The sequence below is a fragment of the Ictidomys tridecemlineatus genome, chromosome 15 (genome assembly GCF_052094955.1).
Source record: "Ictidomys tridecemlineatus isolate mIctTri1 chromosome 15, mIctTri1.hap1, whole genome shotgun sequence".
NCBI classification, from domain to species: Eukaryota; Metazoa; Chordata; class Mammalia; order Rodentia; family Sciuridae; genus Ictidomys; species Ictidomys tridecemlineatus.
This window is the reverse complement of record NC_135491.1, coordinates 43,353,300-43,491,953: the sequence shown is the minus strand read 5'-3', so window position 1 is coordinate 43,491,953 and position 138,654 is coordinate 43,353,300. Positions and strand designations below refer to the sequence as shown.

General features: G+C 48.9%; 9 protein-coding genes, 2 long non-coding RNA genes and 1 other non-coding gene across 16 annotated transcripts in view; 6 read left to right on the top strand and 6 right to left on the bottom strand.

Moving 5' to 3' along the window:
* Window positions 1-3,285: 3,285 nt before the first annotated feature.
* Window positions 3,286-12,183, bottom strand: LOC101971276 (cocaine esterase). Its single transcript, XM_078032443.1, has 12 exons — window positions 12,031-12,183; window positions 9,432-9,636; window positions 8,377-8,518; window positions 7,525-7,658; window positions 7,185-7,443; window positions 6,659-6,757; window positions 6,248-6,388; window positions 6,058-6,138; window positions 5,685-5,832; window positions 5,165-5,302; window positions 4,611-4,683; window positions 3,286-4,185 (listed from the first exon to the last, which is right to left on the bottom strand). Exons 1-12 carry the CDS (start codon window positions 12,104-12,106, stop codon window positions 3,999-4,001), a joined length of 1,683 nt encoding a protein of 560 aa, XP_077888569.1. The 5' UTR covers window positions 12,107-12,183; the 3' UTR covers window positions 3,286-3,998.
* Window positions 12,184-26,552: 14,369 nt separating this feature from the next.
* LOC101970982 (cocaine esterase-like) lies at window positions 26,553-34,361 on the bottom strand. Its single transcript, XM_040279386.2, has 7 exons — window positions 32,963-34,361; window positions 29,868-30,072; window positions 28,822-28,963; window positions 27,870-28,003; window positions 27,530-27,788; window positions 27,000-27,098; window positions 26,553-26,720 (listed from the first exon to the last, which is right to left on the bottom strand). The coding sequence occupies exons 1-7, from the start codon at window positions 33,036-33,038 to the stop codon at window positions 26,553-26,555; spliced, it is 1,083 nt and encodes a 360-aa protein (XP_040135320.2). The 5' UTR covers window positions 33,039-34,361.
* Trnal-caa (transfer RNA leucine (anticodon CAA)) lies at window positions 28,139-28,211 on the top strand. The gene has a single exon. It is a non-coding gene; the product is annotated as a tRNA-Leu (tRNA).
* Window positions 34,362-36,512: 2,151 nt separating the features above from the next.
* On the bottom strand, window positions 36,513-46,049 carry LOC101970506 (cocaine esterase). Of its 2 annotated transcripts, XM_005318275.5 has the most exons (12): window positions 45,876-46,037; window positions 43,458-43,662; window positions 42,406-42,544; window positions 41,428-41,561; window positions 41,089-41,347; window positions 40,594-40,692; window positions 39,827-39,967; window positions 39,640-39,720; window positions 39,096-39,240; window positions 38,563-38,697; window positions 37,983-38,055; window positions 36,513-37,531 (listed from the first exon to the last, which is right to left on the bottom strand). In XM_005318275.5, exons 1-12 carry the CDS (start codon window positions 45,976-45,978, stop codon window positions 37,348-37,350), a joined length of 1,698 nt encoding a protein of 565 aa, XP_005318332.4. In that variant the 5' UTR covers window positions 45,979-46,037; the 3' UTR covers window positions 36,513-37,347. The 2 variants fall into 2 exon arrangements, with proteins under 2 accessions (XP_005318332.4, XP_077888567.1); XM_078032441.1 differs by lacking the exon at window positions 39,827-39,967 and having other exon boundaries at window positions 45,876-46,049.
* Window positions 46,050-56,836: 10,787 nt separating this feature from the next.
* Ciao2b (cytosolic iron-sulfur assembly component 2B) lies at window positions 56,837-59,258 on the top strand. The gene is made up of 5 exons (XM_078032442.1): window positions 56,837-56,983; window positions 57,142-57,219; window positions 57,473-57,598; window positions 58,429-58,474; window positions 59,024-59,258. The coding sequence occupies exons 1-5, from the start codon at window positions 56,837-56,839 to the stop codon at window positions 59,119-59,121; spliced, it is 495 nt and encodes a 164-aa protein (XP_077888568.1). The 3' UTR covers window positions 59,122-59,258.
* Window positions 59,259-64,076: 4,818 nt separating this feature from the next.
* On the bottom strand, window positions 64,077-71,204 carry LOC144370884 (uncharacterized). Its single transcript, XR_013430949.1, has 2 exons — window positions 70,771-71,204; window positions 64,077-65,330 (listed from the first exon to the last, which is right to left on the bottom strand). It is a non-coding gene; the product is annotated as an uncharacterized LOC144370884 (long non-coding RNA).
* On the top strand, window positions 64,947-67,865 carry Rrad (RRAD, Ras related glycolysis inhibitor and calcium channel regulator). Its single transcript, XM_005318272.5, has 4 exons — window positions 64,947-65,316; window positions 65,990-66,063; window positions 66,195-66,399; window positions 67,215-67,865. The coding sequence occupies exons 1-4, from the start codon at window positions 64,947-64,949 to the stop codon at window positions 67,490-67,492; spliced, it is 927 nt and encodes a 308-aa protein (XP_005318329.1). The 3' UTR covers window positions 67,493-67,865.
* Window positions 71,070-80,041, top strand: Cdh16 (cadherin 16). Its single transcript, XM_021720801.3, has 18 exons — window positions 71,070-71,209; window positions 71,896-71,953; window positions 72,238-72,321; window positions 72,432-72,587; window positions 72,657-72,795; window positions 73,132-73,290; window positions 74,001-74,197; window positions 74,808-74,930; window positions 75,118-75,268; window positions 75,504-75,731; window positions 75,817-75,893; window positions 75,965-76,153; window positions 76,272-76,513; window positions 77,029-77,162; window positions 78,023-78,259; window positions 78,387-78,494; window positions 78,779-78,895; window positions 79,690-80,041. Exons 2-18 carry the CDS (start codon window positions 71,909-71,911, stop codon window positions 79,785-79,787), a joined length of 2,484 nt encoding a protein of 827 aa, XP_021576476.2. The 5' UTR covers window positions 71,070-71,209; window positions 71,896-71,908; the 3' UTR covers window positions 79,788-80,041.
* A 14,980-nt stretch (window positions 80,042-95,021) lies between these two features.
* Window positions 95,022-101,936, bottom strand: Pdp2 (pyruvate dehydrogenase phosphatase catalytic subunit 2). 2 transcript variants are annotated; one of them, XM_078032440.1, is made up of 3 exons: window positions 101,784-101,913; window positions 101,171-101,278; window positions 95,022-99,964 (listed from the first exon to the last, which is right to left on the bottom strand). In XM_078032440.1, exon 3 carries the CDS (start codon window positions 99,925-99,927, stop codon window positions 98,335-98,337), a length of 1,593 nt encoding a protein of 530 aa, XP_077888566.1. In that variant the 5' UTR covers window positions 99,928-99,964; window positions 101,171-101,278; window positions 101,784-101,913; the 3' UTR covers window positions 95,022-98,334. The 2 variants fall into 2 exon arrangements, with proteins under 2 accessions (XP_077888566.1, XP_005318327.1); XM_005318270.4 differs by lacking the exon at window positions 101,171-101,278 and having other exon boundaries at window positions 101,784-101,936.
* Window positions 101,937-121,271: 19,335 nt separating this feature from the next.
* On the bottom strand, window positions 121,272-129,395 carry Ca7 (carbonic anhydrase 7). Of its 2 annotated transcripts, none has more exons than XM_005318269.3 (7): window positions 129,221-129,395; window positions 126,496-126,693; window positions 124,159-124,277; window positions 123,302-123,397; window positions 123,136-123,198; window positions 122,450-122,605; window positions 121,272-122,053 (listed from the first exon to the last, which is right to left on the bottom strand). In XM_005318269.3, exons 1-7 carry the CDS (start codon window positions 129,258-129,260, stop codon window positions 121,931-121,933), a joined length of 795 nt encoding a protein of 264 aa, XP_005318326.1. In that variant the 5' UTR covers window positions 129,261-129,395; the 3' UTR covers window positions 121,272-121,930. The 2 variants fall into 2 exon arrangements, with proteins under 2 accessions (XP_005318326.1, XP_040135481.1); XM_040279547.2 differs by lacking the exon at window positions 129,221-129,395 and adding an exon at window positions 128,703-129,210.
* On the top strand, window positions 128,221-131,641 carry LOC120887965 (uncharacterized). The gene is made up of 2 exons (XR_005731388.2): window positions 128,221-129,073; window positions 129,578-131,641. It is a non-coding gene; the product is annotated as an uncharacterized LOC120887965 (long non-coding RNA).
* Window positions 131,642-136,181: 4,540 nt separating this feature from the next.
* The window catches only part of Nae1 (NEDD8 activating enzyme E1 subunit 1), a 21,981-nt gene continuing 19,508 nt past the window's right edge, over window positions 136,182-138,654 (top strand). For both annotated transcript variants that reach the window (XM_013366546.4, XM_005318267.3), the window contains exon 1: window positions 136,182-136,338. In XM_013366546.4, the coding sequence (XP_013222000.1) occupies window positions 136,286-136,338 (53 nt within the window). In that variant the 5' untranslated portion in view covers window positions 136,182-136,285. The remainder of the gene's footprint in view (window positions 136,339-138,654) is intronic.

Here is a 138,654-nt window from a genome sequence, read left to right as displayed (position 1 = left end):
TGAAAAACACAGTGCTCCTTCCTAACCTGGAAGTTGCTGTCTACCTCTTGGTGAAGGTCTCCAAACTAACAGTAAAACTGTGGAATGAAGAAGAGTCTTCAGAGCATTAGGGCATGTGGTGGGTGGGGTGGGGTGGAAAACTGACATATATGTAATGATCTAGAGAAAGCCTGAGAGAAGAGGAGAGGAGAGAGAGAGCGTGAGAGTGAAAGAGAGAGAGAAACACAGAGAAGAAGATTGAAGCAGAAGCTAAAAATTCAGGAAAATATCTGCAGTGACAAATCCCTGCTACCGTCCTTTCCATCTCATCAGGTTTAAGACCCCCTAAAAGCAAGTTTTGGTGAGAATATGGAGCATCTGTCACCCTCGTATTGTTTAATGGGATAAAAAATAATATAGTCATTTTGGGAGTTAACTAGACATTGTCCTTAAAAGTTTAGCCCAGAGCTGGGAGCACTGGCACATGCCTATAATCTCAGCAACTTGGGGGGCAGACACAGGAGGATTCTGAGTTAAAGGTGAGCTTTAGAAACTAAGCAAGTTCCTCAGTATTTTAGGGACACCCAGTCTCAAATTAAAAGATAAATAAATACAGAATGGATTGGAGCCGTAGTCAGTAGTGAAGCATCCCTGGGTTAATTTCCCAGTACCCTGTCCACCAAAAAAAAGAAAGAAAGAAAGAAAAAACAAGTTTCACTCAATCTCAGTGATTTGACACAGTTTTTTTTTCTTTTTTTTTTTTTTTTTCTAGTTTTCGGCGGACACAACATCTTTTGTTTGTATGTGGTGCTGAGGATCAAACCCGGGCCACACACATGCCAGGCAAGCGCGCTACCGCTTGAGCCACATCCCCGGCCCAACACAGAGGATTCTTATCTCAGAGTTTTACCAGAAAAAAAAAAAAAGAAGAAGAAGAAGAAGAAGAAGAGCACATGTTCACTAAGTGATTTCTGAAAATATACACCACAAGTTTTATGTAAAATAGCCTAAGCCAGGCGTGATGGTACCCTTATTGCAGTTCAGGTACTCAGGAGGTCAAAGGAGGAGGATTGGAAGATGCAGGCCAGCCTGGACAAGTTAGTGAGACCCAACTCAAACTAAAATAAACAGGGATCGATATGTAGATCAGTTTTAGAGAACTCATGGGTTAAGTCTCCACTAAAAAGGGAAAAAAAATAAGAGGGAGGAGGACAAATGGAAGTCAGGTGTGCATCAACTGGGAATGGCTTAAAGTGTGGCAGAAGTATTCATGCAAGGCCACTCCTAAAAAAGAGAAGAAATTGCAAGTTCAAAGCCAGCCTCAGCAATTTAACGAGGCACGAAGCAACTCAGTGAGATCTGTCTCTAGTAAAATAGAAAAGAGGGCTAGGGGTGTGACTCACTGGTCACGAACATCTGAGTTCAATCCCCAGTACCCCCAGACATCCCAAAAAAAAGCTCTTAAAAAAGCTACTGAATGGGGTTGGAGTTGTGGCTCTCTTATAGAGCACTCACCTAGCACAGGTGAGGCACTAGGTTCAATCCTCAGCACCACAGAAAGATAAATAAATAAAGGTATTGTGTCCATCTACAACTAAAAAATATTTTTAAAAGAAAAGAAAAACAAACAGCTACTAAAACTATTGAAAGTCTGAAAAATACTCTGAGGACCCACTCTGGGAAGCATCCTGTGCATGCTCAGAACTGAAAACCATACAGGGGCATGTTTGCAGCAGGAGCACAAGGGATGTTTTCAGCACAGAGTGGAAGGATTATGCACCAGTCCCTGTTCACTAAAAGGAACTAAAAGGTCTTTTCATCTCTGCAGAGATCCAGTCACCCAGGCTTAAAGCTGTCCTCGTCTGCCCCCTGGTGTCCAGGATGGGAAACACGGCAATCCTCATCTTTACCCCTAAAGGCCTTGGTGCCCTGTGGTGGGGCTTAAATGCATTGGGTGAATGAATAAATAAATAAATAAATGAATGAATGAATGAATGAATGAATGAATAGATAGATAGATAGATAGATAGATAGATAGATAGATAGATAGATAGATAAATAAATAAATAAATAAATAAATAAATAAATAAATAAATAAATAGAAGCACTGGGTGAAAGAGGAGAGTTTCTCTGCTGGGAAAAGTGGTCCCGCATGGAGGCAAGTTGGTGAGTCGGAGGGTAAAGGGGGAGTCCCAGGGTCCCTGGAGTAAGGGACACAGCCTATCCATGACAGAGAGAAAATGCTTTGGAAGAACAAAAGGGCATGTTGAGCTTCATTTGACACTTTTGATTACTGAGATAAAAGATGAGAGGGTTTCTAGTGGAGGGTCCAGAAAAGTTTAGGGGCATCAATGAGGTGAAAGGGAAAGTCAGTCACGTGCATGCCATAGTGAGCAGGAGGCTGCAGAGGGAATTCTGAAAGATTGTACATGGAGAGATCCTCAGGGAGCCAGGGACAAGAATCTCTTTTGCTATGTGTCTGGACCTCCTGGCATGTCAAGACCTCTTCCAGGACACACCCCACAGAGAAACATCTTCATAGCTGTGTTGTGATTGTGTCAGTGTGGGGCTCACAGTGTCTGCAGAGCCACAGAGAATAAGAGGCAACTTCAGGAGACAGGACCCTGAGGACCCCACCTGGTTCTACAGGATGCACCCAGCTGGCCCAGGCTCCAGAAGCCAATGGAAAAGCCCAGTCCTACTTCTCATAAGGATGGGGCCAGTCACCTCCTTGGGACAGAAATAAATGAGTATGTCCATAGATTGAAATGTTAATGATGAATGACATTTAATCTCCAGGTGGACTCAGGGATATGGAACTCTGGTTTTGTTTATAGCCTGGGTGGGTTAGATGTGGGAACTCTAAGTGTTTGGCCTGAAAGTTTTTGTGCTGCAAATTATACATTGAAAGCCAGTCTCCATGGGCTGGGGATAGAGCTCAGGTAGTAGAGTGCTTGCCTGGCCCACACTAAGCTCTAGTGCATTAAGTTGTAATGCACTAAGCTCAATCCCCAACAACGACAACACATACCCAATGCATAACTAATAAAATCAGTCTACTTCTTGGGCTTTGATTGAAAAAGAAAGAAAAAAAGCCAGTCTGAAATGATGAATCATTGGGAGGGGACAGGGTTTAGGAACTGTCAAATAGTCCCAAGAGAACTTGTTCACCCCTTCTTCCAAGTAAGGACGTGGTGGGAAGGTGCCATCTAGAAACCAAAGCAAGACCTCCCCAGACAACAAATTGGCTAACATCTTTATCCTGGACTTGTCACGTCCAACACAGAAGACAACTCATTTACACTGTTTATGAGCTACCCAGTTTATTTGTTTATTTGTTGATATTTTGTTCTTAGCACTGTGATCAAACCCAGGACCTTGTGCATGCTTGGCAAGTACTCTACCACTGAGCTACTCTCCCAGGACTTGTTGTTTTACTTTGAGTTCTTGTCTCCCTAAGTGGCCAACCTGGGCTACATATGTAATTCTTTTCCCTCAGCCTCCTGAGTGGCTTTGGTTATGGGCATGTGCCACCGTGCCAAGCTACATTATTATTGGAGTTGTTGTTGTTGCTGTTGCTGTTGTTGTCCCAGCAGCCTGATGGAGTAAAACCCTGGGGCTTGTGGTGTCCCGGTTTTCTACAGAGGTCCCACTGGTATGGGAACATGGGGTAAATGCTGAGAGGTGGGCAAGAGGTTCAGAAAAGTATCAGCACCACTTCCTAAAACTTCACTGTGAGTATGGGAGGGTGTGGCTCCTGGGAGAAAGGGATAGATGGGGTTGTAGGGAAGGAGAGGGGAGGAAGGGAGGGAGGGACTCAGGCACAGTGGGATGAGGAGGAAGGTGGGCTTACATTGGGAATTAATGAGTGTGTCTAACAGTAGAGGACCCATGGCAGACTGGATGAACGAATAGCTATGTGAATGAGTGGGTCAACCCTGGTTCTTGGATGGGCATGTGTGGGCACCACAGGAAGTTCCTATCACACCTAGCACACCCCTCCCTTGCTGACAAGGAAACTAGAATTCTGTGTGCTTGTCCTCAGTTCCCATTATCTCCTGGATCTTCTGAGGCAGGGTCTTGGTCCAGAACTGCAGCCTGTGTGCCTTCAGGGCCTGGCCCACAGCAGGCTGGATGTCCAGCTGCAGGTACTGCTGGTCCTGGTCGAACAGTGGCCAGTGGGGTAGACCTTCTCCGTTGGGGTTCCTGTGCACATGCCCTCCCAGCCAGGAGGGGTGAGGGTCAATCTGAGCTCTGTTGAACTCAGACCTGACCTTCAACCCCAATTATGGACAGGGTAGCAAGCCTCGCACACAGAGGTGTTGAGAATGGGGAGAGGTGTCCTAATGTAGGAAAGTAATGACCTCTCATAGTGTCATTTCACACAGGGCACAGCAACCTAGCCTGTGTTGCCCTTTCCTGTGAGGCTGGCTCCCAACACTATGGCTCACCCTCTGGACCACTGTGAGAAAAGACAGTGACCTGCACCCAAAAAGCACCCTCTTTTAGTGTGGGTCTTCCCGTTGGGTAGAGGGCTAAGATGTGATGGAGGAAGACACACAATAGCTAATAGGGTCACTTCAGACAAGGGGAACAGTGGAGGGCCCGTGCCCCCAGGCAGATTTTCTCACCCATTTCGAGCAAAGTTGCCCCAGTATTTCATCATCCTCCTTTTCAGCAGCTCCTCCTCCTCAGTGAGCTCAACTGTGGGAGGAAGAAGCAAGGGTCCAGGTCCTGGCCAACCCCATCCAGCTGTCCACTCCTGTGCCACACTCACCACCCCAGCCCCAGACTTGTGTCCCTTCCCTATCACAACAGTCCTGAGGCCAGGCTCTCTGCTTGCCTAACCTGCCTTTACTACTCTCAGCCTTTAACTGAATCAACACTGGGCTCCTCTATGGCATAGAAATTTCCTTATTTGGACACTGTGAAGTCATTTAAGAAATGATTTGGCTTTTACCCAACCCCCTCTTCTCCTATGCTAGATACCATGTTTGATGTGAGAACAGGTAGAAAGGAGCATAGATTGGACTGGGAAAGGTCTAATCCTGGAATAATCTGTTGAGTTTTAAGATGGTAGACACTGGATCCCATATTCTCCCTTACCCCAGTTCCTCATTGTACCATGAGAGTGACTGCCACCCTGTACCCATGAGAATGCTCCTGTGGAACAAGGAGAACTCACATCTGATGCCACTGATGTAGGATCCAAAAACAAAGATGCACTCATCACTATGGTCAGCCTTCACGTGTGGAGGCCTCAGGTTTTTAATGAAGCTGGGCGGATGCTGGAACTCATAGAAATAGACAGGAGCATGGGAACCTGGAGGGTGGACAGGATGTGTCACTCTTGGGGACAAGATTGCTAGGTCCAAAGCTGGCTTGAATCTTCACAGTGGCTTGGAAGCCCAGAATGGATCAGAGGCAGTTAGAAGGACTTTGTTAAGTCATGTCTTGGACTTCCTGGCTGTATGGTGACAGGCAAGTCCTTGAATGCCACTATCTTATTTCCTTCCTCTGTAAAATGTGTGTGATGTCTATGTCTCACTCTAGCCATAAGGATTTACTGGGATGAGGGCCTTCAAGTGCCTGGGACCAGGGTCTGGATAAAGACATGTGTCAGGATCTGACACCAGACCTCACCTGGGACCCACAGCTCTGAGCTGTCTCCTAGGAAGCCAGCATTCAGGTTCAGATACACTCACTCTGATCATGTGCTACTTGGAGTGCAGGCATCACAAACATGAAGTCCGTCATCATCTCCTGGAACTGGAGTCGGAGGGTTTGGGGGTTCTCGTTGTCTCCCATGTACTCCTCCATCAATAGGTCAGCACATTCGGCAGGCAACTTCATCTAGTCCAGGGGATCAGGGAGAGTCAGGTTAGGCAATCTCTGGGGCAGCGAGTCAGGAGCTAGAGGGTAGGGATTGGTGTTTGGGATGTGTAAGGGAATACGGCAATGGTGTCATTGCGGCTCCACTCACAAATTTACATAGATCAACTTTTGTTCCTGTGCATTACTGAAAAGGAAGAGTGTCTTGCTGCACTCTTGCCTGGACCAGGACCCCAGGAGTCTCACCCTCTGTGTTGATATTCTCTGCAGAACAGCTCGCATGGTCTCTCTGTCTATGTCGTTCTGGATTTCAGGGGGGCCCAAGTACTGTGTGGTGAAAAGATAGTCTAGAGTTGGGGGTGAGATGACCAGGAGGTACAAAGTCCAAACCCACTCCCACATGACACTATCATGGGGGTTTGAAGAGGAGACTCACCATAGGAAGGAACCAGCCATACTCATCATTGGTGACACCAATGATGCTCGGAACAGGTTGAAAATCAGCAGAGGCCAGAAGCTCCTGGGGGTGCCTGGGTAGGAAGGCCCCATCCACCACAGCAGAAATGATCTTGAAGGGCTAAGGGGGCATTCAAAGTCCATGATTATGGGAAGGAAAGTCTCTTTTCTAATGACACCTGAGTTACCTCTAACGCATCCTACTCATCCCATGATTCTCACATTGATTCTACACCTGGTTTAGCATATTTTTATCTCAATTCCCATCCAGAACTATGAGGATACAAGAAGACCAAGCTTTGAAAATGACATCATTGTTCCACAGTAGAAATCACTGTACTTTCCTTACACCATGACCCCTGTCTCCTCACTGACGTCCATTCAGCCCTACCTTGGTTATAGCCAGCATTTCCTGTTCACTCTTGCCCCTCAGGCAGCTCACCAGGGCCTCTGACTCTACTTGCCCACAGGCAGACAGGTTGGCCACCATCTGTAAAGGCACCAAAAAAAGGCTGAATCATCCGACAGACAGGGAAAGGGTTGCTGCCTAAGGTCTCAGCTGTGTGCAGGTTACCCATAATTCTCAAAGGGAGCCATCTGTGTATTGCAGCAAGTATGAAATCCTTCCACCTTTCCTGAAGCTCAGGTGTCAGCCAGAGGAGCCATCACACCTGCTTACACGGGTCTTCTGAGGAGGAGGCTCCAAGGTGTACCTTTGCAGACACTAGATCAAAATCAACCACTTGAGGCAGAGGTGTGTGGATTCTGACCTTTGAGCTCCTCAGGAACCCTGGGGTGGTGGCCAGTTCTGGAGACACCTGCATAGTCTTGTTTTCATGGAATAGATACTGTGGCAGAGGTTCTGAAGTTGAAGGGTGAGGCAGCAGATTTGGCCTTGAGAAGTAAAGGATACTCACTGTGGAGACATCTTTAGATGAGCTGGTGATGAATTCAGGCGGCAGGGCCACCCCACTCTGCATGATGGCACCATGGAAGAGTCCTTGGGACATTGGTGACACCACAAGCGAGGACACACTAGTGCCACCTGCAGACCCGCCAAAAATGGTAACCTGATCAGGGTTGCCTCCAAAGTGAGCGATATTCTGCTGGACCCAGCGTAGGGCGGCCACTTGGTCCAGGAAGCCCCAGTTGCCAGTGGCATGCTGGTCTCCAGTGCTGAGAAATGGAAAGGATAATGATCAATGGTTGGTTCTGTGTCTACTCAGCCCTCATTGACCATCCCTGTCCCAGGCTCACCTGAAGAAGCCCAGAACTCCCAGGCGGTACTGGATAGTGACCACCAGTACATTTTCAATGGCTGCCAGAATAGAACAATCAAGCATGGAAGCTGAGCCCATCACCAAGCCACCACCATGGATCCAGACCATCACCTGGGAAATCAGGAGATATACCATGTGGTGGCCACCGTGCCCAATCCCATCATGGCTGATCCCCTAGTCTGAACACCACTTTGGCTGTGTAGCTACCCACAAGAACTCTAGTAGGACTTCATGACCTATGGCACTCATCACAGAATAATTTCAATTTGGAAGATCAGGCCTCCCATACTTTGGGGTCGAATCACCAATTAGAACCCAGATCTATTTCTCTCAGAACTACTCTGAAAGGAAAAGAAAAGTGATGATTCTGTTATTACCCCACTTGAACATTAATTTAAAGTGTCATCTAATCTCTGGCCCCCAAATTAATCCATGGTCATGGAACGTAGTGACTGCAAAATTGCAAATTTGGGCACCTGAATGAATCTCCTGGATACAAGCTGGTAAAGTTGATCAGTGGGTCAGTACATTTGGCCTCTGAGAGCATCCAGGGCTCTTTGACTCCATGCCTAGGTCAGCTTCCTCCCTGCATAGGAGGCCTTCTTGGAGCTGATAGTGAGAAACTTTTCATGGTAGTTCACACCACAGTGGTGGCCAGCTGGACCTGTGTCTTCCAGTGTCATTGGTATTGTTATGTAGTTCTTGGGGTCAATCCCAGGCCTTCACAGCATTGTGCTAGCTCTCTACCTTGAACCATGTCCCAAGCCCACTTCTAATGTTCTCAAAAAATATTCTCCCACCCTTCAACCGACCATGACTTAACACTCACAGGCAGGTTAGAGCCCTCACGGGCATGTGCAGGTGCGTAGATGCTGAGGTACAGGCAGTCCTCTGACATGGGGACGGGAGGCAAGATTTTACTCCCTAGGTTCAGAGCCTCTAGATTCAATGCATCTGTATTTTGCAGACACCTGGTGACAATGGAATACAATTATTTCAGGGGCTGAGCAGTGGTCAATTCAGACCTTAGGTCCTGACTCGATCCCAGACAACCTCACTCTTTGCCTTAACTGATGCCTTGCCTCACATGATCCTTCTTTCAACTCATTCCCCACTGAGTTCCAGGCCACAGGCTCAGGGAAGCAGGGATGGATCCCAGACCCCCAGGGAAACACAGGCTGCATGTGTTGACATTCACTTCTTATCCCTGTCCCCATTCAGGCCTGGAACAGCATAGGTGTCCCCACACAGCTGGTGCCTGAGTGTATGGAGGTTAGTTCTCACAGAAGGGTAATGGGGCATCCCACAGCCCAACTCGAGACTCTCAGATAACCTCACCCCTCCACTGAGTCTCGAGCTGTAAGCACATGCCCCTTTCCCTTGGCCCTGTGGGTGGGGTTCCCAAGGAGCCACCACTGTTGCCCTCCTCAGGGATCTGCAGCATCGACTGCTGGAGTCAAGGTCTTTTATAGGTTCAGAGAGCCACGCCGACCCTCTTCCAGACACATCTCCCCTGGTGGGAGAGAACCCCTGGAGTAAGCCAAATCCAGGGACATGTGTTTCTGCTCTTGTATTCAGCATCTGGAGCTAATGACTGTTGGGTTCCACGCACTGAGGCAGGGGCCTGGCAGGTTTACTCTTGCATTAGAAAAATGAATGTGGGAATAGCCCCAATGCAGAGGGATATATTTCTATACATTTGTTCATTTAGGGCCAGGGTTTCAAAGCTGGTCCATTAGGTTGCTAAAAACACATTAGCACTGGTCTACAGCCTCAGGCCTTATAGTACAGTGTAGATAAAGAAGCCACAGTAGCCTGGCCCAGGACTCTGAGTACCCACCCTCAACCCAGTCCTGAGGTTTCCCAGACCCCAGGAGAACTTACATGGCCGGGTGGGAGGTCCCATCCCTCACACCACTCCAAGGTTCAGGCGGCTCAGGAGCTGCAAAGCGCAGTGGTCCTACAGGTGGCTTGGCAAAGGGAATTCCCAGGAAGGTGTGGACCCCCACCTCGGTTTCCTTCACATGGACAAGGCTGCCCCGCACCTGCCCCGTGTGGGTGGTTCGAATAGGGCTGACTGAGTCCTGGCCTGTGGGCAGAGAGATGCACTTCAGGCTAAGGTCTGCCCACTCAGCTGCTGGCCTGCAGCACCTTGGCCTGGTTAGCCCTCCTCAGCTCCGCCTTATGGAGGGAACCTGATCTGTCAACATTCACTTCAGAATCTTTCTGCCCATCCGTAATTCCTATCCCCACCACAACTATCACTCGACAAGGTCACAGCCTATCCCTCCAGGCTCACCAGGCCCCTGTGACTTGCCACCATCCTTTAGCCCTAGCAACTTCTAGCAGAATGTCTTTTGGGCTGATGGGGAAAGAATGTCCATTGCACTAACTGTGCCAGGTCATGTCACCCACTGGGAGGACTGTGGGAATGGAACTAAAGATTTCTATCCTTAAGGATCTCATACTTAATGGGGCAAGAAATAACATAAAGAAGCATCATTCATGTAAGGAGATAGGAAGGGTGGGAGGAGAGCTATGAGTTCAGGCCATAAAACTCTTGTCACTCCTGGGGTTGGGGATCTGGGCAAGGAGGCAATGAAAAGTCAAGCTAGATATATCTCGTTTGTCCAAGTCATATTTGTTAAAAGTTGATGGTGGGCATATGGGGTTTAACTCCTCTCGGTGTCCCAGAATAGGTCCGCATTTGGGTGCTGTGCAGCCCTCAGGATGCCCCAGTCCTCTCTCTATGCTTCAGGGTGCAGAGAGTTAGGCAGTCAGGTCCACAGTCCTCCTGCTATTATTGACATCGCCACAGCTCCCACATCACTAGAGCCTTCCCTCCCCCAGGCTCCAGTTCTCACTCTAGAGTTTGGCAGATCTGAGCTGGTTTCCATAAGAAAAAGTTAAGAACTTCAAACTTCCTCCTCTCTCCCATGAGATGAGCTAGGATCTGATGTTTGATGCTCCCTGGTACAGGATAGGCCAGGGCAGCATCCACTCACAGAACCAGAGAAGGAAATTGGCCAGCATCCCTCCAAGTCCAAAGGCACACTCCTGTCCCTACCAACATGCTGTCTCCACTCAATGCCTTGCCAGAGGGATCCTGGTCCATGTAACTCATGTGGCCACTGCCACTAATGCCTGATATTAGTTACTACAAAGGACAAAGCCTGAGAAATACTTCTGCTCACACTCTGCTGACATTATATAGCTGCTTCCTTGAGGACAAGCCCTGCCTGAAAGCAGCAGGAATCTCACCCATGTATATATGTAGCAGTGTGAAGTGTCCTCATGTCCAGATGTGGAAAAGGTCACACCAGAAATGATGGGTTTGTGACCATTTAGGTGACAGACAAAGATGAGTAGTGTGTAAGACCTGGACTCTATTCAAGACCTAGATGGGCCTGTGGAGGAGCCAGGACTGGGTGGGCAGAGGACTGTGGGACTCAATTCTATACCCTCTCATGACTCAGTTTTTTTTAATTTTTGTATGTGAGGTAAAGAAAAAAAGACTGTTGAAAATAGAATCTTTCAGTGAAACTAGAAAAATCTCCCTCTTGAGAAAGTTCTGGTTCTCTGTAAGAGGCCAGGTAAGAAAGGAAGCCTGTCAGTGATGATCCAAGGGGGACAGGTGAGCATGGATTCCTCTGTGCAGATTAGATTAGGAAACTTGGGTCTATGTCCAATGCCCACACTAGGAGCCTTTGGGGTGGGAGGGATCCAGAGCTGCTGACACTCCCTGGGCATGGTACTCTCCTGCCAACACCTTCTGATAAGGGCCTAGAGACTTCTAGCAGGTACAGAGCACATTGCCTTTGTCCTAGAACAATCCAAGCCATGCCAGTTTAGGTTGACCAGTGAAAGGAACCCAGCAGTCATTCAGATCAGCGTTGAGAAGTGGTACCAGGGAGTTCTGTAACCCCCAAGGCCAGTAACCTTGCCTGTGGACCCTGCGGAAGGTGCCAGCACTACTCTGTCCAAGGGGTCAAAACACTCAGAGCCAAATGTAACCAGCAAGCTCTTATATTGCTGTTGTTATTATCCAAGGGGGAGTAGTAGCTACAGCCACAGACACACACAGGAGGGAAAGGACCCTGTCCCTGTTCCTTTGCCAGGAGGCTTCTGACTTGCCCATTCCCTGGATTCCATTCCCACAGTCTTCTGCCCACCCAGTCCTGGCTCCTCCACAGGCCCATCTAGGTCTTAAATAGGGTCCAGGTCTTACACACAACTCATCTTTGTCTCTCACCTAAATGGTCACAAACCCATCAGAATCCTCTCACATTAGCTCACTCCTCCATGGAGGTGTCCCCAGGCAGCTCTGACCCTCTCTGGCTCACCCTCCAGCCCCTCATCCCCTTCATCTGTCTCCTCTACCAACTCCCCCGCCCTGGTGCCTTCCCTCCAGGCTCAGGCTCTGTCTCTGTGCACTTTGGCAGATCCAACCTGGTCTCTACCACCCTCCCCATGGCAGCCTCACCCTGGCCCTGGATGAGGAGCATCAGGAGCCCATAGGCCACGAGGATGAGCCAGGCAGGAAGTCGATGCAGGGACATGGTCAACTCCCAGGGCTGCTTCTGTATTCTCTGGGCTTCACCTGGAAATGCGGAGCAGCATTCTGCCCAGGGGGACTTTGAACCTGACACTAAGAAGGCGGGGAAATAGGTGGTGCCCTGCAAGATGTGTGCTGCAGGAGAGTCACTCTGAACTCTCAGAGGTCATGGGGCCATTGTGCAGCGGGAAGGACCCTAAGCCTCTTCTTCCCTTGGCCACTTTCCAACACTCTGCAGACCCTCTGAGATCCAGGACCCTCTCCTCACAATCTGGAGTCACTAATTCCCTGTCCTTGCTGTCACAGACCCATGAGGATGTTGCGGAGGAGAGGAGGGAGCAGAGAGCTGGATGTAACTGGAGGAACCTGGAGGGCTTCTCTGAGGGGGAGCAGAATGAAGATTTCCAGAGATGGAGAAATACAGGTGACCTTGCTGGAGTGAGGGGAACTACTTGCACAGGGGCAGGGAGGTGTGACTGTGACCTTCAAAGCTGACTGGGTGCCCTTCAATTGTCCCTAATCTTCTATACACCGTCACCTGAGAACATCTGAGGGCCTCTCTCTTCTTATTCTGGCCCTAATTTGAAGGCATTTTTGTAGATACCCCATCAACACATGACCAAGGTCCCTTCTACAGTCACTTATCCACTGGAAAGATGTGAAATGAGTGCCTGCCTGTCCAGGGAACTCCCAGAGATTAGGTGCCTCTGAGAGATTCTAAATAATTCTGAGCCCTGCAGGGGTGAATGGAAGCCAGTGTGGGTTAGGAGGACTGCTCAACCTGACTTCCCTGATGAAGTCGTGTGGGGCTCAACTTCAGGCAGCCTAGAGGTTCCCCTGCAAACCATCCTTGGCTAGATTCTCCCCACCCCCCATAGGCTCTTATAGGCCAGTGTTGTGTCCTTCTCAGCCACTTTGGGGAGCAATCAGCTTCATCCAGATGTCAGGAGACAGCATGCTGAGAGCACTGCTTCTCCTTGACCTCCACCCAATCAGCAAGGCTGCTGTGGATTCAGTTCCTCTGCAGTATTTTCTGCTCCCAGCCATCTCCCAGCCCCTGCCTGGCCAGATGCTTACTCTGCCCAGAGTCTCCTGATCTAATTCATAGCTGGGCTTGGTCCTCCACCCAGTTAAGTCCTAGTATAAGCACTTTTGTGTCAACTGGACAACATAGTGCTTCTTCCTAATCTGGAGTCTGCTAGGGTGAAGGCCCACATGGGCTCTGCCATTTATGGCACCATCTTACAGAGGCCTTGGCTTTGACAAAGACCAAGATAATAGAAATAATGGAAAATGAAGAAGAGTCTCAGCAGCATATCTGTGTATGTGTTTGTATATATTAATCTTATACATATAGAGAGATGAGAGAGAGAGAGAGAAAAAAAAACCGGAAGATGAAAACAGAGTCTAAAATTCAAAACAAACATCTGCAATGAGATCCCCCAACATGTCCTTTAAATACAATTTGATCTAAGACCATCAGACCAAGTGTTGAAGAGGATATGGAGCAAATGATACCCTCAGTTGCTTAGGGATGCAAAGTGACAGAGTCCTTTTAGAGAAGAGTTTGTTATTTCCCTTAAAAGTTCCACACACACTTGCCATGTGACTCAGCAATTGTCCTCTCAGGTCTTTCCTCAACAGAAATGACACCATGGGTCCATATAAATAATTTCTGACAATATCCCTAAGAGCTTCATTAGAATTAGTCAAAAAATGGAAGTCACTCAGATGTATATCAACTGGTCAATGAGTACATAGTGTTGTGTGCCTACAAGGAATGCCACTCCCCAGGAAAAGGAATTTGAGATCTGCCTGGATTTCAAAAATAGGATGTGAAGTGACAGAGCCATTCCTAAAAGTGTCCATTTGCATCATATTTGGGGCAAGGCAAGTAGAGGAACCTAAGCAATTAGGTGACTGCCTTAGAGCAGGATTCAGGGCAAGGAAGGACTACAAAGAGGCATGAGGAAGTTTAGAAAGTGAAAGAAACTGGTAAAACTTGTGGTGGTGGTGTTTGCCTATCTAAATATTACCTCAGAGTGAGTAAATTGTACACCCAAGAGATTAATTTAATTGTATATAAGTTGTTCCACACTGGGCTGTGAATGGATGTAGCTCAGTGGTATAGTGCTTGCCTAGCAGGCCAAGGAGGTAGGTATGGTCCCTGGCACTGTACACACTCACACACACACACACACACACACACACACACACACACACACACCACGCTAAAGCATTTAAAAAGCTATTAAAAATCTACAAAATATCATGGAAACCCCTTTGTATAATAAAGTGTGCTTTTGCAGAACTGAAACATAGAGGCATGTTCACAAAAACTGAATAAATGCTATAAGGATGCACCCATCAGTCTTCACCAAAAGGAAAGAGAAAGGAGGCCTCTGCCTATACCAACAGGAGCAGTGCTGTTCTATGTCCACCAGTCAGGGGTAGGAAGAACAAGAGAAAAACAACTACAAGAGCAGCTAGAAAAGAGGAAAGAGCAAGTAGGCCAACAGTGCCCTTGGGTATGCTTGCCTTTGTCAAGTATCATTGTAAATCTCACTGAAAATAACCAAAAATAACCACACCACTCCTTCTACATTTTGCTTAGAAATGTTGTTCCCTTTGGGATTCCTGTGCACATGCCCTTCCAGCTGAATCCTGAATTCACGCTGAATCCTGCTAAGCTCAGACTTACCCTTACCCTTAACATTACCTACCCCATTTGGGCAGGCCAGGTGGCCAGGTGGCCAGGGGCATTGAGAATGGATAAAATTTCCTGATATAGGAAAGCAATGTGTGACTCTACTTTGTGTAGAATCAAAGATATGAAATATCGTGCTCTATATGTGTCATATGAATTGTAATGCATTGTGCTGCCATATGTAACAAATAAGGAAAATAAATAAATAAATAAATATTTAAATAAAATAAAAATTAAAAGGAGTGGGGATATGGCTCAGTGGTTCAGTGCCCTGGGTTTAAATCCCCTGTACAACAACTACAAAAAAAGTTGAAGAATAAAAAAAAAAAAGGAAAGTGTTGTACTACTGTAAATAGAGAATTGTCAGTAATCCTGGTGAAAGTTTAGACAACAAAGAGACTAGGAAGGAGCTAGAACCTCCTAGGGATTGGTTAAGTGGTCATGTTCAGAATGCTGATAGCAATGTGCTTAGTAAAGGCCATCCTAAGGAGGCTTCAGGAGGAAGTGGGAGCCATCTGTGGAAATTCGAAGAAAGGCTCCCTTTAATCACTACAAACACTTGGCTACACTGTATTCATGCCTAAAGACATCATGGAAGGCCAAATAAAAGATTGAGGACCTAGAGGATTCAGAGAACAACATTTCTAAGCAAAAAATAGAAGGAGTTGTGTGGCTATTTTTGGTCATTTTCATTGATATTTACAATGGTACTTGACAAAGGCAAGCATACCCTAAAACACTGGGAATGCACAGTCTGCCCACCGAAAGAGCAAAATGGGAGATTGGGTGAGAATATAGGGGATGGGAAAGAGAGTACTATGGGTGGGAAGGAGCCAGGCTCTCTGCTTCAAAACCATGGGAGAGAAGGCCTGAGGCCTACACATAATCTTCCAGGTGCCCTTCCATCAAGAGCCCGAAGATCATGGAAGGGGCCCAAGCATTGTCTCAGGATTCTGCTCCTTGTTTTCTAGCAAAATGCTCTTGGTCTGTCCAGCCATGGTTCATGAAAGCCCAGGCATGACTCCTGATGCTGCTCCAAAGGGAGCAAGCAACAGACCTTGGTGGCCCACTTGGTGCTATTTTGCAGGTGCAGAGAATTCAAGGGCTCTGCTGTCACAACAGCTTCCCCTGGGGTTTCAAAGGAAAGTTCTGGAGGCCCTGCTGTTGGAGTTCAGTCACTGCAAAATTCTTCTGCTGTTGGGGTGGAGTCACTGCAAAGATTCTTCACCAGAATGCCTAGTGAGGCCATGAGAGTGGGACCACTGCACTTGAGACCTCAGAAATGTAGAGCCACCGGCAGTGTGCAAAGCCAGCCTAGGAAAGCCATAGGCCATGGCATGCAGCCCAGGAGAGTAGCCATGTGGGCTGCAAGCAGCATCACCCCAGGGGAGGGGTTGCCCAAGGCCCTGGGGACCAGTACCCTGCCCTGGGTCTAGGAGGCTGAGTTTGGAGTTTGGGGATCTAGTGCCTTCTTTGGTGTTTTCAGACTTGCTGGTGGTCTGGGAGCCCTTTCTACTTGCTATTCCTCCTTTTTGCCACAGAACTGTCTGCCCTGTGCCTGTTTCAAGGCTGTATCCTGAAACCATGTAACTTGTTGGAAGTCATTTGCCTTGAGTTTCAGATGGGACTTGGGACTTTGCACTTTGGAGCCATGCTGGCAAGACTTCAGCCTTTGAGGACTATGGGCATGGAATGACTGCATTGTGCATTGAAAGAAGGACGTGAGCCTTGGGCGGCAGGGGCAGAATGGTATGTTTGGACGTGGTTTGCCCCTCAAAGATCCCTATCATGGATGACTGGTCCTCAGATTGGTGATACTTTTCAGAAGTAGGACCTAATGATAAGCTCAGGACTGCCCTGTGAAGGGATTAATGCTAGTCTTTCAGAGTGGATTAGCTCTCACAGGAGTGGATTAATTCCTTTGAAGTGAGTATGAGTTTTTCTAAAAGAGCAAGTCTGGGGCTGGGGTTATGGCTCAGTGGTAGAGGGCTTGCCCAGCATGTGTGAGGCACTGGATTCAATTCTCAGCACCACATATGAACAAACAAATAAATAAAGGTCCATCAATATCCAGTAAAAACATTGTTAAAAAAAAGCAACTCTACCACTTCTCTGTCTATTGCTTCCTTTTTCACCATGTGATCTCTCTTCCACTAAGTCATACAATGTCATGCCACTGTCGTTTTATGATATAGCTGAACGTTGTTAACCAAGACCAAACCAGAGAGGGTCACCTCGGCAGAGGTAAATAAATCTATTTTCTTTATAAATCACCCAGTGTCACGTCAGTTCTATTGTTTTACCACCCCAAATCGAACGAAGATATGTTCCAAGTCAAAAGGCACACGCATGTCTGTAATCCCAGCGACTCAGGAGGCTGAGGCCAGCCTCAGCAAATTAGCAAAGTCTTAAGCAACTTAGTGAGATGCTGTATCAAAATACAATGAAACAGGCTGGGTGACATGGCTCAGTGATAAAGCAACCTGGGGTTTCACTCAGTACGCAAAAGGGGCATGGGTGGTACGCACCTCTTCCCAGTAACAGGCTGCCTACACAGAATTCCTTACTGGGGGAAATTTCTTTTCATGTAATGTACACAGTCAGCATCTCAGGTGCCTCAGGTGTGTGTTGTAACAGCCATGAACAAAGTCTGCTAAAATGTCCCTGATCAGAGACTTGTTAAGTCAACAGCTCATCATCCTTTCCACTCGATGGTGGAGGAAGCTGCACCATGTAAGAGTGTGAGGTGCCTCCTGTGTTAGGAAGGGGAAAGCATGGTGCCCCAGAGGGTGAGCTGTGGTCATGGAGATGGAGACCAGGCATGAGAAAAAAATCTCTCTCTCTCTCTCTCTCTCTCTCTCTCTCACACACACACACACACACACACACACACACACACACACACACAATGTCGTGGGCATTGAGTGTAAGACCCTGAGGCCTTGATGGTTTCTGTGAAGGAGCCAGGACTGGTGGGGACAGAAGAGGGTGGAACCCAAATCTGTGACTTGTTAATGATTACTTCTGATGGGGGAAGCCAAGACAATATTTATAATGGCAGCCAACAGTGAGATTGGGCAGCTCTCCTTGTCTAGAAAGTCCTGGCGACTTTGAGAGGAGCCTGGTCAACAGCAGGGAGGTGGGAAAGACCCTCTGTGGGTGTGTCATGGGGAGAGGTGAGTGTGGACTCCTCCTGGGCAGAGTGGGGAGGAGTAGCAGGCGATAAGGGGGCTCCACAGTAGAAGTCCATAAGGGAGAGGATCAAGGGCCAAGGACAGCCCAGGCATCCTGCCAACCTTGCCTAACTTCTGATGAGGGCCTGGATTCTGCCACTGGACTCAGAGCCCCATCAACTTTGCCCTAATGGCCAAGCCATATCCTTCTTTAGTTCAGGTGCAGAAGGTGAGAGGAACCCAGTAACATACCAGATCCCCTTTAGGACACAGTGCCTGGGGCCTTCTGTATTTTCCCCAAAGACAGGTGACCTTGCCTGGAGCCCCTTTGAGAGGGCCAGGTCACCCTCTGGCCAAAGGCATGACCTAGAGCCAAATGGCAGCAGGAAGGGGTTTCTAAGTGGCTGTTTTTCCCATTGGCAGCTGGAGCTCCAGCACAGCCAGCACTCAGTGTCCTGAAAGCCCGTCCAGAGACAGGGAAGGTGGCCCTGCTCTTCTGGGTTCCTCAGTCTCCCCTCAGACCCTGCCTTCTCCTTGGTGTTCGTGATATCAGGCTGAGTGACCCTGTCTGCACTTCAGGAGAGTCACCCTGGGCATTGGGTTGACCCCTGGGTGGCTTCACATTCCCCTCTGTCCTCTATCATTTCCACCATCCTCCCCCTCCCTGTCACCTATCCTCCTGCAGCCTCAGTCTCTTCCTCTGCACCCTTTGGCTGATGGGCCTCTAGACTTTGCCCCCTCAAACCCAAACTGAAGCCTCAACCTGGCTTTGGAGGAGGAGCAGCAGGACCTCCCAGGCCATGATGCCCAGCTACCCATGAAGTCTGTGCAGCCACATGGTCAGCTCCCAGGGCTGTTTCTGTGCTGTTAGGGTTGCTGTGCTTCAGAGGTCAGCACAGAGAAGGACCTGGGCCCAGGTGGATTTTGGACCCTGCAGGGAGGAGGCAGAGCAATGAGTGGTGTCCTGCAAGCTGGGCACTGTGGGAGAGCCACTCTGAACCCGCAGAGGTCACAGAGCCAGAGGTACTCAGCAGGACAGGACTCCCTGCCTCTTAGCTGCTCTGAGATCCCAGGAACCCATTCCTCACCCCTGGAGTCACTAGTTTACTGTCCTAGCAGCCACTGGATCTTTTATTCTACTTGTTTTGCTGCTGTGACCAAAAGACCTGACAAGAACAACGTAGAGAAGGAAAAGTTCATTTGGGGCTCATGGTTTCAGAGGGCTCAGTCCAAAGACAGCGGGTCCATTCCTCAGGTCTCAAGGAGAGGCTGATTATCATGGTGGAAGGGTGTAGTGGAGGAGAGCTGCTCAAGACATCATACCAGAAAGCAGAGAGAGAGACAGCTCCACTAATAAAGACAAAATGCATACCCCAGAGTCCCCTCAGTGACCCACCTCCTCCAGCTCCACCCTCCAGGGCTACAGTTACCATCCAGTGAACCCTCACTGGGGGATTAATCAATGATTGGGTTAAGGCTCTCATAACCCAATCATGTCACCTCTAAAATTTCTGGTATTGTCTCACACATGAGCTTTGGGGGACACCTCCTCTCTAAACCATAACACTGTCCCATGAGGGTGTTGGATGGAGAGGAAGGAGCAGTGGGCTGTAATTGGAGGAGCCAGGAGGGCTTCTCTGAGGGGACACAAAATGAAGATCCCCACAGGTGAGAAATGATGACCTTGGGGGTGACGGGGACTGTCTGAGCAAACTGGGCAGTGTGACTGTGCCCTTGGTCCTGGAAAGTCCTTCTTCCTCTCAGCCTTCATAGTTTCCTGAGTTCCCTCCAAGGTCCTTGTAGTCCTGGTCTGAGGATCTGTTTAAACCTGTCCCTATTCAGTCCTGGCTGCTCTGTTGAAATACACTGGTGACTGCAACTGTGACACCTCTTAAGAACCCACCCCCTTGGGCTGGGGATGTAGCAGTGGGTAGAGTGCTTGCCTTGCATGCACAAGACCCTGGGTTTAATCCTCAGCACCACCAAAAAGAAAACAAAGAAAGAAGAAAGAAAGAAAGAAAGAAAGAAAGAAAGAAAGAAAGAAAGAAAGAAAGAAAGAAAGAAAGAAAAAAGAAAGAAAGAACCCACCACCCTCCACTTGCTCTGTCCCTACCCTGTGGCTTCCCCTGAGGACAGGTCCCTCTGAGGTTGAGTTTACTGTTATTTATGCACCTGATAAATGCTCTGAGGTCTTCCTGGTTATAGCACTGTGGACTTGGAGGGCTCTCTTGGGCACCTGGGTTCGCTGGGGAGACAGCCGCTATCCAGGAGTTGTCAAATCTTCTAGAATCCTGCAAGAACATAGGGAATACAGCAGGAGACAGGAGCGCCTGCTCTGCCTGACTTCCTGGAGGAAGGGGTGTGGGCTTCACCTCAGATGACCTTCAGTACCTTCTCCTAACAGGCCTTGGCTTCTTCATTCTAGCCTGGGTTCATTCCTGCACATCAGGATAGCAAGTGTCTTTACTGGTGTCTTTCTAGGGCTGACAATATTCTCAGGTGGCTGTGTCCTGGGCTTCTCCTTGACTTCTACCTAAAGAGCAAGGTCTTTTTTTAATTGAAAGTTTTCCATCCAATACACTGTGGTCCAAGCCACTGTCCCAGCTCCTGTCCAGGCAGATACTCTCTCTTTCTGTATTCTCTTGACCAAATTTATAGCTGTGACTGTGGAGGTTGAAATATTCCAGCTCCTCCCGGTTCATAGTCATGTTATAAGCTCCTTTATGTCAACTGAAAAACACAGTGCTCCTTCCTAACGTGGAAGTTGCTGTCTACCTCTTGGTGAAGGTCCCCAAACGAACAGTAAAACTGTGGAATGAAGAAGAGCCTTCAGAAAATTAGGGCATGTGGGGGTGGGGTGGGGTGTAAAAGTGACATATATGTAATAATCTAGAGAAAGTCTGAGAGAAGAGGAGAGAGAGAGAGAGAGAAACACAGAGAAGAAGATTGAAGCAGAAGCTAAAAATCTAGAAAAATATCTGCAGTGACAAATCGCTGCTACTGTCCTTTCCATCTCATCAGGTTTAAGACCCCCTAAAAGCAAGTTTTGGTGAGAATATGGAGCATCTGTCACCCTCGTATTGTTTAATGGGATAAAAAATAATATAGTCATTTTGGGAGATACCTAGGCATTGTCCTTAAAAGTTCAGCCCAGAGCTGGGATCAGTGGAACATGCCTATAATCTCAGCAACTTGGGGGGCAGACACAGGAGGATTCTGAGTTAAAGGTGAGCTTTAGAAACTTAGCAAGTTCCTCAGTATTTTAGGGACACCCAGTCTCAAATTAAAAGGTAAATAAATACAAAATGGTTTGGAGCTGTTGTCAGTAGTGAAGCACCCCTGGGTTAAATTCCCAGTACCCTATCCACCAAAAAAAAAAAAAACTCAAAAGAAAAAACAAGTTTCACTCAATCTCAGTGATTTGACACAGAGGATTCTTATCACAGGGCTTTACCGAAAAAAAAAAAAAAAAGAACACATGTCCACAAAGTGATTTCTGAAAATACACACCTCAAGTTTTATGTAAAATAGCCTAAGCCAGGCATGATGGTACCCTTATTGCAATTCAGGTACTCAGGAGGTCAAAGGAGGAGTTGGAGTCCAGCCTGAGACCCAACTCAACTAAAATAAACAAGGATGGATATGTAGATCAGTTTTAGAGTGTCCATGGGTTAAGTCTCCACTAATAAGGAAAAAAATAATAATAAGTGGGAGGAGGACAAATGGAAGTCAGGTGTGCATCAACTGGGAACGGCTTAAAGTGTGGCAGATGTGTACATGCAAGGCCACTCCTGAAAAAGAGAAGAAATTGCAAGTTCAAAGCCAGCTTCAGCATTTTAATGAGGCGCTAAGCAACTCAGTGAGATCTGTCTCTAGTAAAATAGAAAAGAGGGCTAGGGGTGTAGCTCAGTGGTCAAGTACCCCTGAGTGCAATCCCTAGTACCCCCTGCCACCCAAAAAAACCTCTTAAAAATAGCTACTGAATGGGCTGGGGTTGTGGCTCAGTGATAGAGCACTCACCTAGCACAGGTGAAGCACTGGGTTCAATCCTCAGCACCACAGAAAGATAAATAAATAAAGGTATTATGTCCATCTACAACTAAAAGATATTTTAAAAAGAAAAGAAAAGAAAAGAAACAGCTACTGAAACTACTGAAAGTCTGAAAAAAATACTCTGAGGACCCACTCTGGGAAGCATCCTGTGCATGCTCAGAACTGAAAACCATACAGGGGCATGTTTGCAGCAGGAGCACAAGGGATGTTTTCAGCACAGAGTGGAAGGATTATGCATCAGTCCCTATACACTAAAAGGAACTAAAAGGTCTTTTCACCTCTGCAGAGATCCAGTCACCCAGGCTTACCCCTATCCTCGTCTGCCCCCTGGTGTCCAGGATGGGAAACATGGCAATCTTCATCTTCCACCCTAAAGGCCTTGGTGCCCTGTGGTGGGGCTTAAATGCACTAGGTGAAAGAGGGGAGTTTCTCTGTTGGGAAAACTGGTGCCCCATGGAGGCAAGTTGGTGAGAGGGAGGTTATAGGGGGAGTTCCAGAGTTCATGGAGTGAGGGACACAGCCCTTCTATGACAGAGAGAAAATGCTTTCGAGGAACAACAGGAAATATTGAGCTTTATCTGGCACTATTGATTACTGAGATAAAAGATGAGAGGGTTTCTATTGGAGGGTCCAGAAAAGTTTAGGGGCATCAATTAGGTGAGAGGGAAAGTCAGTCACATGCATGCCAGAGTGAGCAGGAGGCTGCAGAGGGAATTCTGAAAGATTGTACATGGAGAGATCCTCAGGGAACCAGGGACAAGAATCTCTTCTGCTATGTGTCTGGACCTCCTGACATGTCAAGACCTCTTCCAGGACACACCCCACAGAGAAACACCTTCACAGCTGTGTGGTGATTGTGTCAGTGTGGGGCTCACAGTGTCTGCAGAGCCACAGAGAATAAGAGGCAACTTCAGGAGACAGGACCCTGAGGACCGCACCTGGCTCTCCAGGATGCACCCAGCTGGCCCAGGCTCCAGAAGCCAATGGAAAAGCCCAGTCCTACTTCTCATAAGGATGGGGCCAGTCACCTCCTTGGGACAGAAATAGATGAGTATGTCCATAGATTGAAATGTTAATGATGAATGACATTTAATCTCCAGGTGGACTCAGGGATATGGAACTCTGGTTTTGTTTGTAGCCTGGGTGTGATAGATGTGGGAACTCTAAATGTTTGGCCTGAAAGTTTCTGTGCTGCAGATTATACATTGAAAGCCAGACTCCATGGGCTGGGGATAGAGCTCAGGTAGTAGAGTGCTTGCCTAGCCAGCACTAAGCTCTAGTGCATTAAGTTCTAATGCACTAAGCTCAATCCCCAACAACAACACACACACAATGCATAACTAATAAAATCAGTCTACTTCTTGGGCTTTGATTGAAAAAGAAAGAAAAAAAGCCAGTCTGAAATGATGAATCATGGGGAGGGGACAGGGTTTAGGAACTGTCAAATAGTCCCAAGAGAACTTGTTCACCCCTTCTTCCAAGTAAGGACATGGTGGGAAGGTGCCATCTAGAAACCAAAGCAAGACCTCCCAGACAACAAATCAGCTAACACCTTGATTCTGGTCTTGTCAGGTCCAACACAGAAGACAACACATATGCATTGTTTATGAGCTACCCAGTTTACTGTTTTATTTGTTGATACTTTGTTGTTAGCACTGTGATCAAACCCAGGACCTTGTGCATGCTTGGCAAGTACTCTACCACTGAGCTACTCACCCAGGACTTGTTATTTTACTTTGAGTTTGTGTCTCCCTAAGTGGCCAACCTGGGCTGCATATGTAATTCTTTTCCCTCAGCCTCCTGAGTGGCTTTGGTTATGGGCATGTGCCACCGTGCCAAGCTAGGGTATTATTGGAGTTGTTGTTGCTGTTGCTGTTGTTGTTCCAGCAGCCTGATGGAGTAAAACCCTGGGGTTTGTGGTGTCCAGGTTTTCTACAGAGGCCCCACTGGTATGAGAACATGGGGTAAGTGCTGAGAGATGGGCAAGAGGTTCAGAAAAGTACCAGCTCTGCTTCCTAAAACTTCTCTGTCAGCATCGGATTGTGTGGCTACTGGGATGAAGGGATAGATGGGGTTGTAGGGAAGGAGAGGAGTGGAAGGGACTCAGGCACAGTGGGGTGAGGAAGAAGGTGGGCATGCATTGGAAATTACTGAGTGTGTCTAACAGGAGAGGACCCATGGTGGAGTGTATGGACGGATAGCTATGTGAATGAGTGGGTCAACCCTGGTTCTTGGATGGGCATGTGTGGGCACCACAGGAAGACCCCATCATACCTAGCACACCCCTCCCTTGCTGACAAGGAAACTAGAGCTCTGTGTGCTTGTTCTCAGCCTCCTTTAGGTCTTGGATCTTCTGAGGCAGGATCTTGGTCCAGAATTGCAGCCTGTGTGGCTTCAGGGCCTGGCCCACAGCAAGCTGGATGTCCAACTGCAGGTACTGCTGGTCCTGGTCAAACAGTGGCCAGTGGGGTAAGCCCTCTCCGTTGGGGTTCCTGTGCACATGCCCACCCAGCAAGGCAGGGTGAGGGTCAGTCTGAGCTCTGTTGAACTCAGATCTGACCTTCAACCCCAATTATGGACAGGGTAGCCATCCAGGTAGAGAGGGGTGTTGAGAATGGGGGGAGGTGTCCTGATGTAGGAAAGTAATGACCTCTCACTAGTGTCACTAGCCTGGCCTGTGTTGCCCTTTCTGTGAGAGGCAGGCTCCCATGGTAGTCCAACACTATGGACCACTGTGAGAAGAGACCAGGGACCTGTAACCAAATAGCACCCTCTTTTAGTGTGGGTCTTCCCGTTGGATAGGGGGCTAGGATGTGATGGAGGACACACAATAGCCAATGGGGTCACTTCAGACAAGGGGAGCAGTGGAGGACCCATGCCCCCTGGCAGGTTTTCTCACCCATTTCGAGCAAAGTTGGCCCAGTACTTCATCATCCTCCTTTTCAGCAGCTCCTCCTCCTCAGTGAGCTCAACTGTGGGAGGAGGAAGGCAAGGGTCCAGGTCCTGGCCAACCCCATCCAGCTGTCCACTCCTATGCCACACTCACCACCCCAGCCCCAGGCTTGTGTCCCTTCCCTATCACAACAGTCCAGGGCCAGGCCCTCTGCTTGCCCAACCTGCCTTTAATACACCCAGTTTTTAACTGGATCAACACTGGGCTCATCCTTGGCGTAAAAATTTCCTTCTTTTGGACACTGTGAAGTCATTTAAGAAATGATTTCCCTTTTACCCAACCCTCTCTTCTCCTATAATAGAAACCAAGTTTGGGTGGGAACAGGTAGAAATGAGCATAGATTGGACTGGGAAAGGTCTAACCCTGGAATGACCCATTGAATTGTAAGATGGTAGACACTGGATCCCATGTTCTCTCTTACCCCAGTTTCTCATTGTACCATGAGAGTGATTGCCACCCTGTACCCATGAGAATACTTCTGTGGAACAAGAAGAACTCACCTCTGATGCCATTGATGTAGGTTCCAAAGACAAAGACGAACTCATCATCACCATGGTCAGCCTTCACGTGTGGAGGCCTCAGGTCCTTAATGAAGCTGGGCGGATGCTGGAACTCATAGAAGTAGACAGGAGCATGGGCACCTGGAGGGTGGACAGGATGTGTCACTCTTGGTGACAAGATTGCTGGGTCCAAGCTGGCTTGAATCTTCACAGTGGCTTGGAAGCCCAGAATGGATCAGAGGCAGTTGCAAGGCTCTTTGTTAAGTCATGTGTTGGACTTCCTGGCTGTGTGGTCACGGGCAAGTCCTTGAATGACACTATCTTAGTTCCCTCCTCTGTAAAACATGTATGATGTCTATGTGTTACTCTAGCCATAAGGATTTACTGAGATGAGGGACATCAGGTACCTGAGAACAGGGTCTAGATAAAGACATGTGTCAGGACCTGACACCAGACCTCACCTGGGGCCCACAGCTCTGAGCTGTCTCCTAGGAAGCCAGGATTCAGGTTCAGATACACTCACTCTGATACTGTGCTACTTGGAGTGCAGGCGTCACAAACATGAAGTCTGCCATCATCTCCTGGAACTGGAGTCGGAGGGTGTGGGGGTCCTCGTTGTCTCCCATGTACTCCTCCATCAACAGGTCAGCACATTCGGCAGGCAACTTCATCTAGTCCAGGGGATCAGGGAGAGTCAGGTTAGGCAGTCTCTGGGGCAGGGAGGCAGGAGCTAGAGGGTAGGGATTGGTGTTTGAGATGTCAAGGAAGAGGGCAATAGTGTCATGCTGTGCAGCGGCCCCACCCACAAATTTACATAGATCAATCTTTGTTCCTGTGGATTCCTGAAAAGGAAGAGTGTCTGGCTGCACTCTTGCCTGCATCAGGACCCCAGGAGTCTCACCCTCTGTGTTGATATTCTCTGTAGAACAGCTTGCGCGGTCTCTCTGTCTATGTCTTTCTGGATTTCAGGGGGGCCCAAGAACTGTGTGGTGAAAAGATAGTCTAGAGTCGGGGGTGAGATGACCAGGAGGTACAAAGTCCAAACCCACTCCCACATGACACTATCATGGGGGTTTGAAGAGGAGACTCACCATGGGAAGGAGCCAGCCATACTCATCATTGGTGACACCAATGATGCTCGGAACAGGTTGAAAATCAGCAGAGGCCAGAAGCTCCTGGGGGTGCCTGGGTAGGAAGGCCCCATCCACCACAGCAGGAATGATCTTGAAGGGCTAAGGGAGCATTCAAAGTCCATAATTATGGGAAGCAAAGTCTCTTTTCTAATGACACCTGAGTTACCTCTAACGCATCCTACTCATCCCGTGATTCTCAGACCAACAGTCAGAGATTCTACAACTGGTTAAGCATATTTTTATCTCAATTCCCATCCAGAGCTATGAGGATACAAGAAGACCAGCCTTGGAAATGAGATCCTTGTTCCACAGTAGAAATCACTGTACTTTCCTTACACCATGACCCCTGTCTCCTCACTGACGTCCATTCAGCCCTACCTTGGTTATAGCCAGCATTTCCTGTTCACTCTTGCCCCTCAGGCAGCTCACCAGGGCCTCTGACTCTACTTGCCCACAGGCAGACAGGTTGGCCACCATCTGTAAAGGCACCAAAAAGAGGCTGAATCATCCCTCCAGACAGGGAGGGGATTGCAGTCTAAGGTCTCAGCTGTGTGCAGGTTACCCATAATTCTCAAAGGGAGCCATGTGTGTATTGCAGCAAGTATGAAATCCTTCCACCTTTCCTGAAGCTCAGGTATCAGCCAGAGGAGCCATCACACCTGCTTTACATGGGTCTTCTGAGGAGGAGGCCCCCAAAGTGTACCTTTGCAGACACTAGAGCAAAATCAACCACTTGAGGCAGAGGTGTGTGGATTTTGAACTTTGAGCTCCTCAGGAACCCTGGGGTGGTGGCCAGTCCCGAAGACACCTGCATGGTCTTTATTCCCATGGAGCAGACAGAGTGGCAGAGGCTCTGAAGTTGAATGGTGAGGCTACAGATATGGCCGTGGGCAGTAAAGGATACTCACTGTGGAGACATCTTTAGATGAGTTGGTGATGAGTTCAGGTAGCAGGGCCACACCGTTCTCCATGATGGCACCATGGAAGAGTCCTTGGGACATTGGAGACACCACATGTGAAGACACACCAGTGCCACCTGCAGACCCACCGATAAGGGTGACCCGATCAGGGTTGCCTCCAAAGTGGGCGATATTCTGCTGGACCCAGCGTAGGGCGGCCACTTGGTCCAGGTAGCCCCAGTTGCCAATGGCATGCTGGTCTCCAGTGCTGAGAAATGGAAAGGATGATGATCAATAGATGGTCTTCTGTCTACTCAGCCCTCATTGACCATCCCTGTCCCAGGCTCACCTGAAGAAGCCCAGAACTCCTAGGCGGTACTGGATACTGACTACCAGTACATTTTCAATGGCTGCCAGAATAGAACCATCACACATGGAAGCTGAGCCCACCACCAAGGCACCACCATGGATCCAGACCATCACCTGGGAAATCAGGAGATATACCATGTGGTGGCGACCATGCTCAATCCTGTCCTGGCTGTATCTCTTACCTGAAAAGTACCTTGGCTTGTGTAGCTACCCACACAGAACTCTAGTAGGACTTCATGACCTTGGGCTGGGGATATAGCTCAGTTGGTAGAGTGCTTGCCTCAAATGCACAAGGCCCTGGGTTCAATCCCCAGTACCACCAAAAAAAAAAAAAAAAGGACTTCATGACCTAGGGCACTGGTGAAAGAATAACTTCAATTTGGAAGATCAGGCTTCCCATATTTGGGGTCTAATCACGAATTATAACCTGGATCTCTTTCTCTCAGAACTACTCTGAGAGGAAAAGAAAAGTGATGTTTCTGTGATTACCCCACTTGAACATTAATTTAAAGTGTCATCTAATCTCTGGCCCCAAAAAAATAGATGTTCATGGAATGTAGTGATTGCAAAATTGCAGATTTGGGCACCTGAATGGGATCTCCTGGGTAGAAGCTGGTGAGTTGATCAGTGGGTTAGGACATTTGGCCTCTGAGAGCATCCAGGGCTCTTTGACTCCATGCCTAGGTCAGCTTCCTCCCTGCATAGGAGGCCTTCTAGGAGCTGATAGTGAGAAACTTTTCATGGTAGTTCACACCACAGTGGTGGCCAGCTGAACCTGTACCTCCAGTGTCATTGGTATTGTTATGTAGTACTTGGGGTCAATCCCAGGCCTTCACAGCTCTGTACCTTGAACCATGTCCCAAGCCTGTTTCTAAATATCTTCTAAAAGAAAAGTTCTCCCACCCTTCCACTGACCATGACTTAACACTCACAGGCAGGTTAGAGCCCTCACGGGCATGTGCAGGCGCGTAGATGCTGAGGTACAGGCAGTCCTCTGACATGGGGATGGGAGGCAAGTTTTTCCTCCCTAGGTTCAGAACCTCTATATTCATTGCATCTGCATTTTGCAGACACCTGGTGACAACAGAATGCAGTTACTCCAGGGGCTGAGCAGTGGTCAATTCAGACCTCAGGTCCTAACTAGATCCCTCACTCCCTGCTTTAACTGATGGATTGCCTCACATGATCCTTCTTTCAAGTCATTCTCCATTGAGTTCCAGGCCACAGGCTCGGGGAAGCAGGGATTTTCCCAGACCTCCAGGGAAACACTGGCTACATGTATTGACATTCACTTCTTAACCCTGTCCCCATTCAGGCCTGGAACAGCACAGGTGTCCCCACACAGGTGGTTCCTGAGTGGATGGAGGTTAGTTCTCACAGAAGGGTAATGGGGCATCCCACAGCCCAACTTGAGACTCTCAGAAAACCTCACCCCTCCACTGAGTCTCCAGCTGTAAGCACATGCCCCTTTTCCTTGGCCCTGTGGGTGGGGTCCCCAAGGAGCCACCACTGTTGCCCTCCTCAGGGATCTGCACCATCGACTGCTGGAGTCAAGGTCTTTTATAGGTTCAGAGAGCCAAGCTGACCCTCTCCCAGACACATCTCCCCTGGTGGGAGAGAACACCTGGAGTAAGTCAAATCCAGGGACATGTGTTTCTGCTCTTGTGTTCACCACCTGGAGCTAATGCCTGTTGGGTTCCACACCCTGAGGCAGGGGCCTGGCAAAGTTACTGCTGCATTGGAAGAATGAGTGTGGGAATTGCCCCAATGCAGAGGGATATATTTTTATATATTTGTTCATTTAGGGCCAGGGTTTCAAAGCCGGTGTATTAGGTTGCTAAAAACACATTAGCACTGGTCTACAGCTCCAGGCCTTGCAGTACAGTGTAGATAAAGAAGCCAAAGTAGCCTGGCCCAGGACTTGGAGTACCCACCCTCACCCCAGTCCTGAAGTTCCCCAGACCCTAGGAGAACTTACATGGCCGGGTGGGAGGTTCCATCCCTCACACCACTCCAAGGTTCAGGGGGCTCAGGGGCTGCAAAGCGCAGTGGTCCTACAGGCGGCTTGGCAAAGGGAATTCCCAGGAAGGTGTGGACCCCCACATCGGTTTCCTTCACATGGACAAGGCTGCCCCGCACCTGTCCGGTGTGGGTGGTCCGGATGGGGCTGACTGAGTCCTGGCCTGTGGGCAGAGAGATGCACTTCAGGCTCAGGTCTGCCCACTTCAGCTGCTGGCCTGCAGCACCTTGGCCTGGTTGGCCCTCCTCAGCTCAGCCTTCTGGAGGGAGCCTGATCTGTCAACATTCGCTTCAGAATCTTTCTGCCCATCCATAATTCCTATCCCCACCACCACTATCACTCGACCCAGTCACGGCCTATCCCTCCAGGCTCACCAGGCTATTGTGACTTGCCACGATCCTTTAGCCCTAGCAACTGACAACAGAATGTCTTTTGGGCTGATGGGGCAGGAGTGTCCATTGCACAAACTGTGCCAGGTCATGTCACGCATTAGTAGGACTGTGGGAATGGAACTAAAGATTTCTATCCTTAAGGAACTCATACTTGGGAAAAGAAATGACATAAAGAAGCATCATTCATGTAAGGATATATGAACAGTGGGAGCAGAGCTATGAGTTCAGGCCATAAACCTCTTGTCCCTCCTGGGGTTGGTCATCAGGGCAAGGAGGCAATGAAAAGTCAAGCTAGATATATGTGGCTTGTCCAAGTCATGATATTTGTTAAAAGTTAATGGTGGGCATATTGTGTTTAACTCCTCTCTCTTCCCAAAATAGATCCACACTTGGGTGCTGTGCAGCCCTCAGAATGCCCCAGTCCTCTCTCTGTGCTTCAGGGTGCAGAGAGTTAGGCAGTCAGGTCCACAGTCCTCCTGCTATTGTTGACATCACCACAGCTCCCACATCACTGGAGCCTTCCCTCCCCCCGGCTCCAGTTCTCACTCTAGAGTTTGGCAAATGTGAGCTGGTTCCATAAGAAAACGTTAAGAACTCCAAATCTCCTCCTTTCTGCCACGAGATGCGCTAGGATCTGATGTTTGATGCTACTCGGTACAGGACAGGACAGGGCAGCATCTACTCACAGGACCAGAGAAGAAAATTGGCCAACATCCCTTCAAGTCCAAAGACACACTCTTGTCCCTACCAACATGCTGTCTCCACACAATGCCTTGCCAGATGGGATCTCGGTCCATGTAACTCATGTGACCACTGGCCCCTAATGCCTGATATTAGTTACCACAAAAGACAAAGCCTGCAAAATATTCCTGCTTGGAGTCTGGGGACATTATGTAGCTGCTTCCTTAAGGACAAGCCCTGCATGAAACAGCAGCAGGAATCTCACCCATGTATATATATAGCGGTGTGAAGTTTCCTCGTTTGTCCAGATGTGGAAAAGCTCACATCAGAAAAGATGGGTTTGTGACCATTTATGTGAGAGACAAAGATGAGTAGTAAGACCTGGACTTTATTCAAGACCTAGATGGGCCTGTGGAGGAGCCAGGACTGGGTGGGCAGAAGACTGGGACTCAATTCTATACCCTTTCATGACTCAGTTTTTTGGTTTTTTTTTTTAATTTTTGGATGTGAGTTAAAGAAAAAAGACTGTTGAAAATAGAATCTTTCAGTGGAGCTAGAAAAAACCTTCCTCTTGAGAAAGCTGTGGTTCTCTAAGACACCACATAAGGGAGGAAGCCTGTCAACGGTGATCCAAGGGGGACAGGTGAGCATGGATTTCTCTGTGCAGATTAGATTGGGAAAGTTTGGGCTATGTCCAACACCAACACTGGGAGCCATTGGGGTGGGAGGGATCCAGAGCTGCTGACACTCTGTGGGCATGGTACTCTCCCGCCAACTGTTGCAGTAATTCACTTCAGGTCAGCATGGGAAAAGAAAGAAGAAGAAGAAGAAGCAGAGCAAGCAGCAGCAGCAGGAAAAAAAAGTCCTTTATTGTGTACAAGCAATCTTTTTATAGTATTGTGAACAAAGAAGGCAGCTTTCCAACATCAATAAATCAGGTCTTTCAGCTAATTAAACATAGCATACAGAAGTTTTACTTTCTAATCAGAAGTGACCCGCTTCTCATGGGTAATCTACTCTTGACTTAGAGTACGCTGAGCTTTTCTCTTTGTTTAGAACAGATAAAAAATTTTTCTTAGCACCCTCCTAGCCCACTTGGCAGAACATCCCGTTTGCAGGCAAGTCCTCCCAAGGACAGCAGACACCTCATTTTCAAGCATGTCCGCTGTTACAGATCTATACCTTGATAGAATATCCCGTTTGCAGGCAGACTCCATCAAGAACAGTAATAGTAACACAGTTACCTCTGATTTTCTACACCAACACCTTCTGATAAGGGCCTAGAGACTTCTAGCAGGTACAGAGCACATCGCTTTTGTCCTAGAACAATCCAAGCCATGCCAGTTCAGGTTCACCAGTGAAGACAATTCACCAGTCATTCAGATCAGCTTTGAGAAGTGGTTCCCGGGGCTTCTGTAACCCCCAGGGCCACTAATCTTGCCTGAAGCCCCTACGGAAGGTGCCAGCACTTCTCTGTCCAAGGGGTCAAAACACTCAGAGCCAAATGTAACCAGCAAGCTCTTATATTGCTGTTGTTATTATCCAAGGGGGAGTAGTAGCTACAGCCACAGACACACACAGGAGGGAAAGGACCCTGTCCCTGTTCCTTTGCCAGGAGGCTTCTGACTTGCCCATTCCCTGGATTCCATTCCCACAGTCTTCTGCCCACCCAGTCCTGGCTCCTCCACAGGCCCATCTAGGTCTTAAATAGGGTCCAGGTCTTACATACTACTCATCTTTGTCTCTCACCTAAATGGTCACAAACCCATCAGAATCCTCTCACATTAGCTCACTCCTCTATGGAGGTGTCCCCAGGCAGCTCTGACCCTCTCTGGCTCGCCCTCCAACCCCTCATCCCCTTCATTTGGCTCCTCTACCAACTCCCCTGCCCTGGTGCCTTCCCTCCAGGCTCAGGCTCTGTCTCTGTGCACTTTGGAAGCTGCAACCTGGTCTCTACCACCCTCCCCATGGCAGCCTCACCCTGGCCCTGGATGAGGAGCATCAGGAGCCCATAGGCCACGAGGATGAGCCAGGCAGGAATTCGATGCAGGGACATGGTTGGCTCCCAGGGCTGCTTCTGTATTCCCAGGGCTTCACCTGGAAATGCAGAGCAGCATTCTGCCCAGGGGGTATTTGAACCTGACAGTGAGGAGGCGCGGAAATGGGAGGTGCCCTGCAAGGTGTGTGCTGCAGGAGAGTCACTCTGAACTCTCAGAGGTCATGGAGCCAGTGTGCAGCAAGCAGGGCCCTACCCCTCTTCTTCCCTTGGGCACCTCCCAATGTGCCACACAGCCTCTGCAGCCCCTCTGAGATCCCAGGACCCCTCTCCTCACACCTGGAGTCACTAATTCCCTGTCCTTGCTGTCACAGGCCCATGAGGGTGTTGGGGAGGAGAAGAGGGAGCAAAGAGTTGGATGTAACTGGAGGAACCTGGAGGGCTTCTCTGAGGGGGCAGAATGAAGATTTCCAGAGATGGAGAAATACAGGTGGCCTTGCTGGAGTGAGGGGAACCACTTGCACAGTGGCAGGGAGATGTGACTGACCTTCAAAGCTGACTGGGTACCCTTCAGTTGTCCCTAATCTTCTAAACACCATAATCTGAGATCCTCTGAGGGCCCCTCCCTTCTCAGTCTGACCCTTCTTTGTGAAGGCATTTATGTAGATACCCCATCAACACAAAACCAAGGTCCAGTTTACAGTCACTTATCCACTGGAAAGATGTGAAATATGAGTGCCTGCCTGTCCAGGGAACTCCCAGGGATTAGATGCCTCTGGGAGATTCTGAATCATCCTGAGCCCTGCAGGGGTGAATGGAAGCCAGTGTGGGTTAGGAGAACCTGCTCAACTTGACTTCCCTGATAAAGACGTGTGGGGCTCAACTTCAGTCAGCCTAGAGGTTCCTCTGCAAACGGTCTTTGGCTAGATTCTCCCCACCCCCCATAGGCTCTTATAGCCCAGTGTTGTGTCCTTCTTAGCCACTTTGGGAAGCAATCAGCCTTATCCAGATGTCAGGAGACAGCATGCTGGGAACACTGCTTCTCCTCCACCTCCACCCAATCAGCAAGGCTGCTGTGGATTCAGTTCCTCTGCAGTATTCTCTGCTCTAAGCCATCGCCCCAGGCCCTGCCTGGCAGATGCTTACTCTGCTCTGAGTCTCCTGATCTAATTCATATCTGGGCTTGGTCATCCTCCTAGTTAAGTCCTATTTTAAGCACCTTCGTGTCGACTGGACAACATAGTGCTTCTTCCTAATCTAGAGTCTGCTAGGGGGAAGGTCCCCAGGTACTGTGCCATTTATGGCAGCATCTTACAGAGGCCTTGGCTTTGACAATGACCAAGATAATAGTAATAATTTGAAATGATGAAGAGTTTCAGGAGCGTATCTGTGAATGTGTTTGTATATATTATACCTTATACATATATAGAGATGAGAGAGAGAGAGCGGAGGTGGGGAAAGAGAAAGAGAGAGAGAGGGGAGAGAGAGAGAGAGAGAGAGAGAGAGAGAGAGAGAGAGAGAGAGAGAGAATGGAAGACAAGATTAACATTAAGCCTGCAGGGACCCATCAGACCAAATGTTGAAGAGGCTATGGAACAACTGGTACCTTCATAAATAGCTGGTAGGGATACAAAGTGACAGAGTCTTTTTGGAGAAGAGTTTGGTATTTCCCTTAAAGGTTCCACATACACTTGCCATGTGACTCAGCAATTCTCCTCTCAGGTCTTTCCTCAACAGAAATGACAGCATGGGTCCATATCAATAATTTCTGATAATGTCCCTAAGAGTTTTATTGTCAAATTGGTCAAAAATTGCAAGTCACTCAGATGTATAGTAACTGGTCAATGAATAAACTGTGTTGTGTGCCTACAAGGAATGCCACACCCCAGGAAAAGGAATCTGAGATCTGCCTGGATCTCAGAAATAGTATGAGAAGTGACAGAGCCATTCCTAAAAGTGTCCATTTGCATCATATTTGGGGCAAGGCAAGTAGAGGAACCCAAGCCAATAGGTGACTGCCTTAGAGCAGGATTAAGGGCAAGGAAAGACTACAAAGGGGCATGAGGAAGTTTAGAAAGTGAAAGAAACTGGTAAAACTTGTGGTGGTGGTGTTTGCCTATCTTACATATAACCTCAGAGTAAGAAAATCGTATACTCAAGAGATTAATTTAATTGCATATAAATTATTCCACACTGAGCTGTGAATGGACGTAGCTCAGTAATATAGTGCTTGCCTAGCAGGCCAAGGAGGTAGATATGGTCCCTAGCACTGTACACACTCACAGACACACACACACACACACACAGACACACACACACACACACACACACACACTCGCCACACTAAAGCAATTTAAAAAGCTATTAAAAATCTACCAAATATCATGGAGACCCTTTGGATAACACAGTGTGCTTCTGCAGAACTGAAACATAGAGGCATGCTTGCTGGAACTCAGTAAATGCTATAAGGATGCACCCATCAGTCTTCACCAAAAAGAAAGCCTTTCCTGTGGTGGGTCCCTGCAGGCTTAATGTTAACTTTGTCTGTCCCCTGGTGGCCCAAATGGCAAAATGGAACTGTCATCTTTTGCATGAAATTCATGAAGGTCTTGGTTTGGGTTTAAATATGGTCAATGGAAACAAGAGGGTCATCTCCCCTGGGAAAATTGGTGCCCCAGGAGGGCATGTCAGTCAGAGGTTGGGGAGTGGGGGACTCCCAAGGTCTTTGGGATGAGAAATCCAACCTCTTAATGTCTGAGCGAAAAAGATTTGAGAGAACCCAGAGACACATTGAGCATTATTTGCTACCTTTGTACAATGAGAAAAGATGAGAGAATTTTTATAGGAGGAGTCAGAAGAGTTTAGAGACAGCAATGAGGGGAGAAGGAAAATCAATGATGTGGATCCATAGTGAGTGGGGGATGGTCAGGAGGCTGCAGGGGGAATTCTGCAAGGCAGAAGGACACCTTACTGGATGGAGAGGTTCTCAGGGAACCAGGGATAAGAACCTCTTCTGCTTCATGTCTGGACCTCCTGAACTTTCAAGGTCTCTTCCAGGACACATCACACCGGTAAATATTTTCTCAGATGTGAGATGTGTTGTGATCATGTCAGTGTGGGGCTCACAGTGTCTCCACAGAGAATAAGAGCCAACTTAGGAGACAGGACTTCAGCTGTCCCAGACTCCAGGACCAATGGAAAAGCCCAGTCCTGCTTCTCACAAGTATGGGCCAGTCACCTCTCTGGGATAGAAAGAGATACATGGGCAGGTGTCTAAAATAGGAAGAGACATTTTCCAGTAGTTTGCAACCTTAGTTGCTGAAATCTGGAGGCTGTAGGTGCCGGGGTCTAAGAACTTGTATCCTCCCAGTTCACACATTGAAACCTAATCTTCAATATGGTGGTATTAAGATTTGGGGTCCTTAGCAGATTTTAATCACACCACAGGCATTATTTGTCCCTTATACCATGTAGTGACACAGCATTAAGGTGCCATCCATGAGCCAAAAAGCAAGTTCTAATAAACTCCAAATCTGTAGGCATCTTTCTTTCTTTCTTTTATTTTGATTTTATTTTCAGTATTGAAACCAGGAGAACTTTACTACTGAGCTACATCCCAAGTCCTATTCATTTTTAATTTTGAGGCAGGGTTTCACTAAGTTGCTCAGGCTGGCTTCATAGTTGTAATCCTCCTTCCTCAGTCTCCTGAGTAGCTGAGATTACAGGTGTGTGTCACCATACCAGGCTGGCATCTTGACCTTGAACATAACTTTGCAAACTCTGAATAATTTCCTGTTGTTCATAAGCTAACCACTTTGTGATGGTATTTTTTTTTACAGCAGTCTGAATGTGCTCTGATACTATGGCTTTAGGTAATCATGGTTTCTTGTCTAGACTGTCTAGTGGTCAATGACAGATTTGAGAATACATGGGACTTGGCTGAGAAGTAGATGTGGGATTTTAACACTCAGGTGTGGGGACATTCCTCAAAGCATAGCCCTCCTTTGCAGAGTGTCTAGATTCTTGCAGGAGACAGAAAGTCCTGGGAAGGTTAGTTGAGGAAGGGAAGAATATACTAAAGGTGCAGTGGGTGTGGAGGAAGTTGAGCATCCACTGGGCTTACCCAATCACAGCTTCCTGGGGGGGGGGGGATTTACTGAGTGTGTCTAAAAAGAGAGGACCCACAGCAGACTGGGCAATGAACATCGTGAGGTGAATTCTTCACCAGTGTTGGCTGAATGGATGAATGAAGAGTGGATGAATGGCTCTGTGAGTGAGAGGCCAACCCTGGCTCCTGGGTGGGCAAGAGTGGGCACCACAGGCAGAGCCTACCTGCACATAGCCCTTCCCTCCCTCCGTGAACAGGGAGCTAGAGCTCTGTGTGCTTGACATGTGTGCCTCGCTCCTGGATCTTCTGAGGCAGGGTCTTGGTCCAGAACTGCAGCCTGTGTGCCTTCAGGGCCTGGCCCACAGCAGGCTGGATGTCCAGCTGCAGGTACTGTTGGTCCTGGTCGAACAGTGGCCAGTGGGGTAGGCCCTCTCCGTTGGGGTTCCTGTGCACATGCCCTCCCAGGAGGGTGGGGCAAAGGTCACTCTGAATCCTGCTAAACTCAGACCTGACCCTTCCTACCCACCCCATTTGGGACAGGCCAGGTTACCAGGCTGGCAAGTGTATTGAGATTGGGTCAAGTTTTCCTGACGTTGGAAAGCAATGACCTCTTACTAGTCTTGTTCCACACAGGGCAGGGCAATCTGGTCTGTTTTGCTCTTTCCTGTGAGAGGCTGGCTCTCATGGTAGCCCACCACCACAGCTTACCCTCCCAGCCACCATGTGTAGAGACCAGTGAGTGACCAACACCCACAAAGCACCCTCTTTCAGCGGGTCTTCAGGTTGGAGAGGGGGCTAGGATATGATTAAGGACACACATGTGCTAATGAGTCATCTCAGACAAGGGGAGCAGCAGAAGGCCCATGCCCCCAGGCTGAGTGTGCAGGTGTCCTCACCCATTTCGAGCAAAATTGGCCCAATACTTCATCATCCTCCTGCTCAGCAGCTCCTCCTCCTCAGTGAACTCAACTGTGGAAGGAGGAAGACAAGGGTCCAGGTCTGGCCAACTCTATCCAGCTGTCCACTAAAATGCCACACTCACTACCCCAGCTGTAACCTATCCTTGGGCCCCAGATTTGTGTCCCTTCCCTACCCCAACAGTCCTGGGGCCAGGCCCTCTGCTTGCCCAACCTGCCATTATTCATCCCAGTCTCTAGCTGAATCCACCTTTGCCTCATCCCTGGCCCAGTAATTCCCTTTTAATTTTGGACACTGGGGTGTCATTTTAGAAATGATTATGCCTTAAGTCCTTTTCTCCTATGCTAGACACCATGATTGGGGTAGAAATAGATGGAGGATCAAAGGCTGGGATGGGAAAGGCTGAGATTCTAATCATAGAGCAGGTTTTTGAGCTATAATATGGTGGATTCCTGATTCCATCCTCTCTGAGCCACAATTTCCTCTAGTTTACCATGAAATCCCTCGGGGCTCCAGCCAGGGCCCTATCTCAGCTCCTGGAGAATTAAGAAGAGTCACCTTCACTGCCCTTGAAGGATCCAAAGACAAAGATGTTCTCGTCACCATGGTCAGCCTTCACGTGGAGTGGTCTGATGTCCTTAAAGATGTTGGGCCGATGCTGGAACTCATAGAAGTAGACAGGGGCATGGGAACCTGGGGGCATGGACAGGCCATGATATGATGGCCCCTCACCTTGAGCTCTTCTGCTTTACCCATGTTATCAAGATGTCTAGGTCCAAAGTTGACTGCAATCTGAACAGTGGAAAGGGGAGTCCCAGGCTGGGCAGGGGCGGTTGAAAAGTCTCTTGGTGAAATCATAACCCTGGACTTCATGGGCATATCACTAAATGCCATTAAATCAGTGTCCTCATTTGTCAAATGAAGGTGATGTCTGTCTCTTACACTAACCATGAGGATTTTCTGTATGGGAGCTACCAAGTATATTGCCTCCAGAGTCTGATAAAGACATCTGTGGGGACCAGGACACCAGAGACCTCACCTGGGACTCACACTTGTGAGCTGCATCCAGAATTCAGTGAAGATATACTCACGCTGAAAATGTGCTACTTGGAGTGCAGGATTCACAAACAGGATGTCTGCCATCACCTCCTGGAGCTGGAGTCTGAGGGTTTGTGGGTCCTCGTTATCCCCCATATACTCCTCCATTAACAGGTCACCAAATTCAGCAGGCAACATCTAGCACAGGAGAACATTGAGAGTCCTGTTAAGCAGGCTCTGGCCTCTGGGTTGGGGGATGAACAGGAATGGATGAAAAGACTAAGTTTTGGGGTGGGTGACCACATACATTATCATTTTAGGTCAATCTTTTTTGCTAGAGGTTGTTGCATGAGCAGGATATCTGGTGTGCCCTTAATTTTTTTTTTTTTGAAGTACTGGGGATTGAACCCAGGGACACTCTACCACTGAGCTATATCCCCAGACCTTTATAATTTTGAGTCAGGGCCTTGCTAACTTGCAGCAGATATCCTTGATCTTGTGATCCTCCTGCCTCAGCCTGCTGAATCACTAGGATTACAGATATGCATCACTGATCTGGTGTCCTCTTGAATTTTTGCAGGACCCCAGGAAACTCACCATACGTGCCGACATTCTCTGAAGAATAGCCTGTGCAGTCCTTCTGTCCATTTCCTTCTGGGTGTCAGCAATGTTTAAGCCCTGGTTGGCAGAAAGTCTTGATTTAGGGATGGAGGAACCTGGAGCTACAAATCTATACAATCTCCCAGGGTTTCCCAGACACTGGGGATATGGGAATGGACCTCACTGTGGAAAGAAGCCAACCAAACTCATCATTGTTGACACCAATGATGCTGGGGACAGGTTGAAAATCAGCCAAAGCCAGCAGTTCCTCAGGATGCCTGGGCAGGAAGGTCCCGTCTACCACACCAGAGATGGTCTTGAAAGCCTGAGGGGACACTCGATGACAGGAAGCAAGGTCAGGGAATAGAAAATGTCTGATGTCCTCGGAGTGCTTTCCACTTTGTACTGACTCTCCCCAAATGCCCACCCTAAATCAAGGCACTGGTTCCTCGTGACCTGTTCCACCAATTCAAACACAGACAATGGCATGGTGCCGCAGTCTGGCTGGGCACAATTCAGGAGCCACTTGTCAAAAGAAACGAACTTTATTTTTAGAACCACACACTCCAAATCACACAGCTCCTCAGGAAAAACCTTCAGAGCCCAGCTGCCACCACCGGCCTCCCACAAGCCTCTCAACCTCCCTGACTCCTCCGGCTCTTGAGGCTGATTGGCTGGGTCGCGTGGGCAGAGCCAAAAAAAAGTCCCCCAATGCACAGCTCCATGGTCTGAAAGGGCGGGGAAACAGCCCAATGAGCATTACCGCAGAGGAGCCAATCAGTTGGCAGCTAGAAGTTTGCTGGCAGCTGGAAGTTTGCTGGGACCCCTTTTGGCTTGGCTCTCAACAGCATGGAAATGAGTTAACTGTCCCACAAGATGAAGGGCACTCAGACCTTCTGCCCCTCTTACTCTCCATGCCCTTCCTCCATACCCATGACCATTCAGCCCTACCTTGGTAATAGCCAGCATTTCCTGTTCACTCTTGCCCCGCAGGCAGCTCACCAGGGCCTCTGACTCTACTTGCCCACAGGCAGACAGGTTGGCCACCATCTGTAAAGAGACCAGGTAGGGGCTGGATCATCCCTCCAGGCTGGGAGGAAAGTGTTGCCTAAGATCCCAGCTGGGTGCAGGTGACCCTAATTCTCAAGGGTGCCGTGTGTGGATTGTCACAGGTGTCAGCCAGAGGAGCCATTACACCTGCTTAGATGGTTCTTCTTAGGATGAGACCCCCAGGGTGCAGCTTTGCAGAACATAGAGCAAAATCAACCACTGTCAGGTAGAGCCATGCGGATTCTGACTCTCGAACCCCTGAGCAATCTTTGGATAAACATCAGTTCTGAAGACACTTCAACTGTTTTTGTTGTCCCCACTGAACAGACAGTAGAAGTGGCTTGACGGTGAGGGGCGAGACAGTGCATCTTGGCTTTCGTGGTTGAGGGCACTCACCATGGAAACCACCTCAGATGAGATGTCAATAATTTTGGGTAAGAGAGCCACCCCACTCTCCATGATGGCACCATGGAAAAGTCCTTGGGACATTGGAGACACCACAAGTGAGGACACACTACTGCCACCTGCAGACTGGCCAAAAATGGTGACGCGATCTGGGTTGCCTCCAAAGTGGGCGATATTCTGCTGGACCCAGCGTAGGGCGGCCACTTGGTCCAGGAAGCCCCAGTTGCCAGTGGCATGCTGGTCTCCAGTGCTGAGAAATGAAAAGCATGATGATCAATGGATAGTCCTCTGTCTACTCAGCCCCATTGACCATCCCTGTCCCAGGCTCACCTGAAGAAGCCCAGAACTCCCAGGCGGTACTGGATACTGACCACCAGTACATTTTCAATGGCTGCCAGAACAGAACCATCATACATGGAAGCTGAGCCCACCACCAAGGCACCACCATGGATCCAGACCATCACCTGGGAAATCAAGACAGATGCCATGTATCTCTCACCCAACCCAAACCCCTACTGGACTGCTCTCTAGACTTGGATAGTACATGGACAGAACCCCAGCAGGTGACATAGTAGTTCTCATGAGCAAGGGACTCAGTTTCAAAACCACTTATGCTATTTTTTTTTTTGGTACTGGGGATTGAACTCAGTATTGAATTCGACCACTAAGCCACATCCCCAGCCCCTTTTTATATTTTTTGTTTATTAGAGTCAGGGTCTTATTGAGTTGCTTAGCACCTCACTTTTGCTGAATCTGGCTTTGAACTCATGATCCTCCTGCCTAAGCCTCCCAAACTGCTGCTGGGATTATAGGCATACACCACTGCACCCGGCCCATTATGCTTTTGAATCTGCCCATGTATCAGATTCTGGCTCTATTACTCCCAGAAGCCCTTTGAGATGAAAATAAAAGGGGTGTCTCCCTGAACGTCCCACATAAACATTAACCAGTTTTATTAGCTCAACATTTTTAATAGCTCAACAGGTAATCAATGTTTGGAAATGCAGATGACCTCAAAATGCAGTCCTTGAGCACCTGATTGTCTCTCCCTGGCATGAATTGGTTGTCAGTGTCCTGGATCCACCCTAGGGCCACAGCCTAAAACCTCTGGGGACAAGCAGGTCTCTGTAATCCCGTGCCCAGGGTTCAGTTACCCATCCTGAGTAAGAAGACTTTTTGAACCTGTTAGTAAGAGTCTTCTTATCAGGGTCCACACTGCAGTGGGGCTCAAACTATTCTCATCTTTAAAAAAAATCTTGCAGAACAGCTGTTTTCCCACCTAGCAGCTGACCAAGGTTTGACACTCACAGGCAGGTTAGAGCCCTCACGGGCATGGGCAGGTGAGTAGATGCTGAGGTACAGGCAGTCCTCGGACATGGGGATGAGAGGGAGGGTGAGATTCAAGAGGTTCGTAACCAGTGTATTCCTAGCCACATCCTGCAGACACCTGGTGGGAATAGCAGTTATTCCAGGAGCTGTGCCGTGGACAAAACCAGACTGTGGGTCCAGAGTGAGTCTGGGTGCTCTCAGTCACCCTCGGTCCCCACTCCCCTTCAACCCTGCTCACACTTGATCCTTCTTCAGAGACTCTTCCCACCAAGTTCTAGGCCACAGGCTCGGGGGAAGCTGGGATGGAGCCCAGACCTCCAGGAGCTCTCAAGGTTGTTGAGCACTTGCGTCCCACTCCCCCTGAGGCTGGGCAATCATGACTCTAGGGGTCTGTCTGGGAAACATTGGCTGCATGTATTGACCAAATAATCCGTATCATAAGGTGTCCCCACACAGGTGGTGCATGAATGGGTAGAGGTTAGTTTCCCATAGAACATACTAGGACAACTCACAGACCAGTTCGAAACTTTGAGGGAACCACATCCTTCCCACAGGGTCATCAGCTATAAGCACATGCACCTGTTTCTTGGACACTATCCCCTGAACCTGTGGGCTGGGATAGTGACTATAGCAGGTGGGAGTCTCCAAGGAGCCACCACTGCTTCCATCCTCAGCAATCTACAGAATGTACTGGTGGGTCTTTTATAGTTTCTTAGAACTAACATGAACCTCTCCCAGACACATGTCAGTCCCCTGGTTGCAGAGAACATCTGGCATAACATGAGCTGGGACAAACATGTCTCTGCAACTAATGCTCTCTGGGTGCCAAGGCCTGAGATGGGAGCCTGGGGAAGTTAGCAACTGGTACTCTCTGATCCTCTCTCTTTGGAAACACGCATGTGAGAATCTTCTCAATGCAGAGGGAAGTTGCCTGGACAGTGTAGATGAAGAAGTTACCGAAGACTGGCCCAGAGCTTAGAATACTCACCCCGACCCAGCCCTGAGGTTTCCCAGACCCCAGGAGAACTTACATGGCCGGGTGGGAGGTCCCATCCCTCACACCACTCCAAGGTTCAGGCGGCTCAGGGGCTGAAAAGCGCAGTGGTCCTACAGGTGGCTTGGCAAAGGGAATTCCCAGGAAGGTGTGGACCTCCACATCGGTTTCCTTCACATGGACAAGGCTGCCCCGCACCTGCCCGGTGTGGGTGGTCCGGATGGGGCTGACTGAGTCCTGGCCTGTGGGCAGAGAGATGCACTTCAGACTTTTGTCTGCCCAATCAGCTGCTGGCCCACAGCACCATGGCCTGGTTGGCCCTCCTCAGCCCCGCCCTGTGAAGGAACCCAGATCTGTCAACATTCGCTTCAGAATCTTTCTGCTCATCCCTAGTCCCTATCCCCACCACCACTATCACTCAACCAGCTCACAGCCTATCCCTCCAGGCTAACCCGGCCCCTGTGACTTGCCACCATTCTTCAGCCCTGGCAACTGCCAGCAGAATGTCTTTTGGGCTGATGGGACAGGAGTGTCCACTGCACTCACTGTGCCAGGTTATGTCACGCACTAGGAGGACTGTGGGAATGGAACTAAAGTTTCCCATCCTCAAGGATCTCATGCTTGAGAAGACAAGACATGACATAAAGAAGCATCATTCATGTAAGGAGAAACAGACTGTGGGAGGAGAGCTATGAGTTCAAAACTCCTGCCTTGCCTTGGGTTGGGGATCAGGGCAAGAAAGCAATGGAAAGTCAACCTAGATATACATGGCTTGTCCAAGTCATGATATTTGTTAAAGGTTGATGTTGGGTATGTTGGTTTTAACTCTTCTCTCTACTCCAGAATGGGCCTACTCTTGGGTGCTGTGCAGCCCTCAGGCTGCCTTAATCCTCTCTGTACTTCAGGGTGCAGAAAGTTGGCAGTCAGGTCCACAGTTCTCCTGCTATTGTTGACATCTCCCCAGCTCCCACATCACTGGAGCCTTCCCTCCCCCATATTCAAGTTCTCACTCTAGAATGTGGTATAGATCTGAGCTGGTTTCCATAAGAAAAAGTTAAAAACTCCAAATCTCCTCTTCTCTCCCACCAGATCCCCTAGGATCTGCATGTTTGAAGCTCCCTGGTACAGGTCAGGCCAGGGCAGCAGCCACTCACAGGACCAGAGAAGGAAATTGGCCAGCACCCCTCCAAGTCCAAAGGCACACTCCTGTCCCTACCAACATGCTGTGTCCACACAGTGCCTTGCCAGATGGGATCTCCGCCCATATAACTCACATGGCCGCTGGCCACTAGTGCCTGATATTTGTTATAATAAAAGAAAAAGCCTGCTAAGTATTGTTGCAGCTCCTCATTGAGAACAAGTCCTCCATGAAACAGCAGAAGGAATCTCTACCATGCAGTGGTGTGAAGTGTCCCCGGGTCAGGATATGAAAAGCTTATGCTTAGGTGAGAGACAAGGACAAGCACTGTGTAAAACCTGGACCCTATTTAAGACCTAAATGGGCCTGTGGAGGAGCCAGGACTGGGTGGGAAGAAGACAGTGGAACCCAACTCCATACCCTCCTATATGTCTTATTTTTTTTAATGTGAGTCCAAGAAGAAAGACTGTTTAAAAAGACCTCAATGAAGCTGTAAAGATCTTCCTGATGAGAAAGTTCTGGTTTTCTAAGACCTCAGGTAAGGGAGGAAGCCTGGCACGATGGTCCAAGCAGGTAAGGTGAGCCTGGAATCCTCTGGGAAGATTAGAGTGGGAAAGTCTCGGGGTTATGACCAGCACCCATACTAGAAGGCTTCAGTGTGAGAGTGATCCAGGGCTGCAGACACACCCTGGCAACCACTTCTGATAAGGGCCTAGAGATTTCTAGCAGGTACAGAGCATATCTACCTTTGTCCTGGAAGCCAAGCCATGACTGTGCCCCAGCTCAGGCACATGAGTGAAAGGAACCCAGCAATCTTTCAGATCAGCTTTGAGAAGTGTTACCAGAGACTTCTGTATCCCACCAGGCCAATAAACTTGCCTAGGGACCCTTTGGAAGGTGCTAGGCACTTCTGTGTCCAAGGGATCAAAACACTCAGAGAAAAATGTAACCAGCAAGTTCTTCTTATTGCCGTTGTTATTTTTCAAGAGTGAGTAAAAGCTACAGCCACAGCCACACATGGGAGAGAAGTGTCTCCTATTCCCGTTCCTCTGCCAGGAGGCTTCTCACTTTCCATACTGTGCTCCTCAGAATCCCTCACACTAGCTCACTCCTCCATGGGGGTGTCCTCAGGCAGCTCTGACCCTCTTTGGCTTCAAGAGAGCCACTCTGAATCTTGAGGGAGCTCACCTTCCTGCCCCTCATCCCCTTCATTTGTCTTCTCCACCAACTCTCCCCACCCTTGGTGCCTTCCCTCCAAGCTCTGTGCACTTTGGAAGATCCAACCCGGGTCTCTGGCATCCCCCATGGGATCCTCACCCTGGCCCTGGAGGAGGAGCAGCAGGAGCCCATAGGTCACGATGGTGAGCTGCACACCAAGTTGGTGAAGCCACATGGTCAGTTCCCAGGACTGTTTCTGCATCCACTGGGCTTCACAGGGCCCTGCATGGCAGGACCTCTGTCCAGGTGGAATTTGGACCTGGCAGGGAGGAGGCAGGGAAATGGGTGGTGCCCTGCAAGGTGTGTGCTGCAGGAGAGTCACTCTGAACTCTCAGAGGTCATGGAGCCAGTGGGCTTGTCCCCTTTGACACCTCCCAAGGTGCCACACAGCCTCTACAGCCCCTCTGAGATGCCAGGACCCCTCTCCTCACACCTGGAGTTGCCGAAGTCTGGCTTGGCACAAATCAGGAGCCACTTGTCAAAAAGAAACTAACTTTATTTTTAGAACTATAAACGCCAAACAAAACAGCTCCTCAGGGAAAAAACCCTCAGAGCCCAACTGCCACCACCGGCTTCCACAAGCCTCTCCTCCCACACCAGCCTCTCAACCTCCCACAATCCTCCTGCTCTTGAGGCCGATTGGCTGGGTCGCGTGGGCGGAGCCAAAGAAGTCCCCCAATGAGCAGCTCCGTGGAGGAGCCAATCAGCTAGATGTTGCTGGGGCCGCTGTGAGCCAATCATCAGCTGGCAGTCTGAAGGGCAGGGAAACAGCCCAATGAACATCACCGCAGAGGAGCCAATCAGCTAGATGTTGCTGGGGCCACTGTGAACCAATCATCAGCTGGCAGTCTGAAGCTTGCTGGCAGCTGGATCATCAGCCGGCAGCTGGAAGTTTGCTGGGGCCCCTTTGGCTGTGGCTCTCAACAGGAGTCACTAATTCCCTGTCCTTGCTGTCACCCTGTCCCATGAGGGTGTTGAGGAGTAGAGGAAGGAGCAGAGAGCTGGATGTAACTGGAGGAACCTGGAGGGCTTCTCTGGGGGGTGCAGAATGAAGATTTCCAGAGATGGATAAATACAGATGACCTTGCTGGAGTGAGGGGAACTGTTTGCACAGTGGCAGGGAGGTGTGACTGTGACCTTTATTGCTGACTGGGATCCCTTCAACAGTCCCTCATCTCAAGACTGTGTTCTCAGAGCCCCTGAGGGCCCCTCCCTAGTCAGTCTGGCCCTTCTTTTGGAAGGCACTTCTCTGTAGGTACCCCATTACCCAATAGCCAAGGTCAAACTCACCTTTATTTATTCACTGGAAAGATGTGAAATTAGGGCTGGCTGATCCAGGGTACTCCTATGTCTTAGGTGCCTCTAGGAGATTCTGAATTATCCTGAGCCCTGCGTGGGTGAATGGAAGCCAATCTGGGCTTAGAGAGCCCACAGCTTGATTTCCTAGAGGAAAACTCACAGCCCAGCACCATTTATGTTCCTTCTTAGCACCTTTGGGAACCAATAAGCATTTATTCGGATCTGAGTAGCCAGCATATTGATAGCACCATTTCCCCTTGACCTCCACCCAATCAGCAAGGCTGCTGTGGATTCAGTTTCCCTTTCAGGACACTCTGCTCCATGCCATCACCCTAGCTCCTGCCTGGGCAGATGCTTTCTCTGCCCTGATTTTCTTGATCTAATTCACAGCTGGGTTGTGAGGATCCTCCCACTCAGAGTCATGTTACAATCTTTTTTATGTCAACTGGATAACATAAGTGCTTCTTCCTAATTTAGAGCCTGCTGTCTACCACTGCTAGGGTGAAGGTCCTCATAAACTTTGCCACTTATTGCACAATCATTCAGAGGCTCCTGCATTGATGGTAGCCACAATAACAGTAAAAATGTGAAATTAAGAAAAGTCTCAGGTGCATATCTGTGTATGTGATTCTATCTTTTCTTTCTTTCTTTCTTTCTTTCTTCTATCTATCTATCTATCTAGATACAAAGAATTTCTTCTGCTAAACTTACCCTCTGTCTTCTAGTTCCATTCTCAAGAAAGACCTCAAGAAAGGTTGGGAGTTAAACCTCCTTGCAGTTGTGCAATTATTGATGTCAATATGGTCCTCAGAGTCTGCAGATCAAAAAATATAGGAGCAAACTTCACAAGTGAGGATCCTAAGGAACCCACCTGACTCCCTTCAACATCCCATTGCCAGCCAGAAGCCAGGAGCCAATGGTCATGCCCTGTCCTTCTTCTCACAAAAATGGGGCCAATCACATCTCTGAGACAGAAATAAATGTCAACAATAGATGACAATATAACAATATAGGGGGACAATAGGTAATGTCAGGGACCTTTATAGTTTTAGTATTGGTAACCTTGGTGGCTGAAGTATGGGAACTTTTGTGCTATGGTTTGAAAGTTTTTTCCCCTCTTAGATTTATATGTTAAAGTCAAATCCCAAATGTGATGGTATTAGCAGGTGAATGCTTGAGAGGTGACATATGAGGTGGAGTTCTCAAGTTTAAGATTGATGCCCTCTATGCTTTGGATCATATTTGTCCCCTGCAAAGATTCATATGCTGGAAGGTCCAGAGTGGTGACAGGTAGTGTGTTGGGGGCCATGAATGAATTGTGAATTTGTTTGAGCCATCTCAAGGCAGGGTGTTGCTCTTCTGAGAACTCTTTGTGAAATCCCACCAATGTAAGACCACTCAGTTTATGCAGACACCCTGCCCATTGTCTCAGACAGCTCTAGGCTCAAATGTAGCAGTCCAGAAGTAGAGGAGGTGGGCATAACCTGCTAAGCCCCAACCAAGTTGTTTTAGCCATCTGCATCCTGTTTTCCTTGAGAAGTTCTTCATACTGAATCCCATTGGTGTTCCTATCCATATAAATAAAGGGCTTGGGTTCCATTTTGTGGTTAGATCCAGTCTCCATCAGAGCTAGATCATCCCACCGTGCCACCTGCTTTTTATTTATTTCCATGTCTTGTCTTTATTTCTAAAATTTCTCATACCTTTAATATTTCTAATCTGACTCACCACCCTAGTTCAGGCAACTGAGTAAACACCATGCAGGTCATGACAGTGGCGGAATTTTTAAGGGATGAGGCCTATTGGAAGTAATTAGGTCATTGGGATCATTGCTTTAGGTAGAGATTAATAAATACAGTTCTTGTGAGTCCTACAGGTACAGATTTTTATACATCAAGGTCACCCCATATACTATCCCCTTCCACATTTAGCCATCTCCCTCCCCACTTCCCCCAAAATATTGTGAGGCTGAAGGGAGCCTTTGTGAGTGGCTGAAGAAATGGCAGCACCAAACTGGGACTTTTAAAACTGTGAGCCAAATGAAACTCTTATCTTTATATGTACTCACTTCAGGTATTTTATTATAGCAACAGGAGATAGGTTACTACAACACCATTATAAATTAAGCCTGTGAGAGTTTGTTTGTTTCTTTGTCACTTGAGGACACAGTGAAAAGGTGCCATTCAAGAGCCGTCATCATCAGATACCAAGTTATCTGGCACCTTGATCTTAAACTTCCCAGCCTCAGGAACTGTGAGCAATAAGCTTTTGTTGTATATAAGATACCCAAATTATACTTTCATAACATCAGCCCGAATAAATTAAGATACTGGCACATTTGGAGTGCAGGTGTTCTATTGGCCTCTTCCATGTAAGAAAACATGGGAGACATGCTGAGAAATGAAACTGGGCTTTTGATATCTAGGAGAGGGCAACATTCCCCTAGCACCCCTCTTGAAGTGGGGAGGGTACAAGAGTTGGGAGGAGAGGAGAGAGAGGGTTCAGGGAAGGAGAGATAAAGAAGCTGGGAAGGGACACAGGACCAGTGGGGTGTGCAACAAGGTGGGCATCCACTGGGCTTACCCATCCACATCTTCCTTGGGGATTACTGAGTGTGTCTAACAAGAGAGGACCCACAGCAGCCTGGGCAATGAACATTGTGAGGTAAGTTATTTGTAGGTGTTGGCTCAATGGATGGATGAATGGCTACGTGAAATGAGGGGGTCAACACTGGCTCCTAGGTGGGCGTGTGTGGGTACCACAGGCAGACCTCACCTGCACTCCACCCACCCAGCCCTCCCTGACATGGAGCTACAGCTCTGAGCTTGTCGTCAGCCCCCTTAAGTTCCTGGATCTTCTGGGGCAGAGTCTTGGTCCAAAACTTCAACCTGTGGGCCTTCAGGGCCCTGAGCCCCCTGATTTTGGTCATGCCAGGCATCCAGGCATCCAGGCAGGCAGGAGGCATGGGCAATGGGGCGAGGTTTCCTAATTTAGGAGAGCAATGACTTTCTACTTGTAGACTTTCCACATGGGACGAAGCCTGGCCTGTTTTGTCCTTCCCTGTCAGGGCTTCTGATGGAAGCTCTGCATTGTGGCCCACCCTCCTGGTCGTTGGAAAGGGACCAGGTAATGGCACACACAAGATGCCCTCTGTTAGAGTGGGTCTTTGGGTTGAAGCAAGGGGGCTAGGTTGTGATTAAGGACATGTGTGTTAATGAAGTCACCTCAAACAAAGGGAACACTGGATGAGTACAAGTCTCGAAGGAGGCTAAGATGGGTGGTGAATTCTTTCACTCATTTCCTGTAGTTTTGGCCCAGTGCTTCATCATCCTCCTACTCAGCAGCTCCTCTTCCTCAGTGAGCTCAACTCTCAACTATAGGGAAGAAGAAAGCAATAGTCCAAGTCTGACAAGCCCATCCAGCTGTCCACTCCTGTGCCACACTCAGCACCCTAGCTGTAGCCTGTCCCTGGACCCCAGGCCTGTGTCCCTGCCCTACCCCAACAGTCCTGGAGCCAGGCCCTCTGCTTGCCCTTACTCATCTCAGCTTCTAGCCGAATCCACCCTGAGTTTGTCTTTGGCTCAGAAGCCTCCTTATTCCTTCTAAAACTGGGAAGTCATTTAAGAAAGCATTACTATGCCTTTTTTGAAAAAAAAAAGAAACAATTATGACTCTAACCACCACGGTTAGGGTGGGGACAGATGGAAGGAAAACAGATTGAAGTGGTAAAGGGCTTAGATTCTAACTCTGTTACGAACTTTTGAGTTGTAAGATGGTAGACACCAGATCCCATCCTCTCTCTAAGCCACAGTTTCCTCGTCTGTACAATGGGATAAATTGCCACTCCTGCCCACTAGAATACCATCCTGGCTCCTAGGAAATAAAGAAGACACCTCTGCTGCCCTTGAGTAGGATCCAAAGACAAAGATATTTTTTTTGCCATGGTTGGCCTTCATGTGAGGTGGCTTGATATCCTTGAAGAAATTGAACTAATGCTGGAACTCAAAGAAATAGAGGATGGGAACTGGGGGGTTAACAGGATATGTGTGGGTGGCACCTCATCTCATGTGGTGGCCCTCTCCTGCAGTACCCTTGGCAATAAGATACATAGGTCCAAAGTTGGCTTGAATCTGGACAGTGGAATGAGGAGTCCCAGGCTGGAGCAGAGGCAGTAGGAAGGACCTTGGTTAAATCAGGTCTTGGACTTCTAGCTGTGTGGTCTTGGGAAAGTCACTAAGTGTTAATAACTCAAGTTTTATCACCTGTAAAGTAAAGGAAATGGTTTCTTCTTACACTAGCCATGAGGATTTATTGAGATGAGGATCATCAGGTGCTTGGGACCAGGAACCTGATAAAGACATGTGTCAGGACCTAGATACCAGAACTCTTCTGAGACTCACAGCTCTGAACTGCCCCCTAGGCAGCCAGGATTCAGGTACAGATATACTCACAATGATAATGTACTATTTGGTGTTCAGAGATCATGAACAAGAAGTCCATTATCTTCTGTAATTGGACTTGGAGGGTGTGGAGGTCTTCATTGTCTCCCAGGTACTACTCCATCAACAGGTCATTGCATTTGGCAGGCGACATCTAGTCCAGGAGATCAGGGAGTGTTAGGTTAGGCAGGCTCAAGAACAGTGAGTCAGCAGTCTCAGGGTCCAGAGACGGGGCTTGCCATGGGACTGAGAATGGAGGAGAGGGCCAAACTCTGGGAAGACTTTATCCAAAAATATGTACATAGTTTAGCCTTTGTTCCTGGGGTTCCTACATAAACAGGAATGTAGAGGTGTTCCCTCCATTGGGGAAGGACCCCAGGAACCTCACCATCAGTGTTGAAGTACTCTAAGAGCCTACCTAGTCCCTCTGTTTCCATCTGGGTATCATCAGTGCCTATAAGCTGGGAGGTGGAAGGAAAGTCTTAAATTTGGGGTAGGCTGTACGTAAGCCTTGAAATCCTGAGCTATACTTTACACACACACATACACACACACACACACACACACACACACACACAAAATGAGATCTTCAGGATTTTAAGGACTTGGAACTGGGCCTTGCCATGTGGAAGATGCAGCCATACTCATCATTGTTGACACCAGTGATGCTAGGAATATGTAGAAAATCAGTGGAGGTCAACAGCTCCTGATATTGCCTGGACAGGAAGATCTCATCCACCACATAATACATAACCTTGAAGGCCTAAGGGGACATACAAGGTCAGGGAACAAAGTCAGAGCTCAGACATTTTCTGATGCCCACTGAGTTACTTTTCCCCCTTCCTTATTAATCCCAGTATGCTCACATATATCCCAAACCTGACTTTGCATAACTTTGTCTCCATTTCACATTCAGCTATGGAAATAAAGTAGTAAACAGGAAAGTTTCCCTGATTATTCTGTCTGAATATTAATTAAATTGTTTTTTAATCTCTTTGTCCCAAAAGAGAACCCATGGCTGGGGGCCTGAGTGACCTCAAAGTGTAGTCCTTGAGTGGGTCTCCCAGGAATGAGTTGATTGAATACCCTGAACTTATGAAAGGGCTTCAGTTTCTGACCCCTGAAAGCAACCAGAGCTATGTGAACCCATACACAGGGGTTAGCTGCCCACCCTGTGTAAGAGGCCTTCTTGGACTTGATAGTGAGAGACTTCTCATCAGGATCCACACGGCAATGGGGCCTGGGTTAATACTTTCTGATCTTCTTGTAAAACAAAACAAGTTTCTTCCCATCCCAATGGCCATGGTCTGACACTTACAGGCAGGTTAGAGTCCTCATGGGTGTGGGTGGCTGTGTAGACGCTGAGATGTAGGAAGTCCTCTTATACAGCATGGGAAGCAGAGTCAGAGTTAATAGGTTCAGAGTCTCTATGACTTAAGCATTGTGCAGACATCTGGTGTTCTGATTTAGATACGAGGTGTCCCCCAAAAGCTCATGTGTAAAATAATGCAAGGAAGTTCAGAGGTGAAATGACTGGGTTATGAGAGCTTTGACCTAATTGGTTCATTAATCCACTGATATGGATTAAACTGGGAGGTAACTGTAGACAGGTACAGAGTGTCTGGAAGAGGTGGGTCACTGGGGACCTGTCTTTGGGACTTACACTTTATCTTTCTCCTTCCTGATTGCCATGTCCTGAGCTGCTTTTCTTCACCATACTCTTCTGTTATGATGTTCTGCTTTAGTTCATGCCCAGAGGTATGTAGTCATCTGTCTATGGGCTGAGACCTCTGAAACTGTGAGCCAAATAAACTTTTCCTCCTGTTTTTTTCCAGGTCTTTTGGTCCCAGTGACAAAACACTGACTAAGATACTTAGTAACAATGGATTAAGTTATTCCAGAAGCTGTGCAATGGTCAACACTGGACCTCTGGTCCTGATTTGCTCCCAGACACTCTCAGTCCCTGCTCCATCTGATGCTCTGCCTTTCTTTAAAGTCATTTCCTAACAAGGTAGAGGTCAGAGGCTCTGTGGAAGCTGGGATGGAGCCCAGACTTCCGGGGAGGACTAATGATTGTTGAGGGCCTAAGATCTCACTCTTCCTGAAGCTGGGAAATCGTGTCTCTAAGGGCCTATTTTGGAACCTTTTTGGGCCTGTGTTGACATTCATCATTTATCCCTGTACCCATTCAGGCCTGAAATAGCATAGGTGGCGGTGCTTGAGTGGATAGAAGTTAGCTTCCCATAGAAGAGTAATGGGGCATCCCACAGCCCAAGTCGAGACTCTCAGGGAACATCATCCCTCCCACAGAGTCTCCAGCTATAAGCACACACACCTGTTCCTTGGCTACTGGTACCTGGCCCTGTAGATTGCCTCAGTGACTGTGGAGGGCTGAGTCCCCAAGAAGCCACCACTACTCCCCTCCTCAGGAACCTGCAGTATCTGTTGCTGGAGTAGGGTCTTTTATAGGTTGATTGAGCCAAGTTGAAGAGGATCCATCAGTGAGGCTGGATAGATTTTCCTGTCTGGAAGGTCCTGGTGTCCTCCAAGAGCCTGATCAACTGCAGGTAAGGAAGGAAGCCTAGCAGGGGCGGGCCATGGGGGTGAGGTGAGCATGGATTCCTCTGGGAAGATTACACTGGGAAAGTGTTGAGGATCTGGTCAGGTCCCACACTAGAAACCTTTGAGGTGAGAGAGATCAAGGGCTGCAGACACCCTGGGCATGGTACCCTCCTGACAACTATTCCTGATAAGGGCCTGGAGCCTTCTGACATGTGCAGATCACTATCACCTTTGTCCTGAAACCCAAGCCATGTCTGTGGCCCAGCTCAAGTCCATGGGTGAGGGGAACCTACAGCCTCCCTGTTTTGCTTTGGGGTGTGGTATGATGGGGGTCATGTGGCGAGAAGGACTGTTGTGTCCCACAAAGCCAGTAACCTTGCCTGGAGACATTTTAGAGGATTCCAGGTGCTTCTCTGGCCATAGGGCACAAAATACTTAGAGCCAAACATAACTGGAAAGGTATTAGTAGTACTAATGGTAGTAATAGTAGTAGTAGTAGTAATACCTGAAGGTCAGTAGCAGATACAGCCACAGCCATATATATTGGAGAGAAATGTCCCAATCCCTGCTTCTCTTCTGACCTGCCCCTCCAGGGCTTTCAGAGGTCTAATAGTGGACTCAATCCTTTATGTTAGGTGTCCTTAGACAGGCCTAAAACTCTCTGATTTCAGGGGACTCACCCTGGGATTTGGGGGTTATGGGATGGTCACATTTCTCCTTTGTCATCTCCACCACCTCCCTACTTCCTGGCACCTTCTCTTCTGCTGCTGTGGGCACCATGCTCACCCACAGGCCACTGTGGAGCAGGACCTGCCCAGGCTCAGATAGAGTTTGGAACCAGCAGGGAGAAGGTGAGGCAATGGGTACCACTGGGAGAGGTGGGTGCTGTTGGAGAGCCACCCTGACTGGGCAGAGGTCATGGAACTAGTGGGCAGTGGGGGGAGCCAGGCCATCTCCCCTTTGCCTACCGGCTTTTTCCACCTTCCAAAGCACTGTGCCAGCCCTTCTGAGAACCTTAGGAACCCTCTCTTCACACCTGGATTCACTGATTCACTATCTTTGCAGTAGTGGCCCAAAGAAAAAAATGTGTTGAGAAAGTAGGAAGTAGGAAGTGTTGAGAAAGAAGGAAGCAGAAAGTTTGTCATTTTCACAGGCCAGTTGTGCCAGGGCAATAGGGTAAGCTGCAGTAAGGACAAAGAAAGTGCTCCGAGACAGCAAATGAGACACATGATTTCCAGGGGAAAGCTTACAGCAGATCAGTGACTGCACCAACAAGAGTTAAGTATGGACAAGCCAAACAGATAGCACCTTTGTCCCTCTGTCCCTCAAGGTGCTTTGCCAAACAGTGCCTCCTTGACTCTCAGAGCATTTGTCCAATGGCAGCTGGCTGGACAAGGACATACATCCTTTCCACAGTGCCCTCAGTTCCATGCCTATCCCCATTCAGAAAGGGGTCTTATATGTTCGACTGAAAAAGCAGTGACATCATCAGCATTAGCTTGCTTGTATGGCCAGTATCCCAAGGAGCAACTGTCCTGGTGTGCCTGCAAGAAAGTAGCTTTTTACAGGTAAAGTAACATGCTCCCAGAGTGCATAAGAGAAAGCGAGTGTCCTTCAATACGTACCTGGACTTTCCAGCTCAGGCTTGCTCTCATTGTTCCCTTAATTTGGTTAGATTTTGGGGAACAGAAAAGAGGCATTCAGGGATATGGTGTTTAATGATTCAGAACTATAACTGAAGAAGCCAAGGAATCCTCACCTGAACAGAATGGACCTTCCATTTGGTGAAGAGATCAGTTTAAACAAAGGCAGGGAGGTGTGGCTGAGCCATTGACCCTGAAAGCTCGTCATCTTCTGGAGCAGAGTTTATTGGTTCCGCTTCGTGGTCTGAGAGGTCTGCACGGGCCCCTCTCTATTCAATCATGGCTCATCTTTTGAAATGCACACGTGAATGTGCACTTCTCATTGACCTCCCCATCAGCAGGGCTTTCACTCTCCCCACTCCATGGAGGGTCGATTTCAGTGCCCCTTATCCACCTGAGAAACATTTAACATTAAATGTTTAACATTAAACATTAAGTGCCTGCTGGTCCCAGCTCTTGGGATCCGGCAGGTCAATCCCAGGTCCGATTCTGCGGGGGAGGCAGGTTCATCACTGGAAGATTCTGAAACACCGAGAACACTGTCGGGATAGAGAGAGCTAGCCTGGGCACCGGAGCGCCCGCCCAGCCGGACATCCCGGAGGAAAACTGGTGCGGGGCTCAACATCAGTTGTCAGTGCCCTCCGACAACTGGGCCGTGGCCTCCGCGTTCCAGCTCCCAACCGGCTCGCAGTGTCCAGCGTCGCCGGGTCCCTTCTCAGCCCGTTTGCGATAATTGTCAGTTATTTCCTGGTCCGAGTAACCAGTACGTCAAAGCCTAGCTCTTAGCTAGGCAGCGGCTCCTGCAATCCCGAGGCTGAGGCAGAGGATAGCAAACTAGAGGCCAGCCTGGGCAACCTAGCGATACCCTGTTTAAAAATAAAATATAAAAAGGGATGTAGCTCAGTGGTGGAGCACCCCTGGGATCAACTCCCAGAATCGAGGATAAGAGGAGAGCGGCGGAGCAGCCAACAGTTCTCTGAAATCCGGGGCTGAGAACCCGCAGCGCCGCTTGTCCCTCGCGTGACCCCGTAAAGACGCCCCGCCCTCTTCCCGTTCCCAGGAAGTGCGCCAGTAGGAGCGGAAGAGCTTACTGACTCGGGTCGACAGCGGTTCCGGCATGGTGGGCGGCGGCAGCGGAGTGGGCGGTGGCCTCCTGGAGAACGCTAACCCCCTCATCTATGAGCGCTCTGGGGAGCGGCCGGTGACGGCGGGCGAGGAAGACGAGCAGGTTCCCGACAGCATCGATGCGCGGGAGATCTTTGATATCCGCCGCTGCTGGGCGCGGGCGGGTTTGGGGGGTCTTGGGGCAGGCGGAGAAGTGATGTCCAGCAGCGGATGGAGGAGTATTCTGGCCAGGTATTCCTGGCGGAGGGTTCTGAGTGGCCAAAAACACACAAGTCCGTTTTCCTTCACTTGACACATCTTATTCGCTCCATCAATGACCCGGAGCATCCACTGACACTAGAGGAATTGAACGTAGTAGAGCAAGTTCGGGTTCAGGTGAGTCACTCCCAGTGTCAGAGGGGAGCAACTTGTTCGGGAGAGTCAGAAAGGCTCCTCTGTACATCAGGGAATGGCTTTCAGCATAGGGACATTTAGGGGTATATTTGGGAGGAGGATTGTCTTGCCTGTTTTTACAGATGTTGAACTGAAGCCCATAAAGTATAGGTGACTTGTCCAAAGCAACAAACCAAGAAGAGGGCCTCTGGACTGGGTATGGCCATGATCCTTGACATCTCCCCACCACTGCCAGGTTAGCGACCCCGAGAGCACAGTGGCAGTGGCCTTCACGCCCACCATTCCACACTGCAGCATGGCCACCCTGATTGGCTTGTCCATCAAAGTCAAGCTTCTGCGCTCACTTCCCCAGCGTTTCAAGGTCAGTTCATTTTGAGACTTGAGGGTGAAATGTCTTGGTCTGCTACTGGGGAAAAAGAAAAGGGAGAGAATGAACTTGAAGAGAACATCAGAGTGGAGTCTGGAAGGATCCCAACTAGTTGAGAACTGAAAGGGAACTTTCTAACTTGATATGACAAAAATTAAAAATTGTGATCTGGTGCCTGGCATGGTGAAGCATGCCTATAATCCCAGTGATTTAGGAAACTGAGACAGGGGGATTGCAAGTTCAAGGCCAGCCTCAGCAACTTAGTGAGACCCTGCTCAAAAGAAAAATAACAAGGGCTGGGGATGTGCCTCATGGTTTTTCAAAAATTGTGATCTAGAAAGTGCAGAAAGTAGTAAGGAGTGTGGCAGAAGGGATATAAGGAGCTGCACATGAATTTGGATTAAGGATGGGGCACAGACATTTATTTATGTATGTATGTATGTCCTGGGGATTGAACCTAGGAGTGCATTACCACTGAGCCACATCCCCAGTTCTTTTTAGTTTTGAGACAGGATCTCACTAAGCTGGGGAGGCTGACCTCAAACTTGGAATCATCCTGCCTCAGGCTCCCAAGTCTTTGGGATTGCAGGCATATGCCATAATGCCCAGCTTAGGCAGGCCTTTAAATCAACAGTTGTTGACCAGTTCTTTGGGTAGAGTTGGAGTGGTTGTGGATTGGTTAGAGGGGTAATGGAAGGGCCAGAATCCAGGGGTGGATTGGGAGGAAGGCTCAGTTGGAGGTGGTGCCTGAGGGTTTTGTTGAAGGGGCAGAAGGGGGACTGATGGGTGGGTACCCACTCAGGCTCAGGTTATCTCCTTTCCAGATGGATGTGCACATCACACCAGGGACCCATGCCTCAGAGCATGCAGGTAAGTGTGGGCTGGGGGTGAGGATGGTGTGCCAGGGCTCTAAGCTGTCTGAAGCTTCTCTCACCACAAAGGTTTATAGGCCAACATTGGGGGTGGGGGACTGAGTGAGGGAAATTGCCAGATTCTTTTCAGTGAAGGTGGTGACCCAGTCCAAAGCTGGCCTGACTCAAGTCTCCTGCTTACCATATACTTCCCTCCTGCACTCCTCAAGTATGTAAGATCAGTATTGGAAGTAGACATGAGCAGCCAGGTGAGAAGCGTCCTAAAGAAGGCAGGATAGTTGTTAACTCAGGTTATTGGGGTACCCTAATCAAGGGTCCTGGGAAGGATGGGACAGAAAAGCCTTATTGGTGGGGACATACTATTCTAAAGCTCAGAGGTGGACTGGCTGGTAGCCTGGTCAGAGCTTGGCTTTGTGTGTGTGAGCGAGAAACTGGGGATTGAACTCAGGACTTTGCGTATGCTAGGCAAGTGCTCTACCACTGAGTTATATCCCCAGCTCAGAGAGCATGGCTTTGATTCTGCCTTTCTCACTCCTCCCCGATCCAGTGAACAAACAGCTTGCAGATAAGGAGCGAGTTGCAGCTGCCCTAGAGAACACTCACCTGCTGGAGGTTGTGAATCAGTGCCTGTCAGCCCGCTCCTGAGCCTGACTTTGGCCCTCAGCCTGCACACCAGTGTCCTGGCCTCAGCTTCACCCAAGGCTTATGGCTTGTTTTCTTGAATCATAGATGATGAGAAACTAACATTTTGCATTTTGTAATAAACCCTTAATTTATATTCATTTCCCATCATGCCTAAGCATCTTTCATCTTGGCGGAGTCACTTGGGATTTGGGAGAGGGTAGTTATAATGGGTGCCTATGTAGGGCGGATCAAAGATTTGTGGTTCTTTACTTGTTTTAAAAATCTCTCCTAGTGTTTTGATTAGGGACTAAAGTTAAAATTATACAAAAAAAACCTGAAAGAGTAATATGTGAATATACCTTTATATCAAACACCATCAGAAAAATCAATAAAAATAAGATAAAATAGAATAAACTGCCTTACCATAACCACATCCAGTTTTTGAAGAATGTTAGACAATGTGAAGACTGAGAGTTCTAATCTGTGTGTTAATTTCTCAATAAGTCATAGTTAATCACAAAAAAAACACCATCAGTAGATCCAACAATTGTTGACCTGTTATAACACTGGCCTTATTTATATGTGTGCATATAAATAAGTATATTTGAGAGTAATTTACAGAGACGTGACCTTTCATCTTGACATCTATATAAGATAAACCTGTGTAGTCACAGCACTTTTTTTTTCTTTGCAGTACTGGGAATTGAACCCAGGGGCACTTTACCAGAGCTACATCCCCAGCCCTTTTATTTTGAGACAGAGTCTCACTAAGTTGCTTATGGCCTTGCTAAGTTGCTTAGGTCCTCTCTAAGCTGTTGAGGATGGCCTCAAACTTGCAGTTCTCCTACCTCAGCTTCCTGAGTTGCTGAGGTTACAGGTGTGCACAACCATGCCCAGCAGTTATAGTACTTTTGTTTGGTCAAGAACTGAGCAATTGGTGCTGGGGTTGTAGCTCAGTGGTGGAGCCCTTGCCTAGCACACATATGGCACTGGGTTCAATCCTCAGCACCACATAAAAAATAAAATATTGTGTCCATATACTAAGGCAGAGGGGGAGGTCTTCATGTTGTTGAGGGTGTACCCTCCAGGGAGGATAGTGGACACCCCCCCCTTCCTTTGCTTCCTGGCCATGAGGTGAGAGGCTTTACTCTGTCACACAAACATAGTGTTCTTCCTCACCACGGATCCAAAGCAACAACCAACAAACAAGGGACTGAAATCTCCAAAACTATGAGCCAAGATAAACCTGTCCTCTTATAAGTTTGTGATAATAGCTTATCCAGCTGATGGTGATGCTCAGTCTTGTTTCCTCATCAAGACAGTGACATCAGCTTTCTCTGCTGAAAGAATCCTGAGGAACCCTTTCTATCAGTCCTCCCAGAGATGTATGACACCCCGGGTGTTGGGTAAGAAGGGGAGCTCAACCCCATGAAGTGATGTTTCAGTTCTGGGGCCTCCGCCTCCACCTCCCCCTGGCTCTGGGTCCTAAGTGCACTTGGTTACTTGGAGAGACCTCAGGCTTAGATACTAGCTCTGCCAGTTAGGAGTTCTTTCCCAGGACTCCCTGCCTTGGGATTCTCTGGCGCAGTTTCTTTCTCTGAGGATAAATGGGAACGCACCGTACCCGCTGGGGCTCAAAAGTGATTATGGGCTGAGACCTAAAGAAGCCTCAACAGGAAACCTGGGCACTTGGTAAATCTGTGCTTGAGCACCACCGACAACCTTAAGCCTGTCCTAAGAGTGGGCATTGGACCAAGGGCTTTACACTTACAGTCTAGTTGGATAGTTCTCCATCTAACCCTGTGTAATGGTTGCTTTTCTTATCCCCAATTTGCAGATAAGGAAATGGGCTTAATAAAAAATTCCTTCTAAGACTTCCAACTAGGAAATAAAGGAGAACCTGAGCAGCCTGATAGGTGCTGCTTAGATGATAGAGGACACTGTTGCCTCTAGAGAAGGGCTTAGGCCTACCTGAGACCCCCAACTCCTGTCATCATCACAATCAGTTTTTAGGAGTACTGTTGTCACCCAGTGACCAAGGAGAGGCTCTGAATGTGGCTGCCTAAGATCAGAGAGGTGAAGTCTTTAGCCATTGCTCAGTTTTGTTTGGTTTTTACCTGTGATATAGGGACAGTCATGGCAGTACTTAGGACTGTCTGTGGAAATTTAAAGTGGCTCTGGGCCTATCTTAGATGATCTTCCAGACATCAGATTCCCTATTTCACAGATGAAGAAGCTGAGTGCTCTCAAGAGACAGGGTGATATACCAGGTGATCACATTCTAGCAGTTTTCCCAAGCTGTAGGCCTTACCACATGCACACCTCTGCCCTGATACCCCCAATTGTCTGAGGTGGCCATGGTGTCTATGTGCAGCTGAAAGTGGGACTCAGGGAAGGCAGGTGTTGCTGAGTCATTCTGCTGGCCTTCCTGACAACCAGGCCTTGGTGGGTGAGGGATACCAAGCTGCCCATGCCATATCTGGCATTTCATATAGTCCCCTGGACAGTCTTGACTCATCTGTGCCTGGCCCCTGGCTGCCTGCAGGGCACCATCTGTGCACACTAGGCCAATGCCAAAGGAACTTTCTGGAACACCAGCTGATGTGTGAGGACCTGGGGTGTGGTGGAAGGTGGTGGAGTTTAAGGTTTTTTGATACCCTCTGCCAGGTGTATCTGGCTCTGTGTTTCTGGCCACGACCCCTCAGGCCTTAGTTACCATATTTTTTAAATGGGAATAATCAATCATAGCTAAATGAGATTGTCCCAGGGGTTAGATGACACACATGAACATATGTAGCTATATTTCCATTCATAATCCTGCCTCCCTGAACAACCGCCTGGCACACAGTAGATACTTATTGTAGGTTAATGGAATGAATGAATGGATGGAGTCTTAAAACAGAGCAGAGGCCCTGGAGCACTGGGTTGAGGAGTGAGAAAGTGGGGACACTGTAACTAAGTTCCCTTTGCAACATTTTGTTACCTGAAGAAAGGGGAGAGCATGAGACCCTATAAAGGGGAGTGCTATTTGCATTATTCCTGAGATCTCTGCCCCTTTCCTGGGCAGATCACCATCCTAGAGAGAATGGTGCAGCAGCAAGAGAGTGCCAACAGATTAACTCAACCTGCCCCATCCAACCAACAGTAATAAAAATAGAAGTGTTCTTTCTGAGATATTACCCTGTGCCAGACTTGAGCCAGCTACCTTACCTCTGCAGTTCATGTTATTTATCTGAGAAAAATCCCCAAGAACACATTATCCTTGGTCTATACAGGAGGAAACTGAGTCTCAGCCAAGATAAATGGACACACATTATCCTTGGTCTATACAGGAGGAAACTGAGTCTCAGCCAAGATAAATGGACAGAGGTAAACAGCAAAGGATAGAGGGCCCTAGGCCTGGCTCCAGCCTCAATTCTGAACAGGCAGGGATGTCTCAAGGTCATGTCCTAGGGCCCCTGGCCATACCTAGGCTCGTGATGAGTGTCTCTGGCCTGTTGGGGCAGCTGCCAGAATGCCTGGGGTCTGAGTAGCCCTGTGTGGATGTGGTTCCCTTGGCAATGAAGACACACAGCTGAGGTCAAGAGCTCAGATTACCAGAGGGGAAAGCCAGCAGTGTTTCCCTGCATGGCCCCTGCTGGGAAGGGCTGTAGCTACCACCACCTCCTCTCCCCTTCCTCTGCCCATCCCCCTTACCCATCCACTTCTGCCAGACACTTCCAGGCACCTATGGGCTCTTTCCAGCCACACTGTGTATGTGTTACAGGTGGCAGGGGTGGGGGGAGGCATCACAAGCAGCTATCCAGGATTCCTGATGGGAAGTGGTGTATAGCTCTTGAGACTTCTGTCCTCTGAAGAGAGGCTGGACTCATGGCTTCCTCTTCGCACTGGACATTGTCCAGGAAGCCAAAGCCAGCATGGGACTACCCAGGCCTCTGAAATTCCTTCCTATGGACAGGCCTCCCCTTAGCCCAGCTCTTACCTACTTTTGGGAACTCAGGAATAAGAGGGCCCTGCATGAACCTGCTAACCTTACTTAGCCAGGCCCTCCTCAATTCAATGCCTTCTTAAATGTTGCCAAGGAAACTGACACAGCAGCCAGAGAGCCTGGCCCAGGTCTCCATGACAACCTGTGAGAGCCCACTAGATTTCATCCATGATGTCACCTGAGTCACAGATTGGTACTCTCCACCCCCACCACACTCAAACGTCACAATCCAACGTCAGAGTCTGATACCAAGTTCCTGTCACAGCCTGTCTACCCCCAACCCTCATGCACCCCAGAGATGAGCAAGGTGGGGCGAATAGGTCATGATGCCCGATTTATATAGCTGGGCACCCTAAGACTAGGAGAAGGGCAAGAGTCAGTAGGCTGGAGGCAGAGCCAGGACTAGACACTCTGTCCCCCATTGCCTCTCCTTCCCTCTGTGCCCCAGCCACCACCCTAGATCTGAGGAAAGGTGTGAGCTCTGGACAATGATGGCACCAATGGGTGGTTAAGACATTCCCCATCTCTTGCCCCTATTCTGCATCTATGCCCCTCCTGGGACGGGGTGCTAAACAGCAGGCTCAGCCTGAGGCTATGAAACTGGCAAAGCTTGAAGACTCTAAAGTGGCTGGCCTCTGCCCAAATTTCCTCAGCTTTGGCAACTTTCAGGCCAGGAGCAGAATGACCAGGGAGGGCCAGGAGGAGGACTGATATTTTTAGCAGAGTTGCTGGCAGCTGTTTGGCAGGTGCCAGGAGGTGGGGTGGGGACTGAGTTCAACTTTTCCCTTCTCTGGGCCTGTGTTTCCTCCTCAGGATTAGAGCATCTGCATCTGCTTGGTGCTGCCAGAGGGTCCCCCTGGGCTCTCCCCCAGAAGCCCTCTAAGGGCCTCCAGGGGTTTATGAGTGATAACAACCTTCACCCTGAAGGGCAGACTTCTTAGGGCGAATCTCCAATATCCCAGAACAGAGAAGAGAATAGGACTTGGTGTTGAGGCTAGAAGCACGGATTTAGTTTGGTATCTGGGCCTGTGGGGAGTGGGTGTCATAGGCAGAGAATGGTGAATCTCTGTCCAGTCCACAACTAGTCTACTTATTTGGGCAACAGGCCAGGACTAGGAGAGGGAAGGGAGAATTCACTCTTAAAGGGCCAGACCTAATTCTTCCCCAGAGGGGAGCTACTGCTTGACTGGTCCAGTTTACCGCTGCCTGCCTCCCTCTCACACCCCCCAATCGCTTCCTCTCCTTCCTCCTCCCACCTCTCACACAACCTGCCCCGCCCCTGATGAGTGGGAGTGTGTGTGTGTGTGTGTGTGTGTGTGTGTGTGTGTGTGTGTGTGTGTTGGGGTGGGGGTGAGGTCCCAGGGGGAGGGTGGGGGATTCCCGGGGTGGAACACGTCAGCCCCCGCAGCAGCGTGGACGGGGGCGGAGGGGGCGGCGGGGGCGGGCGGGGGCTTAAATAGGCGGCTCCGGAGCCCAGACCAGCAGGAGCTGAAGAGAGCAGAGGCAGCAGAGGCTGCGGCATCAGCAAGGGTCCGAGTGGCTGAACCCTGGTCTGCGAGTGGATTGAATCTTAGACTCAGCGGGCTGTATCTGCATTGGAGCCCGGATCCTAGTCCTGACCCTTTCTGTGTGTGAGTGGGTGAGTGCCCTGGCAGAGCGGGGTGGGCCGCACCGTCTGGGTTGGGGATGGATAGGCCAGGCCCGGCGGGATCACAGGTTAGGACTCAAGGACCCTAGTGCCTGGGAGTAGGTGGCGGCAGATCCGAGCATCTTGCCTGACTCCGCATCCTGCCTTCCCTGCGGCTTACACTGATATCCCGGTTCCCGGTCCCCCAGACCCCAGACGGCGTTGGACGCGATGACTCTGAACGGCGGTGGCAATGGAGCTGGCGGGAGCCGCGGTGGGGTCCGGGAGCGCGAGCGCCGTCGGGGCAGCACCCCCTGGGGCCCGGCGCCTCCGCTTCACCGCCGTAGCATGCCAGTGGACGAGCGAGACCTGCAGGCGGCGCTGTCTCCTGGAGCCCTGGTAGCTGCTGCGACTGGAACCGGGCCCCAGGATCGGAGGCTGGACTGGCCAGAGGGCTCTTCCGACTCGCTCAGCTCAGGGGGCAGCAGTTCAGACGACAGCGTTTACAAGGTGCTGCTGCTAGGGGCTCCAGGCGTGGGCAAGAGTGCTCTGGCGCGTATCTTCGGTGGTGTAGAGGACGGGCCTGAAGCAGAGTCTGCAGGTGAGGTGATGCTACTGTTCAGGGGAGAGGAGATTCCTCTTGGTGCGGGAATGGGATGCGGTTAGGGGCTGTGGGACTGGAGACCTGGACTAGAAACAGTAAATACCATGGACTTCTAAAGGCAGTTTCAAAATCAGCCCTACCTATTTCAGAGTCTACTTTCCTATTTCAAGATGCAGAGACTTAAGCGAGAAAGGACTCCACCCCCATCCCCACCCAACATGTCAGACCTTGGTAGGAAAGAAATGCCCAAAATAGAAGACCCAGGGCTTGGATGTGACTACTGTGTGGGGCAGGACATCCCTCCCTGCCAAGGCTGGCAGCAACACAAGCAGAGGGAGTTCTAGGAGAAGAGCCCTGGATGGCCAAGGCTGGCCCCAAGGGGTATGACAGTCACTATTCTACAGGCACTGTGATCAGAGCCACCATGGGGCCAGACAGCAGGAGGGCAGGGAGCACTCAAGACTTTACTAGCCTAGAGGGCTGTAGATGGAGGTCAAGCACACCATGCTGTCCATCCCCCAGCTCCTAGCTCTTATTTTTGTTGCTCATAGTGGAGAGGAGGGTTGGAGGGTTCTGGGGAAGAGAGGGGAGGATGTGGCCACTACAAGAAACAAGGAAATGGGGGCTTTTGACAGCCAACAAGTAATCTGGCTACTTGTCTCCTGCCTAGGGCACACTTATGATCGCTCCATCATGGTAGACGGAGAAGAGGCATCACTCATGGTCTATGACATTTGGGAGCAGGTAAGATTTAGACTGGAACCTGTGGCAGGAGTGGGAAGTTGAGCTGGGGGTAGGGTCCTGCTGGAAGTGACAGGTTCACGTCAGGGGCATGAAGACTGTTGGGTTGATGTGTGTGGGTGTGTATTCTTTAGGATGGTGGCTGCTGGCTGCCTGGCCACTGCATGGCCATGGGGGATGCATATGTCATCGTGTACTCAATAACTGATAAGGGCAGCTTTGAGAAGGCCTCAGAACTTCGGGTTCAGCTGCGACGGGCACGGCAGACAGACGATGTGCCCATCATCCTTGTGGGCAACAAGAGTGACCTGGTGCGCTCTCGTGAGGTCTCCGTGGATGGTAAGCAGGCAGAGGGTCAGGAAAGGGAGGGAGATCCTGGCTGGGCTGTGGTCCAGTTAATCTTGGCTCAGCTTGAATCCCTGGGGGTTATCAGTGGCTAAAAATATTCAGGAAGACAACTTAGGGGAAAGGAAAGGAGAGAGAGTTGTTGCCCCCACTGTCCTCCACAAGGCTCCCAATGGCTCAAGAGGCCTGGGAAAAGAGTCACATCTGCTAGGGGAAGTAAGGCACCATGGGGCCCTACTCTCCTGCCCCACTGACCCTGACCTGACAGGGAGGTGATCAGGTAGAAGAGAGTTCAGGGAACCAGACCAGAAGGTAAGAGTCTGGTTGCAGGCTGAGACCAATCTCAGAGTAAGCTTGGCCCTTTCTTCTCAGTCTCAGCATCCTCCTCTTGGCCTCCATCACTGAGTCCCACAGAGGAACCCAGCAGTGACTTGCACCACCCTCCAAGTCTACCACCCAAGTCTACTGGGTCATTTATCATAATATGACATCAAAGCTGTCCAAAATAGTTCTTATTTTCTTGGTTGACTGCTGCAGTACTTCCCTTTAAACGTCAGACTTCAAATAAATGAATGAATGAATTTCTTTTGTGAGCTACCATTTTGGGGGCTCCTTAAACGTAGGCATATCCTGCCTGTGGAGTAACCCTGCAGTGCCCTGGACCCTCAGAACAGGAGTTCTAAGGAAGACCCAGGCCTCCCCTTTCCCTTACCTGGGAATTCTTGTGTGGTAGCTGCCAGGGGTGGTCAGGGTTTGAATGCCGTTCCCTACCCTTTGTTTACTGGTACATGCTTATCCCCACCACCTAGAGGGCCGGGCCTGCGCTGTGGTCTTTGACTGCAAGTTCATCGAGACATCAGCAGCACTACACCACAATGTCCAGGCACTGTTTGAGGGTGTTGTGCGCCAGATACGCCTGCGCAGGGACAGCAAAGAGGCCAATGCACGACGGCAAGCTGGAACCCGGCGGCGGGAGAGCCTTGGCAAGAAGGCAAAACGCTTCCTGGGCCGCATTGTAGCACGCAACAGCCGCAAGATGGCCTTTCGTGCCAAGTCCAAGTCCTGCCATGACCTCTCAGTTCTTTGAGACCCTGAAGGCTCTCACTGAGGTGGGCAGATGGATGGGTTGGTGGGCTGGCCCAGCCAACCACCACTGGTACCTCAGGGCTAGCTCACTTTTGACACCCTGTGGAGCTGCCAGCTGGGCATCCACCATGGGTCATGGACAGAAGGATCGTGCTGCCCCGGGAGACAGTTCCCAGTGGCTGGTGAGGGCTGGGCCCACAGATGTGCATGTGCAGGCCCACGTATATACCAAGCAGCAACCTGAGCCCAGCCAGACCCGTGTGAGGGGACAGGACCCTGCCTTTCTTCTTTGTGCGTGCCTTGGAAGGAGGCTGTTAAGTGCAGTTGCTATTGTTTACATGGAGATTTTTGTAATAAAGACTTATTTCCTGACATGTCAGGGCTGTGAACTGTGTTTCCTCCTATCTGGGGGCTTCAGGAGCAGGAAGGTATCTGAAGTTGAGAGATAGGAACTTCTTGCCCTACTCTGGTGTGTGGCCTTGATAGTTCTCATGTTTGGGCCTGCATATAGCCAGATGGACTGAGGAAGCAGGTCTGGGCAAGGCAAGGTTGGGAATGTCCAAGGAGCAGGAGGAGACACAAACCCCTCCCAGCCTCTGTTGTCCAGATCCATCTCTGTACTGGGGCCTGGCATTGCCTGGCTGATTGTGGGTCTTATCACCCCACTATATATAAAAGGAATCATTGCCTGAGAGAACACGCCTTCCCCTGGGTTTCACTGCCTGACAAGAACCCCGGGTCTGGCTCTACACCAGGTATTTCTACCCTGTTCCCTCCTGAGGTGCCGGGAATCAACTGAGCTGCAGATGGAGGGAGGGAAACTTCAGTGACTTGGGTGGCAGAAGGGTGGATGGTTTGGAAGAGTGGGAATGAGGAAGGTATACCTGAGCATTCTTGGCTCCAGGTGGCTCCTTCATCTCCTATGCTGAGGTTGGGTTACTGAGGGGGCCCACACAATTCTTTCTTAAAATTCTTTCTGGCTGGGCATGGGCTAATTTGATTTTGGTAAAAACAGCTCCCTGGAGCCCTGGCTGCCTGGAATGCAAGAGCATGCTCCCTGCCCACCCACAGTACTGGGGACTGAACACAGGTCCTTGTACATGCTGGGAAAGTAAGCGCTCTCCCTCTGAGCTACATCCCCAGATCATACATTCTTGGAAGAATGTGAGACTGTGACTCCCTCATCCTCAACACAGGTGCTTGTGCAGGAGTTTGACTATAATCATCCCCCATTATCTATAGTTTCACTTTCTGTAGTTTTAGTCATCCTTCATTGACTACAGTCTGAAAATATTAAATGGAAAATTCCAGAAATAAACAGCTCCTACGTTTTAAATTGCTTGATATTCTAAGTAGCATGATGAAATCTTAAGCCATGCAGTTCTGTACAACTCAGGATATGAATCATTCTTTGTCCAGAGGATATACACTGTGTGTGCTACCCACCTGTTAATCTCTTAGGGCATCTCGGTTATCATATCAATTATCTTGGTATATCACAGTGCTAGTCATAAAGTAATCTTTAGTTTACTTATTTATGGCCCCTAAAACACAAGAGTAGTGATACCGGCAATTCAGACATGCCAAAGAAAGGCTATAAAGTGCTTCCTTTAAGAAAAGGAGAAAGTTTATTATAGGTTTATATAGGCAAAAATGTAGTGTTCGTGACTAAATATGTGTGTGTGTGTGTATATACACACACACACACATATCTCATATCCATATATATGTATATGTATACATCATATATATTCACATATATGGGAGGACAATGTGTGGGGGGGAAGGAAACTGTCCTCTGTCTCAGGCATCCACTAGAGGGTCTTGGAATATATCCCCCATGGACAGAAGACTACGGGGCATGGTTTCAGGAATGAGCATTTGCATTTGGTAATGGATAGAAAGTGACTAAATGGGGACTGGTATACAAATCTTCTCATCTCCAAAACCTGGAGACAGTCTGGGACAAGGTGAGGGACACCTTCTAAGAAGGGTCTGGGACATGATCCATGTATTTCCCATTTCTACTTTAGTTCCATTTATTCATTTCACTGACCCCTGGAAGCTCCCAAGACCTGGTTAGAACCCCAATTACAACTTGTTCCATGGTAAAAGGAGGTTTGAAGCTGGTCCAGTGTGTGTGTGGTGTGTTCGCGTGTGTGTATGGGGGCGGGGGTCTCCACTGAGTCTCACCCAAATTCCCCCAAGACAATATTCAACTATTCAAAACTGCTGCTGGTGTCTGTGCCTGCTGCCAATATACTTTGAGGTATGGGAAGGGCATGGTTTTCTCAGAGCAGATGAGGGTCCCCAGCCCTGAAGAGGAATTCTGGCTCTGCTATTTATTGGCTGTGTGACCCAGAGTACTAAGAACCACTTCAGTTCTCTGTGCCCCAGTGTGTGGTTTGAAGACAGTGCCCTCTTCAGAATGGAGTGGGTAGAATAGTGTGTGCTCAGAGAGGTGCTGGGCATAGTGGGAGCTCAACATCTGTGAGACCCTTTCAACATCCCCACACATCACTGACCCAGACTGGGTGCCCAAGTGACTGAGAGGGAGGCACTCAGCTTGTGGCAAGACTGGGGGCAGCTGACAGGCCCTAGCCTAGCTGCCAGCCTAAGAGAGTCTAACCTGATATGCAGTGGGAAGACCTCAGGGGAGACCATGGGAAACTCCAAGGACAGGGAGAGTCAGGAGACCAGGATATCCCCCCCTTCCCCCTCATCTCAGACTCCCAGGCCCCAGAAGCTTCTCCTGGATCTGCTTGGCAGCACTCACTGGGTCAGGCTTGAAGTTGCTCAAGGTCACCTGAGTCGGCTCAGTCTTCTCTTTCCTTCTAAGAGGCATAAGACAGTTCATTGTCCCAACTCTATCAACAATCAGGGGCCAATTCGAAGATATGGGGACACTCAAGGGAGCTCACAGCTGTTGTCTACCCCATTAGTCCTACTGGTGAACCACCTAGAACCCTTAATGCCCATGTCAGGTCATGCATTGCTCATCGGCCCTCAGGTCCAGTCCTTGTCTTAGTTTCACAAACCAGTTGGGAGCTGCCAGGCATGGCGAGGGTCAGGTTGTGACTGGAAATTTGAACCCTGCTTTGGGGGGGCTCCGAGTCTAATGAATGGACGACAAGCTGGTGTCCTCTACACGTTGATAGAGAAAGTTTATGATGTGGGGTGGGGTCATTCCCAGAGGAGGCTCCTGAACCAGCCTCTGAGCACTGGGGGCTTTCCTGGTAAAGGGACCGTTTGCCCTGAGAACTGAAGCATGGTACTTACCACATAGATGAAGCAGTGGGAAGGGCATTCCAAGGAAAATGAACAGAGTGTGCAAAGGTGCAGCTGCAGGTGCCGGCACACAGGGGAGAAGTGGGACCCAGTCTGAAGCCATGGAAAAAGTAGTGTCCAAGCCCAGAAGGCCAAGGAGTGTCTACTGAGCTGTGTCTGAGAAGGGGAGGGCCAGGCCATGGTTTGCCCACCTCCTGGGGCTGGCAGTCACGGATGCTGAGCAGCAACCAGCTTTCCAATGTCAATGAGTAACTTGGGGGCTAGGCCAGGCCAGGCCAGCTGCTATGGGCCTGGTGGCATTTTCCACTCCTGAGCAAGCAAGGCTGGCCCGCCTACCTGTTCAAGTGCCCGCCTTGTCCTACTGAACCCAGCCCAGCCTACCCAGAGCTCCCTGCAGAAGGAGCCCTCTTACCTGGCAGCTGGACCAAGGGTAAGGGAATGGTTGTGGGAGGGAGTGGGAAAATGGGGTCTGGGGGCACCACCCTCTCTTTCTGTTGTCCTTTGGGGACGAATTTCCAGGGATCCATCTTGGAGTGGTTGTGGATGCTCTATGTGCTTAGCTATAGGCCAAGTGCTGGAAAATGCCCAGATGAGGGCAGAGCTCTTACCTGGGGGTACTCCATGTCTGGAGTGTGGCAGTGGGAAGCAGGACAGTCCCTGAGACTCTAAGCCATGAATCCTTGTTCCAAGAGGAATGTTCTTGTGGTCAAGTCCTCTATGACCTTGGCCAGACCCTGACCTTCAGACCTTGCCTGCAACATGAGGCAACTACAGGAAGTGACCTCACACAGTCTTTCCATCTAAAACTTTTGTGATTTGTTGTGTGTCCGGGGATGCGGGGCTGCCGGAAAATCACTGCATTGGGATCTACGAGCTGGGGAGGTGAGGGCTTGAGAGAGACAAAGGTCTGGAGGGATCCTTGTGGGAACAAGAGCCAAGAGGGTCTGGGGTCTTGCTGGGTCTTGCTGGGGAGCTAGACACCTCCCTGCAGGCAATGGTGAGCCACAGGGAAGGAAGAGGAGGCTAGTCCATAGTAAGGTTCCTCTAGTCATGTGAATGGGATAGAACCTCCCTTCCCACTCATCTGGGCCAGATTCTCACTGCCATGTCCCTCAGGCCCATCCTGACCATGGTCCCTGCCTGGCTGTGGCTCCTTTGCCTCTGCGTCACCCAGGTGAGTTGGGTTCTGCCCGCTCCTTCAGGCTCTGGTCTTGGGGGTTGGCACCCTTTTCCCTCAACTCCATCTGGGCCAATTTACTCACCATAGGAAGAGTATGAAAGTGGGGGCTCAGAGCTGGGAGTGTGGGGCTGATATGGGGTCCGGAGGTCAAAAGCCAGAAGGTAGATGGGCTGAGGTAAAGCCAGGTCCAGAGAAGGGGCAGAAATTCCTCTTCCCATCACATCCCAGCACCTTTGTAGGAAGATAGACCATGGGTCAAGGTGAGCATTCACTCACAGGTTTTCCCTGAGGCCCAGCCTGCAGAACTGCATGTGGAAGTCCCTGAAAACTATGGTGGAAATTTCCCTTTGTACCTTATCAAGGTGAGCTTGAGAGCTGGTAAGTGCCAGCTCAGTGTCCCCACATGTAAAGTAAGTGAAGGGGTACTCTTCAGGGGCCTGGCCTCCACTTCCTTTGGTTCCATTCTTACCAGCTGCCACTGCCCCGTGAGAAGGCTGAAGGTCGGGTTGTACTGTCAGGGGACTCAGACATGGCAGCTGAGGACCCCTTTGCTGTGGACCCAGATTCTGGCTTCCTGACGGTGACCAGGGCCCTGGACAGAGAAGAACAGGCAGAATATCAGCTGCAGGTATGGTTGGCAAGGTATAGGGGAGAGTAGGCAGGGCAAGACCAGGTACTCACTACTCTTCTTTGCCAGGTCACCCTGGAGACTGAGGATGGACATGTCTTGTGGGGTCCACAGCATGTGATTGTGCATGTGAAGGATGAAAATGACCAGGTGCCCCAATTCTCCCAGGCCATCTACAGAGCTCAACTGAGTCAGGGTACCAGGCCTGGTGAGTGATGAAGGAAGACAAGTTGTAGAAGTCAGGTGAACACTTAACGGAACAGCCAAGAGTAAAAAGACCATCAGTATAGGGACCAGGGCAGCCAGGGTCTAAGCTTCTCCCCCATCTCTGTCCCATCCTGCGCCCTTCCCACCTTGCTGTGGGTCATGTCTATTCTTGGCTTCAGTTTTCTCATCTGTGAAGTGGGATGAAAAGCCATGTCTCACCCCCACAATCCTGATAGAAGGATGGATATAGAAGGAAGAACCAGGGAGAGAGAGGGGAGGCACAGGAGACTCCCCACCCCCACCATCTCTTACAGTGTATCTTCTCCCCACCCACCAGGCGTCCCCTTCCTCTTCCTTGAGGCTTCAGATGGGGATGCACCAGGAACAGCGAACTCAGATCTTCGATTCCGGATCCTGAACCAGGCTCCAGCCCAGCCTTCGCCAGACATGTTCCAGTTGGAGCCTCAACTGGGGGCTCTGGCTCTCAGTCCTGAGGGTGAGCCTGAGGAGAGTCAGGGAAACTGAAGAAGAGGGGCTCTGAGCTGCAAATGAGTTGGAGCTGGAGAAGAAGGGGGAGAAAAGGATGGAGAACAAGGCAGGGGTCGTGCCTGGCTGTGCGTGGAGAGCTAGGAAACAGTGCCTCTACCCCACACCCAGGAAACCAGATAGAAATGGCTCAAAGGGGATGTGGTCCAGGAACCTCAGAGCTGAAGGCAGAAGAGACCTCGACAGGGAGTTCAGACTAGAAGCACTGCTTGAGGATGAAAAAAAAGTGAATCATACCTCAACCCAGGCAGTCACCCCTTCACACATTTACCCTGACACCACCCATAGAGCCCATCTGTCCAACACTCACATATCCACATACTCTTCCATGCACTCACCCAAATCCCTATCCATCAACCCAGTAAATTATTCATTCATCCAATGATCATCTCCCACCGTACCCACATCTACCACATCTCCATCTTGGCTCTCCATCTACCCCTCACATCACTGTGTGAGTAGATATGGAAATGACATTGCAAACCATCAAATCCTAGTTGGAATCTCATGATGGTGTTAAACGCTCCTCTCATCCTTTGGGCAAGAGAGTGTTCTGAACCTCCGCCACTGGATTGGCTTTGTGTTTGGTATCTGCTGAGAAGGTTACTCTGGTTCTTGCTCCCTGGCCTCATGCTTGGATAACCATCCTATCCCTTCTAGGGAACACCAGTCTAGACCATGCCCTGGAGGGGCCCTACCAGCTGTTGGTACAGGTCAAGGACATGGGTGACCAAGCCTCAAGCCACCAGGCCACAGCCACCATAGAGATCTCCATAGTAGAGAACACCTGGGTGCCCCTAGGACCTATATACCTGGCAGAGAATCTTAAAGTCCTGTACCCACACTACATTGCCCAGGTAAGTAAGTGGTTTTCAGTGGCCAAAGCAATCCTAGATGGTGCAGTTGAACCTGAGGCTCATGGACTGTTGGAAGGTATGTCTGGGAACCAACTTGACCCCCACTCCTCCTTCTATTCTTCCCATTACTTCTCACTGTAGAGGAGGGTATATAAGGCTTTGGGACCAATCCCATAGTCCCTGACCTGCCATCCTCTGGCAGGTCTAGCTCTGTGTTCTGACCTCTCCAGCTTGCCCAAGGCTTTCTTGTGGAGAACAGCTGCTACCTCTTGCTGCCATGGGGATTGTCACCCAGGACAGAAATGTCTCAGGCCTTCTCTAGGAATGTCCTTGGGTCAGGCCCAGCTTGAAAGGACAGAAAAGAAAGTAACCTGGTTATTAGAGCACTGTGGGACTGGGCCAGGCTTGAATCAAGGCAAAGTCACAATGACAAGTGCCCCCTACAGGGGAATCTACCTGGCTTCAAGACTTAGGGAGGACAGAAATTTGCCTAAGGTCACATGGTAATTGGGTCAGGCCCCTTGCTTGGGTATCTCTGTGGGACACAAGGGCTGACACTGAACATTCCTGTGCTTGGCATGAGTGTCTTCACTCTGTACCCTCCTCTCAGGCACGTTGGAGTGGAGGGGGTGTGCGCTATCACCTGGAGAGCCAGCCCCCTGGGCCCTTCAAAGTGGACACAGAGGGGAAACTCTACGTGACCAGGGAGCTGGACCGAGAGGCCCAGGCTGAGGTGAGGTGAGAGGGAAGCCAGGGAGGTAGGCGGGAGGGTGCTTAGTCACTGGTTGGCTTTTGGGGATGTCACATCCCCCACAGACACTGAGGCAGTGGAAGAGAGCCCAGGAGAGTGGGAGCTGGCTACCAGAAGGGATTGGAACCATCCTTGGCCCTGACCTGAAGCCTCCCACTGCCCACTGCAGTTTGTGCTCCAGGTGCGGGCTCAGAATTCCCGTGGTGAGGACTACACGGCGCCTCTGGAGTTACACGTGGTGGTGATGGATGAGAACGACAACGGACCCGTCTGCCTCCCACATGGGCCCTCAGTCAGCATCCCCGAACTCAGCCCCCCAGGTGTGCTGTGGGTCTGGGCAGGGGTGAGGGAAAGGTGCAGTCTCTGAGAACCATCCCCTTGTGCTTCTCTAGGGTAAGGGACTCTAGCTTCAGGCCCCTATATTAATGTCCCTCTCCAATACTCCTCCGCACACAAGCTCAAGTTAAGTTCAGCACAAAAAAAGAAGCATGGAGTGGGAGGCTTAGGGCCTCCAGTCTGGGCCGTGGTCCCACCCAGGTGTGGCCTGTCTTGTAGGCACTGAAGTGACTAGGTTGTCGGCAGAGGACGCAGATGCCCCTGGCTCTCCCAATTCCTACGTTGTGTATCAGCTGCTCAGTCCTGAACCTGTGGAGGGGGCTGAGGGGAGACTCTTTGAGCTGGATCCTACTTCAGGCTCTGTGACTTTGGGAACTGCTCCACTCCAAGCCGGCCAGAACATTCTGCTTCAGGTGCTAGCCACTGACCTAGCAGGAGCAGAGGGTGGTAAGTGCCCTGATGGTGACCTGGGTCTCCTACCCACTCTGTTCCTACTGGAGTCTCACCAACACGAAGCTCGTTCCTGCCTCAGGCCTCAGCAGCACGTGTGAGATTGCAGTTACAATCACAGACATCAATGACCACGCCCCTGAGTTTACCGCCTCCCAGGTAAGCAAAAGCAGGAAGGAGACCTTGGGAAGGGTGCTGGTAGGGCTCACCACCCCTCGCCCTCTCTCCAGATTGGGCCTATAAACCTCCCTGAGGATGTCGAGCCTGGGACTTTGGTAGCCACTCTCATGGCCACTGATGCTGACCTTGAGCCTGCCTTCCGCCTCATGGACTTTGCCATTGAAGCAGGAAACGTGGAAGGGATATTCGGCCTGGATTGGGAGCCAGACTCTGGTCATGTGCAACTCAGACTCCGCAAGGTAAGGGTCTGAGTAGATGTAAAAGGGGTGCATGTGCACATACACACAGGCACATGCACACACGCACAGGTGTGTCACACCCAAGCCCACACAGTGACCTGGGCCTCTCTGGTTCCAGAACCTCAGTTATGAGGCAGCTCCCCATCACAAGGTAGTGGTGGTAGTGCGGAACGTGAAAGAACTGGTGGGCCCAGGCCCAGGCCCTGGATCCACAGCCACAGTGACCGTGCTGGTGGAGAGAGTGATACCACCCCCCAAGTTGGACCAGGAAAGCTACGAGGCCAGGATCCCAGTCAGCACCCCAGCTGGCTCGCTGCTGCTGACCATCCAGCCCTCAGACCCTAGGAGCAGAGCCCTCAGGTGAGCCAAAAGCCCAGCCCTTACCTGGGCTGGATCTATCTTGCTCCCCAGGATGACTCCAGGGCCTCAGACGAGATTCACATTATCTATGGCCTAGAATAGTGATTGTGATTCCTGGGGGAATCAAGTCTGGATGGATTGGGCAGGGTATGGAGGCAGTGTTCATACCCCATAGAAGCTCACCTGGAGGGGCTTCCTCCACATTGCATCCAGGTAGAAGCACAGACAAAGCTTTCCCCAGGCTCTGATCCCATCCAGACCCCTTTGCAGTGTGCCCTGGACCTAGTTGAATTAGGTCCCCCGTTACTGTGGTAGACTTCCCCTACCCACAGTATCCATTGTTCAATTCCCCCAGCACCAGCAGGTCCTGAGCTGGGGAGAGAGCCTACTGTCTCCTTTGAATTACAGAGAGAATGTGGAACTTGAGCACGTCACACTGTCCTGGGGATTTCTGGGCAAGACCTCATACATAGTCCCAGTGCCTCCTTACCTCTACCCTCTTCTCTGGGCCTCAGGTTCTCCTTGGCCAATGACTCAGAGGGCTGGCTATCCATCAAGGAATTCTCTGGAGAAGTGCACACGGCCAAGTCCCTGCATGGCGCCGGGCCTGGGGACTCATACACAGTGCTTGTGGAGGCCCAGGATGCAGGTATGGCCAGACAATATGGGGGCCTCTGGGAGGTAGGCACTGGGACTACATATTGAAGTAGCTCCATATGCAAATCTTAATAGCTCCATATGCAAACCTCAGAGAGATGGAAAGACAGGCAGGACTGGAGCTTCCTCCTTGGGACCTTTATGGATAGCCACCAAGCCCCAAGCAGGAGAGAGGGACAAGGAGCTAAGTCCAGTGTCTCTTTCTGAGAATGGGTCTACCCCCTGGTAGTAAGAGGGAGCCAGGTAGACCTGGTCTCTGCCTCCCCTCTTCCACCACCCTCTCGCTTCCCACTTGAGATCTCCCAACCCAGTCCCTTAACTTCTGGATGGCCTCTTAGGGTGTTGGCTTCAGGAACAAGCTCAGGACAGAGGCACTAGATTGGAGAGGTGGAAGGGGGTCCAGGGGCTGCCTTTAGAGCAGAGGTGTTGGGAGATGAGCCAAATGGGACACTGCTGAGGCCAGGTGTGGAGGACTGTGAATGGAGCTTTTACAAGATGAACAGCTGGCCCTGGGGAGGGTAAGTCATAAGGCTCAGGGAAGACCAACAGGAGTGGGCTTTTCTATGGTAAGGGTGCTGCCATGTGGCTGGGTCCTGGCATCAGTAGCAGGAGTGGCAATGGGGGCAGGTTTGGCATTCAGAAAGGCACAGGTAGACAAATGACTGCTCAGATAGTAAAGGAGTGAAGCTCATTGTGAGGAAGAGGCTGCCATGGGGATGATGGGGGGAGGAGAGAAGGAGTGGATGGAGTGGAGGCAGAGTGGCAGGGAAGCAGCAGGATGAAACTGATGGGTTATGTGGGGAGAGAGCAGCCCAGGGACTCTGGAGTTCAATCCTACCCCCAACAATGCAGATGAGCCAGGACTGAGTACCTCTGCCACCCTCGTGATCCACTTCCTAAAGGCCCCTCCTGCCCCCACCCCGGCTCTGGCCCTTGTACCTGCTCGGCACCTCTGCACACCACGCCAGGACTATGGTGTGCTCATCACCAGTGAGGACCCTGACCTGGCCAGTGGGCATGGTCCCTACAGCTTTGCCCTTGGTCCCAATCCCACGGTGCAGCGAGATTGGCGCCTCCAGCCTCTCAATGGTATGTGATGGGGGAAGACAGGGAGGGTCACCTGGAAGTGAGATGGGGGTGGCATCAGACCTAAGGGAAGTAGCCCCCAGTGAACCTGTCAAGCTAATGATCCTGGTCACTTCCTGCAACCTGACAGGTTCCCATGCCTACCTCACCCTGGCCCTGCATTGGGTAGAGCCACGAGAACACACAGTCCCTGTGATTGTCAGCCACAATGCCCGGATGTGGCAGCTCCTGGTTCGAGGTAAGGCTGGGGCTTAAGTTAGGGAGCCTGAGGCAGCATCAGGATGCAGGGGGAAGGGCTGGTACCCATCATGCGGGCTCACAAGGACAGCATATACCTGTGCTCACTTACATATTTGTGATTGAGCCCACATACCTGCATGTACCCAGGCACACACATTCACATACCCAGGCATATGTCTGTGTGACAGAAACACAAGTCAGCCAGCTGACCAGGCAGGAGTCTCTAAGCAGCCAAGAGAGCCCTCCTGCATCGCTCTCACCTTCCTCTACTCTGTCCCCCAGTGATTGTGTGTCGCTGCAATGTGGAGGGGCAGTGCATGCGCAAGGTGGGCCGCATGAAGGGCATGCCCACGAAGCTGTCGGCAGTTGGCATCCTTGTGGGCACCCTAGCAGCAATAGGTAATGGAGGATGGGCTCCTGCATGGGGGAGAGTGATGGTTGGTTGGGGCCACAACTTTCATATAAACAGTGCCCCTTGTCCCTATAATGACACTGGAAAAAGGAACCCCCAACACCCCTGCTCATTATACTCGTGCCCCTGGCATCATAGTCATCATAATAATTACTTATAACAGCATTTTCTATTATGCGATTTGTGCACTGTGTCAGGCCCTATGATAAACACTTTACGTGGATTGTCACATGGAATCCTCTCTTCACTCTGCGAGGTAGATCCAGGTATCTTCCTATTTTGCATGTGAGGTCCCTGCAGATCAGAGAGATGAATAGGTTGCCTGAAGTTACACGGCAGAGCCCAGGTCTTCCCAGCCTAGTTCCTGCAGTTCAAACCATCCTCTCCATTCCCTGTATTTATTTAGCTCCTTAAAATTTTTTCCTTGCTGGCTTTCTTTGCTGGTTCTGGCAGAATGCTATGATGTACCTTTCTCCTGGAGGAACACAGGAGCAACTTACTGACTCTCAGATGAACTCCAACCAAACTGTCCCCCAGAGAAGGGGACTCTGGTGGCTTGAGTGTTCCAGGGCTGCCTCAGTGCAGCGAGGGCCTGGTGAGGTACAAGGAGACCAAGTGGTCTGAATTGTCAGGCACTCAGGTCATACCAGTCCATCTTCTGGGATACTATCTAGGAAACTTCCTCTCTATTAAAACCAATGCCAATAGCAATGGGTCCCTAGTAATGGAAAAGTCTCACAGCCCCTTCTGAGGGTTGATCCATCCCTCTTGGGCCCCTCAGGCTTCTTCCTCATCCTCATCTTCACCCACCTGGCCCTGGCGAGGAAGAAGGACCTGGATCAGCCAGCAGACAGTGTGCCCCTGAAGCCAGCCGTCTGAGGGACCCAGGAAGCTCCAGCTGGAAGTGTTGGCCTCTGACTCCATCTGAACCCACTGGGAAAGGTTCCAGTACCCAAGGTCCAGTGGAAATGAGGACAGAGTAAAAGCCCTTAAACCCTCCTGGGCAGAGGCACTGTTACCTGACAAGTCCCCAGAGCCCAGACACTGACTTTAATGGGTTATCCATGGGAGTACTCCAAATGGCAGCTTGTTGTCCAATAATAAAGCCTCAGCGAGCAGGGCTAGGCTCTAAAGGATGGCTGTACTATGTCTGAGTGTCCACAGGCATGTGTGCATGCACCTGTGGGTGTGAACACACCTATCCCTTCATGCCTTCCCCATCTCCGCTGCACAGAATGGGTCTGGGGGCTTGAGGGACAAGACTGGGGTCCCTTGTAAGGAAGAACATGGGGCATCATATGGGCTACTGGTGAAAATGGGGCCAAAGTAAGAAGGGTCACTAACCCCGGATGGGTTAACTGTGCAGGTGATGGTGAAGAGGACAGTGCTGGAGTGTGTCATTCTTGTATTTTCAGGACATCATTTTGGCTATGGCAGGACATGACCTTGGAGTCTGTGTCCTATGCTCGATATTCGAGAATACTTCTATCCCTGTACATGAGTCACCTGCACCCAGAGGTGGGCAGAGGTCTCTAAGTCTCAGAAGGAGCTTATTAAGGAATCTCTCAATCTCAATCTCTCTCTCTCTCTCTCTCTCTCTCTCTCTCTCTCTCTCTCTCTCTCTCTCTCTCTCTCTCTCTCTCGTAGATGGGCACTATAGCTGTATTTTATTTTATTTTTATATGGTGCTGAGGATCGAACCCAGTGCCTCACATGCGCTAGGTGAGTGCTCTGCCACTGAGCCACAGCCACAGCTCCTGTTCAGGAATCTTGAGGGCCCTGTAAGTAGGAACCAAAGAGGTGAGGTGATGGGTGCCCTTCTGCCCCAGTGCAGGCTCCAAGGCACTTCAGGTTTTTTCTAAGCAGGCTGGTGAGCACACAGGGCCTCTGCAGAAACTCAGGGAAGGGGAGTCACTCAGATGGACGCCATTGCATTGGCAGGAACCCCTGTGGATCACCCTGGAGTTGCTACTGCCCCAGGTGAACTCTGCCTCTGGCCCAAGTTAAGCCATGGCCCTGGTGCTCTGCTAAACCCACACCTGCAGAGCGCCCTCTAATCCCTGCCCTTTGACCTACCCAGACACAAGCTGATCCCACATGTCCCTTTCCTGATAGTCTCTGGGGAGCCAGGGTGGGACTTGCCATCCCAGGCACCCTGGGCTGATGATGGTAAATCACGGGGAAGGAAGAAAAACAACCTCGGTGGGGCCCAGCCCTATTTTTAGGAGATAATCTCTCCATGGCTGGCAGATTCTGTGGGATGGGGGCCAAGGCTAGCCAAGAGAAATAGAGCAGCATTCTGGCTGGCCTGCAGGAGCCTGAAGATGTATTAAGAGACCACCCTGTACTCAGGGACCATGCCACCCCACCATTGGAGGTTACACTGCCCACCCCAACCCAAGCAAGGCTTTTCTGCTGCTCTCAGAGGATTGTCTGTTTGGCTCAGAAGTCTTCAGGGAACAAAGTTCCTTGGAGGTTGCAGCTTATCTAATCTTCTCATCAACTTGCTAGTGTAGATTATTGTTCCCATTTGCAGTGGAGGATCTTGAAGGTCAAGGAGGTTAAGGGCTGTAGTCAGAGTCTTGGAACTAGATCACAATGCAAAACTGTGTGGCCAAGGTCCATATTACCTCTCTAGAAGTATCCACAGCCTTCAGCTGGTCTCTGCTTCCACAGATTCCCCTAGAAAACCCTTATAGAACACCCTGGCAGCTTCTTCAGGTAAAGGTAGAAATTTGGATCACAAAAAGATGGAAGGACCATCCCAGTTTCATCCAACCAGTGAGATTTGGCAACTGAGCTAGAACCTCCCTGCTCTCTGGGTCTTTGATCTGGATGCATGGGTAGGTAGCTGGATGAGTGAGTCAGGTGGGCGGGTGAGTAATAGTTGCATGGGTAGGTAGCTGGGTGGGTGGATAGGTTAGTGGGGGGGAGGTGGTTTGATGAGGAGGTGGATGGGGAACCAACAAAGGAAAGGGTAGATAACCGGATGCCAGGGCAAATTGAAGCATCTGCCCCAGTTTGAGGGTTTCTTCCTTTAGCCTGCAGACCCTAGGCCACTCCCTGTTTGCATCAGTGCTAAGGGCCAAGGCTCAATTTCCCTGAGCACCTATGGACATACATCTCTCAGCCTCATTCTAAAGAGGAAGGTGAGGGTCAACAAGAGAGAGAAACACTTTAGCAATAGAGCAGTGCGTGTTTGTAGGGATTCACACTAGTGAGGCGGGCCTCACGCTGTAGGCAGAGCTTAAATCCTAACAGAGCAAGGTGGAGTACCAAGAGGCACCCTCTGGGTAGAACAGCATGCAATCTGTGCCCCATTTCATCCTTGCTTGTGTTCCTAGGTAAATCACTTTAGTTCTCCAAGTCTCAGTTTACCTGTTGGGCTTCAATTCATGGGGCTGTTTTGAGAACTGCATGATAAAAAATTCTTGCAAAATGTGTTTAGCAGAGTCCAGGAACACTGCAGGAGCTTAACAAATGTGGCTTTCTCTAGTCCCCAAAATGCCTGCATCTCCACACTCCCTAGAGGCCCCATGAGGTCCAGGCTTTGGGGAGGGAATATGGAGAAGGGTCCCTGCTCCAGCCCCAGCTGGCCTTGCTGGGCGACCCAAGACACTGCTTCCTGCCTGGGCTCCTTTCCAGACCCTAGGCTTTCTCTGGCTCTGTTGCTAAGGGGTCTCACGCATCTCTGACTGGGCTGGAGCTGGAGGGGTGGAGGGATCAGCCCCAGAGTGGGGCTCATGCTCTCCTTCTCCCAGGCCCCTTCCAGAAGCACAAGGCCAGATCAAAGAGACCCAGCACTGAGGACCAGGAGGCGTACTGGGAAAGAATGTAAACATGAGGATATTTTTAAACTTTTTTCCAGCCCCAGTGATAGAGCTCTTGAAGCAAGAGGCCTGGAGGTCAGTCCAGCCCTCGCCTCCAAAGAATGAAACAGTCTGGGGACCCCAAAGACCCCCCCACCCACACCTATATCCACCAAAGGATTCTAGACTGGGGCCTCAGGACAGAAATTCTTCCTGAGATCTCACCTCCAGACGTCCTGCTGCTGTAGGATAACATGTTTCCTACTGAGAAGACCTCAGAGGTGTGGAAGGATTCAAGGATGCAGGCATGGTGGGAGCCCCCCTGGAAAGCTAGTTGGGGGACTCAATTTGGGAGACTCCCTTGGCAGCCTTTCACTCTGTCAGGCATGAGCGTGCACACGTGTGTTCCCGTGAGTGTGTAAGTGTGCGCAGCAGTTTCGCCTGTGTGCGTGCTGTTGGAACGTGAGCTTGCATCCTTCCACCTCTTTCCCTAGCAACCCTGACCTCCTTCCCAGGGCCCTGTAGGTGGAGAGAAAAGAGGCAGCAGTGAGGGCCAAGGGAAAGAGTCACCTGAGATCAGGGGCAGATGGGGAGGGCAAGGGGGCTGGGGCGAGGGCAGGGAGGGGGCCTGGGTCCCTGTTCATGATGTGAGTCAGTCTGTGAGAACTGCAGGGGCCACTGATGTGGGGACCAGGGAACTTGACTCCCTGAATCATGCCCAGGTGTTTGCAGTGACTCAGGAACATGAAGAGAAGGCTCCCTGGATCTCTCCACTTCCGGTGTCACAGTGATGCTCACCAGGGGTTCCATGACAACAACCTCTTCCCTGAGTGACGTGGCAACCCTCTCACAGTCACAGCTGTGTCACAAAGAGACTGGTGCAGGGAAATCAGCCATGATATGACCCTTTCCACTGTGGTCATATCATGGAGATCCCTACGCATGGGACATGGGGGCCCTCACCCTATCCATATGCCCACTGACCAGCCCTCTCAGGGCCATGAAGAAGCCAGGCAAGGGTGCTGTTGCCAGAAGAGTGAGGGCCCCATCTCCTGGAGAGCCTTAGCTGGCTCTTTCCCTTGCTTCAGTGAGCTGCTTCCCCTGCTTAGGGGCGCAGAGGGGGACTGCACCGAGCTCCAGGTCACACAGCTCCTCAGTGGAGGTCAGGGTGCAGTCCCCTGGCCAAGATCCAGAAGGCTACAGCGTTGTCTACCCCAGATGCCCTGCTGCCCTGCAGGGCTGAGGCTTGCCCTTGACCATACAGTGTGGGGGCACTTCCAGCCCAGGAGGGCAATGGGAGCTCGGCAGGACTGGGCAGGGAGACCCAGAGACCTGTCCTCCATCTGAGGGCCAAAACTGTCCTCCTGAAGGCATTGTTGTGTTGTCCCAAATTGTGGTGTCCCTGTGTGTGCCCCCCCCCCCCAGAGCTGTTGCTATTCTTACTCACTTGGTGGTGGCAGTAGGGTCAGAGATAGTGGCAGGGTGGGAAGGAGTCATGAGCACCAGCTCCTTATCTGACACATTCCCTGGAAACTTGGCAGGGGCTGCCAGCCTCTGGGGGCCTGGGCAGGGTGGGGGTGAGGTGGTCACAGGGCTGGGGTGGGGGCTGGGCTCACTGCAGTTGAGGCCCTGCTCCAGCTGTCCCCGCTACAGCCAGGCGAGGTCGGTCAGAACTGGTCTGGGGATTCTAATGGGATTCCTTCCCATGCGTCCTTCTCAGTGAACTAGAATGTACCACCATTGTTCCCGTCTCTGAGCCTCTGACACTCCAGAGGACAATGCATTGCCTGTCGACAGTGAACAGCACTGGACTGGGGGCCACAGAAGCCCAGATTGGCCATGGTCCTCCCCATTTCTTAGCCGTGTGACCTTGGGCAAGTCACCTTTTTTCTCTGAGCTTGTTTCTTCATCCCTTTCCCAGGCTATTGTAGGGATCCCAGGGTCCAACATTCAGAAAGGTGGGCTAAGGGATGGAACTTGTATCTATGTGTGTGTGTACTCACTTGTGTGTGCATGTGCGCGGCGCGCACACATGCATACTCAGGGGTGAGGGGCCAGAATGGGAAGAGGGAGGCACACGGGTCCCCCACCTCGGAGACTCCCGCCCCATGAATTTTCCATTGGCACGTCGGCACTCTCTCCCTCAAAATAGGCCCTACCAGCCGTGCACGACAGAGCCCAGACTGAGGGGCCTTTATTTAGCTGCCCTTTGATTGTCAGCTCTTGAGCCACTGCTATTTCAAGCCCCAACGCCTAGAGGAGTAGGGCCAAATGGGGGGTTAACTCAGTGGGTCTGGCTGGCTCCCTGAAGGCATCCCCAAGGGGGTCAGCCCTGCCCTCTCTCTCCTAGCATGGCTGGCAGGGTCTGGCAGGGAGAGCGCAGCATCCCTGAGGCTCAACCATCCACCTCCAGGGAAGCTGCAGACCTGGCAAAACCAACCCTGGGCCACTCTCCACCCTCTCACCCAGAGAAGAGCAGGCTGTGGAGATTAACTGAGATAATACAAACAAAGCCCTGTCTTAACACAGGGGCTAGCACATAATTGGCCTTCAAAAAATGGAATAGGGGCGGGCTGGGGATGTGGCTCAAGCGGTAGCATGCTTGCCTGGCATGAGCACGGCACTGGGTTTGATCCTCAGCACCACATACAAATAAAAATAAAGATGTTGTGTCCACTGAAAAACTAAAAAATAAATATTAAAAAAAAAATCTCTAAAAAATGGAAAAGGAGGCTCGGGTGTAGCTCAGTGGCAGAGCACTTGCCTGGCATGCATGAGGCCTGAGTTCCATTTCTAGTACCAAAGAAAGAAGAAGAAAAACAAGAGCTACAACTCTTATTGTCATGACTCTTACTGCCACAGTCAGTCTTGGTTTGTTGTTTTAGCAACTTTTTTTTTCTTAATTAGATTTCCTTCCAGTCTTTTTTTCTGAGCATTTGTCTCATGCTGCTGGGCTCAGGACATGACCTTCTCCCACACTCCCATATACACAGACACAACAGTTTTCAGCAGGGAGGAACCCAAACCTGCTGGAGTGTCCCTCCACAGATCTGCGGGCTGCTCCCTCAAGGATCACCTACTCTGTAAATTTAGGGTCCATGATTCCTGAGATTATACTTGACCTTTAGAGTATCTGTGGTTGTACCCATAATTTATGTCATCTTCTCAAACGTTCCTACCCACACAGGATTTCAAAGCCACAGATTCTGAAAGTCAATCTCTAGATGTTGTGGCTCCAAATGGCCCCTGCACCTGGATTCTAGAATGAACGCTCCAATTAGAACCCAAAGAAATGGGCTCATTCAACAGCTGACATAAGAAGGAATTTTCTGGTTGTTCAGGTGCATAAGATTCGATGATGGATCGTAAGGACAAAAGCAGATGCTCTGGGCTTCCTGGTCAGAGTGTGCATGTGTATAGAGGTGTGGGCTGCCAGAGAGGACCATATGTGGGAACGAGATTCTAGGAAGTGGCTAGGAAGAGAACAGGAGTGTGGCTGAGCCAGGCCTTTCCCTTCTCAGTCAGGGTCATTTCCCAGCAGGGCAGCAATGTCAGTTGGGGTTAGGGGGTCACATGTTTTACTCTTCCACCAAATGGTTACTGGACAAGGTGAGACTTCCTTGTTACCCAAAGAACAAAAATAGGTCCCAGGTGATGATTTGCAATCCATGCCCAGAACTACCAGGGTTATTCTGAGAGTGACAGGCACAGGGCCAGGTCAGGTGGGACAGCTGGAAGTGGCATCCTTGGCCTGTGGGTGGACACCCTGCCCTCTTGGGGATGCTGAATGGGGGTGGGGGACTGAAACTGCATACCAGCTGACCCTCAATAGTCCAATCCTGACTCAGCCATGTGACCTCAGACGAGCCACTTGGCATGTCTGAGTGTCAGATTCCTGCACAAATGCTGGAAAACTGGGTCCCTACTTTTCAATGAGGCTGAGAATTTGGAGAATTTGAGAGATGGCTCAATAGATGGGTGAATCCCCACTTTAGCTGTCTCAGAGCCAGGCCTACATGTCCAGAGAGGGCAAGAACCTTATCACCCAGAAGAAGAAAAATCCTTTCCCCTCCAATTCTGAAGGAGCCAGAGTCTGACACTAGAGCACACTTCTGGCAGGGTTTGTGGGGATTTTCCAAGAACAACTCTATCTGATTTCTATTCCTAGCCCTGCTGCCCAGAGCTTAGGCTAAGAAAGAGACACTGGCTTATTCCAGTTCTGTCCAGCTCCTGTCATTGGCCTACTAAGCCTAAGCCAAGGTGCCCACACCATGTTTTCTGGCTGAGCATTAGGGTGTCTGAAGCGCTTGTTTCCTAGCTACCCCTGGTGGTCCTGTCACAGAGCAGTGCTGAGCGCACAGTTGGTCCTCTCCTGACCCCCTATCCCTTCTAGGGGCCTGCCTTTTCCTTCATCTAACAGGTCCAGGAATTTTCCCTGGATCCAACCCCTGACCTCAGATGAACATGGACAAGCTGGCAGGATTAGAACACTGACTTGGGGACAGATGGCATCTGACTCAGCTCAGGGTAGGAGTTTTGATAAAGGCAGCTGGAGAGGGGAAGGGTAACTGGGCTGGGACAAGCACCTGGGCAAAGGTTCAGAGATGTGACTAGGCTCAAGGATTGGGACACACTGCAGTTTCCTTGAGGCTGGAGCTCAGGTTTAGGGTAGGCTAATCGACGTTGAAGCTGCAGACACAGGGTCCGGGGAGACTGAACTGAACTTCATTTACCAGTGAGAAATTAGATCCCGATTCCTTTCCCAACTCTCTTTCCCTCACAACTACCCACAGCAGGGTTTTGGCCAGAAATTGGCGGCTGGCTTGGGCAGGTCTCCAGGGAAGGCCAGACTGGCTGATTGGAATCCCAAGACCCACCAGATGTTAGAGGCAGGTGTTAAGTGCCAGGCCATCAGCTCTGCACTTCACAAGGTGGCTGACGTCTGGGATAGTCTTATACCCAAAAAATGCACTTTCTGTCCATCTTGGACTCTGGGGTGAGTGACACGACACCCAGATCTTTTGGGAACAAAGTTCATACCGAAACCCAGTTGAGACCTGGAAATGCCCCCTCTCCCCCACTTTACCACTCTGAACTTCAGCCCTGTCTGGTGGCTAAAAAAGCTTTAGCCACTGTCGAGAGCCATCCATGAACTACGTGTGGACCAAATCAGCATGGAGCCCATTGAATAGGAAAATCTGGTATTTGGGAACTTCCAGTGGCAATCCTGCTGGTAAGATCGATTAGGTACATGTGAGTCCTGTTCAGCTCTGCCAGGTCCCACACAGCACCAGAGATGGGGTGACCTGCTGTAGCCACACAGCCTCTCAGAGATGGGTGTGACCTACCAAGATGCCAATCAATCAGTTGACTGCAAGATATCATGAAGCAAAACTCCACCCCTGAAACCTTGTCCCTGACTTTGATGTACTCCCTTAAATAAAACCACCAGAGCCATTTTCTAACTGTACTGTTTTAGCTCCTACAGGACTAGAAGAATCTATCAGGTCCTCCCTTAAAATTATAATTCTGACCTTGTCTTTTATTTCTTTGCTAACTATTTCAGACTTTATTTTCTCAGGTGGCTTATCCCCTACTGTGCAGGAAAAATTACCCTGGCGAGGTGCTGGCCCCCTTACAATAGGCCACCATCTTCATGCTGGGGAGGGGACACATGGCTCCACTCCTTCCTGAGACTGGCGCCAAGGTTTATGAGCCAGTGCAGAAGTCTCTGAGAGCCATATGGGTGGAAAAAGTTACCCTGTTCTAAATCAGCCAGCCTTCTGGTGATCTCATCCCCTTCCCAAGATAGTTCCACTCCCCTCCCCCACGCGCCCGCCCTGGCCAATGGGGTAAGTCACCAGGGGGGAGCCGGTGAAGGAATGTGTCTGCAGGCTGGGGGAAAGTGTTTCAACTTGGGGTCACACTGTATATTCTGTTGATTTCCCACCCCCACCCCCCATTTATAATATTTTACAAATAGCAGTTTCCTGTCAAATAAACAAAAAAGGTCTTCCGCCATGTTTTCTTTTCACATGTCACTTTTTAAAGTGTGCCAGGATGGATGTAACAGAATCTCTGTGTCCAATCTTGGAGGAGGACGTGTCAATAGTGTACAGTTTCTCTTTCTTGCAAACACTAGTGCCATGACCATCTTTGTTCAAATCCCCATCTGACACCCTCAACCTCCAATGAGTACTCACAGGTGTTGGGTGGGAGGGTAGGCTTCATTGTGGGCCTGAGGAGTTGTGGGCCCTTCCCCAAACTGCCAGGCCCAAGGTAGGGCAGGACCAGCAGACCTCCCTCCTGCTTGTTCCAGACCCACATTCCCCAACTTCTGCTTACTCCCAGCCACAGAGGCCAGGCTGACAGGGGACACAAGGAAAAGGCATACACAGGGTCTCCTCTAGCCTAAGCTGGAGGCTGTGTCCACACAGTCCCCACCCCCGACACAGACAGGTACCAGTCTCAAGGGGGACCCCTCCTGATCCATCCCCTTCACATCTTGCCAGGCACTTACTCCTCCAGTTTTTGCCAGAACATTCCTATGGATTGATAGCTTACTCCTTCCTAGTTGCTGCCAAGCCAGTGGGGAGCAAGTGGAACTTTTCTTTTAATCAAATGAATAAATATTCAAAAGAATTACATGAGTGCTAAGAGGAAGCTTTGGAGTCAGACACCAAGATTTGAAACTCAGCTCTGCATTTACTGGTTTTGTAGCCTAAGGCACAGCATTTTACCTCTCTGGGCTCAGTTTCTTCATTTGTAAAGTGGGTTAGTAATACTGTTACATGATTGTGTGAGGATTAAATAAGATAAAGTCCTCCAGCACAGCACTTGGCCAGAATATGTGCTCACTCAATGTGGCCTAGTTTATTATCTTAAATTATCATAAACCAAGTCCCTGCTATGGCTCTTCCCTGGCCGAAAGGAGATCAGAGTGGCCAAGAACAGAACTGAAGAGATAGGAAGTGAGGTGGGCAGGGCCAGATCACACTTGACCTTGCATGATATATAAGAAAGGGACTGAGGTATTTTGGACTCTTTGGAAGCCAGAGAGGATGAAAGGGCCAGGGTTGGGAGGATGTCACTGAAGTTTTGTTTTGTTTTGTTTTTTTCTAATAAAAAAATTTCTAGGAGCTCTAGGGAATGTAACTCAGTAATAGAGCATATGATTAGCATGAGAAAGACCCTGGGTTGATCCCCAACACCAAAACAATAAATAAACTTCCAATATCAAAAATAGAGTGGATAGTATAATAAAGCTACGTAAATCATGTATCAGAGTCACCAATTATCAAGACTTTGCCACACTTTAAGATTACCAACCCCCAGTATCACTTTTGCTATATTCTCTTGGTTGTAAGCAAGTGGCTAAAGTCATCCCGGATTAAAGGGGAGGGGAATTCCACCCCACTGCTTTGATGGAAGGAAAGTCAAAGAATTGAGATATCCTTTAACCCATAACTGAAGAAACAAAAGGAAGAGGATTCCAAACTCCACCCCGGGAATGACTAAAAGGCTGGCCCAACTGTTGGAAGAGGCAACTCCAATTTGTGGGGGAAAATCAAGACCTTTTTCTTTTCTCACTCTTCCTTCCCTAACATTTTTAAAAAAATTCTTTTGCAACCAAAAAAACAAATAACCCAATCAATAAGTGGGCCAAGGAACTGAACAGACTCTTCTTAGAAGATAATATACAATCGGTCAACAAATATATGAAAAAAATATTAAATATCTTTAGCAATTAGAGAAATGCAAATCAAAACTACTCTAAGATTTCATCTCACTCCAGTCAGAATGCCAGCTATTAAGAATACAAACAACAATAAGAGTTGGCGAGGATGTGGGTAGGGAAAAGAAGACACTCTTATATTGCTGGTGGGACTGTAAATTGGTACAACCAATCTGGAAAGAAGTATGAAGATTCCTTGAAAAACTGGGAATGGAACCACCATGATCCAGCTATTCCACTCCTTGGTTTATACCCAAAGGACTTGAAAACAGCCACATCAATGTTTATAGCAGAACAATTCACAATAGCTAAATTGTGAAACCAATATAGATACCCTTCAGTAGATTAATGGATACAGAAAATGTGGTATATATTCACAATGGATATTACTCATCATTAAAAGAGAATAAAATCATGGCATTTGAAGGTAAATGGATGGAGTTGGAGAATATCATACTAAGTGAAGTAAGCCAATCCCAAAAAACCAAATGCCGAATGTTTTCACTGATATAAGGATGATGATTCATAATTGGGATGGGGGAGAGCATGAGAGAAATAGATTTAGATAGGGCAAGTTTAGATAGGGCAAGGGAGAGGGAAAGGAAGGGAGGGAGAACAGGGGTAAGAAAGATGGTGGAATGAGATGAGCATCATTACCCTAAGTATGAAAACACGAATGGTGTGACTCTATTTTGTGTACAACCAGAGACATGAAAAACGGTGCTCTATTTGTGTAATATGAAGTGAACTGCATTCTGCCATCATATATAACAAATTAGAATAAATTTTTAAAAATTATTTTGCAATGTTGGGAATTGAACCCAGGGCCTCCTGCATGCTAGGCAAATGCTCCACCACTGAGTTATACTCCCAGGCCCCACCCTAACATTTTAAATCCACTTGTTGAGTGCCTACTGCATGCCAGGCACTGGGCTGATTCCTGGGGATCCAGAGGAGAGTCAGACCAGGTCCCTGCTGCCAAAAGGGTCAATAGACATAAAGACAGGAAGCACCCAAGGAGATATGATGGAGGGTCAGTACATGGGAGCCAGAGGAGGCCTAGAAAGTCAGGAACGTCGCCTCAGCAGAATCCAACTCAATAAGTAGACATAACCCAAGATTTGGTGAAGGATGGTGCAGGTGTTTTGGCCAGAGGAAACAGCAGGCCTGGTACATTCTAGGAACATAGTGCTTTGTGTGACAGTTGGGCCCATACAACTGGGGAGGAGGGGGAGAGGTCAAGGAGGCCAGTAAGAATCTGAGCTCTTACCTTAAGGGTGATAAGGAGCCACAGAAGGGTTCTGAACACAGGAGTGACAGAGTCGACTGCAGTGTGGTGCGTGGAAATGACTAGAGGAGCAGTTGTCATTTGGGGGCAGGGGAGGATAAAGGTGGTTCGGATTTTTGTTGAAATTGGGACAGGATGTTGGCAGGAAGGCATGGACCCCAGGGTTGCTGGAAAAGTGGCTGTGGGAACTGGCTGTAAGGAGTAGAGTAGGGAGGATGGGATCAGAAGTGTAAGGTAGTCTACAGAGGAAAAGCCACGCTGTCACCATAGCAGCCACTCTCTGATCACATATGTGATCTACCACCTTCTCTGCCGCAATCTGGGACCCTAGCAGCCCCTTTCCCATAAATCTGAGCTGGGTGACCACAAATCAGAGTCCTTCTCCCATCCCACACTTGTTTCTTGCCCCAAAGACTTCTGAGACTTTCCAAACTTGTTTCAGCTTGCGGTCACAGAGAAAGCTTGCTCAGGCTGGGGCTAGGCCTCAGGAACACACTCCTCCCACCCTGGCTGCATCTGGTGTCAGCATGGCTGGATGGTGACATCTAGAGGCAGCCTCTGGATCACACATGGCCTCGGGCTTTCTGCTGATGTTCCACCCATCACACTACTTGCAGGATTTAGTGATCAAGCCACTGGGCAGAGGTGGGAAAAACCCCATCTCCTCCATCCTCAGTGCCAAAACTCTGTTCAGAGTCAGCAGATTCCCTGGGACCCCAAGTGCCCCATGGACACTCTCCCCTCCCACAAGCCAAGGAGCACACTGGTTTGTTGATGACATTCCCTATCCTCCCACCCTCTGTACCACTTTGTTTCAGAGGTAGGGTCCTCCCGGCAACTCAGCCAAGCCTTTTCTCAGAAAGTCAACACCCTGTCCTTACCTCCATCTCTCCATCCAGGCCCATCCTCTGTCTTCATCCCCAAGTGAGATTACTGAATGGTCTGCCCCTCTCCTGCAGCAAATCTTTCTTAGCTAATTATTCATTTCCATCCAGCCACATCCATGGCATTTCTGGATCTGGACCCTCTTTGCCAACTCCCCTTGCTTCTTTCTGCTTCCAGGCCACCACTCACTCTTCTCCTCCTACTTCTCTGAGCCTCCTGTACCCTAGTTCCTCTTCATTTACTCCTCCCTTATCATCTATCCATCCATCTGTCCTTCCATCCTTCTTCACTCATTCCACATTCATTCTGAGCATGCCTGAAGCAGGACAGGGCCAGGCCTGAGGCTAAAGGGGTGGGGGTGGGAGGAGAGTAATAAGAGTGACAGCCCTGGAAGTAACACCACAGGATATTGGGGAGTTAAGGCAGGATTCCCAGCTCTCCTCCCTACCTCAGGCTGATGCCAGAGCAAGCCATGCCCATAGCCCTTCCTGAGGCCACTACACCACTTTTCTCATTTTCCCATCCTAGAGGTCCCCTGAGGGCCTCATCCTTGCCCAGCCAGCCACATTTAGCTAGCTTCCCCTCCCCCTTCACTGCAACAATGCTCCAGGAGCCCTGTCCCCAGACCCTGGGCTGGACTAGATCCTGGGCTTCAATCCATGTGCTCTCTTCCCTGGACTGGCCCTTCCCGTTCCCCACTGTGGCTGTGTCATAGGCCTCTCAGCCCCTAGCTGGATTGGGCCATTCCTGGACAGCTCCACATGACCGGCTCTGGGGCATGCAAGGCTCAAACAGAGGTAGGCAGACATTCCTTCTGTTTATCTGCTATAGAGAGAACAAGGTTGGGCAGATGAGGGTTTTCCAGAATCCTGGGAAGGCAGGAAGAATTGAGATAGGAAATGAGTGGATTCTGGATTGTCCCTCCCCAGACCGTTTATCCACAAGTCTAGGCTGCTTATTCCCTTGGCAGTAAAAGCTGGCACTGGAACCCTGGCCTCCTCAGCCCTGAAGTCCCGGCCTGGTCATTTCTCAGACCAAGACATGCTTGGAGAAGACAATAAAGCCAATGAGACAAAGACGCTCTGACCCACGGAAGTCAGTAAAGGCTTACCCATCCTCCTAGGGGAGCCACCTGAAGTGCAGACTCCACAATTCAGAGGTTCTCCAGACTGAGGACCATTTAAGGGCACTTAATAGCATCAAGTAAAATAGAAACAAAAACACTAAGGGTGAAAACTGAAACTTAAATTTGTAAATTTAATTTCCCTCTCTCTAGGAAAATTGAGCCCAAACAGTTCAATTTTTAAAATGTAGTTCTTCTGTGTTCCTTCTATTTTTATTGTCTTTCAAAATTATCAGATATTGGAATGTCTAAGATAAGTATATGGAGCCTAATAGTCAAAGCAGTATCAAGAATTAACAAACCTATTTCTCTATTTTATTCTCGGCAATGAGCCTAAAAAGTCTTCTGGCTCCCTTTCAGCACCAGTGACCTCTTCTCCTGGCCCCTCTACGCTGGTCCAAAACTGTGCAAAAAGAGGTTTTCAATGAAGTATTTTCCCTTTCTGAAAGTTCAGTACAGGGACAATATTTAAAACTTGGTTCAAATCTTGTCCATACTATGGAATCATGGGAAGTTTTCTAACTTGAGCCTTTTATCAAAGAAAAAAGGGGGATAATATATCATTATTCTCCAGTTTCACCTTCCATCTTTCCCTCACCAAAATCTGCTAAAAAATGATAAAATGTTAAGGTGATGATATACTAATTACCCTGATTGGATCAATACACAATGTACACATGAGCTAAAATATCAGATTGTAACCCATAAATATGTACAATCTTCTATGTCAATCAAAAATCTGTTCCTTGCCGGGTGTGGTTGCGCAGGCCTATAATCCCTGTGGCTCAGGAGGCTGAGGCAGGAGGATCATTAGTTCAAAGCCAGACTCAGCAACAGTGAGGTGCAAAGCAACTCAATGAGATCCTGTCTCTAAATAAAATACAAAATAGGGCTGGGGATATGGCTCAGTGGTTGAGTGCCCCTGAGTTCAATCCCTAATGCCCTCCCAAAAAATCTGCTCCTTCTAAAAGCCCAATACATACACACACACACACACAGACAAAATCAACATCTATCTAAAATCCCAGTAGGCCTTGGCCCTAAATGTATGGAGACCCTCACAGCACAAGTCTATTCCCTTTTCCACATATGGTTAACATAAATGAGGACTTCCTGGGTACTCAGCAGCCACCAAAAATTTGTAGAACACCATGTTTGTCTTTTGGGTGGACTCTTAAAGCCTAAACTCTTCCTTGGTCAGATAAAGGTGGTGTAACAAAACACAGTGTCCTAAAGGCTAGAAAAATTAGTGCTCACACCAAAGGAAGCCAAATTTCATTTTGCTTCTTTTATTTACAAGTTTTGATTAAATAGCACTAATGGTTGGAGAAAATCAGTGTCAGATATGAACATTGGTTACAGTGCCAAATACAAATGCCAATAATTATTAAAGAACATGGTTAATAATTATTCCAAGAGAATGTTTAATAAATATTTTCTGGGAGGCAAGTTAGACATCAGATGCCCCAGAAGGAAGGGACAGTGCCTGGGTCGGCTCAGGAGATGGTTAAACAGCAACCAAACATACCTTCCCCTCAGGTCATGCACATGGCAGCTCTATCACAAGCTTATTGAGGTGTCATAAGTCTGGGTCCCCCAGCTCCAAGGCTATACCAGGGCTTTTTCTGTAATGGGGATCACATTTCAGAAACAAGTGAAGAATCATTTTCTGATGAAACCAAGTTGACTCAGTTCCAGGATGTTATGGTTTGACCTGGAAATTTAAGACTTCCCAAAAGTTGTCAAATAAACATGGGCCGTTATGGGCTGATGGACTAAAGAGTCCAGCCAGACTCATTCTGAACACCTTTTTTTTATTCCACATAATTATATTCTTCTTTAACTAATTCGAGTTCAAGTTGTTTATGTTTCATTTATGTTTAAAAAGTGTCAATTTGTGTCTCAAACTGAACCTTCAAGACCTATAACATTTTAGGCCAAATGTACTTCAGGGAAAAATATGTTCACACATTAATATATCCCAAGGTTTATATTTTCATTATAATAAATTTTCTTTAATATACAAATAACATCTCAGAAAGCTGAATCTCAGTAACAATCTAGCATACCAATTTGAATTGAGAATACCATCTTCTCTATCCATTTTGACCCAGAATTGACAGAGCTATATTATTTATATATAAATAATATCTAAATTACACCAATATTATCAGTTTCATACCTAAAATAATAAATAATTTTAAGCACCAAAGCATATTTCCTTTAAAGTTACATCTAAAATATTACATGGCCAATTGCATTTAAAAAAAAATATTTAAAAAGCCTCAAAATTGAAATCTCTCTATAAAAGGAATGACAGGTGCTTTGCAAAATTTGACAAAGACCTCTAACCTCCTTTCCAATTGCAGTGTCCCAAAGCAGTAGACCATGTGCTTTAGGAAGGCTGCTAATAAGAACTAAAGTCTGGAGACAGACACACTGGAGTTTAACCAGAGGGTTAGACTCCCTGGAGCACTCATAGTAAGAACTGACAGTTCACAGCAGAAAAAAGACATAAATGGGCCATTCTTCCCTTTCAATATGCCAACTAGATAGGAGGGAAATCTAATAGGCAAAGGAAAAAAACAGGCTTGGAGACACAGGTGGGAAATCTGTGTTCTATCAGCTGCTACTCAAGCTACTGAATCAGACACATTTATGAACCATGCATCCAAAGTAGGATTCAGACGCTCTAGGCCAGTTAAGGTTCCAGGGTATAGCTGGCATGGAAAACAAAGGACAAAGAAAAACATTAGGCAAGCAGAGTCCGCATCTCAGTTTGAACAAAGAACCTTCATGCTAACAGAATGGTAGTGATTCACGTTTTATTTCTGAGTTAAGGTCTAAGAGATCTAAGAGAATAATAATGGTTTCAGGAAAAAAAGGACCAAGACTTAAGTACCTAAAAGAGAATTTCTTAGATGAAGCCATGTCACTAAACAGGTGTCCTGGATGATATACAAAGAAATGTCCCCATATTAGACATATCCCAACGATTGACTGAATGTCAGCTGGGACACAAATAAGAGGAAAACACTCAGGTTATTAGCTTTTCGTTTCAGGGGGATGGCAGGGTAAGAGGGATCAACTAATGCAATTTGACTACGCTGAAGAATTCTGCCTGATGCAGTACAGGAAAACCAAAATGGTCAATTTTGTGGAATTATATTTGTGTTTCTATTTAGGGACACATTTCCTGTTTAAATGCCACAGCTGCACATGACAAGAGGAAATTCATCCCAAAAAGGATCCATGTGGGTTAATTTTTAAGTAAACAGTCTCTGTGGCCCATGGAAACCATGACAAGTTAAATTTTTATTTTTGCCTTAACTCCTATACTAAACATGGTCTAATTTCTGAGAAGTAACAATGGTGATTGATCGCATTCTAGGGTAGATGTCCCATCTAATAAGTCTCACTCCTCCCTCCTCCTCACTGCCCTTCAGGATGCAGAGTCTCGGACAATACCTGTTCTCTTTAGACCCTTCATGTTTTCACCTCTCCAGATTCAGACTAAATCTTAAGTCCACTAAATAATTCCGTCTCCTGCCTAAATGTCCATCACAACTATCACACATGCTCACATAGCCTCCTTTCCTGAAACCCATTTGAATAGAAAACAGGTGAAAGACTTTCTAAGATACTCTTGTGTAGTCAGCAGCTGCAGGGCAAGACTGGGCAGAGGTAGAAGGACTGTGTCAGATGGAATTAACAGAAGAATGTTTGAGAGATATAATCAAAAAGGCTAAATGCTGTAAATAATCCCCTCAGGAAGTGAAGGGGGTTATTAAATAAGCCTAGAAGGACATTTTTTAACACAAGAAAAAGGCCAGGAGTTAAGGATTAGACATAAATTACCCCCTAGTATGGCTCAAAGTTTCTGGAGTGAGACTCATTGCTGTACAAGTAAATTTAGCTGGTCCAGAGGCTTAGACCCTCTTACTCTCAGCTAAAAAACAAAACATGCTTACAGTAGGCCTGCTTGTAAGTTTGAGGATTAATTTGTAAATAAGCTAAAACAGAACTAGAATGTAGTATTACAGAAGGTCTTCACAAGAATATTCACAAAAAAAGTTAGAATATTGCATAGAAAAGTGTACTGTAGTATGCTTTGTAACCCTAGGCTTTATTAATTAAACAAAACAAAACAAAAAAAAACTCTTCATAAGCCTAGATGCATGATTGTGAATTCAGAATGATCAAATATGCAGATTTTGCAGTTGAATCTCAGAAGATCCTGAAGTTCTTTATGCTTAGAATCATGATTAAATTTACCCTTTGAAAGTTCAGGATGACACAGTTTAACAGTGTCTTTATAAGGATTTGGGCTATATGAGCCAAGGGCCAATTCTATGGTCCTCTGCCCTCTCTGCATAGAAGAGTTGACCAGTACATTCAGACATATGAAATCACCACTACTGTTTTTAAACCTTAGCTGTTTTCCTCCTCTTCTCATGTTAGTCAAATATTCAGCAAGCTAATATCTGCCTGTCCTTTCAACAGTGATATTTGCATAGCTCATTTAAAAGTAAAAGAAAATGTTTTAAAGAGCATTTATGTTAACTGGGCAATAGGATGGGAAACTCTTAATCCCCCTTGTAATACGCATCAATTGAGTCTGAGTTAAAATACACCACAGTGACAGTGATATCATCCCTGTACATCCTTGCCAGGTCCTCTGGCAAGGTCAGCATTGCTGTCAGTCGCTCTGGCTCCATCTCCCCATACTCGTTGCTCCCAATGGCATGCCTGATCAGGTGTGTGGCTGCATTTTGGTCAGCTGCGTGGAGCCCACTAACTTTCCTCTGCAGCAGCAGACTCTGCATGAGCCCCAGGTTGGCGGGTCTTTGGGCCAGGTCTGGCTTGTGGCAACCTGCCTTGGACAGGTGCCCCACCACCAGTCTTACCACATCCTCATTGTCCAGCATGTCCCACAGGCCATCGGAGGCCAGCACGAGGAACTTATCCTGGGGCCTCAGCCTGTGGTACGTAACCTCAGGTTTGGCAGTCAGGTAGGGTGGAGTATAGTAGTGTGGGGGGGTGAACTGGTAAATGTTGAGGGCCTCAGTATCAAAGCCCCTTTCTAGGACGTTGCGCTGCAGCTCTTTACTCCACTTCAGCTGAACATCCCCAAAGGCCCTGCAGGGCATGAGGACACCCAGCAATCTGTCATCTATGATGACTGTCTTGTCCTCTGACTCAGGGTGTTCCCTTTTAAGCCGGGATAGCTCAGCTGGATTCCAGGCATTGTGGTCACGGGTAAGGGGTAGACAAGACCACATACCATTGTCCTCCTGAACACCAAGGATGGCCCGGCAGTCACCAGCATTTGCTACATGCAAGTGAACTCCGTTGACATGGGCCATGCAAGCTGTTGCCCCAGAGAAGGCAACCTGGAGTGATAGGTTCTTTGTCACTTCATCTTCCAGGGGAGCCTGGATTTCCAGTGAGATATCAGAATCCAGTCTCTGGAACGAGTACATTAATGCTTCCTCAATGCTCAGTCCCAATTCCATGTGTAGGTCAAGTAGCTCCTGCCAATAGACACGGAGGTGGTCAAGATGCACTGAAGTGATATCTTTATAGATACTGTCCCCAGGATGTTTGAGCCACTGCAGGATGGGCAGCAGGGGCTTCATGTTCTCCATTGCTCCCTCCATCTGCTCCAAGGTTTGGTGGGACATCAGGGACACTGCCACATAATAGAAGAGCCTCTCGCTCACTGCTTGTGCACATGCATGGCCACCGTGTCCATCAAAGATGCCAAACATCAGTCCACTGGTCTGCAAGCAGGAGGCTATACCTCTCCGGTCCTCCACTGGGGAATTGGCAGCTAGCTGATTGCTCTCAAACCGCAACACTGAATTTGGGACTCCACTGTTGAAGTCAAGGATCTTGTGGGATGATTCACCAGCGCGAAGCACTTCGTTTACCTGCTCAGGACTGAGCTGCAAGTGGAAATCCTCTTCCTCCGTTGATGTGTGTCTGTAAGCTTTCTGTAGAGCGAAGCTACCACAAGGGGAACTGTTTTTCAGCGTTGGTGGCACCCAGGAAAAGAGCTTCCATTTCGATTGATTCCTATTTGAAATACACCTTGAGTATAAGCGTCTTCCCCCTTGAAATGTAGCAATGTGGTTCCTTGCAGAATTTAAGATCCAGTAGGACACAGTACTTGACATTCTGAATATAAACTAGCAAACGGGAATTTTTTTAAGCCTGAAAATTAAAGAGTTTAAGAAAGTTTCAAAATTTCTTAAAAATATCAACTTCTGAAACATTTAATTTGCTAGTATCCTAAACAAAAATGATTTAAGCAATTTAGAAGAGTTGATTAAATTCAAAAGGCTAAGTAAGTGTCCCTATTCCTCATTATAACACATAATCACATTCTACAAATTTGGGATACAGGTTTTATATATTTTCTGCTTTTACAGGGTCACTGAAGTCCTCCCTTCTCCCTACTAGCCAACTCAGAGTCTCTTTTTCCTCTCCTTCCCAAATTCTTTCTCCTGCAAGACCCTATTGTCTAGCTCCCATGTACACAATCTCCCCAGCACTCAAAATATTCATTTAGATATCTGCTTCCTTACTAGTCTATAAGCTCCATGTGTTTAAAAACTATTAACTATCTTACCATTAGTTCTTCAGTGTCTAGCCCTGTACCTGGCACACAATAAGTTCTTAAATATTGCTAAATGTGACATTTTCAGAGGCCCAGTAATTATCTGTCTAGCATTGGATATACTGCATAATCTGAACTCCAGTTATCCACGGGTGGGATGGTAATAATGCCAGTCTAACAGAGTTTCGTGAAGATTTAATAAAATATGATCCTTTTGCTTAGAAAAAAAGCAGTTATTTTTGTCATTAAGTATATATTCCTCCATGCTGTTCTTATAACTTTGAATCTGGCTTTCCTGTTATGAGCATTTTGTGTGTGTGTGCGTGTGTGTGTTCTAATCCACTGAATGAATATGTAATATGCCTCAATTGACTTATCTAATGCTAAGGACTTAGAGGTTGTTTCCACTAACCTGTTATTTGTAAAACACCTAACCACATGGCCTTATGCAGCAACCTTTTTCTTACTTAGGTTTTAATCTACTTATTCCCAAATGAGGATTCAGTAGATCAAAGGTCTTGGACTCATTGCCAACACTGATTTCTAAAAAGCTTCACATCTGCCTCCAGAGAGGCATGAAAGAAACAGTTTCATAGTGCCTTTTCCAGCCTTCGTGGTATTTTTCCTTGGGCAACGAGGAAAAAAAAAAAAAACTGCTCCAGCCATTATAATTAGCTTCTCTCAGATGACCGGGGAAGGAGGAAGGGCATTTCCCACGTGTTTTCAGATTTCATTATGAAATCTGCCCTCTCTGAGTTTGTCTGGATTTCGAGAGCCCCAGCACTGAGGACAGTACCCACCCCGCTAAACTTGGGGACAGGAGAGGTCAGTCAGGAGCACAGAGGGCTTCGGACACTTCCGGGCTCAGCAGAGCCGGCAGGCAGCAGCTGGGACCCAATTTCACGTCTCTTTAAAAAAAAAAAAAAAAAAAAAAAAAAAAAAAGACAGGTCTGGAGTTCAAGTCTATGATCCCTGCCTTATAGCCCGGGCTCCAGAATCTACTAAGCCCGATGCCCCTCAAACCCGGGCGCGGCCACGTCCCAGCTCCCAGCCACCCCACCGACTTGGTGCCTCTGAGTCTCCACTTCCCAGGTTGTACAAGATGGGAACTCGGTCAGGACGCCAAGCTCAAAGGGTGCTCCGGGCATAAAACTGCTAGTGTGGGTGTCGCGGTCCACAGCCGAGTCCTCGGCCAGCCCGCAGGCCCACGTGGCGCGTGCGTGCGAGTGGGGTGACGGTGACCGTGGGCCCAGCTTGTCCCTCCCGGCTACGGGCCCGCCCTCTAACCTCCCCTCACCCCATTCGGCTCTCCACCCAACACCTAAGGCCGCGCCGAGCGCGGGAGAGAGCCAGGCGCCGGCGAGGGCTGGCAGGAAAGGAGGCGTCCACATCTCGGGTCATCCCCTTCCTTACCTCGAACCTCCAGCCCTTTTCTCACCAGCTTGCTCGCTGCCGCCTTCTCGGGCACCTCAGCTGCGCGCTTGCGCACAGTGCAGGGGCAGCCGCCTCTCCGGTCCCACTTCCCGAGAACCCGCCCTAGAAGAGAACAAGCTCCAGAAGAAAGCCCCGCCCTAAATTCCTGATTGGTTTATCTTCGGAGGCGGGTCCTTGACGAACAGTAATATTGCCCAATGATGAAGAGGACAAGAAGCCGGCAGAGAGGCGTGACTGGGAGGGGCTAACACCGCCCTCCACTTTATCCGCCCGGATTCTGACAGTACCTGAAAGCTGGGCTACCTGACCCGGCAGTCACGAGACTGAGTCCCGCCACTACGTAACGGCTGCGCTTTGCACACCCCGAACCTAGCGGCCAATCCGGTTCCTTACTGTTAATATCCCCTGGCTTCCTATTCCTGTATCGACCCCTCTCCTAAGTATCGCACCTGTAAAATATTCAACAACTTGGACACCTGCTCCATGGGTGCCTTAAGCAAAACTTGCCCTGAACTTAACTTCCTACCAAACCCTTTCCTCTCCTAACCCAATAATGGCCTCACCATCTGCCCAAAGATCCAAGTCAAAAACCCTGGGGGTAACCTCGAAGCCTCCTTCTTCCTCCTCACAATCAGTTAAGAATTTTGTCAAGCCCATTTTCTAAATACCTGTCCACCCATCCATTTACCTCCAGCTCCTCCATCCTATTCCAAGTCCTGGTCTTCCTACCAACTTAGTGATTTTTCTTTTTTTTTTTTTTTCTTTTTTTTTTGGAGGGGGGCGGGGACTGGGGATTGAACCCAAAGATGTTCTACCACTGAGCTACATTCCCAGGCTTTTTTATTTTTTATTTTACCCAGGCTGGCCTTGATCTTACAATCCTGCCTCAGCCTCCTGAGTCGCTGGGATTCCAGGAGTGTTCTATCCCTAGAACACTACCACAAATTTTGACTACTCATTCTTTACAGAGCAGCCAAAATAACCCTTCTTTAAAAAAACAAAAACAAAAACAAAAACAAAAACAAAAAAAAACACCTGCTCCAGAATCTTCGTTGGCTCCCCACCAACCACTGCCTTGAACTCACAATTACACTGGCCTGTCACTGACAAGTATAACAGCAAGATTAGTGGTTGGCAGATTAAGAAAGGCAGAGAACATCAGATATTCCCCTCAGGCCCTTCTGGTACTAACATTGTGAGAGTCCTGTCATTCTCTGCTTCCTTACAAATTATTTTAATAAAACTCTACTAACTGTGGAAAGTCAAATGGAGTCCTTCCTTGCAGGCAGAGAAAAAGTTACTTAGAATTCTGAGAATGGGATCTTCAGGAAGGAAGTCACAATGGTTTACCTGAGGAGCCTGGCCAGCCTACCTGGACCCAAGGATATGCCTGCAGGAAAACTTGTCCTGGATGATATTTGTACTGCCACTCAGGCTTTTCTGGAAATACTAAGTAGGGATTTACAATATCTATCCTCTTGGGGGTGGGGGCTGCTGTTTCAGACTTGTACTAAAATAACTCTAACTCTAAAAATGAGTGTGAGGCAACCAGGAAGCACACTTTTGTTATTGTTGTTTTTTTGTACAAATAGTTCATTTGAGGTTACAGAGGGTTATCCTTCAGGATAGATGCAGCAGAGTATAATTGCTCAAACTGCAGGCCCTGGACTGAGTCCTAGAGACACACAGATGGTCCCCACCACTTTCCTGAGAAATATCACATCACTCTACTAAGCCTCAAACAACAGAGTTTTTCTAAGTTACCACATACCCCACTTCCAAATAAAAATGTACCCTTGAGGATGTTATATTGTCTTAGTCAGCTTCTTTGCTGCTGCAGATAAAAGGACCCAAGCAGAACAACTGTAGAGGAGAAGTTTATTTGAGGGCTCATGATTTCAGGGGTGTTAGTCCATGGAAGGGGCTCTATTCCTCAGGGCTAGAACTGAGGCAGAACATCAGGGTGAAAGAGTGTGGCAGAGGGAAGCCACTCACATGGTGATCAGAAAGCAGGGAGAGCAACTCTACTTACCAGATACAAATATATACCCCAAAGCCATGCCCAATTCCTGTTTCTTCCAGCCACACACTACCACTTCAGTTACCAATCAGTTAATCTCTATCAGGGGATTAATTCACTGATTGGGTTAAGACTCTTATAACCCAATCATTTCTCCTCTGAACCTTCTTGCATTGTCTCACACATGAGTTTTGAGGGATACCTCACATTCAAACCATAATATTCTGCCCCTGGTCCCCCAAACTCACAACCATCTCACAATGCAAAATACATTTAGTCCATCCCCAAGAGTCCCCATAATCTCAACAGTTCCGAGATTGCTCAAAATTCAAGTCCAAAGTCTTCTCTGAGGCTCAAGGCAATCTCCATGTGAACTCTTGTAAAATTAAAAGCAATTTACGAGTATCCAATATATAAAGGTTCAGAGTACAAACAAGTCCTGTAGCTCCACCTCGGCATCTAGGGCACATAGCCTTGTGAGGTTCTCTCCACAGGGCTTGGGTAGGTCTGCCCCTGTTCTCCTGTGGCCTTGTTTGTTGCAGCCCAAGTGGTCTTTCCGTTGGCTTGTGTCTGCTCAATTTCTGTAGCTTTCCTAGGACAATATCCCACATTACTGGCATTTCTTAATCTTGGGGGTCTCCACTGCAGCTTTGGCTTCCTTCTCACTTCTCCACACTTGGACTTCTCAGGAGGTTCCTGCAGGGACTGTAACCCTCCTACACTTTGTCTGGCCTCCCACACCTTCCTTTGAAATCTTGGTGGAAGCCTCTTTGAATCCCTAACTCCAGTATCCAGGATTCCTGCAGAGCCAGAACCACATGGTTGACACCAAGATCTGCTGCCATCTCAAGCAGGAGACAAGCCTATAGGGATCCTTGCTACAGCAGCCTCTGAGTGTCTGGATAGCTGAGCACGTTGAACAAACTTCCCAGGCCCCCTTGTTCAAGAAGGGTGCCCCATTGGTCTCTTCTCAAAAGAATTTTCATTTTACTCCCTTGAGTTTGAGATGGGTGTGATCTTGTTAGCTCCTGAAATGCCCTGAAACCATCTGTCTCTGGACAAAGTCTTTAGCTTTTCTTTAGTGGCAATAAGGTCTTTAACAACTGCAACTTCCTTAGCCCCAGTTTTACATCTGCCTTTCAAGTCTACTTTTTTCCAAATCTTTCTGCTCCTGATTATCACATAGTGCCCCCTTGTCTTCAAAGAGAATGGCTACCCATGTCTGCAGAGCAGCAAACTCAGGGAGTACTGAGCAAACTTTGAGGTTGTGTTAGTAACAAACACTTAAGAATTTTTGAAAAATATAAGTCCTGCCTCAGTCCCTTTCTTTCTTTTTTTTTTTTTTTAAGAGAGAGAGAGAGAGAGAGAGGGAATTTTTTTAATATTTATTTTTTATTTTTCAGCAGACACCACATCTTTGTTTGTATGTGGTGCTGAGGATCAAACCCAGGCCGCACGCATGCCAGGTGAGCGCGCTACCACTTGAGCCACATCCCCAGCCCCCCTTTCTTAATTATGCTTTGAACCAACACTACTAACAGGTTTACCAAGGTGTTAGGAAGCCTTAAATGATTGTGTTAAGCTCCTAGAGCTTAGAGTCAACACTTGCTCTTCCCTAGAGGAGAATGGGCAGACTCTTTTGGAAAAGATGATCTGTCTTTCTCAGACTACCACACACACACACACACACACACACACACACCTACCGTTTCCCTCTACAGTTCTGGGGTTTTTCTTTCTTTCTTTCTTTTTTTAAGTTGTAGATGGACACAATGCCTTTATTTTGTTTATTTATTTATATGTGGTGCTGAGGATTGAACCCAGTGCCTCACATGTGTGAGGCAAGTGCTCTACCACTGAAGCACAACCCCAGCCCCCTGTTCTGGGGATTGAATCCAGGAACTCACACATACTAGGCAGAATATATCTCTACCACTGAGAAATATTCCCAGCCCCTGCTACGTTTTACTTTGAGACAGGGTCTCAGTTGCTGAGGCTGGCCTTGAACTTGAGATCCTCCTGCCTCAGCCTCCCCAGTTGTTGAGACTACAGGCATGTGCCACTGCACCCTGCTCTCAGTCTCTTTAAGGCTTTTCAAAACATGGGGCAATCTCTTTCGCCAACCATACAGAGAAGATGCACCCAAGGCTGCACCTTCCAAGGGTCCTGGGGGCAAAATAATCACTCCCCTTGCTACTACCATCTCACATCCATCCTTACATTCAGGCCATATTTTCTGAAGGGCCCAGAATTCCCCATCTCCCTGAGAATCCCAAGCCTGAGGCCTGCCATTTCTGCTACCTTCTTGCTGTGTGACTCTGGATTAGTCACTTTCTCTGAGATCCTATGTAACTACTTGGAAGGGCAGAGTGTGTTTGGGGGCTTTGTGATTGTCATTTACACCACAGGTTAAAAATGACTCATATATTTTCATAAAAGTAGTTTAGAGAGGAATAGAAGAAGGCCCTAGTAAACTGGTGTATGAAGAGGTGAGAGGGAGGCACCTCTCAGGGAGGCACCTGGGAGAGGTGCCTCCGAGCCTTGCAGGAACCGACTGGCTGCAGGAAGATTGCCAGTAGGAAGCGCTGGGCACCGCCCTCCCCAGTCTCCCCAGGGGCTGTGGCTGAGGAAGACCGCAGTGTCGGCTGGGTCGACAAATAATGGCCCTGGATCCCAGAATGTGCAGCCTAATGAAACAGAAGCTCTGCAGGAAACCGCGAGCACCCAGCAGTCCCTCCCTGGACTTCCCGGGGAGGCCTTAACTGAGCAAGTGCGCAGGCCACTCCATGAGAACCGAGGGATCAGCTCGCAGCCTGGGTATGCACAGGGATGTGGTGCAGGGTGTCAGAGTCCTTCTCCTGGCAGTGACTGCCCCCCCACCCCCACCCCCACCCCCGCCTTGGCCTGAGGAGGGGCCTCCCCACACTTATCAGGACACAGAAGCATCGGGTTGAAAGTAGACAGGACCGAATATCCAGGGTAGGACCACGACATGGGGTTTTGATAACAACAGTGACATATTTGTTTCTCCAGCGCCTCGCCCCCAACAACCACCACCACAATTGTGCATGCCCGTTTTGCCTGAAGAGAAGTGTTTACTAGGACACAAAAGCCAATAGTTAACAATGTTCAACTCTGGGTCATAGGACTCTGTAAGAACTTTCACATTCTTTACCTTTCCATTTATTTCTTTACTTAAAAAAAAATTGTAGTTATAGATGGACAGCATGATTTTATTGTATTTGTTTCATTTTTATGTGGTGCTAAGGATCAAACCCAGAGCCTCACACCTTAGGCAAGCGCTCTGTCATTGAGCTACACCCCAGTCCCTATTTCTTTTTTTTTTTATTATTATAATTTTATTTTTTTTTATTGGTTGTTCACAACATTACAAAGCTCTTGACATATCATATTTCATACATTAGATTGAAGTGGGTTATGAACTCCCAATTTTACCCCAAATGCAGATTGCAGAATCACGTCGGTTATATATCTACAATTTTACATAATACCCTATTAGTAATTGTTGTATTCTGCTACCTTTCCTATCCCCTACTATCCCCCCTTCCCTCCCCTCCCATCTTCTCTCTCTACCCCATCTACTGTAATTCATTTCTCTCCTTGTTTATTTTCCCATTCCCCTCACAACCTCTTATATGTAATTTTGTATAGCAATGAGGGTCTCCCTCCATTTCCATGCAATTTCCCTTTTCTCTCCCTTTCCCTCCCACCTCATGCCTCTGTTTAATGTTAATCTTTTCTTCCTGCTCTTCCTCCCTGCTCTGTTCATAGTTGCTCTCATTATATCAAAGAAGACATTTGGTATTTGTTTTTTAGGGATTGGCTAGCTTCACTAAGCATAATCTGCTCTAGTGCCGTCCATTTCCCTGCAAATTCTATGATTTTGTCATTTTTTATTGCTGCATAGTCAGCCCCTATTTCTTTACTTCTTAAACAGAGAAGCTTGCTTTTAATAGTCAGGGAACCCCCTCCCAATATCTCTTCTTACACACAGAAGAGTGGGAGAGAAGAAGGCCCAGCACAGGGCACTGTCTCTGGGGGCTCAGAGGCAGCAGGAAAGAGGACAGAGCTCACCCTTGGGCCTGGGGCTGGGCACTGGAGGTCCTGCTGTTTTAGATCAGGAAATCAGGGAAGGCTCCTCTGATAAGGTAGACTTTCATAGAGATCTGAAGGAAGTTAGGGAATGAGAGAACATTCCAAGGGGATAAAACAGCAGGGGCAAAGGTCCTTGACTTGTGGGCAAAACGAAGGACTTGGAATTTATGGCCAGGGCGGCCTGCCCAGTCTCCACCCATTGGACCAGCTCTGACCAGGACTTGAGAGCATGTCTCCCCACTGCTTTCCTGAGTGTATTTCCTGGAACACCATCTCACAAAGTGTTCTCAGATGAAAGGGCCACAGCCCACTACCCACCCCTGGAAGCAAATCACAATGCCCAATTGGCAATTCAAGCTCTGAAAAATCCTTTAGAAAAAGGAATTCTTCCACCTTTAGTGCAGCCATTCCACATGTTTCACGATGACTCACTTCTTTGCTGGAAAAGCTGGTCACGTGTTGCAGAATTCATATGCTTTGTGAGAGACTCACACATACATTTTTTGAAATATAAAGTCCAGAGGCCTGAACTGACTGCCCCAATTTCCTCAGGGTCCTAACTTTAAGTCTGTGGCTAAGATGGGTCTGGACCCTGCCCTCTGGTCCTCCCAGGCAAGCCCTTATCCTGGAAACTCCTTTATCTACATTTAGAAGTCTCCGGGCTGATTTGGGCACCTCTGAGGTCAGATGGAAAGCTGCATGGTGGGAAAACAACTAGCCCCACTTCAGTGCAGTGTTTTTGTTTGGTCATCTTAGATAAAGACTATAAGTTAAATAGGGCCTTCACCTACTCGGTGCTAACAGTGTGTGGGTGTTTTCTGAGCCTGGTCTTCATTGGGAAATGCAGGACAAATGTGTTTCAAACACACTCCTGGAAAACCAATAGCAAGGATCAAAGCCTGCAAACCCCTAGGCTCAGTGGTGCACGCCTGGATTCCAGAGACTTACTGAGGCTGGAAGATCACAAGTTGGAGAACAGCCTTGGCAATTTAGTCAGACCCTGTTTTTCTAAATGAAAAATTAAAAAAAGGGTTGGGGTGCAGCAGCTCAGTAGTAGAGCAGTCCTGGGTTCAATTCCCAGTACTGGAGGGAGAAAGAAAGAAAGAAAAAAAAAAAAAAAGCTTGCAATCTCTACCTGAACAACCCATTTCTCTGAAGGAGACTGAAAATTCAGACTGGGTGATTTTTTTCTTCTCTGCTGAGGACTAGGGTGGCGCTATACCCTTGAGGTTTATGTATGAAGTATCAAGTCCCAGCCATTCTTTATATCTGATTTTCCAAGAGACAAGAGCCTCCTCTGGCACAGGTACCCAGTGTAATCTGGTGCTTTATGAGGCTGGGCCTTGAATCAGACAAACATGAGAACCCTAGCACTGCCATTGCCCAGATGTGTGACTTGGACAATGGACCTCATCTGAATGTAGAGCCCCATTTCTCCATCTGTTGAATGGGGCAGCTATGCCCATAAATGTTGTGGGGGTAGACCCCCCCACACCAGCTATCTGGGGACAGCAGAATGAGGGCAGGGGAAAATATGTGGGGTGTTGGGGTGGAGCTGGCCTCCTTTCTTTGGCTCCAGAGCTATTTCTGTCTAAAGAACTAGGACCTGTGACTATAATCAGGGCACCCCCATCCCCAGGCTATGCTGGAGACTGGGTCAAATTTAATCCAGCTTTTTCTTACACTGTCCTTCAGTTCCATAGAACTACCCCCAGTCCTTTGGCTTTGCTGACCCTCTATCTAGAATGTCCACCTCTATCCTCCAGGCCTTTGAGGAACCGTGGGATCTCACTGTTTCAGTCATCCATGCACACCCTTTCCCCAGCAGCCCGGTGGCACTAGTGGTACTTCAGTCCTGAAGCCCTGACCAGCAGAAGAAGCAAGAGCTTAGTGCTCCAGAGAAGCAAGAACACAAACAGCAGCAAAAATATGTTAACTAATTTGACAACTAGTAACCTGCTGGTTACTTTCCACTCAGACCCCTGACTAGGATGAACCAAACCACAACTTTGCACATGGCCACCAGAGGGCGTAAACACACCGTAGGAAGCACCTGAGCCCCTCTTGCTTCCTAAAGCAGGTGGGTTGGGGCAGGGCTGGGTGGGTTACTTACACAGCCTGGTTTGGCACTGTCCTAGCACCACATAGCCAGTGATAGGGAGGCTTAACTCCTTTTTTAGGAGACTAGAGAATGGTCCAAGCTAAGGCTTGGCTCTGAAGTAAACCGATCTTGGCCCCAGTAACTTCTTGATACGTGGCCTAGAGCAAGTGTCATAACTAATTTGATACCCCCACAACAATTAGAGGCATAGGTGCCCCATTCAACAATACCTCATCTGCAGAATGGGAATAAGAACAGTACCTACCTAGGAAGGGTGTGAGTCCGATTAAATGAGTGGATTTGTAAATCGTATTTGCTGATGGGTCACCCCACAGACACATGAAGCATGTTATTAGAGGCACCAAAGAAAGATACTTCAAAGTAATTTATTTTACATTTTACTAAAATAAAAGCAGCAGGAGAGACATCAGAACTGTGTTTACCTTCCTTATAGTTACCTGTCAGTTGAGTATCATTTTGTACTATTTTTACATTTAATTACACATTTGGTGTGTGGATTTAGGTAGATTTACAGCCACTTGAGGTCCCTGCAGGGGACTTCAGATGATGAGGACCCCACTGTCTTTTGGGGGCATATTTCCTGGGGGGGATCCTAGAACAACGAACAGGAAATGTTTATGTAGGACTTAGAGAAGTATAGGTCCTGAAGGTTCCTCTGCAGGATGCACTGATCAATAGGCAGCAAGGCTCATGTAGGGTTTTCTTAACCCTCCACCCCCAGAGACCAGCCTGCTCCCTGGAGAGCTGGCTGTAAGGAGGCCTCATCATGAGTATTCTACCCTGCTCCCTCCTCTGATGATCTTTCCCCACCCATGCCTCTCATCCCCTAGACCTGTGGTACCATCCTAGAGAGTATTTGGGGAATCTGGGGTGGAAGTCGTCGCTGGCTGGGAATACCCGGAACTGTGTGTAGTCAGGGGTACTAGGAGACTTCCAGGGCAAATTTAAACAGCAAAGAATTGTCTGAGTCCTTCCTGATATTCAAATGTCCTACCAGGATGTTCAGACAGGTGAACTATCTATTTGTCATCATTTAAGCCTATGATCTTGCTCCATTTCATTTGGAAACAGAAAATATTTTTTCGGTTTGAATATATTATGAGTTTTCCAAGAATATAGTTATCACGTACATTGAGGGAAGATTGCCCTTTTTGTTTGCTCTGGTTTGAATATGGCTTGTCTATACCAAAACTCATGTAGAAGCTTAATTCCTCAATATGAGGATGTTGAGGGGTAATAATATCATGGGGCTCTATCCTCATGAAAAAATTACTAAAAAGCCGGGCACAGAGGCACGCGCCTATGATTCCAGCAACTTGGAAGACTGAGGCAGGAGGATTGTAAGTTTGAAGCCAGCCTCAGGAACTTAGTGAGTTGCTCAGCCTCACTAAATTGCTAAGGCTGGCCTCAAAAAAGGTAGAAGGCTGGGGATGTAGTTCAGTGGTGGAGTTCCCCTAGGTTAATCCCCAGTACCAAAAAAAAAAAAAAAAAAAAAAAAGAGAGAAAGAGAGAGAGAGAGAGAGAGAGAGAGAGAGAGAGAGAAATAGATAGATTACTGTAGTTTCTGGGAGAGAGGGTTAGTCATCCAGAGAGCAGACTGTTACAAGGCAAGCCTGACACCACCTCTCACTCTGATACACATACTCCCTTCCACACTTGCTTCCTTCTCCTTCCACTTTACATCGTGAGTTGAAGCGGCATGATGCCCTCAGAGGCTCTTGCCAGCACTGGAGCAAAAGCTGGCTTTGGATCTTCACTTTTCCAGGCTTTCCAACTATCAGCCAAAATAAACCTCTTTTCTTTATAAATTACTCAATCTCATTAATTTTGTTAAAGCAGCAGAAAAAACAGACTAAGATAGTGTTTGGAATTTTATTAGGAATTATTCACTATCTAGGAAAATCATACCATGGGGGCAAGCATACTTATGTCCCTTTGCCTGGGAGCTACTGAATATGGGTACAAGCATCAAAAGATTTCATCACATCTTAGGTGTCCTTAAGCCTCAGCATTTTTACACTGACACATGTAGTATCTTTATTAAAAAATAAGGGGTTAGGGTTAGAGCTCAGTGGCAGAGCACTTGCCTAGTATGTGTGAGGCACTGGATTCGATCCTCAGCACCACATATAAATAAAAAATAAAGGTATATCAACTACTAAAAAATAAATTGTTTGTGCCAGGCATGGTGGTGCATGCCTGTAATCCCAACAATTCAGGAAACTGAGGCAGGAGGATTGCAAGTTCAAAGCCAACCTTAGCAACTTAGTGGGATCCTCAGCAACTTAGAAGGATCCGGTCTTAAAATTTTTTTTAAAAAGGGCTGGGGCTGTGGATGTGGCTCAAGCGGTAGCATGCTAGCCTGGCATGTGTGCAGCCCAGGTTCGATCCTCAGCACCACATATAAAGATGTTGTGTCTGCTGAAAACTAAAAAATAAATATTAAAATAAATAAATAAATAAATAATAAAATAAAATAAAAAAGGGCTGGATATATAGTTCAATATTTAAGCAGCCTGGTCCAATCCTCAGCGCAAGCACACGTGTGCACACACATGCCCACAAAAATTACATTGTTTGTATATATAAATACGATTTTAATTATGTCTGTATAAATAAATACATCTTATTATGCATACTAAATTACTGTCTTTGCTACCACAAATAAAGCATTAAATTGACCTTTAAAAATTGTGTACATAGATAAGTTATATTTCCTTTGAATTTCACTTCAGGGTCCTACTGAAAGGCATTGCATTTATTAGTATAAAAGTAATTTCTGAGACTCTCACAAGCACAATATGAGCAAAAAAGGCCAGAAATTAAGGAGATGAATGAATTAATGAATGATTTTGTTTACTGGGAATTCAAACTTAGGCAAATGTAATTGATGATGTTAGAAGTCAAGATGGTGGTTACTTTGAGAAGGCAGTCATTTAGCAAGGGTTTTGGGGTTTTGAGGTGCAGGAAATGTGCTTTTGTTGATCTGGGTGTGTTTAGCTGTAAGGTGTTCAGATTGTAAATGTTCATCAAGGGTACCTATTTTTCTGTACCTAAATTAAGCTTCAATTTTAAAAAAGTAAACGTGAAGTTAACATCACCAGTAAAGGAAAAAATCAACACTATGAACCTATTGATCACACAAAACAACACAGGATCATTTTTCTCATGTTCCTATGAAAAGTAAGTAACCAAAATCTTTTCATGAGAAAATACCAAACAAACCCAATTTGAGGGCCATCTTACTATCCAAGTGGCACTCTTCAAGGAGACAGGGGAAGTGTTCCAGAGAAAGGGCCACAAAAGACCCTTGACAGCTGAATGCCCTGGGTGATCAGGGATTCTGTTGTTTAAAAAGACATTATTGGGGCAATGAACAAAATATGAATAAATTATGTGAATTGGATAATACAGCGACAATATTAATTTCCTGATTTTTGACTCTTGTATTGCAGGGATGTAGGAGAATATCCTTGGTTTTAAGAAGAAACATTGAAGTATGTAGGTATAAAAAAGCATCGTAGCTGTGACTTATTCTCCATTATTTATTTATTTATTAATGGGTACCAGGAATTGAACCCAGGGGTGCTTAACCATTGAGCCATACCCCCAACCACTTTTATTTTTTAAATTTGAAACAGGGTCTTACTAAGTTGCTGAGACTGGCCTCTATCTTTCTATTCTCCTGCTAGAGAGGATCCTGAGTCTCTGAGATTATACTTGCATGCCACCACAACAAGCTTCAGTTTTTTAATGTATATTGTTTAGTCAGCATTCAGTCACTATAACAAATGCCAGTGATAATCAATTTATAAAGAGAAAGAGTTGGGGCTGGGGTTGTGGCTCAGCAGTAGAGCGCTCACCTAGCACGTGCAAGACCCTGGGTCCAATCCTCAACACCACATAAAAATAAATAAATAAAATAAAGATATTGTGTCCAACTACAACTAAAAAATAAATTAAAAAAAAAAGCGAAAGGTTTGCTTTTAGCCCACAGTTTTGGAGGTTTCAGTTGGCCTGTTGTCAACCAATCCCCTGCCCCCCAGGTTGTGTGTGTGTGTGTGTGTGTGTGTGTGTGTGTGTGTGTGTGTGTGTATGTGAGAAAGAGAGAGAGAGAGAGAGAGAGAGAGAATAGGGTAAAACAAATGTGATAAAATGGGGAATCTGGGTGACTTGTCTATGGGTTTTTATTATGTTATTCTTTTAACTTTTCTCTGATTATGTTAAAATAAAAAATACCTCTTAAAAAATCTGGGTGAGGTGGTCTGGGTCTGATAGCAGAATCCTAAATGCTGGCCTTTCTTTCCTGTTTCCACAGTTGCAACCCCAGTTTTCCTGAGCATCAGTGTGAATAGGAGAGGAAAAAGAAGGAGCCTAAGCCAGACATTCCCCTACGTGGGAGGGTCTGCGTGCTACAAGTTCTGAGGGCCCATCTCTAGGCATTTCCTTTATACAAGGGCTCACTAAACTTGGCCATACTCTCATCTGTTGACACTTGTTTTTCACCTTTGCCTCAGAACCCCTCTGCTTAGTCTTGCTTACCAGTACATCTCCATACCCCTCCAGCATGACCTCTGACCTCAGCAAGTTCCAGTCTTATGTCAGGCGCCCCAAAGACTACAAAGTAGGATGCAGTACCCTGACCTGAACCCTCTGGACTCTCCCTGGAGTTGCTGGAACTGCCACTGGAGCCAACTAAAAGCAACCAGGTTGATACTGAATCTTTACCCTCAACCTGGGGCCAAAGGGCTCATGCCAATATCTCTGCACCCCTTAGACCAGAGCTGCATAGGGGTGAGGAGCTCCCCTCCTGGTCCTTTCCACGGCCCCTCAGAAACCACAGGCTTCTTGATTTAGTACTGAGGCCAGGTCTTCAAAGGATTAGCTGTCCCCAAAATATCTTTTTAGTTCACCTGCCCCTGACTGAAATAATACCATTAGAGCTTTGCTCTCCAGGAAAGAAATCATTTCCAAGCATTGACTTCTCCCAAGGCACAGGCCTTATTGTTGCACAGGTCACGATTCATGAACTTGGATATGTGAAAAACAACCAACATCTTTATTTTCCGTGAATCAATTAACTGGAGCTCTGAGCCCCCATTATATCAGGCTGGTGGGAAACTCAGCTCAGGCAGTCTACCCTCACAGTGATGGGCAAAGGGCTGGAGGTCTTGGCAACTCTTCCCATTATCAGCCCCCACCTGGTTTGGCCCAGCACCATGGCCCCTTTCAGTGAGAGGGGCACATAGGGGTGATTCACAGCTGAGATTTCGAGCTGTTTGCACCCAGCTTGGCTGCAAGTCTGCCTGTGCCTCTGGAAAATTTGCTTTCTCTCCAATTCCTACTGTTCAGGCCTCCTACTGACATATTTGCAAATGGGGAAACTGAGCCCTAGAGAAGAAATCACAAAGTAATCTGAAAAAGAAGTGCAGAATCATCCCCTGAGAAGGTTTTACTATGTGCTCCTCCCAAGGGCATTCATTAGAGGACCATGACTTCACTGAGAACAATGAAGCTCATACAGTAGCATTTCAGGCACTTTGACAGGCAGGCAGGGGTGTTTCTTGAAACATAAAACTCCTGATGGAGTGGAGAAGGAGTGAAGAACACCAGACAATTCAACGTATAAGGCGTTTCCCTTATACAAGGACTCAGTGGGTTTGGCCATGCTCTTATCTGTTAACAGATGCCTGTTTTTCACCTTTGTCCCAGAACCCCTCTGCTTAGTCTTGCTTATGAGCACATCTCCAGACCCCTCCAGCATGACCTCTGACCTCAGCAAGTTCCAGGCTGTGTCAGTCAGCTTGGCCATTGCTCACTAAGATTTTCCAGAGGCACAGGCAGAATTGCAGCCAAGCTGGGTGCAAACAACTCTGTTCCTCTTTGGCCTCAGTTGTTCATTGGTATAGTGGGATCAGCTTAGATGCCCTGGAATCTCCTAAGGGGCTTGTTGAGTCTTTTCCCTCTGGATGAAAAAGTTAAATTCCCCAAGCCCTCCTCCCATCCTGGAGTAGCAAAAGCAAGGCTCCATTTCGCAGTCCCCCCACCAGGGCCTTGGTGACTAAAAAGACAGGGTAGGGTACCCTTTGGAGACACCTATGCCCAGAGCAACATAGGACTTAGCACTTAGAACAAGAACTGAGACAGGAGAAGGAGAAAGAGTCCTATGTTCTCCTTCCTGAAACTCTGCAGGACTCCTGGGAGCCCAGATGACCCTGGGGGCACATGAGCCTTTCTCAAGAGCCTGTCCCCAGAGGGCAGCTCAGTGGGAATAATCTCAATTTCCTATGGCCTGAAGAAAAAAAAATACTTAGGGTGCCACTAGGGGGATTTGTTTGTTTGTTTGTTTTTGTGATACTGGGGATTGAACCCAGGGGCATTCTACCACTGAGCTCCCTCCCCAGCTGTTTTTGAGATAAGATTTCACAAAACTGCCAATGCTGGCCTCCCCAGATAGCATCCTAGAGGTGAATGTCCACAGCCAGCCCTCGGGCTACAGAAAATTCTGGGCCTCTGCAGCAGCAGCAGCAGCTATCATGGTAATCATGAGATTGGGAGCAAATCCTCTGCAGAAGCTCCAGGGGGATTGGATCTACATAGTCGCCCATCTCCTGAAAACTTGCAATCCTACCTCAGTCTCTCCAGTTGCTTGTATTACAGTAATGCATCACTTATCTAGCTACTGGTGCGATTTATTTATTAGTTTATTTATTTTGGAGTACTGGAGATTGATCCCAGGGATGCTTTACCACTTAGCTATAGCCCCAGCACCTTTCATTTTTTATTTTGAGACAGGGTCTTGCTTAAGTTGTGGAGCTTGGCCTTGAATTTACAATTCTCCTGCCTCATCCTCTGGGATTACAAGGTGTGCACCACCATGCCAGCTTCTGGAGGGATTTAAGCTAGATTCACAATCTGCCAAACTGGAAACTGCAAGGGCCCAGGCATGAGTCCATATTATTGGGCCAAGAAGAGGCAGCAAGAAGAGCTGGTGGATGGCATCTGCTAGAATTTGTACATGAGCCCTGTGTTAGAAGATAGATGTGGGCCAAGTGATGCCTGGCATTCCCTGAGCCTCAGGAGAAGTTCCATTCCTTCAACCTACGAGCCCTCAGCACCTGCTTTAGACCTCTTAGAACCCCTATGATCCTTGGATGCAAGGGTAGACCTCTGCCTGGCATTGGAAGTCTCTAGAACTAGGATTCCCTGTGTCTCCAGCCACATATTCCCATTTAGTCAATACATGCTGAGCAAGAGCCTGCCGGTCTTTCCTTCTGTCTCTCTGGTTTCCTTTGGCTGAGGCTCTTGTACCTCTCCTGGGATGTCAGCTACTTTGCTCAGGGCTCTTCCTCTAGAAAACCCTCCCAGACTAATCAAGTCCCCTTAACCCAGCCAGGGCCCTATTACCTCCCCTGACTCTTGACAGCCTCCTGTGGTCGATTCCTTGCTGAGAGCCTTGGCCTTTCTAACTGCAGGTTGACCAGGGCAGGGCAGTCAGGCTGGAGTGAAACAGATTTAGGGACATTTCCTGGAGGAAGAAGGCCTGGTGGAGGAAGCCAACTTGGCATGAGTGTCGGAGACAGCTCTTTTGGAGGGGACAGAGGCTCAGAGCAGATCTGACTCCTTCCTGCCACCACTTTGCCTGGCTGCAGGCCCAACCAGAGAGCCTTCTCAGACACCTTGTCAGCACATGGCCCTGCAAAAGAGTGACATCTGTTTAGGGCTGCACTGTCCAATACAATTCCCACTGGCCACATAGGGATCCTGAGCATTGTAATGTAGCTGGTCTGCATGGAGATGTACTGTAAGTGTAAAACACTCCTGGATTTCAAAGACTCAGTACCAAAAAAAGAACATGTTAACTTTTTAATGCTATTTTTATATTGGTGACATCAAAATGGATATATTTTAGATGTAATTGGTTTAAATAAAATGTATTATTTGATTTACTGATTGCCTGAGGCTCTGAGTTCAATCCCTCATTTTTTTTTTTTGGTACCAGGGATTGAACTCAGGGGCACTCGACCACTAAGTCACATCCCCAGTCCTATTTTGTATTTTATTTAGAGACAGAGTCTCACTGAGTTTCTTAGTGCCTTGCCATTACTGAGGCTGACTTTCAACTCATCCTCTAACTCGTTCTCCTGAGGTGTGATGCTGTACCGGCTAACTTCAGTTTTTTAAAAATATTTTAGTTGTAGACATACACAATATCTTTTATTTTGTTTATTTATTTTTATGTGGTGCTAACAATGGAACCCAGGGCCTCACACATGCAAGGCAAATGCTCCACCACTGTGCTACAACCCCAGCCCCTCCTTTTACATTTTTGATACAGTCATTAGAAATTTTTAAACTCTGGACTTGACTTATACTATGCCATTTTCTTTTTACAGAGGAAGAAACAAGCTTTTGAGTCTTGAGTGACATGAGCTGCAATGTCTGCCCTAGAGTTGGTGACAGGTAAGGCTCCAAAAGAAATGCCTTCCCCAGGCCCTGCCTCTGGCTGTGGGACAAATGCCAGAATGTTTCATGCTCAGAGTCACATTCTTCTCCTTCTCCCTGAATCTTGACCAACCAGTCGTACATTCTGCCTTTTAAGGTGGCCTCAGTTGGTGCAGGGATCCATGTTTGTGGGAGGCACCCCAAGATTCCCAGACGGGACAGATATTCTCATCTGTCCTCACTCCCACCTCCTGGCTGCTCCAGCTACAGCCAAGAGGCCTCTGTCCAACTCTAACCCCTATCAGCTTGGACATCATCTGTGACCTGCCTCCCAGGTAATTTTGTCAAGTTACCTTAGGGTTTCCTCCCCAGATAGCATCCTAGAGGTGAATGTCCACAGCCAGCCCTCGGGCTGCAGAGAATTCTGGGCCTCTGCAGCAGCAGCAGCAGCAGCAGCAGCTATCAGGGTAATCATGAGATTGGGAGCAAATCCTCTGCAGGAGCTCCAGGGGGATTGGGTCCTTCATAGTCACCCATCTCCTGAGCCCCACCCCTTAGAAAGGAGAGCCTGGTTCCCCCAAGAGGTGCTTTGGAGGAGAGCCTGTGCCCCTAACCTGGGAAGCCTTAGCATGCTGTGGTTGCTAGCCTGGGTCTCTCTAAAAGCCCTCTTGGTTGTCCAGGCTGTGGCCTCTTTGGGGTCTTGGGAGCAAGAAGAGCCCATCTTGCCTTGGATGCCTCAGATGTATCCAGCATCACTTCCAGAAGACCTTGTCCTGAATGAGGATTCAGAACACAGGCTTGGGTCCCTTGAGGCCAGGTTTGCTGGAGGCATTTGAGATCCAGCTGGGACATTCCATTTGGATATAATAGAGTCAAACCCTAGGTTGTGATTATAACATAAGGAGGCTACTTTGGGTTTTAAAATAGTTTTAAATTTTAAAAATGTATTAAGGGAAAGGATTTGGGGGAGTGAAAATTCTTGGCAGACTTGGGATAATTATTATAAAACCAGCTCCTATTTTCCAAGTGCTACTCAGTGCCAGACCTGTGGTGCTACCATCCCTGGGAGGGGCTGGACAATGTCCCTGGTACATCCAGCAGCATTGAAGCTATTATGCCACCTCTGAGCGGCCACATTATGCTATCCTTCCTTTCCTTGGGCCCAGCTGCTCTGGCATATAGCAAGAAAGTTCCCAGACAGATCCTGTTCAACTCTAGCTCTGCCACTTACCTACTTAACCTCCCTGAACCTAATTATCCTATCTGTAAAATGGGATTAATGACAGTTCCTGGGTCTTAGGGAGAGAGCTGGATATCTTACGCAGGCCCTTCACAGGGCCCTAACAGTTCACATTGCTAGTACACTTCCCTGCTACCAAAGCCATCTGCCCCCAAGCTGAGCAAACACTATCCTCCAGACAGCTCCCCCACCTTCTCACCCCTCCTGAAACCGGGAGGAGAAGATAGCCCCTAAGTCAAGCCAGTGGGCGTGCAGAGGCAAAGTTGTCTGGTCCTGCACTGGGGCAGATTTTGCTGAGATATCCTGTCTCTCCTGTCCCCCCCACCTTCATGTACTCTGGGGACAGGTTTGTCCTGAGCATGGGAATGGGAGGGGGGACCAACAGAGCAAGACTTGCCCTTCCCTGCCTCCCTGAATTCAAAACTTGAATATCCAGAAGTACCCTGTGGCCTGGGAGTGGACTTCTGGTTTAGTGACAATGACAAAAGCTATAGGCAGTCAGCATGCCTCACCAACCAGCCCCTCTCAGTCATGAAGTTAGCACTTCTTCCCAATGGGGTTTGGTCGTGCCCCTGCCCGTCTCCTCACAGCTACTCAGCTGTCCCTTTCTTTCCCTTCACAACTAAACTTGCACATGTGCTCTCCTGGCTTCTCATTCCCCGTCTCAGCCCCCCTCACTGTCTGCCTCCTGCCCCCCCCCCCGCCCCATCTCATCTGGGTCAAGTGCTCACTGGGTCTCTAAAGCCAGTTGTGAGCTTGCCTCCCTGAGCTCTCTGGACTTAGGATGGGGCTAGGTGGAGGCCAGCAAGGTACTTAGGGTGGAAATTTAAGACAGCACTCACTAAAGATTTGTGCAAATGAAGGGTTGGGGCCTATAGTTTGTGCCTCAATGGTTTTTTTCCAGGGCCCCATCAATACTATGTGTCCAACTGATCAGCTCCTCCCAGGGTCCCCAGTCCGTGAGGGGGGTCCTCCCACTTCCTCTGGACAATTCTCCCTCACACACAGCCAAATGCTGCCTTTGAGATGCACCTTTAAATCTCACCTAGTTCCCTCTTCCCCTCCTTGGCTACCCTGTCCTTTTACTCCTGACCACCCACCGGGCCCCACTTCCTCCCTGCTGCCATGTTCCACAGGGATCTTCCCCATATGCACACGTGGCCCTGCCCCTCCTCTACTGCCAACCCCGTGGCTCCCCACTAGCTTAGGGAGAAAGAAAGGCCCAGGCCCTTCCCCGGGGCTCTAGTCCCACTGACCCTTTTCAGTCCCCCAACCATTCTTGGTTCTCACCTCTTCCCTCTACCTCAGCATGGCATTCTCTTCCCTCTGTCTTGGAGTACTGGCTGGAATTTCATCTTCTCACAAAACAAGGTAGACTATCCTTTTCTTCTGTTCCCATCACCTCTGTCCTGCCCTTGTTATAATCTCCCTCTGCCCATTACAAGTCCCTCCCAAATGTGCCCCACTAACCACCACCGACTCCCTAAAGCCTAGAACAGTACTTGACATAGCATAGGCACTCAGTTGTGTTCCTGCATGGATAAATGAGTTTATTAATTAATACATCCATGGGTTAGCATGTAGGGGGCTTTGATGATTGGGTGGGGACAAAGGGAGATAGATAGTGTATAAGCTATAGCCAGGGCCTGCCCGTGGCAGCAGATGGCTGGAGGGAGAAGGCCATATCACCTCCAGCAGGCTGGGTGCTAATTAAATGGCCTGGCAGTGAGGTGTGCTCCTGGTGGAGGCCTGCAGTCGAGGTAATGCCGAGAGGGCAGCTCTGCCCACCTCTAATTATTGCTTGAGTCTTTCTGGCAGTGCCAGCTGCCTGCCCCAGGGAGCTCGGTCTTGTCCATCACAGTGTGAGCTCAGAGTGGGGCTGCTGCCACTGCCAGTGGGGAAGACAAGAGGAGGTTCCCAGGGGCCTTTGGGTCTTGGAGAGCAGAGGCAGCCCCAGGTTTGGACCCTGCTCAGCGCCTGTTCTTCTAGTCCCCAGGGCAGCTGCAGGGTGCCCTCAACTCCAGGGTCCCATCAAAAACCCTCCAGAGTGGTCAAGGAGCAAGCCGGCTGAAAGGGGGGTCCACAGCACCCCCAGGCAGGGAGCCTCAGATGGTTTGGTGTCTGCTGACATGGAAGCCCTTGGGAAGATGGTGCCCTTGTGGTCAGCTGGGCAGGTGGGCAGCTCAGGCCCGGAAGGAGGCTTTGACCACGCGGCCCTTCAGTGGTTGTGGTGGCCGGAAGTTGTTCACCATGTGGATCCTCTCATCATCCTCTGAGGTGAAAAGTAGGCTCCGGAACTTCTCCATCTTGAAGAGGCAGAAGGGTTAAAATGGGGATGGTCCCAGACCCAGCAGCTGGCATATCCTCTTCAACTGGTCCGTCTCATCCCCACTCACTCTCCTCTTTGAGACCCAGCCCCAGATACTTACTCCTAAAGGGCCTTTGAACTCCACTTAGTTCAAGTCCCAATCCTGTCCAGCTAAGGTGTACCAACAAATGCAGCAGTTCAATTCCAACACAGTAGAGGTGGTCCCAGGATCCAGGTGTCTCCCTCTCCCCCAGTACATGTCTAGGTCCTAAAGACTAACAATCAAGCTAACCCCCAACCAAGAATCCAAACTTTACTAGCAATATGGTGGGGGGCACCCTGCTTTGGCTGGGCCCTGAGTGCCCCCTTAACCTGGGGCTCTGGGAGGACTCACCTGCCTCTCAGAGATGCTGATGGGCTCTCGGAGTACAATCCAGATGACACTCTCACTGAGGGGGGGTGTGGTCAGGGAGCCTGGGTAGGTCCAGTAGTGCCGGCTGGTAGGCAGGAGGCACTTGGGGTTGAAGCAGCTAAACTGGGCCTTGGTGCCCTGGGGAGCAGGGTATGGGGGATAGACCTGGAAGTCAGCACAGACCTCCCACCAAGATCAACCCAGCAGCTTCCCCACCCACTTCTATCATCAGGATTCAGGCTTCTTCTTGGCTCACTGATGCAAATTATGGGCAAATGTCTATGACCTCAGAGGCCACCTCCCCGGCAGGGCTGGGCCCTCAGCACCCGTTTGCTTGTATGTAAAGGTTGTGGTTCCTGGGCTCCTGGTCACCGTGTTTACTCCCTTGCCTTCAGCTTTCCTCGGTGGCACTGTTTGTCAGACTACCATTTATTGTGACCAGCATCTCACAAATCCTACTCACTCCTGGGTTGCCTGGCAACCAATGGGGCAGTGGACCTAGTGAAGAGGAATCAGGAGAGGGCCCTGAAGGTACTGTCCTTTGCCCTTGGTCTCAGCCAGAGTTTGCTGCCAGAATAGAGGGCTGAATGGGCCCACTCATGAGCCAGCTGGCTTCTTCTCTTCTTACTAAGCTGCTCAGGATCAGGGACAGGGAGCCCTGGTCTCACCTTAAACCGAACCATGTAGAGGGCATCCGTCAGACGATTCATGCTAGGGTGCTCATCCCCCGTCTGTTAGGGAGAAAGTGGTGTGAGCCCAACACCCCTGCATTCCAGAGATAGAGGCATGCCAGGCCTCCCTTACTCTTCCTGGTCCCAGGGACCCACCACTCACCTCCAGGAAGACACTGACCACAGCCAGGCCATCGGGTGCTGAGGCTGCCTCCCCAAAGGTACTATACTTCTTGGCATTCCAGTGAACTAGATGTAGCTGGAGGAGCAAGAACAGGCCAGGCCAGGCCAGGGCTTAGCACCTTGGGGACAACGGAACTCTGAGCCAGGCTTCCTTCACTCCGTCCTGACTTCTGCCCCTCTGCGGGGAAGGCTATCAAACTTTCTAGGCTTGGGGTCCTGAAGTGCAGGGGAGCCCCAAAAGTTCCCAGTAAGCATCTACCCATGTTTGGGCCCAACCCTTCCCCAAGCCCCAGGAGACCCAAAAGGAATCTGACTCGGGTTCTGCCTTCCAGTGAACTAGCTACGAAATGAATGATGGCCATCCCTAGTGACATTTGGAGGTGGCCCCTGCAGCGAGTTCAAAGAAGTAGATGAGAGCCTTGGGGAAAGGCATTCCAGGCAAAGGGATCAGGAGTATGAGAAGCGATAGGGAACCAGGTGTGGACAGGTGTATGCATTCATCACATGCAGCCCAGTGGGGAAGAGGGCGGGGGAGGTGAAGCCAAGCCTGGTGAGTCCGTGCAGGGCCATGAATGCCAGGTTCAGCTTCTGAAGGGCTTTCAGCAGGGTGTGGTGGGACTGGGCAGGACCTTCAGAAAACCAATGCGCAGACCAGGACAGCAGTGGGCAGAGCTCAGAGGGAGACACTGTGCTGGGGGCCGGTAGAAGGCATCTCACCTTAAAGTCCCCTGGTGTTCCCCTCACCCTCTCCAGAGCTCTACCCAGAAATGCTCAAGCCGCTGACTATGGCGTCCCTATCCCTTCCCCAGGCAGCAGCGGGATACAGAGGGCCCTCACCTCGCTGGGGAACGACTTGCCGTCCACAGTGTGCTCTGAGCCCGCATCATGCTTCTTTCCCCAGTGGAAGTGGAACTGCCTGAGGCGGTAGGGCCCTTCCAGGGGGCCCCCAGTCACCACTGTGGGTAGAAGTGGGGTTTGTGGCAGTGGGCATGGTGGGACCCACACTGCCTCATGGTGGCGGTGCCAGGTCCAGAGCAGCAGCCCAGGAAGTGGATATGTGTTTCATGTGGAGAGTCCACTGGACTGGCCAGGCTGGGGTGAGTCTCCACCGACCATCACAGCCTGTAATCTGGGTCAGGGCAGAAATCCTGACAGCCTGCATTTTGGGACTGACCGAGTACTGCCCCCTCCTTGGGGCCATTCTCTTCACTCCTTCTGATTTCCTGTGGAAGCTGGGCCCCTGCCTCCAGGTCCGCCTTGGCACTAACAGTAGACCTCCCCGGTCTGGCTCCTGACCTAGGCTGGCTTGGAAGGATTCGTTTGTTTAGTCCTCATGGTAGCCCACAAGGGCCAGAACATATTATTATTCCTATTTTACAAAGGAGGAAACTGAGGCACAAGAGAGGGCAAGGCATTTGCCCATGGTTACATAGCAAGGCACTGAGGTATGGTATAAACCCGTATTTCTTGAATTCTGACCCAATCCCCTGATCACCAGGCCATACTGCCTCCCTGCCACCTTGAGCCCCCCAGAACTTGGTATTGCCCCAGAGCAGGAAGCCAGCTCCCGAGAGTCCTTACCCTCCTATTTGACAGGCTCTAGTGCCCTCAGTGCCATCTGCAGCACAAATGACCTCTCTGGAGGGTCCCACTTGTTCTGAGCTTGTGACTTTCTCACCTTGATGGTCGGTGAGCTGGGGCCATGCACAAGGCCTCCTGGGGACTGATAGAATTTCTAGCTGAAAGGGATCTGGCAGCGGAGGGGGCCCCAGCCAGGCCTGAATGTGAGCCCCTAGATCAGGTGACGGCCCCAGGCTCAGAGTTCCCCTAAGGCCCTTCCACGTTGAGTGATCAGGGCAGGTCCTTGTCCACCTGGGGGCCCCTCAAGGAGTACAGGACAATCCAGAGGCCCCTTCTTGCTGCCCAACCTGCCTTACTTGAGAAACACGGCCTGTCCAGCGCAAAGATGAAAGTTGAGAAAGGGAGTCTGGGGATGGGAGGCAGGAAGGCCACCCTATATTCCCAGAGGTGGAAGGAACAGGGCTTGCAGGCCGAGCTTCCAGATAGGTCTGTAAGCGTCCACCTCTTTGAGTTTGCTTCACCTGGGACCCCTAAGTATCTCTAACCCTCATTCTCTAACCTCTCTCCCTGCCCACCCTCCTTCCTCCCTCCTCAGTATTCTGTTGGCACCAACCCATTCGACCTCCAGAGTGAACTGTGCTAGGTGAGTGTGCTAGGTGAGTGAACTGTGCTAGGTGAGTGGCTCACTGCCTCTTCAGGTCTGGGTATTCTGTCATCTAGCCCCGCGTGTCCTCTTCCTAAAGTTTTTCAAGAGTTTTTTCCTTTCTTGGAGCTCAGTGCAAGGAAATGCTTTTCCTCTCTCTCTCCTGAGGATTGCTTGACTTCCTCCCTTACGCAACAAGAACTATACCCACTCTCTTTCCCTTTTCCCTAGCCTACCAGGAACTCAGGATTAAGCAATTTAGATCAATCGCCTCATGAAAATTCTGGCTTTCCTCTTTTTTTGTGCCTTTTGAATTTCTTTTCTTTTTCTTTTGTGGGGATTGAAACCACAGGCACTCTACCACTGAGCGACATCCCCAGTCCTTTTCTTATTTCATTTTTTATTTTGAGACAGGGTCTCTCTAAGTTGTCCAGGCTGGTCTTGAACTTGTGATCCTTCTGTCTCAGCCTCCCAGCGTGACTCTTTTGTTTTTCTATTTCAATATGTGTGTGGAAGGGTAAGAAGTGGGGGGTGAGGGTTCAAAGAACTGGACACTTCCTAAGAAATTCTAAGAAATTCTCCTCACCCAACTTCCTATCCCACAAACCTAGTCATAAGGACAAAATCTCTTCACTGAAGAGTACTCCTAAAGCCTCTGCCTAGGAATTTATCACGAAAGGACCTGGACTCTAATCCCAGGGCAAAGAGATCTAAGAAGGAGCTTCTGTGAGTTCCTATGGGCCTATCTGTGGCCCAAGGGAGTTGAGACCTTTAGTGAGTTGGAGAGAAAGACTTTGGGGAGCAGAACCAGCTTGTTCTGGCGCTCCCCAGCTCATTGAGCTTCTGTTCGCCCATCTGAAAAGTGGACTCTTGAGAGGAACAAATGAGCTAGCCCAATAGGGTTAAGTCCTAGCAGGGACAGGTTCCAAGTTTTGGCAGGGGCCACTTACCTGTTCGATCATCGCTGTCATTGAAGTCTACCTGGACAGAATGGCCATTGTTGGTGATGCTGAGGGATGTGCAGACCTCATAGGAAAGCTCCAGTGGCTGCAGGCTGGGTGAGTACACAGCCTGGCTGGATATGATGTTGATGGGTGACTGTCGGTCTCCCTGGGCAATGGGATACAGCTTGTGCCAATTCAAGGGGCCTGCAGGCAGGGATGTGGCAAGGACTCAGGATAGCCAGGATCTCTGAGCTGCAAGCTGAAGTAAGTCCTGGGGGTCGATTCCCAGGCATCCATTCAGTGAGCCTCTGCTTTCCCACTCTGCCAATTCCCCTTCAGCCTTCATTTCCTTGTCTGGGAAATGGCTTCACTAAAACTCCCCTCCCAGCATGCTAGGAGGCCCAGAGAGGAAATGAATGAAAGGGAACATTGTGCAGCTACAGACTCAGAGGTGGTTCCAGGTAGTGCATCTCATAACCTCCAGTCCCCAACACACACTCAAGGAGGCCCCAAGCATCTAAAGTCTCTGATCTTAACAAGTATTTAACCTCTTCCTGCATCCTGAGTAACTTAGTGCAAACTTGATGTTTGTGATACTGATAACAAAAACTCACATCAACCTAACTTTGGCTCTGTGACATGTATTTGCTCCTCACAACCATCTTGTGAAGTAGAAACTAGCATGATGCCCATGTCACAGACGAGAGGAACAAGGGCCATGCATGCATGTTCACACACACACACACACACACACACACACACACAGTATAAACACAAAGTATGTACCTGTACCATCTCTGGTTTCCCTCTCCAGGCACAGGCCCAGAGGTCCACTGAGATCTTCATATGTGTGCACACATGTGTACCTGGGTCACTAGGACAAGCTCAGAACAACGCATGTGCTCAAACACACACACAGCCCTACTGACTACATTTGACACACATCTATGCACCCTCACACACAAACACCTCCTGTTGGAAAGCCAAGTTCACACAAGAGGACCACAGCAAAACACATGCCCATGCACACACATGCACTCATACACACACCTGCATGCACACCCACAGGCGCCCACCACCTGCCTCCCAGAGGCTCCATCTGCAGCCGAGAGGCTCAGCATCTCCCTGGGGAACATCCTGAGATGCAGCCTATTTTTAGAGCCACTGCCGGCTGGTGCTTCTCCCCCTTTTTGGCTTCTTAAGTTTTCCTGAGAAAACAGCAGCAGGTGCCGACAGAGCTGTGTCCCCAATGGATGACTCAGAACTCCAAATCGTGGCCCGGCCCCACTGGGTTATTTTTGAAGCCCTTGAGAGTGCTGCCGCATGCAGGCACCACTGTCCTCTGTCCTTTGCTTCTTCATTGCCCCTAGACAGAACAACCCATGTCTAGTTGGGTGAAGGGCAGCTGCCTGTGGGTAGCAGGGCCATGGGACAGGCCATTCAGGACCCTGGATGCTCAGAGCTGGTGGGCAGGATTAACAGGAAAGGCTGATGTCAGAGGACTCAGACTCTGGTAGAAGCACCCAAGAGCTAACTACTGGAGGAAGACGGTCTCCAATGTGTGCTGTCAATCTGCCCCTTTTCTGCCTTTTCCTCCATCTTTGCTAGTCTCAGTTGCTTTTTGTTTGTTTGTTTGTTTGTTTGTTAATGTCTCTGTCCAATTCCTGCATGTCCAGATCTAGGGTTCCACTTCCAAAATATGCTCCTTTGTCCTTGGGGGTTTGAGGGGACCAGAGACTCTGAAGCACCTCCCTGATTCCCTCTGATCCACTGTAACTTCATGTCCCCAAAGACTGTGGCCAGGGACCCCTACCCACCCTCATAATGGAGCTGGAGAGTTGGGTGCCCCTTCCAACCTCCATCTGCCCTACTTGGGTTCCCCTACCGACAGCCTGGATCTTGGGGGTACATCGCTCATCTTAGGGAAATGAGGAAGCCCTTACTCCACACCTCCCTCCCTGCTTGCTAAGAAGTAGCCTAAAAGGGAATTGTCGTGTCCCAGACCCACACAAAAGCCGTCTGGCTCATCTTCTGCGTCTTTCTCCTTTTCTGCATCCTATAGCAACTGTGGCAGGGTACATCTATTTTCCCGTTAGACCAGGAGGCTGGTGTCGGCCAACTCCCACCTCACACCGGACGTGCTCAGACACCCTGCTCAGTGTGGACACTCGACACATGCATGAGCACCCTAAATGCCCCTTTCCATCACTTACCAGTGGCCACAGCAGCTTGGACGCTTCCACCGGGAAACTCTTTCCCCGGGGACACGGCGCCCTTGCCTTCGCGGAGCCCAGTTTCCCGGAGGTCCCCGCACACACGCCGTGCGCGCACCCCGTAAAGACACCCGCGCACAGCGCTCCGCCGCGACCGCCCCCCGCCGCTGCCCTGGGCCATCTCCGCGCGGCGCACGCCTGGGGCGAGTCAATGAGTGCCCAACCGAGTCCCAGGAGCGCGCGGCAGTCAGGGGCGGCGCGGAGGTGGCGGCAGGACGCGTGCCACCACTGGATCCCTGGCTGGTGGCGGGGAACCTCCCGGCTCAGCGCGGACTTTGCACTGCTTGCAGGGGAACCAGGGCTGGGGCCCGGTAAGGGGGCCAGGTTCTGGGGGATGGACAGGAGAGGGGTCCAGGTCGATCTAGGAGCATGGGAGTTGCGCGCTTGGGAAACCCAGCTGGGCGCGCTGGTCTGGGGCGAGTCCAGCTGGGTCAGGGCTGGCAGGGGTCTGCGCCTACCGTCGTCCTGGCCGTAGCCCCAGCCGTGGTGGCCGGTCATGCCGCTGCTGTCCCCGCAGCCGTGCACCTGCCGGCTCGGCTTGGTCCGCTTGCTTGGTCGGGCTGCGGCTCCAGCCCTGATCGCTGCCGCGGAGCAGCCTCTTAAAACGGCGGCGGGCGGGAGGAGCAGTTCCCCGGGGACCCGCCCCCCACCCCCCAGCAGGGCGAAAGAGGCCGGCCCTGCTCTGCCCCCGCCCGCCCGCAGGCCTTTAAGTCCCCAATCGAGATGAGAGGTGCGTAGGGGGTTGGGGGGATGGGGGTAAACCTATCCTCCTATCTTCACTCCCAGACCTGACAAGTCTCCTTCTTTTCCCCCAGCACGTGTATGGACTCTGGGACAGGAGAAACCACCCACGCAGAGGGACTTCTCTACTTTGCATCCCCAACCCTGAGCTGTAAATGCCACCAATGAAGAACTGGACTCTGGGCTTTGAGTCTTCTGGGGGTGAAAAGTCCCTCTTCGAAATGCAAACTGCGCTGACCACCAAGGGTCCAGATCTGGAACTTTCCCTGTTGGTCAGATGCCCTGGCAGTTGCTAAGCCAAGCTTTGGGTCCTTCCTGTGATAAAACCCTTCCAGTAACGCTATAATGGTGGAGGGCTTACAGTGACTATATGACAGAGCAGGAGACTGAGGTCAAGAGAGGTTAAGTAATTTGCCCAAGGTCGTCTGATCAGGGAATGAGGGATTTATTCCCAGTCTGTCTCACTTTGGATGTGGTGGGCTTTACCACTTCTCCCTTGGTACTGGGGGCCAGTGAGGGTCCAGGAGCTCTGGGGTAGATGGGGTTACAGGATGGTCAATTCACACCCAGGTGAAACCAGAGCACTAAATTAGGAGTGGGGCAGAATGGCATCAGCAATGGGCATGGGGTCAGACAGACTCACCTTAACCAGCTTCCCCCACTAATCAAGTCTGAGGCCCTGCCTCCCACCCTCCTTTTCATTCTCTCTGCTGCTTCCTTCTTCCTTCAGGGACCCTTTGCCTGTCCTTCCACAGCCTGCTGTTTGTCTCCTCTCCTTGCCTCCCCATGCCCCTCAGCACACCTGCCTTCTACCCTGCACTCAATCTCAGTGTCTGGTTTGCTCAAACATTTCCCCACCCACCAGCCCTGGACCTTGCTTTGCTGTGCCCTCCTCCTGGTATGTCCTCTGTCTTCCACCCACCAGCTCCAGCCGGCCCAATCTGATTCATCTTAGCATGTGGCCTTGTGCCAAGGATAGGGCTTGTCTCTGGCTAGGCCTCAGCAGGCAGTTTTGGGAAGATAAACAGATGGATGGATGGATGGAAGGACAAGACAAATGATCCCACCCAGGGCCCTCTACCCAACAGGAGCTGAAGAGCCATTTGTGGAATGTCTGCTGATCAGACCTTGACCAGGGGACACTATTTAAGGTCCTGTTCTTGATTGACCTTGGGAAGGAAACTCATTCCTTCTACCTAGCTCCCCTGTATCTCTGGGTCTGTCTGTTTCCCTCTCCCAGTTCCCCAGATAGAATAGTGGAGATAAATTGACAGCTAGTTAGCTTGGCCAACACCAGTGACTTTCCAGTCCTGCAGAGACATCCTTCACTGACTCAAGAGCAGAAACGCCCTCTCAATATAAATCTGACCTTAGAGAAGGGTCAGAGGACTCATGATAGAGATGTAGGGGGTGTTCACGACCAGCAAGTGAAAGAGAATAGATCATTGCCAAAGCCCCAGGTCTTCAAGCCAGAAACACTACCTCCAGATCAAAAAAAACAAAGGCATGCCTCAGGGAAGGCCTGGAGCCTCTCTCCTGGAGGATCCAGCCACTGTTCTTGCAGGGGAGATACAGCACCTAGGGATCTAGGAATGGCCCAAACTCCATTGACCCACATCTTCCTCACAGCAACCCAGGCCTTTTCCTTATTTTTTTTAAAAAATAGTGCTTAAAAATAAAATTTGAATTCTTAATATAGTTTTGCATCCAGCTTCATCCACACAGCAACCCTAGGGACATTTGGGCCCCATTTTACAGAAGACAAAAGCAAGGCTCAGTGAGGTTGAATGGTGGGCTCTAGGATTCACAGTAAATGACAGAGCAAGGATAAAAACCTACGGTTCACTCAACATTGTCTAAAATCACAGACAGGGGAGGACGTGAATTTCAAATGTGTTTCTCATTTGCATGTATATTCAAGTTCTCTCAAAAAGGAATTAGAGAAACAAGGGAGAATGTTGTGCTTCCAGAGAGGCGATCAGAGACTAGAAAGGGCAGGGGAGGGTACCAAATGTGTACTCTCTACACTTCATCTTAGCCAAAAGGTCTAGAAGCAATCAGAATGTATATTTTTTGAAAGAATTAAAGTATATACGGTGTATTGCCTCCTCAACAACCATTAAAAATTGATTCAGTTCTTCCCTTTCTGCAGCCTGTCTTTAGCAATTTTCCCTGGGTGCTGGGAACTCAGGCAAGTGAAAGGAGCCAGTGACATCTGCCCTTATCAGGCAAAGCTCCAGTTGCCCCAGCAGCCCACTCAGGTCACTTTGGGGGGAACTATACCCCCATACAGACGCCTCCACTCTCAATTACATGCTGTCTTTCAGACTGAAGTGATTTATCTGCTTGAGAGTTTACTCTTTGGTCTCACTGACATCAATGGCTCTTGGTTTTCATTATTTATGGGGGAGGAAAGGGAATGAGGAAACTATGATGAGTAGCTTGAAAAGCAATGGGCTCATTTATCAAATAATCTTGGCCAGATTTCAATTCCTTTCAGAGGACAGTGGTTTTGCTCTACAAAACAAGGTGATCAGGGGGTTGTCCCTGCCTGCTCACTTCATGGGGATCCCTTTGCACATCCATTGAAATGACAGGTGTCCAATGCAGAAACAATGGGCAGAATCATGCCTCCTCCTTGCTGTTATGAGTAGGGCCAGTGGGTCGGGCTAGAAGTCTTATTCCCTGTACTTAAAATTGTATATATTGAGTTTAATACCCATTATCATATGTGCACACATGTGCACACGCACGCGTGCACATGTTCCACTCCAAGTATATATGTGTATGTGTACATGCAGGGATGCAAGGAGACTGAACTGTGGATTCAGAGAGACCTGTGATTGACTCCTAGCTAGCACCACTGGTTGTGTGACCTAGGCAAGTCTGCTTCACTTCTCTGAATTTTGGGGGTCTTGTTTTTTTTTTAAATCTATGGGATAGGGCTGGGGTTGTAGTTCAGGGGTAGAATACTTGCCTAGCACACGTGAGGCACTGAAACTAATAGACCCATAGGATGGTCAGATGAGGTGATAATCTGTGAGACTCCCGGGACCAAGGATGCAATCCTCTGATCCTAGGACCTCTACTCTTTCCCCTTCCCCTTCACTTCTTGGCCACATGTACAACTTTAAACAAATAGACATGGTGGCACATGCCTGTAATCCCAACTACTCAGGAAGCTGAGGCAGGAGAATCACAAGTTAGAGGCTAACATGGGCAATTCAGCAAGACCCAGTCTCAAAAAAAAAAAAAAAAGTCCAAACATTCCTGACTATAGTAATGATGGCTATTTGTTGTAGGGGGAAAAAAATGTAGGAAACAACTTAAAAATACAATTTAAATCACTAGTTATGTCACTAACCAAGAATCATCACTGTTACCACTTTAGTAACCATTCTGCCAAGTTTTTCCTGCTATGTACAGAACAATCAGTACTATATATATAGCTTTGTGACCAGTTTTTTTTTCCCCCTTGCTTGATTAGACTTGGAAAACTTGACACAATTTTCTCACATTGCTCTGGTACATGCATTATTTCCAGTTTTCACTATTGTAGATAGCACTGCAGTAAACATCCTTATTTATACATCTTTGTGTCTGATGATTTCCTTATCCTTGGGATAAATGCTAGAAGTGGGATTATCAAATTAGATTGTATACAAATTGTCAAGTAACTTATTTTATTTTATTTTGCAGTACTAGGGATTGAACCCAGGGACATTTTATCATTGAGCTACATACTCAGCCCTTATTTATTTATTTATTTTTAATTATTTTGAGACAGGTCTTGCTAAGTTGCCCAGGCTGGCCTTGAACTTGGTGTTCCTCCTGCCTCTGCCTCTCAAGTTGCTGGGATTACAGGCATGCACCACCATGTCTGGTGCCAAGTAACATTTTAAAGTGTAGGATATATGGTGGAATTCATTTCAGAAATTTATTCTTTCATTCAGTGAGCATTTATAAAAATTTATTAGATGTCAAGTGTTGGGCCAGGCATAGGTAATACAACTCTGAAGACTATAGACTCACTGCTGCCTCAGGGAGTTTACGGGACAGGGGAAAGAGGTGAGAATCAGTCAATGAGTACAAGAGTGACAAGGGCTAGGATGGTCAAGGACCGGCAGGGAGGGCTATTGGTCAAGGCCCTCAAAGTGTTCTGGGTCATGACTCATTTTTCCTGACTTGCCTCCCATAGCCTATGCAAACTTTTGGGATCCCATAGATCCAGGTTTCTTTGGATGAGACCATAAGGATGGATACAATATCAGACCTGAGTAGGGGTCTGGCCAGATCTGTTGGAGTATTTGTTTCTCATCCCTTAATTTTTAATATTGCCCTCCTCTACTTCATGTCTCTGCTGTCTCTGTAAAGCAGGGTTAGCAGCAGTATCTATTGCATTGGGTGAGCACAAGAGTTGATGCAGGTCAAAGGCCAAAGGCCTGTTTGATATATCTATGTACCTATATCTATATCTATCTATGTGGGGGGGGAGAGAGAAAGGGAGGGGGAGAGGAGGAGGAGCGGGGAGAGGGAGAGAGAATGAACTACATATTCCTGGGCCTTAACCCAGAGTTTCTAATTTAACAGGTTTGGGATAGGGCAAAGAATTTGCATTCCTAACAAGTCTCCAAGTGATATGTTGATGCTGTAGGTCCAGGATGACACTTTGTAAATCAATGACCTAAATGAATTAGGCCATGGCGTCCTGGCCTGGATACCTCTGGTTTGCTGCACGCCACAGCAGGAGAAATACACAAGTAGGCCCTGAATTCCCAGATGGAAGTAGTTGTATCTAATCAGCCTCCACAGCTCCAGTGAAGAAATCTTTAAATGCTCCAGTGGATTGAATCGTACATCCCACAAAAGTTATTTAAGTAAGTCCTAATGTCCCAGTGCCTGTGAATGTGAACTTTTGGAACTAAGGTCTTCACAGATGTAATCAAGTTAAGATGACATCATTAGATGAAGCCTGATCCAATATGACTGGTGTTCTTATAAGAAGAGGCATAGAACAAGACACAAGGGAAAAATACCATGTGACGAGGGATGCAGAGATTAGAGCGCTACAGCAGCAAGCCAAGGATTGCTGGCAAACCCCCAGAACCAGGAAGGGGCAAGGGCTGCTCTTCTATAGGTTTCAGGAGCATAGTCCTGCCCACATCTTGATTTCAGATTTCCAGCCCCCAGAACTATGAAAAATACATTTCTCTTGTTTTAAGCCACCCAGTTTGTGGTACTTTGCTATGGCAGTCCTAGGAAACAAATTCCCCGAGGTATCTTTTTACAGACACCACCAACACAACCCTTTTCAAAGTCATGCATTCCTTCATAGGCAGTATGACTCCCCCTGTCCCCTCCTCCCTCCCTCACCAAATTTGGGAATGTTTCTTCTCATGCTTTCCCTGACCGAACTGAGCCTAGGAGGCTAAGCGGTGGACTTCCACCTGTCACCTTTTTGACCTTCCTTCATTCCCTGAGTGTATTTTATTATCCCTTATATTTTCCCTGTCCAAATGGAGAAGGAAATGTGATTACATAAGCATATGATGATCTGGGAAAGCTTCATGTCTCTGTCTCTCATCAGTTGTGCTCCATGAGGGTTGGGTAGGAACAAGGGAAGTCACGGGAGGGTGTGCCCCAGGGAAGGACATTCATCATCTTGAAAGATTACTGTCAAAACTGTGCCCTTCCCCTGTCCTCAGTGGGGATCTGTGCTCATTTTCGTCTTATTTCAGGCAATTATTAACCTGAAGTTGCCTATAGGGTCTGGGATACAGAGAGGGAAGGATCCTTATCTCCCTCCCTGCTGGTCATGGAGCCTCTAGCCCCCTCCCTCTACCAGTTCCTCAGGTCCCACAGCACAGCCAAACTCTTCCTGAAAAAGAAGTTTTTCAGGAAGTAGAGCTTCTCTTTCCGTGGTCCTTCACTTGACTACATTTCACTTGTACCTAAAGCCTACCTTGCCTACTTTGTCTCGTACAGATGACACCTGCTGTTCCTTCTGCTTAAAAACACACTTCCATCACCACACCACAGGAAGAATTTCTGGAGAGGAAGAGTGGGGTGGGACTCTTCTGTGCACCCCCATCTTGCTTCAATGGGAGGACCACATTTTCTGGTGAGCGCTTGTTTTCTGTCCCTCCCTGCTCACAGGATTGTGCACTCTCCAAGAACAGGACCCGGATTTATTATTTTCGTTGCTTTGCAGCCAGGAGCAGCTGGTTTGTGGTTCAAAAACCTGTCCTCAGGTGTGGGCTTGTTGAATGACAGGTTGAAAGAAATGGGTAAGCCATGACGTACATTATAATGAAAATTATTTTTCATACAAGATTCTTTGTGAGTCTGGCCCTGTGTATTAAAAAATTTTCATTTAAGGCTGAAAGACCCCTCTCTCCAAGACCCATTCATTCCCATTGCACAGGTGAGCAAACTAAGGACCGCAAAGAGCAATGCTCACAGCAGGAAGTGATTAAAATCCAAGTCCGCCTGATTCCAAAGCCCGAGTTCCCCACAATTACTGCACCGACAGAGGGTTGGGCTGGCGTATTAGCGGCACTGGGGCATCCAGGCAAAACCGACCACCAGGTTCAGCCCGGTTCCCTGCAGTGGCTGCGGTCGCACGGGCGTTCCGGTGACGCGTGCGCAGTGCAACGGCGGCGCCCCCTGCGGGCGACGCGCAGGAGGCGGTGGTGGCGAAGGGCGCTCGGTGCGCCTGCGCGCGTGTTGAGCCGGCGGCGGCGCTTGGCAGCGGCTGGGCTGGTGGCGCGGCGGGCGCGGCCATGGCGCAGCCGGGGAAGCTGCTCAAGGAGCAGAAGTACGACCGGCAGCTGAGGTGAGACGGGACTCACTGAGCCGAGCGGGAGGGCCGGTGGGCTCCCCCGCGTCCGGGCCGGGCCTGAGCGCGCGGACCGTGGGGGCGGGCCTCCCTTGGGCCTCTGGCCAGGCCCGGCCCGGCCGTGCGGGGCGCGGGAAGCTGGCGCCCTGGGCCCTGGACCGGGGTCAGAGTGTTACTGCAAGGCCAGGACTCCCCTGCTCTGAGGGGTGCGCCCACTTGCCACGTGGTCTGCGGTTCCAAGTGCGCGGTCTCCAGGTCAGCTGGCTTCTCAGCCTCTCATTTTGCAGAATGGGGTGGGATCAATTGTACCCCGTTCCGATTCGCCGAGAGCAGCACCGACTGTCAGGCATTGTCCTAAACTAGCTCTGTCCAGTACCAATATAATAATAGTCTCTCATGAGGGCCACTTATAATTTTTTAGTAGTCACCTTAAAGTAAAAAAAAGAGAAATAAATTATTATAATGTAGTTTATTTAACTTAGTATGTCCATAGTATTGCCCTTTCAACACGTAATCAATATAAAAAATTATTGAACTATTTTACTTTTTCTTTCATATTATCTTAGAAATCAAATCAAAATACTATAAATCAAGTATTTTGCTGTTAGAGTACACCTTAATTCATGCTAGTCTCACATCAGGTGCCAAGTAGTCATGTATAGCCAGTAACTGCCTTAATGGATAGGGCAGAATTAAACCATCGGGCTCCTTCTTCATCCTCCTGTTTTCCTTATTGCTTTCCCACTTCTTATTAAGTATCTTCTATGTGTTGAGTCAGTGGAGGTAATAAAAATATGTGTCCTCCCCTTCCTGGAGCCCCCAAGTCAAAGAGAAGTTAGGACTGAAACTTCCATTTGGACCTACACTCTAGTATTAGGGGCTTTGGGCAGTTCTGAGAGTGTTCTTGAAGGTAGACATTCTTGTGTTTTTACAGAGGGGAAACTGAGTATTGGAGACATTAAATAACTTGCCCAGAGTTCTCCATATTTTTAAACTCAGGCCCTCTGACTTTTTCAGAGCTTGTACTCAGTTTTATCACTACTCCCAAGCTTCTGGGGGAAGAAACAAAGTGGCATAGCCCTTGTAACCAGGTGTTTTCTTTCAAATTCTTGGAATACCCGTGTTTTGAATGCAGATGTCATCATATATAATCAAGCACCAAAAGAGGGTTTTTAATCAAGTCTATTCCTTGAAAGGACCAAACTTTATTTTTTAATAGTGAGAACTGCTTATTGGTTTACAAGTCTCAGAGGGAAGCAATTAGAAGCAAAGTTATGTATTAGTCATCAAGGTCCTGGCTCTCAGGCCAACTGAGATAAAGAGTGTCTTTTTGTTTGGTTCCTTTCTTCAAACATAGAATCTAGAGATACACCATTATTCTTAGACCCATTCTCCAATTACTAAGGTTCTATCAATTAAATATGTCTTTGTGCCCTACTTTCCTGGAAAAAACAGATGTTTTCCAGTCTGTTTGGTTCTTCAAGGCTATTCCTCCATTCATTTGACAGATGTTCTGTGATCTGTGGTAGGCGCTGGATTACCAGTAGTGAACATAGAGGGGTGGTCTGGGCTCTTATGGAGCTTAGGATGGAGAAATGGATGCTAAGCAAATAAAAAAAAGAATGGGGCATTGGTTATGATTTGCTCTACACAGTAAGAGGAATTTGCTTTATATCAGGTGACATGGAAGGCACATCAGTCTTTCTCAGTCCTCTGGGCTGCTAGTACTTATTTGTTTGACTTATGGCATTTCTCATGGTTTGACCTCCCCCATGCTGACAAAAAAAAAGGATAAATCAATTCATAAGAGTTTTTTTTTTTTTTTTTTTTTTTTTTTTTGTGGAAGTAACCAGGTTGGCCTGGAAGCCATGACACATGTGTGATCATGTATCTTGCCCTGTTAATGATATGCTGGTGTACATCATTTCATAACATACATTTCTAATTCTTATTACTTATTTGTTTGTTAATGCATCTACTAACCATTAAAGTGTTTGTCAGGTATTGTATTTTAAAGCACTTTGTAGAAGTTGGTGTGAGGCTTTTCAGATAGTAGGTTAGCTTTCTTGGTAAAACTTTTGCTTATTTTTGCAGATGTCCGGTGATAAGTCCTATATTAAGATCTTAAATGTACTTGGATCCACTTTCTCCACTGGGAGAAATGACTAGGGAACAGATTAGGCTTTAGGTGCAAGATGTATTTTACTTTTTTAAGAAATGGCATCTTGCTGTGTTATCCAGACGATTCCTGAGCTTGACTCAGGGATCCTCCTGCCAGTCTCCTGAGTAGCAGGAATTACAGGTACTCATCAT

Coding starts and splice junctions, on each gene's coding strand:
- LOC101971276 (XM_078032443.1), bottom strand. CDS start 12,106: ATGTCCCTGCATCGACTTCCTGCCTGGCTCATCCTCGTGGCCTATGGG. Junction 5,303..5,684: donor CCAAGTAGCACATGATCAGA/GTGAGTGTATCT, acceptor TCCACCCTCCAG/GTTCCCATGCTCCTGTCTAT. Junction 4,684..5,164: donor CTACATCAGTGGCATCAGAT/GTGAGTTCTCCT, acceptor TTCCTCCCACAG/TTGAGCTCACTGAGGAGGAG.
- Pdp2 (XM_005318270.4), bottom strand. CDS start 99,927: ATGTCAAGTACTGTGTCCTACTGGATCTTAAATTCTGCAAGGAACCAC.
- LOC101970982 (XM_040279386.2), bottom strand. CDS start 33,038: ATGTCCCTGCATCGAATTCCTGCCTGGCTCATCCTCGTGGCCTATGGG. Junction 30,073..32,962: donor GCTCCTCATCCAGGGCCAGG/GTGAGGCTGCCA, acceptor CTCTGCCCACAG/GCCAGGACTCAGTCAGCCCC. Junction 28,004..28,821: donor GTGAGGGCTCTAACCTGCCT/GTGAGTGTTAAG, acceptor CTGATTTCCCAG/GTGATGGTCTGGATCCATGG.
- Ciao2b (XM_078032442.1), top strand. CDS start 56,837: ATGGTGGGCGGCGGCAGCGGAGTGGGCGGTGGCCTCCTGGAGAACGCT. Junction 56,984..57,141: donor ATGCGCGGGAGATCTTTGAT/ATCCGCCGCTGC, acceptor CACTTGACACAT/CTTATTCGCTCCATCAATGA. Junction 57,220..57,472: donor TAGAGCAAGTTCGGGTTCAG/GTGAGTCACTCC, acceptor CACCACTGCCAG/GTTAGCGACCCCGAGAGCAC.
- LOC101970506 (XM_005318275.5), bottom strand. CDS start 45,978: ATGCAGAAACAGTCCTGGGAACTGACCATGTGGCTTCACCAACTTGGT. Junction 42,545..43,457: donor GGGACCTCCCACCCGGCCAT/GTAAGTTCTCCT, acceptor TATTCCCACCAG/GTGTCTGCAGGATGTGGCTA. Junction 38,698..39,095: donor CCAAGTAGCACATTTTCAGC/GTGAGTATATCT, acceptor CCATGCCCCCAG/GTTCCCATGCCCCTGTCTAC.
- Cdh16 (XM_021720801.3), top strand. CDS start 71,909: ATGGTCCCTGCCTGGCTGTGGCTCCTTTGCCTCTGCGTCACCCAG. Junction 76,514..77,028: donor CCTAGGAGCAGAGCCCTCAG/GTGAGCCAAAAG, acceptor TCTGGGCCTCAG/GTTCTCCTTGGCCAATGACT. Junction 78,495..78,778: donor GTGGCAGCTCCTGGTTCGAG/GTAAGGCTGGGG, acceptor TCTGTCCCCCAG/TGATTGTGTGTCGCTGCAAT.
- Rrad (XM_005318272.5), top strand. CDS start 64,947: ATGACTCTGAACGGCGGTGGCAATGGAGCTGGCGGGAGCCGCGGTGGG. Junction 66,064..66,194: donor TCTATGACATTTGGGAGCAG/GTAAGATTTAGA, acceptor TGTATTCTTTAG/GATGGTGGCTGCTGGCTGCC. Junction 66,400..67,214: donor TCGTGAGGTCTCCGTGGATG/GTAAGCAGGCAG, acceptor CCCACCACCTAG/AGGGCCGGGCCTGCGCTGTG.
- Ca7 (XM_040279547.2), bottom strand. CDS start 128,883: ATGGCCCAGGGCAGCGGCGGGGGGCGGTCGCGGCGGAGCGCTGTGCGC. Junction 124,278..126,495: donor TGACAGCGATGATCGAACAG/GTAAGTGGCCCC, acceptor TTCTACCCACAG/TGGTGACTGGGGGCCCCCTG. Junction 123,398..124,158: donor GCAAGTCGTTCCCCAGCGAG/GTGAGGGCCCTC, acceptor TTGCTCCTCCAG/CTACATCTAGTTCACTGGAA.